Below are 139,161 nucleotides of genomic sequence, written 5' to 3'. Positions count from 1 at the left end.
AACAATTAAATCTGATTACAAAAAAACATATTCTCGTTCTTTTACTGTTTGTCTTTCATTCTCTTTATATCCCTAAATCCATTTAAATACTTTAATTATTAAATTCCTTTAAATAAAAAAACAGTCTTTTAAATATAAAAAATAGAATAAGAATAAAAAAGAAAGGTCCCTTACAATGTTCAACAAATGGTAACTACGTGAGTTATTTTGACTGTAAGTGTACATAAAACTTAACCAAAATATCTTGTGAACCATATATGGAAATGTAAAGAATGGCTCATTACAAATTAACCAGAGTTCTGTTGATTGACGCAGGTCAGCCTTGACGTCAGTTTCAGGGTTGGGTGAACAACAAACTGGACTCTAGTGAACCTGTCTCAGATCAAATAGTTCAGGAGTGGTTTGACGTATGATGGAGAGAGCAGGGAGTGATAGAGAGAGAGGCGTGTGTCATGTTAGTTCTTCTTTGAAAGCTGTTGTGGTCTCACGTCTGACCCTGAGGCTGAGCTGTGCTTTGAGCTCCATTTATGTTTCATTATCAGTGCTGTGTGTGAAGTAGAAGACATGTTTAGACAGGGAAACTCATCACCTAACTGCAGGGTTTGTGTTCCCAATGATGAGATTCCAGAAGAGATGGACGCGGTCTTGTTCTTATATATGTTCAGTGAGTTTGACTACACTGTAAAAAATAAAAAAACACATTTGTTGAGTCAGCTTAAAATAATTTGTTACCCTGCTGCCTTAAAATTTTAAGTTCAGTCAACTAAAATAAGTTTATTCAACTTGAAATGTTAAGTTGTACTAAGTAACAACTTAGATATTTGTGTTTGCTAAACTTAACAGATGGGTAAGTAACCCAGCTGCCTTAAAATTTTAAGTTGATTCAACTCAAATATCTAAGTTGTCACTTAGTATAATTTAACATTTCAAGTTGAATAAACTTTTTTTGAGTTGACTGAACTCAAAGGCAGCCAGGTTACAAATTATTTTAAGTTGACTCAACAAATTGTTTTTTACAGTGTAGAAATTACAATTCTGTTTTGCTAGGATAAGACATGAATGATAAATATAACCATTCATAAATACACAATTGTTTACACAATTAATACATCTAATACAAAATTTTGGTACTTTGTTGGGTCTCCTTTAGAAACCTGATGTAAAATCTGGGCCCTCAATTTGAGAACTGCTATGGTCTATTTTGGGATACACTTTGGATTATGTAATATTACAGTTTTTTAATTGTATATTTAAAATAATTGGCGCTGGGCAACGATTAATCACATTCAAAATAAAAGTTTTTGTTTATATTATATATGTGTGTGTACTGTGTATATTTATTATGTATATATGAAGACACAGATGTATATACATAGTATATATTTTTAAAATATTTACATGTATATTAATATTCATATAATTTATATTATATACAGTATAAATATATTGAATACATAAACATATTTTTCCTAAATGTACACATGCATGTGTGTGTATTTATATATACATAATAAATATACACAACACACAAACATATATTCTGTACACAAAAACTTTTATTTTGAATGCAATTAATCATGATTAATCGGTGCCCAGCACTGAAAATAATTATTTTCATTTTGTATATAAAATTATAGGAGGCACTTTATTTTACAGTCAATGTCCACATGTACACAATACGTAGCAGAACCAACCCCTAAACCTAACTTTAACCCAAGTTACCTTATATTACCGAGTACTTTTTAGGTACACTGTGAGTACACAAGTGCACGCAATCGCAATGTAAAATAAAGTGCAACAAAATTATAGTTTCACTTTCACACTTTCAATTGTTTTATTTTTTATTTTGAATAAATATTTTTATTTGACATTTTAATACATTTTTAATTTAAAACGTAATATTTAATTTATTTTTCAGTAGATTCTTTATACATATTTTCAAAAAGTATTTTCATTCTTCATTAAAGTTCAGTTTATAAAATTGTATTATTTTTAAAAAAAAATTTTTTTTCTAAAATAAAATAAAAATTAATTTTAATTAAGTTCAGTCTGAAGCCATAATTAGATATTTTGTTTCCATTTCAGTTGTGTCCGGTTATTGTTTCAGTTCAGTTGACAAAAAAAACTTTTCATTTGTAGTTCGTTTTAGTTTGTGTTGTGCGAACGTCCAAGCAGTTACTCGTACCAGAGAGAAAGACTGTGGGCATCCATCGTGTAAAGATAAGAAAGATCTGAAGAAAGCCAATGTGAGAGTATGTGCGTGTGTGGGAGCTGTTCAGAAGCGGTTTTGTCAGCAAAGTCATCATATTTGACATTCAATTACAGTAATGTGTGGGAGGTGATCGCTGTACAGAAGAACAGCTTTTATGGTCCTCTCAATAACAGCAACCTGCGGTCTCTAGCATGCAGATGATAAAGCAGATACACGGGGAAGCAGCAGTCCCATAATGAGCCCCATCAGCTGATATGGCATTAAGAATAACAACAGTTAATCCAGCCTCTGATGCGGTCAGATTCTGCAAATGCCGACTAATCTCTGCCAAATCAAACACATTTGATATCCACCTCTAGTTCACTGGAAAGTTGTTACATAGACACTTGCACTGCCAGTCAATATGTTTTTTTTTTAACAATTAAAGGTGACACATCATGAACATCTGACTATTTTTTGTGTGTATAATTGGGTCCCCAGTGCATCTAACAACCCAGAAAACGTAAAAAAAAAAAAAAAAAAAAAAACGAGTGTATCAGATTTTGCTCCCTCCCCAACAGAATGGGGGTCTTATTATAATATTACTGCCCCTTAAAGGAGAAGTCCACTTCCAAAACAACAATTTACAAATAATTTATTCACCCCCTTGTCATCCAAGATGTTCATGTCTTTCTGTCTTCAGTCATAAAGAAATTATGTTTTTTGAGGAAAGCATTTCAGGATTTTTCTTCATATAATGGACTTCACTGGTGGCCCGATTTTAAACTTTCAAAATGAAGTTTAAATGCAGCTTCAAAGGGCTCTAAACGATCCCAGCTGAGGAAGAAGGGTCTTATCTAGCAAAACGATCGGACATTTTTTCAAAAAATAAAAATGTGTATACTTCTTAAGCACAAAAGCTTGTGTAGCACAGGGTCTGGGATACGCATCCACAGGTCGTTCTTGAAGGACTTTTGAACGAATCTTTAATGTGACTCGGGAAGAACGAGTCATCTCGGGGAGTGATTCGTTCAGTCGCGCATGCGCATCATCCTATTAGGTTCTGTACTGGAATTAGTTCACCTGTTTCGAGTCTTCGGGATTTTCGAGTCGTTCGTTCATCTTATGGGGCTGTCATGTGATGCTGCTTTTGCTACAATGAACGAAATGACTCGAAAAAAGATTCGTTCATTTTGCTGAATGAGATTCAAAGGTCCGAGTCGCTAAAATGATCCGAACTTCCCATTACTACTACGACGAACGTCTTCGAATCAAGTTCATCGTCTGTGTCGTCCGGCTCAAAAAGGTAGAGTATGTCGGAAAAACTCCATGTTATTTTCTCCTACAACTTCAGTATCGTCCGACATCGTTGTACCTTTTTGTTTGTAAACAGCGTTTGACTGACTTGCACTTTCTAGTCATTGCGCGTTCACTTTGTAAACACTGGGTCTGAGGTTGAATTTTCGATGTTATAGTACGTGAACGCGCATCGCAGAGTCTGTGCTACAGGAGTTTTTGTGCTTAAAAAGTACACAAATTTTTATTTTCCGAAAAAACGACCGATCGTTCCGCTAGATAAGACTCTTCTTCCTCGGCTGGGATCGTTTAGAGCCCTTTGAAGCTGCATTTAAACTACATTTTGGAAGTTCAAAATCGTTAATTAATTAATGATAATTAAAACCAAACAGATGTTTTTGGCAGAGTATCTAAGGTATGAGCAGCTGTAATGACGCAGCTCTATTCTGGAAAAGGGGGCGGGAAGCAGCAGCTCATTTGCATTTAAAGAGACATACTGCCTGTTTCTGCTTCTGCTCAAAATAGACATCAACATTATATAATAAATGATCTGTGGAATATTTTGAGCTGAAACTTAACGGACACATTCTGGGGACACCTGAGACTTATAATACATGTTGTAAAAATGGGAATAATACGTCTTCTTTATAATGTTTCAGATGATTTCATATAAATACCTTCTGTTTTACTTAATAATCAAAGAATCCTGAAGAAAAAAACATTCCTTCCACAAACATATTAAGGAGCATAGATGTTTTTAACATTCATAATAATAAGAAATATTTCTTGAGCATCATATCAGCATATTATAATGATTTCTGTAGGATCATATGATACTAAAGACTGGAGTAATGATGCTGAAAATTTAACTTTTCATCACAGGAATAAATAACATTTTAAAATATACTTTACCTTATATTTTAAACTATAAAAATATTTCACAATATTATTGTTTTTACAGTATTTCTGATTAAATAAGCAGAGCCCTGATTAGCATTCTTCCAGAAATTATAAAAAAATCTTACAAGCCTTTGAACAGTTGTGTATTCAAAAAGTTGTTTTTGTTATATTTATTTCTTTGATTCTCTAGCGCCACTTTCAGTTCCCTCTCCCGTTTGTCTTGGTTATATAAACTATTATTGTTTTTTATGTTGTTTTCCTAAATGTTGTAAATACTCATGGTTGTGGGAGCAATAAATCTTTTGCGGTGCTAATTTGTTGTCCTGCGTTTCTCTTGCCACTTTTACCTTAAGCTTTTTCTTTTGGTCATCTCAATGTTACTCCTTTTAAATTCCTAGACAAAATTTCCATCAAGGTCGTAACAGTTTTATATACCAAAAAAAAAATCTACATGGTAAGTCAAATGAGTTTTATGTCAAAGCAAACTAAACTGAAATGAAATTATTCTTTAAAAAATTTCCCCAATTTAGTGGTAAATTGGCAGCTTACCCCACTCTGCCCTACTACTATATTATCTTGTATAAATTAATCAACACTGCAATTTTTTCCCCACATATTTGACACATTTGCCTTTTGTGCAGAATTTGGAGCAACATCAAAAGTGTACAGGAAGCAATTACGGATTTGTACACGTTCATATAAAAATAACTGAAGGGGTTCATAAATCACAAACATTTATTAATTTTATTGGTTTTACAATCCTTAAGAACAGATGAAAAGCAAAAAAAAAAAAAAAATCAAATACAGAATTGAAAGATTTTTTAATTAAAGTATTGACGGTGTAAATCAAACAATATTTTGGTCTGTCTTACTGCCAAAGGCTGGACAATTCCAGCTTGCTACTACAGAATCTAAAAACCTCCATAAAAGCAAAAAGTTTTGAAATTGGAAAAAAAAACACTGACCTATCTGTGCATTACCAAATTTCAAAATATTTTCATATTAAATGTAATCAAATGTTTTTAAATTAGAACATTTATTGAATTTGCATCCATAGAAATGATCTTTTTCTTTTTCCTAAAAGATCAATAATATAATCTGTTCATAACTGGATGTGATCCAGTCTCAGTCACTGCCTCACGATGCATTTTATTATAATGAGGCATTAAAGCATGCATCAGCATACTGTCAGCAAACCAAAGCTGCATTCCATTGCTTAACTCATGGATCTATGGACAGGTAACAGGCAGGACAAACAAACCGGCAGCCCAAAATGACTGTGAATAACTGTTTTGTGTACTTATTTAGTGACTGATACTTGGCTTTCTTTTCGAACACTGTCCGGTGAATGTGTAATATTTTGCCTTCTTCATCAAAAGCCATTCGTCCACGCATCCACCCGATCGCAGGAGAGGGGGAGGACTGGGAAGAGAGTATGAAAGCCTGGATGGGAATAAAGTGCTCACACTGGTGGAGGTAGGGGGGTGGTACACTACAACACTCAGCACAGACACTCTTCTCTTCCGTCGGGAACTTTGAATCCTTGTAAACGTCAATCCTCACTGTCCTGGAGTGCGAGAGTGTGTCTGTACACAGGAGAGTCAGAGACCCAGAGATTTGCGCACGATCTGCTTAGCTAGTCGGTTGAATTGCTCTCTGTCCTCACGCCACATCTTCGATGCGTCCACGTTTGCTCCGCTCTCATCATTGGGCTCTGTTGGAGAAGATGATATTGACAATTATTTGTGGACAGGCACAGACAGGATGTGAACCTGTAAGACCTTTGTTCATCTTCAGAACACAAACTATGATATTTTTGATGAAATCCAGGAGCTTTCTGACCCTGCATAGACAGCAACGCAACTGCCACGTTCAAGGCCCAGAAAGGTCGAAAGGACATTGTTAAAATAGTCCATGTGACATCAGTGGTTCAACTGTAATTTTATGAAGCTACAAGGAAAAAACCCAAAATAACATTTTTGGTCTTTTCTAATCACATGGACTATTTTAACAATGTCCTTACTACCTTTCTGGGCCTTGAACGTGTCATTTGCGTTGCTGTATATGCAGGGTCAGAAAGCTCTCGGATTGTATTAAAAATATCTTAATTTGTGTTCCAAAGATGAGTGAAGCTCTTACAGGTTTTACAATGTGGAACAACATGGCACGCATATAAAGAAAATATACACTAAGAAAAGTACGATTAACTGCCATTTTTACATTCAAACGAATATATACATAAAATTAAAACAAACACTATATTAAAAAGATTTATAAATGCTATAAAATATACCTTTTTTTTTTTTTTTTTTTAAGAAGTTTCTTTTGCTCACAACGTCTGAATTTATTTGAGCAGAAAAACAGCTATATTGTGAAATATTATTACAATTTAAAATACCTGTTACTGATTCTAATACATTTTAAAATTCCTGTGATGGCAAATCTGAATTTTCAGCATCATTACTCCAGTCTTCAGGGTCACATGATCCTTCAGAAATCATTCTAATTTGCTGATTTCCTGCTCAAGAAACACTTCTTATTAGGGATGCACGACATTGGCTCTTTGCCGATATCCGATATGCCGATATTTTTCAACAAATTTTGGTCGATAGCCAGTAGCCGATAACCAATGCCGATACCAATATATTTCTTATTGTTTGGCAACAGCACCAAGCCTCACCTGTGTGGAAATTAAGATATTTTTGGCTAGTTTTTAACAAGAACTTATTTGTTAGAATTAAATAAACAATAATGAAGTTCTTTTATAATGACAGTACACTGAAGCTTTGAAAATAACTATGAATAAACTACACTCTATCAATTTTTTTTCTTTCTCAGAAAAATGTAGTGGTAACCTTAACATTTTATTTTAAGATTTTACATTTGTAGATGGTCTAAAGCAAAAGAGTTGTAAAAATTCTGAAAATCTATTAAAGCTCATAATTTGTTTTTTTAAAAAAAATAATATATTACTTGCATTAATGAATAAATTAGTATGTATAAAATTATTTAATTTACAAGTGTCATGTGATTTTATCCATGTAATCTATAGCTTCTGACCTTTAAATCAAAACATACTCATGATTTTATGATATCAATTACTGCTTTATTTAATCAGAAATAGTCTAAATGTTATTTGTGTATTTTGCTTTCATTTTATTAGAAGTAGGCTAACAGCGCCCCCTACAGAATTAAAACTCCTTACTGCCACTGCACGTGTTGTTACCATTTCCTTAAAAACTGAACGCGTCACTCTATATGTTTATTCTCAGATTAAATGCAGCAATCCAAAACACAGAATCTAATCATCATTCAAGCAAGAATGAGCCACACTGCTGACGTGATCTAATTACTAGCACGCCCTGAGCACATGTGAATTATTCCTCTTATTGGCAAGACATATCGATGCGGATATTAATTTAAAGCCATTATCAACCAATTCCGATATCGATCTGATAATACTGTGCATTCCTACTTCTCATTATAAATGTTAACAAGAGCATATTTGTATTGAACTCATTCTTTAATGAGTTCAAAAACTGCATTTATTTAAAGTAAAAACTTTTTAAACAACATAAAAGTATTTACTTTAATGCATGCGTGGAAAAAAAAAAAACCCAAAAAAAGAAAAGAAAAATAGATTGTCTGACTCTATTGTTCCCATTTCAGAGAGAAAAATCAGTATATCGGTAAACAATAAAAATCCAAACATTGCAAAGCAATATTAAGGTTTCTTGATTTCAGAAACCACTTTTAGGCTAGTAGGTTTAAGACAGCACACCTGTGACAGTTCAATGATAACTAAGTGAATGGTGACTGACCAGCAAGCATGCTGACCACAGACAGCAGAATCTTCTCCACGCTCTGCACGGGACTCCATCTCTCAGCACTGCTCTCGTAGCCCATGGGATCGTCACCAGGAGCGTGCAGGATTGAGATACACACACGGCCGTCTGGGTAGACTGCAGAAAACAAACCATAAACAACGTTTATAAAGTTCTGCAATAGTTCTGTACATTTCTGTTTCCTTTGCCATTTATCCTCTAGGGATCTTTACTGTCTTCAACTGCCGGCTGGCTAAATACATTTGAATAAACTTTCGATTTGATTATATCTACATTTTTGGCCAGCTAAGTTCACTGCATTTCATCCCACAGAATGAACTACTCTCCAAATTACCTAAAAAGGACAAAATTGGATTAAAAAGAGTTGAATCTGCAATTACGAACAGATGTTAGGATCAAAAGAACATACGATTAATCTGCTAAATCAATTCATCAATTATAGTGTTAGTTCCATGAGCACTGAACCATGACTGGTTTCCCTTTTAAAGATGCACAAAGCAATCAAGTAATACTTTGGACGAGTGAGTGTACGGGACAAGTTTATTAACCCTGGATCAGGGCTGAATGAATCCACCCCCGCATGGTATCAGCCACCTAACAGCCCGGCTGATGTTATCTCCTCATTCTCTCCACGGCTGAGGACAGCGATCAGAATCTGAGCCGTCCAGCTCTGATAACCGCCTCCAGAGCCCCGGCACCATCAGAGGACTGCAGGCTGGGCTCCTGCTATCTGTGGCCTGCAGGAAGACCTTTATCTGGGCCCATTTCCCTGAACGCTGTGTCCCCACTTCCACCAGCAGGACCAGAGGAAATGCCCCGATCATAAAGACACTTTAGGACTCCAAATCTTAATCTGTGCTCCTCTATGTCTAAGGACTATAAATGGGTAATTACATGTCAAGCCAACCAAATTTTAAAAATTTGAGCTGGGGAAGTTTTGAAATTTGCTAATATTTTTTCTGAAGAAAGACATGTATAGTGATGAAAGCCAAAATATTAAATGTCATGGATGAATATTTACTGAGTAATTCACTACTATGTAGACGGGGGTTAAAATGCCAATTTTCACCTGAGATTCAAGGGGATTACAAGGGGATAAAAATGACTTCAGAAAGATGGCATCATCATAAATGTCATTTTTATACAGAGATTGGTAGGTCTATTAGTAAAATCTGTTGACTGTAGCATTGTTGCATTATGGGCCAACAGCAGTTTTTACTCTAAAGTTTGTATGTCTGTAACTCAAGAAGTATTAAAGACATCTTACTGCCCTTTTAGATATTGGGTATTGGGATCCTTTTGGTATCTTGATTTTTAATGCCCTATATGGTTCATTTCCAGAGATACTGCAATGTCAAAATGGCTCCAGGCGTAAATTGTTGAATTGTACACATTTTCAATGGTCAAAAGCCAAATGTGGTTCACTCTTCTTTTAAAGAGGAATATCTGAAGAACAAATAATGTCGAAACTAGAAATGTATCTTGTTTTCTTCCATCATGACAACTGCACTGAACATACCTGTCTGAGTGCCATAAATATTCTTTTTCCAAAGTTTGCATCCCTGTAACTCAAGACATTGCAATATGATTTTAACATTTGATCTTCAGACATTACACTTATAGACGTGACTTTCAAACACTCCCGTGTGTATCTGTGTAAGCGCTCAGTGAAAAGCGTGAAGCGACAATCATTGTAGCCAATCAGACATATCTTTTGAGAGCTTGAACACAATGGCCAATCAGAAGTGTTTAACAACCGTTTTAAAATTACCGTTGCAAGCAATTATTTTGGTGAAAAACTAAAGACTTAAGTTTGACTGTGTTTAAAGGAGAAGTCCACTTTCAAAACAAAGATTCACATATGATGTACTCAACCCCTTGTCAACTAATGTTCATGTCTTTCTTTCTTCAGTTGTAAAGAAATTATGTTTTTTGAGGAAAACATTTCAGCATTTTTCTCCATATAATGGACTGCTATGGTGTCCCAATTTTGAACTTTCAAAATGCAGTTTAAATGTGGCTTCAAACGATCCCAAATGCGGTTGTAAACGATCCCAGCCGAGGAAGAAGGGTCTTATCTAGCATAACGATCAGTATTTTCATAAATATAATACAATTTATATACTTTTTAATGTCAAACACTCGTCTTGCCTTGCTCTCCTTGAACTCTGTGTATTCTGTCTCAAGATATTCTAATCTAAATATCAATATTTTGTAATATATAATTTAATCAAGAAACTTAAATTGAATTAAGTACATCATAGCAGTCTGAAATTAATGTGTATTTGAGTCACTAAACCTCACAAACACTGTGAATGCTGAATGTGAATAGTACTCACTGTTTGGATGAAACATGTCACAGGTGAACTTCATCTTGGGAGGGCTGAGAGGGTAATCTGAGGGGAAACTGAGGATGGCAGGAAACACACCGCCCTCAAAACATGTGTCCTCCGGTCCCCTACAATAAGAAAACAAGGAAAAATACTGAAAACATACAACATATTTAACATATTATGCCTTGTTATGAATCTCTGTGCTGCAACAAAAAAGCAAATAAAGAAACAAAGTAATGAAGCATTCCACTAGTGACCCTCAACCCCATCTAAGAAGGGGCTATAAGTGGATATCTGGATAAGCTATTACTCTATTACCCACAAATCCTAAGCATTTAGAGTTTCATTACAACACTTTTAAAGTATATTAAAGATAATTCACTCCAATCCGTTTTTTTTAGAATATAATAAAATCTTTAGCATCAAGTATTAGATAAACCTACATGGGGGTTGCAGAGGAAGTTTCTCAGGCATGTAAATAACTTCTGTGCAAAGCATATACCTGGATTATACACAAACTTCAACCTAACTCCATCTGTTAGTTAATGTCTATTAATGAGAATCGCTCAAATATGAGGCAATTTAAACCATTTACCAGCTTCAGCATAAAAACTAAAACCCTGTACACTGCACCTTAATCATAAAATCTCACAAAGCCATAAATCACAGAAATTCATCCACCACTGACAGACAGCAGTGGAAGAACTTAATGGAATCATTTTCCTATTTAACATGCAAATCTCTTTCTGTTTACTTACCATATCCAGCTGTCTATCAAATACGGTTTCTAAGGGCAGATATCGATCGGTAATCATGATGAGGAGCGCATCAAACGGACACACTTCCGTATCTCTGGAACAGCTGTCAGGGAGTTGCTAGGGACTCTGTTCCTTATTTTGCTTGGCACTTAGTTTCATTTAAAAACTTATCAGTCAAAACCACTGATCAAACCACCGGAGGACACATTGTTTGGTCTTATCCAAAATCAAAATCACGTATCATCACTTAATGTCACTGGATAATCACTGGATAAATGCTAATGAATGAACAGCTGTGCATGATGCTGTGAATAAATAGGGGAATGTGAATGAATGTTTTGTGTCTTTACAAATAATACTGTTACTTACAACAGTTAAATCTGCTCATTATGGTGTCATTTCACATTTTTAAGTTGAATTTACAGATTAAAAATACAAAGAGAAAAAGCAAGAAACTCTGAAACCATTGATGCGCTAAATAACAGGAGGTTTTCACCTAGCAGGCAGGAAAAAGCCAAAAAAAAATAAATAAATAACTGACAGACTTAGACTAAAGATATGAGCCATGTGTAGAGACCACAATATCATAGAAACATGGAGTAGGCTCTTTACATACGGGACAGTACATTACCTAGAACACCCTAGCAACCACATATCATCAACATAGCAACCCCACAGCATCATGGACCATTTGGTACTACTCGTATTTTACTCAGAATCTGTAAAAATGTATTTTGTAGTATATACTTTTTCTTTAACATGTTATTATCTGTGTCCAATATGTACACAGATAAACTAAACTGAACAATAATAATAATAATAATAAGCAGCATACAAATTTTATTGTTAAATCAATAATCACCAGATTATGGTACCATGGCAACCAGACACGGTAGAGAAAAAGAGTTTGAACGGAATAAGTTTAGCATTAAGAAACACATTTACCCACACTGAGCTCTGTTTTATGGAAGCTTGGTTCTGCCACATAAAATAAAACAAAATTAAATTACTTAATAATAAATTGCAATTACCTTATTTAGACATTTCTAAATACTCACTTCATCATACTGACTTTTTTGTTGCAATTCTGACTTATGATAATTCTAAGAGTTAAATAACTCAGAATGAAGTCAAAATTGTAAAATTTTTACATTTTTTATTCCATAATGGAACCAAAACCAACAAAAAAAAAAACAGAAGAGTGAGATCTCAGAATTTTGGGAAAAAGTCAGAATTGTGAGATACCACCTCAGAATTGAAGATATAAACTCAAAATTCTGAGCTACAAAACATCTCAAATACCTAAAAATGAGACATAAACTCAGAATTGTGAGATATAGACTTGCAAATCTGAGAAAAAGAGATCTTTTTTCATTTTAATTCTGCCGCTGAAACAAACAAACAAACAGGTTTATTTAATAAATGTAAATTTATTTAATATCAATTGAAAAAGTTTATTCAATATTCAACATTTGTACCTATTCAGTAATTATCTTTCAATTTTTTTTTCTCTCTGTGCTGCTTGAATTTATTGTTTGTGTTTAAAATGTATAATGCCTATTTATTATTTGAAATAGTTTAATAAAGTTTTTTTATTCAACATTATTGTTTTGTTTTTTTTTTTTTTTTTTTGTTGTTTTTTGCTTTTGAAAAATAATACAAAGATTATTTATTATTATTATTAAACAGAAATCTGTAAAAAAAAAAAAAAAAAAAAAAAAAAAAAAAAAAAAAAAGTAAGAAATGCGAAATGTAAATGCAGAATTGTGAGATATAAACTCAGAATTCAGAGTTTTTGCAAGAAAAAAAAATCTCAATTGTGAGATGAAAGGTCACATTTACCTTATTTATTTATTTACATGAAACCTTTTTTTTTTATCTTGTGGTGGAATCTATCCAAAAGAAAAAAAAAAAAAAAAAAACACATGATCACTAAACAAAATATTTTTTTTAAGTCTATGCATTATACTTACATAATCAGAGCTTCCCATTCAAAGAAATTTTCTTCATTTACAGGCCCTGTAGGGATGAAATTAGTTACATTAATTAATTATCTTATTATACAGATAAACCAATAGGTGATTTAATTCAAATTAATATTAGGATTCTAAATAATCTACTGAAAAACCAGGTCAATGGAGCAGTTCAGTGACTGCCCTAATTCTTACCTGCCACAATCCCCTCTGGAGGGTTGAGGGTTAGTTCTGGAAAGAAAGAAACGCATTGAGCTAACTGCATCCATAAAATGATGTTTAATAGGAAACACATATAAGAAAAGACAACCATCACACACTTTGCTGCAATGGCAGCACTCGCAGTAACGTTACGCGTGTAGAGAAATGAAGTATGAACATGACTTAGCAGTTACTCGGTCAGTTTTCGTGTGTTTTGTGCTACTTCTGTTAATTTATTGACTGAAATCATTTTAACGATTCACACTGTCAGAATATGTTGGTGAAGTTCTGGAAGTATCTACAGCTGCCAAACTGTTGCTACCGAAACACTATAAAATCCACCATTCACAAGCAGCAGTATTGTAGTGTAATCATTGACGTGACTTACGTTTGTATTCAGCCATGAGTCTTTTTAAAGCTGTTCCAGCCATTTTACAGCCTGGTCTAGAAAGTTGTTTTGGCACGAAGGGTGACGACAACTGACACGATGAGAAATCTTGTTCTTCCGGGACAAAAGCGAGCAAAGAATTTCGTGTGCGAAAGATTTTCCACTCGACCTTTACTTCCGCAACCCGAATGACGTCACGTGAAAAACGGCTGAAAAACGGAATGACGTTTATTTAATAAATGTAAATTTATTTAATATAAATTAAAAAAGTTTATTCAATATTCAACATTTGTACTTATTCAGTAATTATTTTTATTATTTTTAAATTATTTTTTTTTCTCTCTGTGCTGCTTGAATTTATTGTTTGTGTTTAACATTTATAATGGCTATTTATTATTTAAAAAAGGGTGTAATAAAGTTTTTTTATTCAACATTGTTATTGGTTTTTTTTTTTGTTTTTTTTTTTTGTTTTTTTTTGTTGTTGTTTTTTGCTTTTGAAAAATAATACGAAGATTAATTATTAATTTAGTTCAATCTTTAAAACAGATTTAAAAAAAGGAATGCCTTAATACACTAAATTAGTTGTGCAATATATTGAATAATATCCATTAGCTGTATTTAATATTCATTATGTTTTTGTAATTATTTAGTAATTTTGTAGTAATGTATTTTCAAATAATTTTTTATTTTTTTATTTATATTTATATGTATGTTTCTTTTTTATTGTGTTCAACAATAATAATGTCTGTTTGTTATTTAAAGGGTTTTTTAATTCAACATTATGATTCTTTTGTTTTATTTTGCTTTTGATACGAAGATTAATTATTATTTTAGTTCAAACAGCTAAAAAAAGGAATGCCCTAATACGCTCTGAATTATTTGTGCAATATACTGAATAATATTAACTGTTTAATATGTATTATTTGTAATTATTTAGTATTTTTTTTAAATAATTATTTATTTATTTACAACAACATTATTTGCATTTCACTTTTGCAAAATAATATGAATATTTATTATTATTATTATTATTCAAAAATAATTTCCGTGCACTTATTATTCGGTCCCGTACTAGAGTGGAATGGCTAAGCATTATACAACAATATACGCAGTAAGAGCCACACTGGCCTCTAGCGGAAGCGTCTGAGAAGTGCAGAACTGTTGCAATGGCAACCATCACAGAGTTGAAGAGCGGTGAGTGAACTCATAAACTGTCATAATGCATCATATCGTTGCGCCAACGTTATGATTATTTTGCGTGTTGGTTACATAACAAATCTACAGTCGCGAGGTTTGTTTTTTTATGTAGTTAGATGTTTAAACGTAACCCCAAAATCTCTCCACAGTTGTGTATGCTATAGTTGTGCAGGTTAGCCTAACTCAGTTTGTCTCTCTGGCTTTCAAATGAATGATCCATAGCTTTGAGAGAGACCCTGGAGGCCCGAGGGGTCCTCGGACAGCTGAAAGCGAGGATCCGGGCGGAGGTGTTCAGCGCGCTGGACGATCAGAGCACGCCGCGCCCGCCGCTGTCCCATGAGAACCTGCTGATCAATGAAATGATCCGAGAATACCTGGAGTTCAACAAGTATCGATACACTGCATCGGTGCTGACCGCAGGTGAGTAGATGAGCCTTGAAGGAGGACCATACATACTGTCACTCATTCCTATGACACCTAACAACTGAAATACATCATAAAAACAAACTTTTGAAGGTTTAATTGTTTAAAACAATGTATTTCAGAATCAGGTCAGCCTGAAGTTCCACTAGAGCGGGAGTTTATGGCCAATGAGCTCAATGTGGCAGAAGATTCAAGTGCCAAAGCAGTGTAAGTATGATTAGTGACAAGTAAATAAAACTTTAAAGAACACCTTTAAAATATTTTTAAAAGAACACATGTACTGAAAATGTATGTGCAAAGCACAGCAATAAATATGACCCAGAGTCACTATGAGAGAGTTTGGAGCCTGTTAGCACTTAAAGGGATAGTTCACCCAAAAATAAAAATTCTGTCATTAATTATTCTCCCTCGTGTCGTTCTAAACCTGTAAGAATTCCGTTCGTCTTCAGAACACAAATTAAGATATTTTTGATGAAATCCAAGTGCATGGACAGCCACGCAACTGACACATTCAAGGCCCTGAAAGGTAGTAAGAACATCATTAAAATAGTCCATGTGACATCGGTGGTTCAACTGTAATGTTACGAAGCTATGAAAATACCTTTTGTGCACAAAGCAAACAAAAGTAACCACGTTATTCTTCTGGGTCAGTCTCTGCCACCGTTCTCGAGAGTACTATGACGCATGCTGTGACATAAATAAACAGAAGCAAACGCAAACATGAATATGGGGGAAAAAAAAATCAAGAAAAAAGAATAAAGAACACAATAGAGAATTAACAGAAATAAAAGCTGTAAGAAAATAAAATGCATAAAAAGTAATGAGAAAGAAAAAAGTGCTAATTTGAGTCCATATAGTGATTTAGAGCTGGCCTGTTGCTTTCAGCTGTGGTTTAACTACAGCCAGCAACGAGTGTTGATGCAATACCGTGAAGACTGTAATAAGAGCCTCTTAAATCCATTCTGTGAGACACAAGTAGGCAGTGAAGTGATTTAAGTGCTGAATGTGATTTTTCAGTCCAGTAAAAGGAAGCTTTCTTGCTGCTGCATTCGTAACTCAAGTGTTTGATAGGGCTCTTTGGTAAGTCAGCTAAAACACTGCTTCAGTAGTCAAGTATAGATGTGACTACTACATGAATGAATTATTTGCTCATTGCACAAATATAAAGCTGCTTGATCATAGAGTTTTTACGTAAATAATCGCTCGTAACACTACAACCACCTTATCTAAACCTCCATTCATTACGTATTAAAGGAACAAAAAATTCTCGGCTGTTTACTCATTTACTTGACCTTTGACCTTTTTTTCTCTTAAACACAAAAAGAGATATTTTGGAAGATTTTTCCATGCAGTGATAGTCAATGATGACCAGGTTCTTCCAAGCTCTGTTTTTAGGTAAACCATTCTTTTATGCTTTTTGTATAACTCTGTCTTATTTTTTTTAGACCGTTGTTGTATGGATTGCTCCATCATTTCCTTAGCAGTAAGGAAGAGCACAAAGGAAAACTCTTCCTAAGAGGCTCAGCAACAGTGTCTTCACAAGAACCACATGCTCATCATAATGCAGAGTCATGACGCTGAGGTAAGAGTGGTAAAAATTTGACTTTGCTTTTACATATTGGGTGCATCTCAAACAGCTCCTAGTTCAGTAGTCAAGGCATATATCAGGGAGTTGGCCATTTTAAAGGGGATGCAAAATGCAAAAACAAAATCACTTTTATGTGGTTTTTGCATATAAATGTGTCTTAGCAGTGTGTGGACACAACCACCCTACAATGGTAAAAATCCATTTACTTCTTTTTTTAATCCCCAAACATCCTAAACAGTCTTAATTATCAAGTCACTTTGATTTTCTGAGCAGTATGATGTCATACTGGTCAGGCTCCGCCCATGGCCGCTGAAGGACCTTCCCATATTAGCATATTTCCATCCTCAGCCAGTTGTACGCTGTCAGCCATTTGATCCACACTTGAGTAGCTGTAGCAACAACAATGTCTCATAAGCAATGCAGGTGTTTTGTATTTGGATGTAAAAGTGAACATAAGAGTCCTAATTTTCTCCCAGTGAGGTGGATTCGTTTTGTTTTTTTATTGGTAACGTGCCACCAAATTCACAAAAACTGGAAGAGGGGGTGGAGTGAGCAGTAGCTCATTACTATTTAAAGAGATATGCACCGAAACAGGTCGCTGTGAACAAAGCTGTTTTTGTCAAAGTAAAAAGGGTGTTGTTTTACACAACCATTGAGGAATTTTAAACAAAGTACATTGCAGACATTAGATGAAGACCCTAAAAAATCACAACAACTTGTGGAAAATATGCTGTCTCAATCATGAATTCCTTCCAGTGCACTGGAACATTCGTTCTCTGAAAAACTAGGGTGCATCGATATTCACTATGCTCCCCTACTGGAAATTCCATCACATTTCTGAAGCACGAAATACAAACTACACAAGCCTACTCCATTAATATAATGACACGTGATAGAAGGTTTTAGAGCTGCCACCTAATAGTCGACGAGAAGAGGCTTGGTTGACACAAATTGTATTAGTTGCTTAGTCCGAGGTAAAAAATCCACAGGAAGTGGCGAAGTCACGTAGTCCGTGACGGACAGAACGTTAATGGCTAGTCTTTGTGGTAATACAGTACATTGGGCAGGACATCCAAATGCTCGCCTATCATTCATCAACCTCAAATATGGCTTTTCATCTGAAATATGTAAGTAGTAGCAACTTCACATGGGCCGCTTAATCTAATATTAGCCAAAAAATGTGCGGTATTCAAGTGTCTGTGTGTTGTGTGGAAGCTGAATAGTAGCGCGCTTACTTCATGACAGATGGAGGCACCAGTGCGGTCACTTCCTCTTAAAATACTTTATCCATTAATTTTGGTCATACAGATAAGAGTAATACATCACTGAATCTGTAAAGACTCCACATTTGTTTGTGTGCACTCAGAATAACAAGAAACATTGCGCTTTTGTAAAATAATGAAAGCAAACATGATGCGCATTCTGCCTTCTCGGTATCTGACCTTGAATGCTTAAAAAAATAAAAAATAAATTACTGAAACTCTGTGTATACTTGCTTTACAGACAGAGTGCGAAATGTCTATTTTCAAATGGAAAACAAATATTATTATGTTAATCCATATAAAACTTGCATACAGGTGCATCACTGCTACGGAGATGTCAATGTTAGAGTCAGTGTTGCCGACTTCATCTCTTAAGCCCAAAACAAAGAAAGCACCCGTTTATCAATGAATTATTCAAATGTTTATGCAACCTCCTTACTGTTTTTCCCTGACACATTCATAATCATTACTTCTGCTGGCAAGCTTTATGTGTGCACTTGAGTGCTTATTAGTCTATAAAGGCAATTAAAGGCTCATTATTTTGATTTAAATGGTTTATTTGGTTTAGGCGACTAATGGTTAAAATGACTACTCGCCGACCAGAAAAATATTTAGTCGAGGACAACCCTAGAAGGTTTAAATATTTAGTATAATTTAGCATAAACACACATTACTATACAGGGAACACATCTATTTAATTTATAATTAATATTCGTTTATAAGGACATGTAACAAAACAATATGTTAAAAGAGAATAGAAAAGAAATTGGTCCTGCCTGTTGATTAATTCCAGCAGTGACATTCTACAATGTTGTCCATTGACGTCGTACGTAGTCATGTAGCCGGAAATTGAGAAATCACTGTTCCAGCGTGCAGTGACCACTTACCAGTGACTGGATTTGTGTACACGATATACTGATTTACGAGGTTAGAAGCTAGGGAGCTGATTGAGGCACACCCATTGATTTAGTGTAAAGAATTACAAATGTTATTTTTAGTTTCGTAAGTCTGAAAAACTTGCATCCCATTTAGCTGTTTCTGTTGTGTTTCTAGCTCTACAGTCATCTGGATCCAACACACAAGAGGAATTCATATGATCACAATTAAAACAATTTTCATTAAAGAGGCCAAAATATTCTGTCCAGCTTATTCTGGTTATAGATATTGAATGTATTTATTTTTGTGTTTTTTATGTTGTTTTTTGTACTTCTAGTAATAGTTTTATGAATAAAACCATTGTGATTGTTCAGTTTAGCTTCTAAGCTGTGCAAACAATGCAGTATACAATATAGTCATATTTCACATCAATTAAATTGTCTTGACGTCCAGTTAACTGATTTTGAATTTGATATGTTTGTATCTTCTTCTTTTAAAAGCTGTTATATGCAATATTAAATTGACATTTGCTGTATAATAACAGGATTATTTTTGTATACCTCTTTTTATTTCTTACTATTTTTAGCTAATGTCAACAATGAAAAGCATGCAAATTGTGGTAATTTCTGTACATGTTGAGTGTTTTGATTGTTTATCTTAAATGGTAAAACTTCCAAAACAAGTCTGGATTGTTGGCTAGCTTTTAAAATAAGTGTTTCTGGTGAGGACCCAGATCCTTGAACTTTACATTTTGAACATTCTTTCTTTTGATTGGTTTTCATCCTTTACTTTCTTATCATCTTGCCAAAGCCAGTCTTTCTAGAAATGACACTTGAACATCACAGACATTTAAATCTGATGTGAATATCAGTGTTTCTTACTTAAGCTGTTCTCACTTCAAACCTAGAATTGTCCAGTGGATTGTCTGTTTCTAAAGAAAGCATATTTTGCTTCTTATAGAGAATCTCAGTTGTGTTGTTGCATGTTTGGCTTTTTTCACCTTAAAGCAGCAAAGCTCACAAACACTGTAAACAACATCCATTGCCAAGTTCTTCAAATTTCCTAATTTTCCTTAAAAGGTAAGTCACTTCATACTCACTCAATACTTCACTTAATATGTTTAGCATTTCACACTGAATATTATCACAGACCAGGGTAATAAAGCAGTTTCCCAGAAGGTTAATGCAGAGGTTTTCCCAGTGCATTGTTAGGGTACGTTTTCGTTCAGTAAAAGGTTATCATCAACAGATAGATCATGTGAAACAATTTGAATAAATATGAGCAGACAAATATTTACTTGCTCTCCTGCTGCTAAGTTGGAACTACGCTCCAGCGAAGACAAATAAATCCAAACACATGACCCTCTAAAATAGTGTGTACCTATGTATGTATGAGAACTGAATGTGCATGTAAAAATTTGTAGTAACGTTTTAATTCACTATACATGTGATTTTTTTTTTTTTGTTTTTGTTTTTGTATGTCCAGAAGCAAAGCCACAACAAAATTGCCGTGCTTGTGACACTAAGTGGTACCATACGCACCTTGTAGTAAGATTTTGTCTAATAAGGTGATGACATTCTCTTATTAATGTAGGCAAATCTTAATGCTCCAGTTACTCCAAACGGCTTCAGTCCAAATGAATTTTTGGATGAGTCTCAGGAGACTGCCTACCCTGAACAGCCAGTGCTTCACTTAGCTTTAATCTAGTACATATTTCTCATTCCCTCCTCTTCTTCAGACACACTGTCAGGACTAATTCCTGAGATAGTGTTCTTGCACTAAGGGTACAACTAAGCATTTAGACATAGTAGGACTTCAGTTGGCTTTAAAGCCAAACTCATGTCCAAATCTGTATATTTTATCTTCTTTCCTACATTTTATTGTTTTTCACCTACTGAAAATAAAAAAACTGTTCACCCAGAAAACAAATTCTGTCATCATTTATGTATGTCACAAAGTCAGACCAGAAATGAATGATCGCAATATGTCCCCGTGTAGCGCAGCGGAAAACTCAAACGCGGATACACACGAGTGAGTAGGTAAACCACGCAATTTGATCTGAGAACGCTCCGAAATGGAGTAGGGATTTCCACCAAGAAATCTGCGTTCTCACACGCACACAAACAGGTAAATAAAGCGCTCCGAGGAGCAGAGAGTTTACTCACGTGAGTTGACGAAGAGATGGGACCTGATGTTGAGCCTCGCATGAAACTCAATGTCTGGTGCTGGATAGTCACCTACTTCCTGCTTAAATACCTGCGTGAAGTTACTTCCGGGTCCTCGTGACCTCACGTGACTCGGTGCGTGTGACAGTACCCCCCCCTCCAGGACCGGCACCAGACGGTCCCGTGATGGAGGATACCCGACGACGGTAGTCCGGGATGAGAGCTGGATCCAATATGAACCGCCTGGGAACCCAAGACCGCTCCTCCGGACCGTAACCCTCCCAGTCGATGAGATACTGGGTGCCACGGCCCCGAGGGCGCGAATCAAGGATTCGCCGGACGATATACGCAGGACCACCGTCAATGATCCGGGGCGGAGGTGGGGCAGGAACCTGGGGAGACAGAGGAGAGAAGAAGACATGTTTGAGTTGGGACTGGTGGAAAACAGGATGGATCCGGAGAGATGTGGGCAGCTGGAGCCTGAAGGTGACAGCGTTTAACCGATGAGTGATCTTGAAGGGTCCGATGAAGCGAGCAGTGAGTTTTTTTGAGTCTGTCTTTAGGTTGATATTGCGAGTGGATAAATAAACCCTGTCACCAACATGGAACAATCGTCCCGGAGGGTGCCGGCGGCGATGTTGAGTGGTGTAGCGGGTGTTGGCTTTACGGATGGCGATGCGTGCATGGTTCCAGAGCCGCCGGCACCGACGGACCAACTGTTGGGCAGACGGGACCTCAACCTCCGGCTCTTGATGTTCGAACACCGGAGGTTGATACCCGTAGCATACCTCGAATGGGCTCAGGTTAGTGGCAGAGGATGTGTGGATGTTATTGGAGAGTTCAGCCCAGACGAGGTAGCGTGCCCAGGAACGCTGATGCTCGCCGGCAAAGCATCGGAGGAAGCGCTCCAGCTGTTGGTTGGCCCGCTCCGTCTGACCGTTAGTCTGTGGGTGAAATCCGGACGACAGACTAGAGGTGGTCCCAATCAGACGGCAGAAGGCCTGCCAGAACTTGGCCGTGAACTGGGGCCCTCTGTCCGAGACGATGTCCTTGGGGAACCCATGCAGGCGGACTACGTGTTCGAGTATGAGCTCCGCGGTGGTCTTGGCAGAGGGGAGTCCGGTGAGAGCCACCAGATGCACAGCCTTGGAGAAACGATCCACAATGGTCAGGATGGTGTTCTTCCCTTGAGATTCGGGGAGTCCAGTGACGAAGTCGATGGAGATATGCGACCAGGGTCGTTTGGGGATGGGGAGGGGCTGCAGCTCGCCGGTAGATGGGGTGTTAGTGGTCTTGGAGCGAGCGCAGGTGTTGCATGCCTGGACGTACAGCTGTACGTCTCTCCTCAACGTCCTCCACCAAAACGCCCTGGCGATGAAGGTAATGGTCCTCTGGACTCCCGGGTGCCCTGCCAGAGTGGAATCGTGCCCCCACTGGAGTACTTCCTGGCGCAAGGTGTCGGGTACGAAGAGACGTCCAGTGGGGGTATCCGGAGGTGGAGGATTTTGGCTGTGGCTCTGGCGGACTCTCTCTTCTAACCCCCACCGGAGGGGAGCCAAGATGACGTGAGGTGGCAGGACAGGCGCGGCCTCCGGGGTGGTGGAGTCTCGCTGGTGTTGACGGGAGATGGCGTCCGCCTTGCTGTTCTTCGAACCGGGCCGGTAGGATAGTTGGAAGTTGAAGTGTTCGAAGAACAGAGCCCACCGCGCCTGCCTGGGGTTAAGCTGTTTGGTCTGGTGGATGACGGTGAGGTTCTGGTGGTCGGTCCAGACGGTGAATGGGTCGCCGCCGCCCTGGAGCCAGTGACGCCATTCCTCCAAAGCCCACTTGATGGCCAACAGTTCACGGTCCCCTACCCCGTAACGCTGCTGAGTGGAATTGAATTTTCTAGAGAAAAAACTACATGGGTGTAGTTTACCGTCTGGACCACGTTGTGAGAGAACGGCTCCTACGCCCACATCGGAGGCGTCCACCTCAACAACGAAGGGTTTGTCCGGGTTGGGGTGGATGAGGACTGGAGCGGTAGTGAACAGGTTGCACAAGGTCTTGAAGTCTTGGATGGCTTCGGGGGTGAGGTGAAAGGCTCCATGAGATGGTTTGGTGAGAGCAGTGAGAGGTGCTGCAGTTGCGCTGAAGCCCTGGATAAATCGCCTGTAGAAGTTGGCGAACCCCAGAAAACGTTGCAGCTGTTTAAGCGACGTGGGTAGGGGCCACGAGCGCACAGCCTCCAGCTTCTGGGGATCCATGGCCACACCCTGAGGGGAGATGACGAAACCGAGGAATGTGGTGGAGTGCTGGTGAAAAGCACATTTCTCCAACTTGCAGTACAACTGATGGGCCAGCAACCTACGTAGCACTGCTCGGACATGCTGGGTGTGTTCCTCCAGGGTCTTGGAATAAATGAGGATATCGTCCAGATAGGCGTAGCACCAACGACCCAGCATGTCCCGGAGAACGTCATTTATGAACTGTTGAAACACAGACGGACTGTTGCACAGACCAAACGGCATAACGAGGGTCTCGTAGTGACCGGTGGGGGTTATGAAGGCCGTCTTCCACTCATCGCCCTCCCTGATGCGGACCAAGTTGTAGGCGCTCCGTAAGTCCAGCTTCGTGAAGAAGCGGGCACCAGAGAGGGCGTCCAGGGCGGTGTTGGTAAGGGGGAGTGGATGACGGTTCTTGATGGTGATCTGATTCAGCCCCCGATAATCCACACAGGGACGAAGACCCCCGTCCTTCTTCTTAACGAAGGAAAACCCCGCGGCCGCCGGGGAGCTGGAAGGGCGAATAGTGCCGGCCCGGAGCCCTTCCGCTACGTACTCCTCCATCGCCTGATGTTCGGTGGCAGACAGGGAGTACAGGTGGCCGCGAGGGAGCACCGCGCCCGGCACGAGGTCAATGGCGAGGTCGTAGGGACGATGAGGTGGAAGCTGGGCAGCGCTGCGCTTGCTAAAGACCTCAGCCAGGTCGCGGTACGGGACAGGAACCTCCTCCAGGTTGATATCGGAGGCCTCGGACTCCCCTGAACACGTCCCAACCGGAGCCCGGAGACAGAGCTCCTGACAGGTCGCCCCCCAGTGGACGATCTTATTGTTGGTCCAAGAGATGAAGGGGTCGTGGGTGATGAGCCAGGGATGTCCCAGGATGACAGGTGGTGAGGTGATCTTGGTGATGTATAGTTGGATCTTTTCAGTGTGGTTGCCGATGATGAGGTGGATCTCTTTGGTGCGACGGATGACAGGGCTGAAGTTGAGGGGGCGACCGTCGAGGGCTGTGATAGCCCAACTGGGCGGCAAAATCCTGATCGATAAAGTTACCAGCCGCACCTGAATCAACAAATGCGGTGGTCACGATCCGTTGGTGGCCCACGAGGATTGATACCTGAAGGAGCATCCGAGATTCGGCGGGACAGGATTTGTTCGTCACAGGACCAGGTAAAGACCTCCCCCTCTTTACCTGGTCTGGCCGTTTCCCGGACGAAGAGGGCAGATTGCTCGATGGTGATCTGGGGAGGCGCAATAGGCACATAAACCTTCGCGGTAGCGTCTGGCCCTCTCCGCTGCAGACAGGGAGGTGCGTCTTATTTGCATGGGCTCCCCGGCTCCGGTTGAGTGGGCCTCTGAGGCGATAGGTGGAGGAGGAGAGGGCGCAGCGGCAGCGTAGGTGACGGGTGAATCCAGGGTCCTTGTGCGGGGAATGGTGCCTGTGGAGGAACGAGAAACAGGATTAGTGCGGTGTGGGTGGTGACGCATTCTCTGATCGACCCGGAGGGCCAGCTGGATCATGCCCTCCAGGGTGTCAGGAAGCTCCCGCACAGCCAACTCGTCTTTGAGCCGGATGGAAAGTCCCTCGTAGTAGGCTGTGCGGAGAGCGGCGTCACTCCAGGTGGTCTGTACTGACAGGGTGCGAAACTCTGTGGTATAGCGGCTGACGCTGCGTTCTCCTTGTCTCAGATGGTACAGACACGAATCTACCTCCACCTCGCTCTCAGGGTGTTGGAAGGCGGCCCTGAGCTGGGTGGTGAACGCTGGATATGAGTGGGCGGAGTCGCCGTCAGCCTTCAGGACTGCCGTAGCCCACTCGGCTGCCTGCCCGGTGAGAAGTGAGATGAGTAGAGCGATCCGGCTGCGGTCTGTGGGATAACGTGATGGCTGGAACTCAAAGATGAGAGAGAGGTTAGTGAGGAACACATCACACCGGGCTCCGGATCCATCCCACTTATCCGGGAGTGAAATCTTGGGTTGGTGGGCGGGACGGATTGGTTCCGCGGGGGGCGATCTGTGCAGCAGCCAGGTCGTCATAGTCCGCTTGCAGAGTGGTGAGATCCGATTGGAGAGCCCCGCACTCCGCCCGAAGACCGGCGGTCTCGGCACGAAGCGCGGTAACCTCCGCTCGAAGTCCCACCATCTCCTGCTTCAGACTCATGATCTCCACGGTCTGCTGCTGGATCACACCCCACAGTTGTTCCAAATCCGCCGGGACCATTTTGGGACCAGACATTCTGTCACGGAGTCAGACCAGAAATGAATGATCGAAATATGTCCCCGTGTAGCGCAGCGGAAAACTCAAACGCGGATACACACGAGTGAGTAGGTAAACCACGCAATTTGATCTGAGAACGCTCCGAAATGGAGTAGGGATTTCCACCAAGAAATCCGCGTTCTCACACGCACACAAACAGGTAAATAAAGCGCTCCGAGGAGCAGAGAGTTTACTCACGTGAGTTGACGAAGAGATGGGACCTGATGTTGAGCCTCGCATGAAACTCAATGTCTGGTGCTGGATAGTCACCTACTTCCTGCTTAAATACCTGCGTGAAGTTACTTCCGGGTCCTCGTGACCTCACGTGACTCGGTGCGTGTGACAATGTACTTACTTTCTGAAGGGGAATTTTAGAAAAATAATGTTCCTACATATTTCCATACAATGAAAGCCAGTGGATTTAAAGGGATAGTTCACCCAAAAATGAAAATTCTGTCATTAATTACTCACCCTCATGTCGTTCCAAACCCGTAAGACCTTTGTTCATCCTCATTACACAAATTAAGGTATGTTTGATGAAATCTGAGAAAAATCTGACCCTAGCCCATATACAGCAACACAACTAACACATTCAAGGCCCAGAAAGGTAGTCCATGTGACATCAGTGGTTCAACTGTAATTTTTCGAAGCTATGAGAATACTTTTGGTGCGCAAAGAAAACAAAAACAACTTTATTCGACAATTTCCTCTATTCTGTGTCAGTCTTCAACGTCCATTCACAAGAGTCTTCCTCTGCTTGTCAACAAGGCGCAGTGCATCTGGGTTCTATGTCCGAAAGTCCGTAAGACTTTCGTTTCAAGTCCCACAAGTCACATGGACTATTTTCAAGGTACAGTTTTGTCATTAGTCACTTTCATTGTATGGAAAAAAAGCAGCTTGTACATATCTCAAAATATCTTCTTTTGGTTGTCAAAGAAAAAACAGAGGTTAAATGGCGCCATCATTTTTTATTCTGATAAAATAAAAAGTTCATAACGCACATAAAAAGTAAAGTTACATAAAAAGTTAGTCACATAAAATATAATCATATGTGATGTCACGTGGGAATTTCTGGGAGTAGTTTTTACTTGCAAAAAGAATCAATTTGACAGTGTTGTATTGTAAAATTACATATAATGCGATGTTAAGCCATTTACAATTCTGCACTGAATACACTGACAGAAATTGTGTAGGATTTGCATTAAAACAGTTTTCACTCAGAAATTGCTAGTTAATTTTATTAAATATTACTAAGTATTACAAAGGAATTTTAATTTGAAAGACTACCTCTATTTAAAGGGATCATCGGGTGTAAAGTTCACTTTTAAATGTTGTTTGAACATTAATGTGTGTTGGCAGTGTATGTAAAAATCTACCCTATAATGATAAAAATCCATGCAGTGGTTTTTAATTAATCTGTAAAAATAATTTCCCCTTTTTCAAACCGAGCCATTCTCAGATGGCTGTCGGTGTGGCTTCACACCCACAGAGGCTGCTCTGATGATAGTTGACTGAGATGAGCTGCTTACCTCAGACCCACCCTAAATCAGCTGTAACAGTCCAATCTCCGTTTCGATGCCGGAGCAGGGATGTAAGTTAGACAAGAATATCTCCGATTGAGCGACTGAGGTGTTGTGTTGCTGGATGCTGGATTTGGCAGATACAACTATTTGAAAATCAGGAATCTGAGGTGCAATAAAAAAATCTAAATATTAAGAAAATTGTCTTTAAAGTTGTCCAAATTACGTTTTTAGCAATGCATATTACTACTCAAAAATTAAGTTTTGATATATTTATGGTAGGAAATTTATAAAATATCTTCATGGAACATGATCTTTACTTAATATTCTAATGATTTTTGGCATAAAAGTAAAATCAATAATTTTGACAATGCATTTTTGCCTATTGCTACAAATATACCCATGCTACATAAGACATAAGTGGTTCAGGGTCACATATTATAAACAGTTTTCAGATTGCATGATGATGAAATGGTGCACTGCTTATTTGCGAGACATTTTAGTGAAAAACATAACCTCATCTTTTTTTATTATGATCACAAGTTCACACAAGATATTTGATACAGCCTGTGTACTGTGTTCAGTATTAGTGTCTCTGACTACAAAAACCACACAAAGTAGCAAACTATTAAACAAATTTTTATGTTCCTATTTTTACAGCACGGGCAGGTGCAATACCTCACATTCCTTAATTGGTGTTAGCCTTTGGCGGAACGAGAGTCTGCAGCTACTGCGAAGTTTATTGTTGGTGAGTAAACAGTCGAAAGATATCCCAATGAATGCCTGTTTGTCTTAACAATGACACTGCTGTTGCACCATATTTAGTCACTGGGTCCAAGTCTTTCGGTGTTCCCTTCTAAACACAGAATACAGGCGAGATTCCAGGCAGACCCCATTGTCCTTATATGGCACAACAGAGACCTAGTAGAGTCGTGCATCTCTGCCTCTCTCTTGCAACCTCTCGCTTTCAACTCTCACTATACGCCCCCATCCTCCATCCGTCTCCAAGACACTCGCTCTACCTCCCTTCCTTTCCTTCGCACATGCAGGAGAGCTTGATGCTGACCAGTGACAGAGCCGCTTCTTTCCCTGCAGGCTTTGTTTTCTCCCCCATCTCTCTTTTGGACTGCAACAAGGCCTCAGAGCATACCAGCCTGGGTCCTGTTCCCTGGAAACATCACAGTCTTGATTTACTGGATGCATTTGGAGGTTGTCCTTATATAGGAAGTTCCATTAGATAGCAGAAGCCTGTTGTGGGAATGGAGGGGACGGAATGTGATGTGCGTAACGATAAGGGTCCGAAAAAGGATCTCAGGGGATTCGCCTCGTCCAGATGTAGTATATAGCATGTAGTCTAGGGAATCTCCCCTTTCTTGAAGTTGCTCTTTTTAGTTTTTCTTCCTTCTTTGTATTTGGGTTTCCTTTTACATCGCTTGACACTCCCTGGACCCCATTTACTTTGTATAGAAGAGAGGAGTGTGAACATACTGCAAAACATCTCCTTTGGTTTTTCTCACAAGAAATAAAAAAAAAGGCACCATTTTGGAATGACATGGGCATGCAAAAATAATGACAGAATTTAAATTTTTAGGTGAACTACACCTTTAAATCTGACATTTTTTTATACTCCAAATTTAGCGGCAAATGTTTGTGTTCTGTTACTAAAACAGTATGAAAATCCATCACAGAAATATGAATTATTGCATATTTAAAAGTATGGTAATGTAAATAAAAAGTGGAATAATCATAAATCATTTCAAAATATTGAATTAATATGATTTAAGTGATGTTAAATTAAATTCCTCAGTTCTGGTGTCATTTCCAGAACAGCTTTGTACATAATTTTTTCAATTTTTCATTTTTTTTTAACCAAAGAGACAACAGTATCAATGAAGAGCATGACTGAAAACAAAAAAATCAAGGTAAATATCACCCCTAAGCATTTTTTTTTTTTTTTTTTTTTTTGTCTAAAGATGTGATTTCATCAAATTCTAAAGATGTCTGTAAATAATTGTGTGTTAAGGAAAAATAAAATGCTAGATATGAAATCAGCATTGCAAGTCAAATGAGTAATCTTATTTAAAAAATAAAAATAAAACCTTTTCCCCCCTATACTAACTCAATGGCTATCGTCAGCTGTCTCTTTAAGCAAAAGCTAAGGATTATGAAATATGAGAAGAACTGAGCCGTATTGAAATCCTGTTCCCTTTCATTTTCCACTTTTATACTGTCTTCTGACAACCCAGCACTTGCTGTAGAAGTATTCTTGCAACATTTAAGAGTTGAAACAACACGTTTAAAAGGATGCTGTTGCTCACCTGACCAGTCAAAACTTTCTGACCAATGACATCGCAGATCGACTGTTTGGCCCCGCCTACTGATCCGCATCTCCGTTTAAATGATGTTCTCAAGCTTTTCTGTCTAATTTGGACTGTTCGTCTTTGGAGTACCTCACTGTCACAGGACTCTCCAAACCCTAACTTTCCAAATCGCGTCAAGTTTTCATCAGCATTGTAAGTATGCATTTATAACTTTTGGTTTAAAAGTATCAAATTCTATTCGTTTAGTTGTGCATGCGTGGGAGACGTTCAGATATGTAAATTATTGTGAATGTATGCCAGTAAGTTGATTATACAGTGTCATGTGTCCAAAAAAAATGCGTGAGTGTAGAGCTGTGTGAGGAAAACTGTAATCTTTCAATGAATATTGAAACTTGAAACTGTCAACATTCAATTGCTTTGAAAGATGTTTGACAGCTGTTCGTTCAGTTATTTTATGTTGCCATTAAAGTGATATTTCCACAAAATGGAAATTCGCTAAACATTTAGCATACTTAACCTCATGTTATTCCATATGCATTACGTGAAACTTAAAAAGGACATGAATGTAAGGATGTTAGTGACTTACAGTCTCAGTCACCATTCACTTGCATTGCTGTTTGCATACACTTCAAGTGGATGCTGGCTGACATTCAGCCTAACATCATCAGTGCTCCACTAGAAAAAGAACTTAAATGGGTTTGGATGAGTAAATTCTGACAGAATTATTTTTTATGTAATTAACATGATTAAATTATCCATACACTTTATTGCACAAAGCAAAGGCTTTCAACAAATCACGCATCTCTGACCTTCTTGTCAAACATCATCATAAAGTGTCTCATAAGCTGTTCAGAAAGAAAGCATGTGAAAAAGCATCAGTGCTTTCATGCAAAAGTTTGACTTCAGCAGAGTCTGTCATAGGAAATGGTTGAGGAAAGTGCGTAGAATGAGAGAAGCAGTGAGCCTGACAAACCAAAGAGTTTCCTGTTCTCCAAATATGGTTGTCAAATGCAGCTTTCTGCTGAACCTTGTGGTGAACAACAGCAGACAGTGTCAACTGACTGGCCTCTCGGTTCCCATTGTAGTGATGACATGCATAGACAGCTAAATGTAGACAATAGTGTGAGAAAGTCTAGACAAAACAATCAAGATCTTGGAAGTAAATTGCAGGGGAAATAGTCGCTAAATTCAGTGCTGTGTTATCATTTATCCATAAATGACTTGATCAGTAGCATAACCTTTCTTGCTTCTGCGGCGATACAGCTAAACGACTTAACCTCATGTTCTTGTTGACCTTTTCTTTCATGTGCAACTTAATAAATAAAATCTGAGTATAATCTGGCAACTTTTTTTATAAAATGAAAGTAACTAGACCGATGTGTGGCTGAAGTTCACCTTCGTGTTCCACAGAAACACAAACTGGGTTTAGAACTGCATGCAATTGAATAATTACTGAAAAGTCATTTATTGAATTATTTCTATGCAAACCTAAACTGTTTTAATGAAGACATTTCTGATAGCTATCTTTCATATTGAAGGTAAAAGGTGTTTGCATGAGGCAGAAGTTAGTTTTAATAACACTTGGCAGAAAAAGGAAGTTTAACAGTTTTATTGGTAAGATTAACAGACCTAGCAGGTTTTTACCAGTTTGCTTGCAACTGCTGTATTAGTTGTGTTTTCCTTCTTTAGGCTGTTTACCTGATTGTTCCTCTAATGATTTAACACAATTCTGCATCACCTGACAGTTCCTGCTGGAACTCGTTTATTTCTTAAAATAAGTAGATAGACTAATGTCTAACAGTGTAATCTTATCACAGATTCTGTGTGTCTTTATGGTCATTAACGGCAAATAATGTTTAATGAGGACGCATTATGTTCAGTATATATTGTCGTAGCAACAGCTTTAAAGCTTGAGCTTTTGACCTTGTATGAACGTCCATCTCAATAAAATTGTTAATAGAAGAAACTGAAATAACACAGCTGCTCATGAGAAAAAGAAAACCGTATGGATGAATTGAGAAAAGGATGAGGAGGAGTGGAGAAGAGAGGAGAAAATCTTTCACAGGACCAGGGGTCACAAAAATCCATCCGCACAACACACGGTCACATGATCTTCTGGGCTTTAGGCCCACTTGAACACAGGCCAAAACTCATTCGTGCTACCTTTTACTTCTGCCGTGTTAGAAAAGCGAACTTTCTTTGAAGTAAAACGTAGCCTCGACTTATTTAGGTTGGATTTTAGACTGTGTGTTTGGAGTGAAACTGCTGATCCATAAAAGCCTCAGTGAAAGCTCAATGATTTTCAAGTGCTGAAATGAAAGGGCAGTGAATCTACGTACAGGACACAGGAAATTCCCTCATTTAATTAAAGCAGCTTATCATAGAAAAACTTTGTTTGTTTGAAAAACGTTTGTTTGTCTTGCCCTCGAATGATTATAGGCCATTTAAATAACAATTTTCCATCCGTTGTGTTTTCGATCTCGTCTTTTGGACAGAAGAGTGCAGATTCCGAACCTTGGTAGAAAATTGAACGTTTACAGATTTACGTTTTAGAAACGCTCAATATTTTATACTTGTAGAATTTGACAGCATGTTAAATTCATCTAGACAACAAGAAGAAGTTTTAGTCATTCTCCATAGTCTAATTGAGAAAGTGCAACACTTTCAGCTTCACCTGCCTGCTAGATACAATTTAGAATATAACTTTGCAGTTTATTTTTTAAAAATTAACTTTTGTTAGAAAGTAAGTAGGTGGGAAAAATATTTTCCTGTTTTCGTTAAACTGTTAGACTGTACAATGTAAATGTGCAAACAATGGATAGTTATAAATGTCAAAGGAAATGATATCTAAAGGCGTAGCTTTGGAATTGTTTCCCCAAATTGCTTGTGGCTGCATGAACTCCAAAGCAGCACCTGCTGTTTGCCAACTCTACTGTACTTGAAAATACTTGTGTAAACTTCCCTGCATCAGCCCACCAGAGGAAGAGAAGGGTGGGGGAAAGTGGCAGGAAAATTAGACCCCCTCCAGCCTCTGACTGTCCCTGCCTAATGTTATCATTTTGGAGTAAACTGCGAGTCCGGCTGGAGACATACTATTCCCTATAAGGGCTTTGTTTGGGAGTTCACTTGCTTCTGCTGTTTAGGTCGACAGAGCGTCCACAGACTCAAAGGCAGCCTTATATGGTCATTGCAGCACGGGACCACAGCTGAGCACCAAAAGAAACAAGAAAAACAGTATTTGCTTTGGAGATAATCACATGATTATATATGTATTCCCCCTCAGGATGTATCGTACAGTTTTTGGCCAATCTATACTGACAACTTTTTTTTATTTAATATTTCCCAAGTATTTTTCTCATCCTTGCATCTAAATAGTTGATAATAGTGGTGCCCCCGTGACCTATGCAATGTGGTTTAATAGGCTTTGCAAAAGTAGTGTTAGTGAATTGCAACCAGAATCAAAATTCATCCATAAATGATGATGTTAGTTGATGTTGCATGTTCTATTGATATTAGGCCTTGAACACTGGGGGAAACCTCAGTGTGTGTGTTTGTGGTTTTTTTTTTTTTTGTTTTGTTTTTGTTTTTGTTTCTGTTTGTTTTTTTTTGTTTTTTTTTCCTGTTTTAAGGAATTAAATAACTAAAGGGCTTAAATTAATTTAGCGGAATAATCTATACTTTGAGCTAAACTAAATACTACATTTTTGTAAAGTAAATTGTTTGAAATGTGTGCAAATAACATTTTTAGATTCAGATATGCACCCATTCTGTCTTATTTGAAAAAAAAAAGAAGTTTGTGATTTAGTTAATTACAACTTACCTTGCATTCTTACTGAAGAACTGCAGTGAAATTCACTTCCGGTTTCTGTGAAGCTCCGCCTTCTTTGATTTGATTGGCTGTCTTAATCATTTTGACATTGACGAGCTTTTAGACCATTAAAAATGTATCTGTAAGATTATTGGGTGCAACAATTTGATCATTAAAAATGTAAAAAAGTAAATGTAAGTTTTAAAACTTTTTGGTCAAAGACAAAATAATAGGGAGACAATTTGGTCATTTCCAAATTTTAAGGGAGACCTCAAAGTTTATGGTGTTACAGCCCTAGTTTGATTTGTTTTCCACCCTTCGCAACTTGTATTTAATTAAAGTCTATTGCACAGATCCAATGTGGCCAATATTGTTTAAAACGACTATTAGTATTGCTGCAAAAACACATTGTTTAAAAATCTGTTTTTCTTTTACATTTGTAGTTGTCGTAACCCAGCACCAAGATGACGAAAAAGACCCTGAGTGAGGACGAGAAATTCCTTTTCTTGGACAAAGACTTCATTAACAGCCCCGTCGCCCAGGCAGATTGGGCAGCCAAAAAGCTGGTATGGGTCCCCTCTGAGAAACACGGTTTTGAGTCGGCTAGCATCAAAGAGGAACGTGGCGATGAGGTACTGGTGGAGCTGGTGGACAATGGAAAGAAAATCACGGTCAACAAGGATGACATCCAGAAGATGAACCCACCCAAGTTCAGCAAGGTGGAGGATATGGCAGAACTCACCTGCCTGAATGAAGCCTCTGTCCTACACAACCTGAGGGAGAGATACTTCTCCGGACTTATCTATGTGAGTATGCCACAGTGCTTTTAAATTATATTTTAAATAAAATAAATGCTTAATGAATTATAAAAAGTATGCGCTTCATACGGTTGAATGAGGGTCAGAAACTGTTAATTTTTTCAAAAATACATTAAAATGCAGAGAGTTGCTTAAATACATCTTATGTACAATAAGCATGTCTTTAAGTTTCTGAATTAAAACGCTCAGGGTGGTACAACTGTCCCATTTATTATGAAAGCCTGGCAAGAAAGAAATACCTTAAGTAAAAAATGCAAGCAGTAAAGCAGTTTTGTTATTAAGAATAGTCATGTGGTGTGACTCCTCAAAAATGTAGTAATATTTCATAACGAATATAAAAAAAAAATTACATTTTATTTGTACTTTTTAAATAGTAAGAGTAAGATGTGTACACTTACATCAACACGTAAGAAAAGAAAGTTTTGATGAAAATGTTATAAATGTTTTTCAAAATACATAAATATAAAGAGTAATTTTTTTAAGAACCTACTATATTTTTATATATGAATTTTCTTATACTTATACTCTTATTTGTCATTGACCCCCTGCTGACATTACTATTACATAACAGTGTATATAACATATTATTTCAGCAAATGTATGACATTTAGAAATAACTCATTGTGGCTGAACCAATGCAAAAAGAAAAAAATTGCATTTACAACCATTGGGCTTAAAATGGCAATGATTATTTACAAGCGCTTAAGAAATAGGAACTATACATTACCCGAGTGTGAGTGGTTATACAGTATAACATCCACAGACCTCCAAACTATGTTTACACTCTGGAAACAAACCATTAGTTAACTAATTCTTTGCTCTGAGGATATCTTGGGAACAGGAGTCTTCCATATGGAATATGCATCAACTAAGCTTTCAAATATTATGATTTAAAATATACAGACTCAAACCAAACTTCCTTGAATTTATATTTAACGACACATTGTATGACTCGTTGCTGTGGTGCCATGTCTCCTTGTGTTTTTTACTTGATGGTTTCATAACCCTTGTCCATCTTTCTTCAGACATACTCCGGGCTGTTTTGCGTCGTGGTGAACCCCTATAAAATGCTGCCAATCTATTCTGAGAAGATCATTGAAATGTACAAAGGCAAAAAGCGCCATGAGGTCCCTCCCCATATCTACTCCATAACGGACAACGCCTACAGGAACATGATGCAAGGTGAGGTCCGGCCTGCTAGATGTTGACACATAAACTCACAGATTGCTTCTCTTCATAAGATCTGAATGTTTGGATTTCAAAATAGCCATTGTCTGTAAAACTTCAAACTCAAGTGGATCCAAAAGACATTTTTATTTCACTCTAGCCCTCAAGATCCACTTCCGTGCAGAGTTTAGTGCCAGCTTTGATCAAACTCTTCTGCCTACTCAATTTTCTAGCAATCCTGAAGACCTTGATTATCTTGTTCAGGTGTGTTTGAATAGGGTTGAATCTAAACAGGAAAGTAGACTTTGAGGACCAGAGTTGAGAACCTCTGAGAACAGTGTAGTCTCCTTACAACAGTGAGCTCTTCAAATGTCATTTGTGTTTGTTGAAATGAGGTGTGACAGCCCATATTAGCAGGCCAGTCAATGGTGTGAAGGAAGCAGGTCACACATCTAATGCTATTTTAACACTTTTAAACATTCAACAATTTTAAACAGCTGTTGTTACCCACAGAAGTTTGAATCTATATTATAGAGTGAAATGAGGTGCTAAGTAAATAAGAAGAAGAACCACAAGATACTTTACACCTCAGTGAAGTTGTTGTGTTGCTAATGAACTTGTTGCTTCATCATCTCATGTTAATGAACTGGAGTCAGATGAAGAAAAGATACAATCTTAAGCTGAACAAAACCTTTTTGCAAAGTATGCAGTGGAATATCGCAGAAACTGTTATCTTATGTGAAACTTGCAAAAAATTGCTTTTAAAAAGCAGAAGTAGGAGATGCGTTGTCACGCTGTTCCTCAAGAGTAATTCTGCTCAGTTCACTTCTCATTAAACTGTTTACATTAGACAAGGTTTGAACAATCATGCTCAAACCCTGTAAATTCATGCAGATCATTGCACAATGTCATGTTGTGTTCACAGTGAGTCTTGTTTACTGCTGTATAAAGGCTGATGATAGTTTCTTGTTCATACAGCACAAAATTAGCACCTAAACACCACTTGACAAGACATTTTAACATGTTTTGAGAGACTCTTACAGCAGTTACTGTATTTCCGGAACTGTTGCAGTTGATGACGAGTAAAATCCAGCATGATCAGCCATGAGCGTCAGTCTTCACATTCCTGCTCAAGCTTACACTGATCTCCCTTTGAAGTCCAGCAAGGTTTCCATGCTTGACCGGGTGGTGTAGCCTTGTCATAATTTAAAAAATCAGGATCCCGTATGGGAAGGAATGGAAAGGAATAAAATGGAAAGGATAATTTATGTCTTGGATTTGAATCTGTAACTTCTTAGTTGCTTGGATAAAACAATACCTGCGCATCTTGCTCTTCGTCAAACAGTCTGGCTGAGGTGCAGTTTCCCCATCGGAGTGTTTAGATTTGGTTTTCTGCTTCCCGATGCCTCGATTTGTGCCTTAATTAGGAAGAAACAAGGGAACAGACTTCATGTTGTATGTGGAAACCTGCCCAGCTTAAGTCATATCCAAAATGAGCAATAGTCATTCATTGTGTTTACAACAGAAGACGTTCTATAGTACTTGAGCAGAACAGGCAAGATCACATTCAGCTGATTAGCTGGTTGGGCGTTCGTCCAGCCTCCAGGATCATAGATAAAAAACGAGCTCTGTTTGAATTTGGAGTACAAATTCATTCGCTTAGAATTGTTCGGAGAGGATCATATTTTGTTTGACTTGATCAAATACATATTTAATAAATTATCTACGCAATGTTTTTTATAATTTCCATTCTGCTTTCTGAACAATCATTGGTGTATGGATAGATTTAAAAAACCTTAAATGGAGCCAAGATTATCTGAGAAGGTTTTCTAATTTTAGCCGCATGAATCAATGAGTGTCCCGTTGCTGAACTTAATAGGAATTGTGTTGCATCCCCCAAGAGAATGCGTAGATTCAGTTTCTTTTTCAGCAAATCAAATTGCTGCACTGAAAATTAAAGATTATTAGATTATGTGCATTATTGGATGCTGTAATAACAATGGTATTTGATCATAGGCTTATTTCCTCTTAGGCTTGAAAGGAGCCTTTAAGTATTTCCCGATGTTCAAAAATGACATAGTATGCAGTCTTGCAGTTTCCATGAGCGTTAGCCTGAGAGTTTCCTCGGGCCATTGTAATGTCTGTCATTTCTTTCTACAGATCGAGAGGACCAGTCTATTCTTTGCACGTGAGTTCTTTTCATTGTTTATTTGCATCACTGAAATAAATGCCAAGTTCTGTCATGAAACTCTAGATAGGCTAGGCTGATGGGTCGTTAATGCAAAGTGATGATATTCACAGCACTGAACTGTTTGGCACAAGCCGACGGGTTCATGCTGCATACTCAGCCAATGAGCTTACGGCTTTACATTTAAATGGCTGGTTAGAATTTACTACAGCATTTTGCAGTGCCCTTTCAGAGTTTCTCTGAAACCCTCCTCCTCCCCAGCTCCACCTTTATAGATCTGCTACGGTTATTATATATGCAGTTTGTGCAGGAGCAGTATGTCTTAAATACTCACAGCAGCGTAACTCACAATTCTAACTTTTTTCTTAGAATTGTGAGATACAAACTCACAACTGCATGTTATAAAGCCAGAATTACGAGATATAAAGTGTATTACTATAAATATTAAGTGAGAATTGCATGATATAAAGTCACAATTTAGACTTCTTTTTCTGAATTGCATGATATAAACTCACAATTGTGAGAAATAAAGTAAGAATAGCAAGATAAAAACTTGCTATTCAGAAAAAAAAACAGAATTGTGAGTTATGATGTCCAGTTTTGCAATTCTGAGAAATAGTCAGAAATTTATATCTCACAATTCTGACTTTATTTCTCAGAATTGCAAGGTTATGTCTCGCAATTCTGACTTTTACAACTTGCAACTGCCAGTTTATGTCACACAGTTTTTATCTTGCAGTTCTAACTTCATAACTCGCAGTTGTGAGTTTATATCATGCAGTTCTGATTTTATAACTTTATGCGAGTTTATATCTCACAATTCTGACTTTAAAACTCGCAATTGTGAGTTTATATCACGCAATTCTGACTTTATTTCTCAGAATTGCGAGTTTATATCTCACAATTCTGACTTTGTAACTCGCAATTGTGAGATTATATCACAATTCTGACTTTATAACTTTATGCGAGTTTATATCTCACAATTCTGACTTTGTAACTCGCAATTGTGAGATTATATCACAATTCTGACTTTATAACTTTATGCAAGTTTATATCTCACAATTCTGACTTTATAACTTTATGCGAGTTTATATCTCACAATTCTGACTTTAAAACTCGCAACTGTGAGTTTATATCATGCAATTCTGAGAAAAAAGTCTGAATTGTGAGTTTTTATCTTACAGTTCTGACTTTATAACTTGCAATTGTGAGTTTATATCTTATTTTGAGTTTGCATCAAGCAATTCTGAGAAAATATATCACACAATTCTGACTTTCTCAGAATTGCGAGTTTATATCTCACAATTCTGCTATTATAACACAATTCTGAGTTTATATCTCACAATTCTGATTTTATAACTTTATGCAAGTTTATATCTCACAATTATGACTTTCAAACTCGCTATTGTGAGTTTATATCACGCAATTCTGACTTTATTTCTCAGAATTGCGAGTTTATATCTCACAATTCTGACTTTATTTCTCAGAATTACGAGTGTATATCTCACAATTCTGACTTTGTAACTCGCAATTGTGAGATTATATCACAATTCTGACTTTATAACTTTATGCAAGTTTATATCTCACAATTCTGACTTTAAAACTCGCTATTGTGAGTTTATATCACACAATTCTGACTTTATTTCTCAGAATTGCGAGTTTATATCTCACAATTCTGACTTTATTTCTCAGAATTGCGAGTTTATATCTCACAATTCTGACTTTAAAACTCGCAATTGTGAGTTTATGTCATGCAATTCTGAAAAAAAAGTCTGAATTGTGAGTTTTTATCTTACAGTTTTGACTTTATAACTTGCAACTGTGAGTTTATATCTTATCATTTTGAGTTTGTATCAAGCAATTCTAAGAAAATATATCACACAATTCTGACTTTCTCAGAATTGCGAGTTTATATCTCACAATTCTGCTATTATAACACAATTCTGAGTTTATATCTCACAGTTCTGACTTTATAACTTTATGCATGTTTATATCTCACAATTCTGACTTTATTTCTCAGAATTGCGAGTGTATATCTCACAATTCTGACTTTATAACTTTATGCATGTTTATATCTCACAATTCTGACTTTATTTCTCAGAATTGCGAGTTTATATCTCACAATTCTGACTTTATAACTTTATGCATGTTTATATCTCACAATTCTGACTTTATTTCTCAGAATTGCGAGTGTATATCTCACAATTCTGACTTTGTAACTTTATGCATGTTTATATGTCACAATTCTGACTTTATTTCTCAGAATTGCGAGTTTATATCTCACAATTCTGACTTTATAACTTTATGCATGTTTATATCTCACAATTCTGACTTTATTTCTCAGAATTGCGAGTGTATATCTCACAATTCTGACTTTGTAACTCGAAATTGTGATTTTATCACGCAATTCTGACTTTATAACTTTATGCGAGTTTATATCTCACAATTCTGACTTTGTAACTCGCAATTGTGAGATTATATCACAATTCTGACTTTATAACTTTATGCAAGTTTATATCTCACAATTCTGACTTTAAAACTCGCAACTGTGAGTTTATATCATGCAATTCTGAGAAAAAAGTCTGAATTGTGAGTTTTTATCTTACAGTTCTGACTTTATAACTTGCAATTGTGAGTTTATATCTTATTTTGAGTTTGCATCAAGCAATTCTGAGAAAATATATCACACAATTCTGACTTTCTCAGAATTGCGAGTTTATATCTCACAATTCTGCTATTATAACACAATTCTGAGTTTATATCTCACAATTCTGATTTTATAACTTTATGCAAGTTTATATCTCACAATTATGACTTTCAAACTCGCTATTGTGAGTTTATATCACGCAATTCTGACTTTATTTCTCAGAATTGCGAGTTTATATCTCACAATTCTGACTTTATTTCTCAGAATTACGAGTGTATATCTCACAATTCTGACTTTGTAACTCGCAATTGTGAGATTATATCACAATTCTGACTTTATAACTTTATGCAAGTTTATATCTCACAATTCTGACTTTAAAACTCGCTATTGTGAGTTTATATCACACAATTCTGACTTTATTTCTCAGAATTGCGAGTTTATATCTCACAATTCTGACTTTATTTCTCAGAATTGCGAGTTTATATCTCACAATTCTGACTTTAAAACTCGCAATTGTGAGTTTATGTCATGCAATTCTGAAAAAAAAGTCTGAATTGTGAGTTTTTATCTTACAGTTTTGACTTTATAACTTGCAACTGTGAGTTTATATCTTATCATTTTGAGTTTGTATCAAGCAATTCTAAGAAAATATATCACACAATTCTGACTTTCTCAGAATTGCGAGTTTATATCTCACAATTCTGCTATTATAACACAATTCTGAGTTTATATCTCACAGTTCTGACTTTATAACTTTATGCATGTTTATATCTCACAATTCTGACTTTATTTCTCAGAATTGCGAGTGTATATCTCACAATTCTGACTTTATAACTTTATGCATGTTTATATCTCACAATTCTGACTTTATTTCTCAGAATTGCGAGTTTATATCTCACAGTTCTGACTTTATAACTTTATGCATGTTTATATCTCACAATTCTGACTTTATTTCTCAGAATTGCGAGTTTATATCTCACAGTTCTGACTTTATAACTTTATGCATGTTTATATCTCACAATTCTGACTTTATTTCTCAGAATTGCGAGTGTATATCTCACAATTCTGACTTTGTAACTTTATGCATGTTTATATCTCACAATTCTGACTTTATTTCTCAGAATTGCGAGTTTATATCTCACAATTCTGACTTTATAACTTTATGCATGTTTATATCTCACAATTCTGACTTTGTAACTCGAAATTGTGATTTTATCACGCAATTCTGACTTTATTACTTTATGCGAGTTTATATCTCACAATTCTGACTTTAAAACTCGCAATTGTGAGTTTATATCATGCAATTCTGAAAAAAAAGTCTGAATTGTGAGTTTTTATCTTACAGTTTTGACTTTATAACTTGCAACTGTGAGTTTATATCTTATAATTTTGAGTTTGTATCAAGCAATTCTAAGAAAATATATCACACAATTCTGACTTTCTCAGAATTGCGAGTTTATATCTCACAATTCTGACTTTATTTCTCAGAATTGTGAGTTTATATCTAACAATTCTGACTTTAAAACTCGCAATTGTGAGTTTATATCATGCAATTCTAACTTTATTTCTCAGAATTGCCAGTTTAGATCTCACAATTCTGAGTTTATATCTCACAATTCTGACTTTATAACTTTATGCAAGTTTATATCTCACAATTCTGACTTTATAACTTTATGCAAGTTTATGTCTCACAATTCTGACTTTAAAACTCGCAATTGTGAGTTTATATCATGCAGTTCTGAAAAAAAGTCTGAATTGTGAGTTTTTATCTTACAGTTCTTTCTTTATAACTTGCAATTGCGAGTTTATATCATGCAATTCGACTATTTCTCAGAATTGAAAATGCATATATTACAATTTTATCTTTATAATTTGCAATTGTACGTTTATAATACGCAAGTTTGTATTATGCAATTCTGAGAAAAAAAAGAGATGAAAACTCGCAATTGTGAGAAAAAAAGTCAAAATTGTGAGATAAAAAGTCAATTATCTTTTTTTATTTTTTTATTCAGTGGCGGAAATTGACTTCCGTATGAAGTCTTCATTTTGATGGTGTTTTACAAAACAAAAAAGGAATTATAAATATTTTAATTTTTTTTAACATTGTAAACATTGAAGCCTAATATGACAGTGGTTAACGACCTGTCATCCATGTCAGTGGTTATTGTTTACAACCCTGAATAAAGTAAACAGTTTTGACAAATTTAGACTAATGATAAACACTTCAAGCCCCTTCTAATATAATATTTAACAATTAAAATGATGGCAGCAACCACATTATGATTAGTAGACTAGGACTAGATGTTTTTCAAAATGTCCTCAGCAGTGGGAACAAGGCAGATGAACCTCAAGGGTCATGTCTCCTCAGAGTCGGCCTACTCACAGGAAATGTGCCCCCGTCCTGATTCTAAATCCAGATCAAGCATGTTGGCTTCATTAGTGTTTGTTTTTGAGTCATTACTGGGCATTTGCTTTGAATCTGTACAGGCCTCACTACAAAACATGGCCAAGCAAAAATAGCTGTTGCTCTACTCTACGTAAGTTGATGTTCACAGGCAATATCATTGTTTTACATCTGTGTGATCATAAAACAGCTGTGAAATATGAGGATGTTAAAGTAAAACAGTGTTGATTCGATGTGTCAGTGTGGGAGGCACCCGTAGATACTGTCGGCAAATTTCCTCTGAGTGTGGAATAGGAAATTGAAGCCATTTAAACTGCTCTAGGGCAACTGTTGCTAGGGCACAGAATTCTCTAATGACATTAGGATGTTTCCGCATGGATGTTTTGAGGCTGTCTCAAAAACATGTCTCATTTTTTAGGAGATTTGGTATGACCACCCAAAGATAATTAATAAAAACTGACTGTTAAACTGTTAAAAACACATGGATTGTTAAAAACCACTGATCTGAGGCCTTGTGAAAAATCCACACGTGTTTTCTCATACCCATATCTAATGTGGTGTATGGGAATACTCCAATATTTGAATCACCATTTGGCAACAGCGCCCGTAATCATCATGAATTTTACTATACTGTATCATAAATGGTCAAAAACTGTGGATCTACAAACAATGCATGTTAAAGTACCCCATAAAATATGTTGAGTGAACGGATCTAAGGGCATCCTGCTCCTGCCAAAGAACCAGCCCTTCGGCTGCAGCACGGCCTGTGGATCCCAGACTCAGTTTTCCTAATATGGAAATGTTAGTGTGTCAGCATGAAGGTTCAGTAATATCTCTTTCGTATAATAAAAGGTGCACTGTAACCCCTTGTAACAAAGTAAATTATAGTTAAGATTTCCATCATTGGTATTATTCACAGTTTTGTCATTCACTGTTGTTTTCTAGTGGTGAATCAGGTGCTGGGAAGACAGAAAACACCAAGAAAGTCATCCAGTATTTGGCTGTAGTGGCCTCGTCCCACAAAGGCAAGAAGGACACGAGCGCTGTAAGTACGAACAGTCTAAAAAACTCTTTTTCTGTTTGATAACCCGTTTTCTTCATCAATTTTTTTTCCCTTGCTTTGACCCCATTCCTTTAAATCAGGGTCTGACATTCTGAATCCTTTCATAATTACTAAAGTAATGATATGCAAAGGTCAAACTGTGCACAGATAAGAACACTCCTTTCAGTCTTTCAATGTTTGCTATCATATCCCATTTATCAAAAGATTATGCAGGCTTTGATTTTGCCTGATATCAAAATATGTTTTGATTATGTGCTACTGAGCCATTTGTTTCTCAAGGAAATCAAGACTGCTAAAGGAAAAACCAGTAAATGCAACAGAATGCTCTTAGTTTACACGCATCTAATGACAATTTCCTTAATGAATTTCCTCAAATAGCAACATGCAGGACAACAGTTTGCCTATGTGAGTAAAAAAGGATTGTGCAAGACTCCTTCTTGTGTGGGTTTGAGAGTTTGCATGCTTGAGTTTCTCACTGAGAGTGACATTAGACAAGTCTTACATGGAGGGACCTTCTAAACAAACCACCTGTAGATTGTAGACAAATAATGTGCCAAAGAGCCGCAGTGTTCGCATGATGTTTAAACAAATGATTAGATAAAAATAATACAATCAACATTACGCCGTTAGATCACGTGTGTGCCATTCCCCCATCTGAGATGTGGTTAACTTTTTCTTTGCCAGCGCAGATGCCTGGCATTGAAATGGTCTGTCTGAGCACAGTGTGTGTGCATGCCAACGTATAGCCTTTTGAATTGATAATCTCATATCCTTTCTCGTTTCTCACCTATTAATCTACCACAGGTTAATGTGCATCATCTGTCAAGCTCATATGCGTGTGCATTAGCAGTATAAACACCACCTCAATGTAGATCTGTGTACTTACAATGTACAACATGAGATATGCAAGGAAACCAAAATATATGCACACATTATACTTGTTTGTATGACATTTATGACGACTGCCATGCATATGAGCTTAAAAGGGATGCCCATAATAGTTATGTTCTTGGTTCCTAAAGTAGTTTCGTTACACTTGAATGCACTACTTTGAAATTTACTAAACACTTCTTCTGATATCCTTTTTATCATAGAAGAATAGTGTACATACTAGTCTTCTAAAAAAGTTCAAGGTTGAAACTATTCGTTTTTTTTTCTGTAAGTTAAATAAGGTTAATTGTCTGTAAGTGTGAGAGAATATCTGAGAATGTGAGTGTACAGTTCCTACACAGTTTTTTAATGTTTATTTTTGTTTTCATAATTATGAACACTGTGAAAATGATGATCCATTAACATCAATATGTTTAAAAGTTTTTCCTTTGCGTTTTCGAAAATTTTTGTTGTAGTCTGTACACAACACTCACACATATCCGTGAAAAAATTTTTCACACATTGTCATTGTTGTAGATTACAATGACACAAAAATGTTTTACGTTTTTTATTTGAAAATGGTATTGTGTAGACATCACCTAGTTTGCCATTTTAAAGTCCCCTATACTTCCGCTGACCCTTTGTTATGAATTTTTTAATAAACATTTTTTATTTTTGTCTTTCCCGTCTTTCTTTTATTTTAAAGGATTAGTTCACTTCCAGAATAAAAATTCCCTCATAATTTACTCACCCCCATGCCATCCAAGATGTTCATGTGTTTCTTTCTTCAACCAAAAAGAAATTAAGGTTTTTGAGGAAAACATTCTAGGATTTTTCTCCATATAGTGGATTTTAATGGTGGCCAAGGGGTTGAAGGTCCAAATCGTAGTTTCAACGCAGCTTCAAAAAACTCCAATCAATCCCAGCTGAGAAATAAGGATCTTATCTAACAAAACAATTTGCCATTTTATATACTTATGAACCACAAATGCTCATCTTGCACTAGCTCAACTTCATGCATTACGTAGGCGGAAGTACTGACGCAGTGTTTACAAAGCAAATGTGCAAAGAAATTCAAACACCCAAAAAAAGGTAAAATAACAATGTCTGACGATTTCGCCCTACCTTTTTAAAACAATGTACACAGATGAAGAACTAACCATGTGTGACTTTTCCAGTGTGATTAGGCAATGCAAGACGTGCATGTGCATCATAGAGCTAGTGCAAGATGAGCATTTGTAGTTAAAAAGTATATAAATTTAATTTTTTTTTAGAAAATGGCCGTTCATTTCACTAGATAAAACCTTTATTCCTTGGCCGGCATAGTGTAGAGACCCTTTGAAGCTGCGTTGAAACTGCAATTTAGACCTTCAACCCATTGGTCACCATTGAAGTTCACTATATGGAGTGAAAATCCCGGAATGTTTTCCTCAAAATCCTTAATTTCTTTTCAACATGGCGGTAAGTAAATTATCAAAAAAAATTATTCTGGAAGTGAACTAATCCTTTAAGTGCTTAATAGTGTATCAAAATTTGTGATTTCTTGTTAATATGTAATTGCACTATGGGTTATTAACGTGTCATGTTCGCAGTGGAGGCAAGAGAAAACACTGTTTTGACTTTCAAAAATAACTCAACTCTACTCCCCATTACTCTTCCACTCCACACCACTCATATGTTCTGAACGGCACTCCATGGACCAATGAAGCTGTCATCATCTCTCAGCTGATATGCTTTGTCCTGAGAATGCTGTTGAATTCAGCCAAGTGTTTTATGAATGTGGATACAGTCTTCACTCTGTCCTTTCTTTCCAGCAATCTCTCTGTCAACAGTCTCTCTGTCTCCATCATTCTAAATGTTGCTTCTCTTCCTTCTTTTCTAGTTTAGTTTATTTTTCTTTGTCAGTGTCTGAAGCTATCAAGCGATCTTCTTTCCTTCTCAGCAGCAAGCTGTCTCTGGTAGATATCTTCTTTTACTAGATATTTTCTTTTTTGATGCTAATTGAGAGTCACGGCTGAAATCTTTTTCTGCCTCGTTTAAGTCTAAAAATGAGAATCTAATTATGTGGTCAAATGACACCAGAGGCTTTGTGATGCAAAGGCAGCATTATGCTCTCTAAGGACTTGGCGTTTCATCCCACTGAGTATCTTTTATCTTAAGTGAACGCTCATGGATCTATAATTGAGATCCATTTCATGAGCTCCGTTAATACGTCCTCTCTTCACATGCTTAGTATTCCAGACTGACCTCAACCACTCCTCTTGATATCCTTGTATGAGGTGGACATGCTTGGCAGGGTTTCTCATTGCATAAGATCTGGCAGCGAATAGAACAGCACACTTTTGATCTAAGGGGATTATGCCCATCTAAATTGGCATGACCTAATTTTTTGTGCACTGTTTAAGGTACTTGCATCTTAAGTATCTGAAGCACGCGTTAAGAAATGGCTAAATGTGTTAACATTCGCAGTTTTGTCCTGCCAAACATTTATAATTAAAGAGTTGCATTGTACACTCCAAAGTAGAGCCTTTTGTTAGTCGTCTTCAGATTCTGATCTTCTGGAATGTCCCATTCTCCTTTTTTCCTACTTGAATTGTTTTCTATTGAATGATTTTCATTACTTTCTAACCCTGGTACTGTAGGGTGAGCTGGAAAAGCAGCTACTGCAGGCCAATCCAATTCTAGAGGCCTTTGGTAATGCCAAGACCATCAAGAATGACAACTCTTCCCGATTCGTAAGTTTGCAAATTCTGTATAATAGCAGATGCAACAAGAACGACCAAGACTGTAACTAATTTATGGTTTCAAAATCATTTGTTCACAGGGCAAATTCATCCGCATTAACTTTGATGTGACAGGTTTCATAGTTGGGGCCAACATAGAGACCTGTATCCTTGAGGACTTAATATAAGCTGTATACAGATGCAAAGCAATCTCACATCCTGAATTGTTATCCAATTACATGAGCTATTTAAACATTTTACCTCTGTAAAGTTTCACCTTAATGTCTAAACCACTTCAGATCTGTTGGAGAAATCTCGTTGTATCAGACAAGCAAAAACTGAAAGAACTTTCCACATCTTCTACTACATGGTAGCTGGCGCACAGGACAAATTACGTGGTAGGTGGAGACACCTCAATATGTGGAAAACATACATAGTTTTTCATTGGATATTTACCTAATGACAGACAAAATGAGATTTTTGAACGCAGGGATGTTCTTGCATGAACGGCATTGTTGATTGTGATTTTTATTCCCTACTGGCAGAGGAGCTTTTGCTTGAAAACTTCAACAACTACCGCTTCCTCTCGGCTGGCCATGTCCAGATTCCAGGCAACCAGGATGATGAAATGTATGTAGAAACCATGGAGGCCATGGATATCATGGGCTTCACTGTTGAAGAAAGAACAGGTATTAAATGCAACAGTAAATTAAATCCTTACAACATAAGAAGTGTTCTACTTAAGAGGTCTTTAGTAAGACAATCAATTCTGAGAAACTGTATTTATTATTTTGTCAGATGTCCTCAAAGTTGTCTCGACTGTGCTGCAGTTGGGTAACATTGAGTTTAAGAAAGAGAGGAACCAGGAACAGGCTACCATGCCAGACAACACAGGTTAGAAACTTTGGGGAAAATGCTAAATGAAAGACTTCTCAGGCTAATCAATACAAACTGAAATGACTGCTGAAATGTGTCTCATTCTCAGCTGCCCAGAAAGTTTGCCATCTCCAAGGCATTAATGTGACAGACTTCACTAGAGCCATTCTGACGCCACGTATTAAAGTGGGGCGTGAGGTTGTGCAAAAGGCCCAAACCAAAGAACAGGTGAAGAGAGTGTATAGTTGTGCTGCAATCTGTGATGAAACTGGAAAACCTGTACAGTATTACCAATAAATACTTTTCCCCTTACAGGCTGATTTTGCCATTGAAGCTTTAGCTAAAGCCATGTATGAGCGTTTGTTCCGTTGGATCCTTCTAAGAGTTAACAAGGCACTGGACAAGACGAAACGACAGGGTGCCTCATTCCTTGGGATCTTGGACATTGCTGGTTTTGAGATCTTTGAGGTTTGAAAAACCTGAAAGAAAATTTAATTTGGTTAAAAGAACCATGAATTGTTAAGGCTAATGACATATATTGTTTTTCTCCTTCAGGACAATTCCTTTGAGCAGCTCTGCATCAACTACACCAATGAGAAGCTTCAGCAGCTGTTCAACCACACCATGTTCATCCTGGAGCAGGAGGAGTACCAGCGTGAAGGCATTGAATGGAACTTCATTGACTTTGGGCTGGATTTGCAGCCTTGCATTGAGCTTATTGAGAGGCCGGTAAGTCTGAGTGTGTGTGGATTTGCAGGAATGGAAGGATTGTTGTTCTTTGCAGTTTTAGCCAACTGCTTCCAACTGCTTTTTCGTTATTGCTGTAACAGGCACACTTTTGATGAAAGTCTTACGTTGAAGTAATGATGTCTTTTTGTTGAATGTAATGTCACTCACTTTAATGAAACATCTCTGCAGAACAATCCTCCAGGCATCCTGGCTCTGTTGGATGAAGAATGTTGGTTTCCAAAGGCAACAGATATCTCCTTTGTGGAGAAGCTTTGCAACACTCATGCTAATCATACTAAGTTTGCTAAACCTAAGCAACTGAAGGACAAGACAGAATTCTCTGTGCTTCACTATGCAGGACGGGTGAGTTCTGACTTTAAGTTTATTTATGAATCAATATGAGGAGTGTATCGTGTTCCAGACAATAATAACCCAAGGACTCTGGAGCATATTTAGAATATTGATACTGTAAGATACTGTAGAGAATTTCGCTGTGATGTCCAGCTTAAATTTTGTGGAGAATGTTAAAAAATACAAATGTGCACAGTTCATTCTTAGTGGATTTTTTGAATGTCATGACCCAAACCTACCATTTTTAATTAGGTGGACTACAATGCCACAGCATGGCTGACCAAGAACATGGATCCTTTAAATGACAATGTTACAGCACTGCTGAATAATTCCTCCAATCCATTTGTGCAAGACCTGTGGAAGGATGGTCAGTATCAGCAATACATGGTTCTCATTTCATATAGGGTACAACGGGGCTAAAGAAAAAATGTGCTATTCATTGCGCCTAAAATGTATAAGTGCAGACAAAATATATACGTTGCATTGAACATTAATGGAGCAACAGATTTTGCGGAAAAATAAATCATTTAAGTTGTTTATTTTGTTTAAATATCTTATAAATGTATGTGGTGGCAAGGGGGCCTTTTACTCCACATACAGGGTAAAAGGCTCACCAGCATGGGGTTAAATAGCACACGATATTGATACAAATACTTTAGCTAAAATAATGTTTTTTTTAATGTCTAAGTTAATACTTGTTCAAAACAATCACTTTAGCAAAGTTTGTACTATTTTCTGCTTATTTTGAAAAATAAAATAATTATTTTTTGTTCAATAAATATACTGTCATTAAAATATGTTAGTATAAAAAAATATATTTTAAAATACAGAAGTAAAGTATTCTGAAAGTATTGAAGGAGATCCATTAATAATTGAATATATATTTACAGTAGTAACAACAAACGATATTTTATTATATGATATGATTAAATATGATATTATATGATATGATTAAATATGATGGTTTCATTTTAAACATGGTGATTATCTCTATTATGTTATGGAGACCTAACATAATATGATATTTACCATCTGCCTTCTATTAATTATCATGTTAATTACTGTGCGATTTCAGCCCCAACAGCAGGGGCTCTTTTTACCCCAAATACCATATTTTTACTTATTCTTTCGTTATTTAAAAACTGTTATTTTAATTATATTAAACAAAACTAAAAATCATAAAGAAGAAATTTTGTCTAAAAATATAGACATTAATTTTTGCAATTCTCATTTGCTACCTAAATCTACAACATTTTAAAAAACGTAAAATATTAGATCAAGTAAGCACAGAATCAACTTGCACTGCTGCATCAAGGATCAAATATACACATGCATCTTGAAATGCGGATGTTTTGGAAAGTGCTACCCCAATGTTTTTGTACCATCTAGTGGTTTAGATGAAAATAATATTAAAAGTGCCTTTTACCGGTGCCTTTAACCCCGTTGTACCCTACACTGAAAGTATTTTCATAATTGGTGTCACAAAAAGAAACATGATCCCATGTTCCCACCTTTTTTGTTTTGGTTAATCAAAGCACAGTATCGCATCACAAGTGTAACTGAGATAAGAGTAATAGTTGACATTGTATTTTTTATTTCTCAGTTGACCGTGTGGTTGGATTGGAAACCATTGCCAAAATGTCAGACACCACCGGACCTGGTGCCTCTAAGACCAAGAAGGGCATGTTCCGTACTGTGGGCCAGCTTTACAAAGAGTCTCTGGCCAAACTAATGACCACACTGCACAACACGCAGCCAAACTTTGTCCGCTGCATTATCCCTAATCATGAGAAACGGGTACGTCACTGCTGCATATCATCTTAAAATTGGTGGTACCAATGCTGTTTGGGCATAGGGTACATATTCAGACTTTCTATGTCCATGTTGAAGGTACTTTTTTCACCTTTAGGCAGGAAAGCTGGATGCCCACCTGGTGCTCGAACAGTTGAGGTGTAATGGTGTGCTGGAGGGTATTCGTATTTGCCGCCAAGGATTCCCCAACAGAATTGTCTTCCAAGAGTTCAGACAGCGGTGGGTAGCTTTATTATTTTAGATTAAAGGAGAAGCTCACTTCAGATAATTACATAATATAATTACTTCAGATTTACAGATAATTTACTCACCCCCTTGTCATCCAAGATGTTCATGTCTTTCTTTCTTCAGGCGAATGTTTCAGGATTTTTCTCCATATAGTGGACTTCTATGGTGCAGACAAGTTTGAACTTCCAAAATGCAGTTTAAATGCAGCTTCAAAGGGCTCTAAATGATCCCAGCCGAAAAAGAAGGGTCTTATCTAGCAAATCGATTGGTTATGTTCAGAATCCTACATCACTGTGTTGCCTTTTTTTGTAAAGGACAGTTGACCTTCTTTGCACAGTTACTTTGTAAACACTGGGTTGATACTTCTGCAGCAATGTAGGACGATTTTGAATTTGGAGAAAATGAGATGTTTTTTTTCGACATACCCTAACTGTATTAAACCGGAGGTACACAGACTACACATGCACATCGCAGAGCTAGACAAGTTGAGCATTTAAGCTTAAAAAGTATATAAATTGTAACTATGTCTAAAAAAAAACCTGATTGTTTCGCTAGATAGGACCCTTCTTTCTTGGCTGGGGTCATTTAGAGCCCTTTGAAGCTGCATTTAAACTGCATTTTGGAAGTTCAAACTCATGGGCCCCATAGAAGTCCACTATGTGGAGAACATTCCTGAAATGTTTACCCCAAGAAAGACATGAACGTCTTGGATGACAAAGGGGTGAGCACTGTAAATTATCTGTAAATTTTTGCTCTGTAAGTGAACTTCTCCTTTAAGCTTTGAAGTCTTATTGACTTTGTCTAACTGAATATCCAGTGTAAAAACAGCATCAGTTCTCCAGAATGACATTGCAAGATTCAAAGATTACAAAAGTAAAAAATGCATTGCTACCTGGACTCCAATTTGCAGTTCAATGCAACAGTGATTACATATTTATGTGGTGCTAATTATATTGCATGGTACAGGTTATCAGATCTAATGCAATTCTTTTCATTTTACCTTGACATACAGGTACGAGATCTTGGCACCAAGTGCTATTCCAAAGGGCTTCATGGATGGCAAGCAGGCCTGCTGTCTGATGGTAAAATGTTATCTAATTAAATCTTGTTAAAGAGCATGTCATAGAAAGTTTTTCCCTTTCCCTTGAAAATTTGACTACCAATAAAACCAAAAAACTAGTTAAATGATGGTAACCATAAATTAACCATAGTTTTGTTACACTAACCATAGTTTGACCATGGTATTTGTAGTAAAACTGTGATTTCCTATAGTAAAACCATGGTTAATTTTCATAAGGGTTTTCAAAAAGAATTTCTTGAGTCAAGAAGTTCCAAATGCCAAAATCAGACTTCATTGCTTGAGACAACAAAGCCAAGATGCAAAGATGAACATCTAACAATATCACTTACAATTCACGTTCATATAGTCTCAGCAATGACATTATCATCACTCCTCTTTTCTTTATGTAATCTTCCCATTATGCCCACCACAGTTATTTTATTACTCTACTAACTTGTATCTGTGGCATCCTACCAATTGGTTTGACCATGCTTTTAACTATAATTCCTTCATGCAATTAGAGACACTAACTAGTACATGTATAATACCTAATACCTTTCTCATACCTAACTCTCTCTGTAGATCAAGCACCTGGACCTGGACCCAAACCTGTACCGTATTGGTCAGAGCAAAATCTTCTTCCGCACAGGAGTCCTGGCCCAGCTTGAAGAGGAGCGTGACCTGAAGATCACAGTCATAATCATTGCCTTCCAGGCACAGGCCAGGGGATTCCTAGCTAGAAAGTGGGTAAAGTTTATAAATACAGTTTTTCAAAATACTAATATGCAATTTGAGTTATTCTTATTTAAAACTATGTGCAGGGCCTTTGCTAAGAGACAGCAACAGCTAACAGCTATGAAGGTGATCCAGAGGAACTGTGCTGCTTATCTGAAACTCAGGAACTGGCAGTGGTGGAGACTCTTCACCAAGGTGAAATAATGTGACTATAAACAAGTTAACTGGTTGAACATGGTTCATAAATTTGGTTTCTTGGGAACACATTAAGGGTTTCTGTTAGTATTCATCTAAACATGTTTCCATCAATGTCCACAGGTGAAGCCTCTCCTCCAAGTGACACGCCAAGAAGAGGAGATGAGTCTAAAAGAGGAGGAGCTCCATAGAGCCAAAGAATCTGCACAAAAATTTGAGACAGAGCTAAAAGACATTACACTGAAACATACACAGGTATGCGAAAGCCTGATTTTATCACCCTGCATTTAATAGCAATTAATCGTACACTGATTATAAACGATATAATCCTTCCATCTGTAGCTTGTAGAAGAAAGGAACCAGCTCCAGGAGAAGTTGCAGGCTGAGACGGAGCTCTACGCAGAGGCGGAGGAAATGAGAGTACGGTTAGCTACCAAGAAGCAAGAACTTGAGGAGATCTTGCATGAGATGGAGGCCAGGTTGGAGGAGGAGGAAGATCGTGGTGCAGCTCTACAAATGGAAAAGAAGAAAATGCACGATCAGATCAAAGTATGTTTTCTTTTATTGGTTTTCATTCACAGGCAACAAGCACTTGTTGAGTCCTCAGTTCCTTGGTCATTTTTATTTAGTTCTTAACTCTCTCTTGTCTTTAACTTAATGTTCTAAGGATCTTGAGGAACATCTTGAGGAGGAGGAAGATGCTCGTCAGAAGTTGCAACTGGAGAAGGTTACCTGTGATGCCAAGATCAAGAAGTTAGAGGATGATATCCTGGTGATGGAGGACCAAAACAACAAATTGCAGAAGGTTCAATTTCAACAAATTTGATTTAGCTTCTTCTTGTAAGATGACATATATTGGTGGCAACTGAAGTGTTAAATTTTAAATACTCTATTTTCAGGAGAGGAAGCTTCTAGAAGAAAGGGTAGCAGATTTTAGCTCAAACCTAGCTGAAGAAGAAGAAAAATCCAAAAACCTGACAAAGCTGAAGAATAAGCACGAGTCAATGATCTCAGAACTGGAGGGTTTGTCCGATATTGTTTGTCTTGAAATCAATCACAATTATGTCTAATTCATTTCATTCAGTTATAAGTGATATTTTTTTAATATAATCTGTAGTTCGCTTGAAGAAAGAGGAAAAGACTCGACAGGAGCTGGAAAAATCCAAGAGAAAGTTGGAGGCTGAATCAAATGACCTTCAGGAGCAGATTGCTGACCTCCAAGCTCAGATTGCTGATCTGAAAGCCCAGCTTGCTAAAAAAGAGGAGGAACTTCAGGCTGCGCTGGCACGGTATACCAATCTTTAATTTAAAATGTTAAAATGCATGTTTTTTGTATATTATTCCATCATGAACATGTAGAAAATGAAGCTAAATTGATAGTTTCACGTCATAATTCACATAGAAACCTAACTTTTGTGTTCTCCCTGCATTTTTATTTCAGATTGGAGGATGAGACAGCTCAGAAAAACAATGCACTGAAGAAGATCAGAGAGCTGGAGGGACACATCTCAGATCTTCAGGAGGACCTAGAATCAGAGCGGGCTGCCCGGAATAAGGCTGAAAAGACCAAGAGAGACTTGGGAGAAGAGCTTGAAGCTCTCAAATCAGAGCTGGAGGACACACTGGACACCACAGCCACTCAGCAGGAGCTCAGGTGTGTAGATGCAAAGATTTTAATCTGACGTGCATTGTATGGATTTCATATAGTACACATTAAGAGAGGGTTTACTAGACTCCATTGAGCTAAACGTGAGGATGCATATTTTTTGTAGAGCCAAACGTGAGCAGGAGGTGACTCTTTTGAAGAAAGCCATGGAGGAGGAGAGCCGTGTCCATGAGGCTCAGGTGCATGAGATGAGACAGAAACACACCCAAGCTTTGGAGGAGCTTACAGAGCAGCTGGAGCAGTCCAAGAGGGTAGGCAACCATACTGAATATAAACTTTATTACTGTTCATCTCTTTAACTTTCCTGAAGAACTCCAAGTGCTATATATATGAAATGCTTCTTAGGTGAAGTCAAATCTGGAGAAAGCCAAGCAAGCTCTGGAGAAGGAGACATCAGAACTCCACGTGGAGATCCGTTCTCTTACTCAGAGCAAACAGGATGTGGAACACAAGAGAAAGAAGGTGGAAGGACAGCTTGCTGACCTGCAGTCTCGTTTCAATGAGAGCGAGAGGCAGAAAGCCGAGCTGGGGGATCGGGTCTCTAAAATCACTGTGAGTGATGGTGGATATACTTATGATGATGTTTGATCTTTGAAGAAACAGCGTGTTTAACATGTGGTTCTTGCCCTGGCAGGTGGAACTAGAGAGCGTTACCAACCTTCTCAATGAAGCAGAGGGCAAAAACATAAAACTTAGCAAGGATGTGGCTAGCTTATCTTCTCAACTGCAAGATACACAGGTATGTGCAATGTTATGTAGTGTTCACATTTGTCAGTGTGAACAGAATTTGAATTGTTGGCTCACTTGCGTTTTGACTCTTTACAAAATTAGGAGTTGCTGGCTGAGGAGACAAGACAAAAGCTGCAGTTCTCCACCAAGCTACGTCAAATGGAAGATGACCGTAATTCCCTTCAGGAGCAGCTTGAGGAGGAATCAGAAGCAAAGAGGAATGTGGAAAGACATGTTACGACATTGAACATGCAGGTAATGTTAATAAGATGACTAACCTTTGGTCTTGCTCCATTAGAGCCTCAATATTTACCTTGAATATCCTTGTGTCCACAGCTCTCTGACTTCAAGAAGAAGCTGGAAGAGGTGACAGGTAATGCAGAACTTTTAGAGGAAGGTAAAAAGCGGCTGCAGAGAGACCTGGAGGCGACCAATACTCAGTTTGAGGAGAAGGCAGCAGCCTACGACAAGCTTGAGAAGACCAAGAACAGACTGCAACAGGAGCTGGAGGATACGCTGATGGATTTGGACAACCAGAGACAGCTGGTGTCCAACCTTGAGAAGAAACAGAAGAAGTTTGATCAGGTTCTTGATTATTTCTCAATATTACGCACAACTAATTTTGACATTGAATGTGGGCGTATTTTCACTTAAGCTGTATCCTTTTAGATGCTTGCTGAAGAGAAGAGCATCTCTAGTAAGTATGCAGATGAACGAGATCGCGCAGAGGCCGAGGCCAGAGAGAAGGAGACCAAGGCTCTGTCTTTAGCTAGAGCTCTCGAAGAAGCTCAAGAATCTCGTGAGGAGCTCGAAAGAGCAAATAAAGCCCTTCGTGCTGAAATGGAGGACCTGGTCAGCTCCAAAGACGATGTGGGCAAGAATGTAAGTTCATAATAGTGCACACCTTCCATTATGTCATTAAGATCAGAGAAATTTCAGTCAAACTCGTTTCCTAATTTCAGGTGCATGAGCTTGAGAAGTCCAAACGTGGCCTGGAGGCTCAGGTAGAAGAGATGAAGACTCAGCTGGAAGAGCTGGAGGATGAATTACAGGCTGCAGAGGATGCCAAACTCCGTCTGGAAGTCAACATGCAGGCTCTGAAGGCTCAGTTTGAGCGAGATCTTCAGGGCAGAGATGAACAAGGGGAGGAGAAGAAGAGGCAGCTGGTCAAACAGGTCCATTGTTGCTTCTTCACTCAGATTGTGAGTTACGTAAATGTATATGGGTTTAAACGAACATCTTAATCAACAGGTGCGTGAGCTGGAAACTGAACTTGAAGATGAGCGTAAGCAAAGGACGGCAATAGCTGCTTCCAAGAAGAAGCTGGAGGGAGACATAAAGGATCTTGAGGGCCAGATTGAAACATCTAACAAGGGACGAGAAGAGGCCATCAAGCAGCTTCGCAAGCTTCAGGTGAAAACCAGATTTTGTTTGGATGAATTTATTGAACTCCATTTATAAATGCAATACTTTTTAGTAATGGTGTTAGTGTGGTTTTATAACTTAGGCTCAAATGAAAGACTACCAAAGAGAGCTTGATGATGCCCGAGCTGCCAGGGAGGAAGTTCTATCCAGTGCCAAGGAGAATGAGAGGAAGGCCAAGAGTCTGGAGGCTGAACTTCTACAGCTTCAAGAGGTGTGGTTTCTATGAATAACATACTGAGCCAATTTGTACAAAAAAAAAAAAGATGTGTATGGGGCTGTTCATTCAACCCCTATGGGTTTATGATGGAACTGCAGGCGTTTGATAGTGATGGAAATACAAATACAGGATTACATTTTAAATGTATTTTGAAAAATAAATAAAATAAACTGATATTGATATTCTAATTTGTAATTTAAATTTAACATGAGAATATTTTTTAATGATTGACATGTATTGGAATGTATCTTTTAGTAATCTTAATTCTTAAATCTTATATGTGACCCTGGACCACAAAACCAGTCATAAGGGTACATTTTTTGAAACTGAGATTTATACATCATCTGAAAGCTGAATAAATAAGCTTTCTTTTTATGTATGGTTAGGACAGCTCAATATTTGGCCAAAATACAACTATTTGAAAATCTGGAATCTGAGGGTGCAAAAAAATCAAAATATTGAGAAAATCGCCTTTAAAGTTGTCCAAATGAAGTGCTTAGCAATGCATATTACTAATCAAAAGTGAAGTTTTGATATATTTATGGTAGGAAATTTACAAAATATCTTCATGGAACATGATCTTTACCTAAAATCCTGATGATTTTTGGCATAAAAGAACAATCAGTAATGTTGACCCATACAATGTATTGTTGGCTATTGCTACAAATATACCTGTGCTACTTATGACTGGTTTTGTGGTCCTAGGGTCACATATAATCTAGTTTTAAGAGTTCAAAAAATGATTTTTATCTCACCTTTATTGTTGAATAATTCAGTTAAATTCTTGAAATGTAGGACTTGGCTGCAGCTGAGAGGTCTAAGAAGCAAGCTGAAGCCGAGAGAGATGAACTGGCTGATGAGCTGGCCAGTAATGCATCTGGAAAGTGAGTATGACTAATAAAATATCCTAGAAATATTTGAATCCTGTGGAATTCATTATAATCCTCTGATAGATTGACTTCCGTTGGAACATGTGGTTCACTGTTACAATTAATGGTCGACATACTTTAGTGTGACTGTTTGTACAGGAACAGAGTGTAGCTCTGGATTTCAGCTATGTGAAATAGCTCACGTTTAGACATACCAGCAGAGTTTGTGTACTGAAACACTAAAGCAAAAATGTGCTCCAGGCACATTCAGATTTAAACTAATGTGTGGTTTGACTGAACCTCAAAGATCTGCGCTGTCTGATGAGAAGAGAAGGCTAGAAGCGAAGATCCAACAGCTGGAGGAGGAGCTAGAAGAAGAGCAGGGCAATATGGAGATGATTAATGACAAGCTGAGGAAGAGTGTCCAGCAGGTACATGCAGTATATTATATGGTGCAATTACCATCTGTGGGAAATACATTATAATACATTTTTATTTAAAAACACATAAATCACGTATTAAATTAAGGCGTCCATTAATGGAAATGCCATTACGGAGACAGGACTTTGTAATTTGTATCGAAACCATGTCATTTCCTCAAATGTTTTCTTCATCCTGCAGGTTGACCAACTCACCAACGAGCTCCAGGCCGAACGCGCCACATCCCAAAAGAATGACAGCGCCAGGCAGCTGATGGAGAGGCAGAATAAGGAGCTGAAAGCTAAACTCCAGGAGATGGAGAACCAAGTCAAATCCAAATTTAAGTCCTCCATCTCTGCTCTTGAGGCCAAAGTGGCACAACTCGAGGAGCAACTTGAGCAGGAGAACAGGCAAGTCTTTTATTAATATCAAAGGTTTTCGGACTGCGGTCTTGGACCCCCAAAACGTATTAATATTAAAAAACATTTCACAAATTACATTTTAAAAGAAACATAACCCAGTTTTTGTATAGTAAGATTTGTTTTTTATAAAGACATTTATGTTACAAAATATTTTGATTTCAAAGAAATGCTGTTCTTCTGAACTTTCTATTCATCCAAGAAACCTGAAAACATTGTACTCACCTGCTTTCAACATAATAATAATAATAACAAATGTTTTTGGAGTAGAAAATGAGAATATTAGAATGATTTTTGAACGATCATGTGACACTGAAGACTGGAGTAATGATTCGGCTTTGAAATCACAGAAATAAATGACATTTTAAAATATATTCAAATAGAAAACAGGTATTTTAAATAGTAAAAATATTTCACAGTATTACTGCTTTTGCTATACCTTGGATCAAATAAATGCAGGCTTGGTGAGCAGAAGAGACTTCTTTAAAAAACTTTAAAAATCTTACTGTTCAAAAACTTTTGACTAGTAGTGTATTTACAATGTAAACTTTTTCCAGATAATATTTTAAGAATTTATTTTACATGAGTAAAATGATAAACAATAAGCCCATACACTACCATTAGTATGTTTTTTTTTAAATAATACTTTTATTCAGCAAGTAAATATATTAATAATGTTAAAGTAAAAAAAAAAAGTTAGTTTCATGTTAGTGTTAAATTTAAAAAAATTGTTATTCATCACAGTCTTGGAAAAACAAAACATATCACAGTTTCCACAAAAATATTAAGCAGCACAACAATTTTTAACTTTAATAATAATAAAGAAATGTTTCAGCAAATCAGCATATTAGAATGATTAGAGTGACACCGAAGACTAATGATGGAGTGATGATGCTGAAAATTCAGATTTGCCACGTTTTAAAATATATTCAAATAGAAATTGTTATTTTAAATTGTAATAATATTTCACAATATTTCTCTTTTTGATACCGTATTTTTGATCAACAAAATAGTACGCACAATAGGCTTATTTCAAAACATTTTTAAAACTCTTACAGACCCCAAACTTTTGAAATGTGATCTCATAATTTCTTCTTGTTTGGTACAGTTTGGTTGATACTGTTCTTTCTAATGCAGAGAAAAGCAGAACACAGCAAAGGCAGTTCGCCAAAAGGATAAGAAACTGAAGGAGTTCATGACCCAAGTGGAAGATGAACGAAAACAAGCAGAACAATACAAAGACCAGGTTAGCCATACAGCAGCTATGCTCTCTCTTCCAGGGTTGCCAGGTTTTACAACAAAACCCGCCTAATTGCTACTCAAAACTAGCCCAGTCGTGTTTCGAGGGGGGTCCCTCGATAAAAATTGCATTCCTGGGAATTCCAGGGGTTCCCCTGGTAAAATTCCCATTCCAGGGGGCTAAATATCACGTTATTGGGGTTACTTCAACAGTGTTAAAGAAGCCCAATTCCACAAGTAAACTGCGGACTTGGCAACACTGCTTTCTTTTCTTTTCCTGTACTAAAGGAAAAAGATCTTGTAATATACTAGAATGTAGTGTGCTTGGCCTGAGAAGTTTCTCTTTCACAGGCGGATAAGGCGAACGCTCGCGTCAAACAGCTGAAGAGGCAGTTGGAGGAGAGCGAGGAGGAGTCCCAGAGAATCACCGCGGCCCGCAGGAAGCTTCAGAGAGAGCTGGATGAGGCCACAGAGGCCAATGATGCCATGAGCCGTGAGGTCTCTTCCCTCAAGAGCAAACTCAGGTAGGTAATGCTCCCAAGACCTGGTTCAGCACCCCAAAAAGTTTTGAAATCTTTGGGCAATAACTACTCTTTTAGACAGAGCTTTGAGCAAATTCTCAGCACTTGTAGTGCAGCCCAAATCCCTTCCTTTTATCAACTGGAAAACGAAGGTTGTCTATCTCTGTCTATGTTGCAGAGGCAATCCTGAACCCACACAGTGACTATCCAGGTACCTCTGTGCTCAAAAGTTGACACAGAAGATGTACTCCTCACAAATCTTTCCTTTACTTGTCACAAATATGTTTCTTGCCTCTGAGAGTGAAATATGGTTATCAGTGGTTCCATCAATATTGATCGCTCCTCTAAATTCTAATTGAATACACTTGATGCATGGCACAATCATTTTTGCACAATTATAATATATTAAATATTTATCAGACTAGCATATATTTTACCATATTTCCCTCTTCCCTCTCAAAGCATGGTTCAGTTTTCCGAACCGACCTCATTTAGCCTGTTTACAGGTTTACAAATGAGGTTTTAACACTGCCTTTAACCTCTTACAATAATACCACTTAATACCACTTTCCACTGTAAAAGATGCTTTTGGCTGTGACATACTGTACTTACTAGGACGCTGGTGAAGAAGTGATTTATCTGTGTGTATTTCAGGTGCACATTTGTACCATGAGTATTTTACACCAATCATTCATCACTGGAAGAAAAGCAGACAGTTATATCACTGTGATTCACTGTGATTCTATTCTATTAACATCTTTTAAGTCTCTGATTACTGTTTTTTGGTATTCAGTACTATTAAAAACGTTTAGAGTTTCTCAAACCTTGGTCTTACTGAAATATGTAGTAGAAAATCCATGAAAGATATTCATTTAAAATATCCACAAGGTTATATGTATTTTGGACTATGGGGGGTTCCATTACTTCAATGACGTGAAATGGTTGCACTCGGTGAGCTACTGGCACTACCTGTTGCTATAATATGGAAAATGAAATACTGATACGATGACCACAGCTACTGAAAGAGCTTACAGGTGGTGGTGGATATAAGTGTAGGCTTAAACCAAAAGCCATACCATTGAGCCTAAACGCCCCTGGATATCGAGTGAAATCCACACAGAGAAACTTCTTAAGTGGCTGTGGGGTCATGTGGCATGTTTATATTGTCAGGATGGCATCTAGCATTTCTAGTCTCTGCTGTTTATAAGTTCTTTCAGTAGCTGTGGTCTGCTAAAAGGCTCAAAGGCATCAGGGCTGAAGTGGAGAGAACAAAGACATGAGTCTTTAGGAAGTTTTATTCGTCCACATTCATCTTCCCATTCTTTTCTCCTCTTCTTATCGCTAGGAAAGCAGTGAAGACTTACATCGCTTCTCTTGTTGCCCTTTAACTAAAATTTCATCCAAAAACCAATAGGGCTGCCCTCGACTAAAGATTTTTCTGGTCGACTAGTAGTCATTCATTTTAAGCATCAGTTGACTAATCACATTAATAATAAACCATTTAAATCATAATAATGAGCCTTTAATTGCCTACGTTGTCTAATAAGCGCTCAAGCGCACATATATCGTTTGCCACAGCACACCGACAGAAGTAATGATTATGGATGTCAGGATTAACATTTTAGTAATTTATTGATAAACTTGTGCTTTTTTAAGCTTTTAAGCATTGAAGTCTACGACACTGACTCTTGTAGTGGATGCTCCTGTATGCATGTTTCATACAGATTACATTATCTGAGAATATGTTTTTCTTTTGAATTGGTTCATTTGAAAGTAGACATTTCACTCATATATTTTTTATATCTGTAAGGCAAGCATACATGGAGTTTCTGAGTTTTGCGCTCAAGTTCACAGAGACGGCAGAAAGCGCATCTTGTTTGCTTTCATTATTTTACAAAACCGCAATGATTTGTTGTTATTCTGAGTGCACACAAATAAACGTAGCGTCTTTGCAGATTCAGTGTATTACTCTTATCTGCATGACCAAAAATGATGGAGTATTTTAAGAGCAAGTAACCGCATCGGCACCTCCCTTCTGTCATGCAGTCAGCTTAGTGCACATTAAATTGAGCGGCCATGTCAAGTTGCTACTACTTACATAGGGCTGCACAATAAATTGAAATGAAATTGCAATCGCGATTAAGCAAAAGCTGCAATTGTCATGCGCATCTTGTCAGGGAACCATGGTTCTGTGATCAGTAGTAAATCTCCATCCGAAGGCCAGAGGGCGTTCTCGCATGGAAACTCCAAATACCCCCAAGAAGAAACCCAGGAAATTACATTCGCTGCAGCTGAATAAACAGAAGATTTACCGGCTTTCATTGATTAAACGTGACTAGTAAACACACGACTATAACAATACATGGTTTGTCTGAGTTCTTATTGTAATTTTCAATAAAGTAATAAATCAATAAAATTTATAATAAAGTATATAATAACGCAATGCCTTTATCACTGCTTAGAATATTATTAATATTATGCATGCCTCATTCTGTGTAAAAAGCCACATCATCTCACAGAAGGATTTATTTCAAACACTCGAATGACGCTATGAAGTGTGTTTGAAGTAAAAACGTTATCAAATGTGCTATTTTCACGTGCTCTCAGATGTGGCAGTATTTACTACACAGAGCCGTATTTCACTGAGAAGCTACGGAACAGCTGTCATTATCGCTGAATGCTTTCTTTCGATTTCATTATCACGTAATTAAATCGTCTGCGATAATGAATGCGATATAGCGTAGCCTGTCAGTGAACTATGGCTCTGTAGTAAATGCTGCTACATTTGAAAGCACGTGCTGCAGATTTACTACTAATTACAGAACCGGCTTTACTGACAAAATGCACATGACAATTCCCTTCAATTAATCATGCAGCCCTATACTTACATATTCCAAATAATAATAAGTCAAATTTGAGGTTGATGAATGATAGATGAGCTTTTGGATGTCCTGCCTGATGTACTGTATTACCACATAGACCAGCAGTTAATAATCTGTCCGTCACAGACTGCATGTCTTCGCCACTTCCTGTGGATAATTTTTTTTTTTTTCTGCGACTAAGCGACTAATAAAATTTTGGTCGACCAAACCTCTTCTCGTTGACTAACGGTTAGTCTACTATAAGGGGCAGCCCTAAAAGCCGCACAATCTGGTGTCGTATCAATATTTTTTTTTCTGAGATGTATTGCGGTAAAAATAACAACATGTAGTGCAACCAACAACATGTAGTTTCACATCATGTAGTTTCACAACATGTAGTTTCACATCATCAAATAATGGTGCCCCCTATAGTCCAAAATATAATAAAACGATGCAGTTTTTTAAAATAACGTAAATCTTTCATGAGTTTTCTTCCACGTATTTCAGTAACAGACATCATTTATGTTACATTAAGCCATACAAGTCTTAATACCTGGGGTTTCCTTTAATGAGATGCACAAAAAAAAGAAGCTTTAACGTCCCATTCACACGGTGCGTCAGCGTTAATGCTTCACAGAGGGAGTGTCTGAAGCTTTGCGCTGATTGGCCAGCGTCTGCACCGAACGGGATTGGCTAGCATCTGCACTAGTATATTTGCATAAGGCAATCTGATTGGCTGACACCTGCGTTGGCGCTTGAAAAGTTGAAAAATGTTTAACTTCTGTCGCGAGCAACGCCAGTAGCGTGACACAACGGGCCCATAATTCAGTTCGGCAACACTTGACGTCACTCCATTCAAGGTAAATGAGAAGTGTTAACGCTGACGCCCCGTGTGAATGGGGCGTAAGGGCTCCCTGTGGTTTGATGGTTTAATGTTTGAAGAAAAACAAACAAAAAAAACAAAACAAATAAAGACATCCATAAGTTGTTACAATTTTACAGTTGCAATGTAAGCAATTGTTTTTTCTTAGATACTTTTTTTTTTTTTTTTTACAGTGAAATATTACAACAGTAGTAATTCTTATTTCGTTGTTATTATTATATTTATTATTAATATATAATCACAAGTTTTTGACCAAATTATGTAGCCCTGCAAATAAGCACAGCAAAGCACAGGATTTTTTCTTAATTTTTATCAAAAAAAAAAATGCAATTAGGTTAATTACGCAAATCGTACGACCCAGGGTAGCACTGAAAATGCTCATCATTAAAAAAAAAAAAATCCTTGGTTTGAGTCCCACCTGAGCCAGGAGGCCAAATTGAGTGTGTTGGGAAATATGTATTCCATACAATTGCTGACTGATAGATCACGCTTCAGGATAGTGACACTGACTTCTTCGGGGCTTTGCAACCATTTTGGGATTATAAAATTTTTCCTTTGTTTAATATGGTTTCAGAAATGTAACATGCCATTTACTGTATACAAATGTACCAGCTTCCAAGCGACCTGGTAAAAGTCTGTATTTTTATACTAAGATTTGTTGTAACATTTCAGGCGAGGCAACGAGCCATCATCCTTCAGCAGTACACCAAGGCGCACAGGTGGTGGCAGACGCGGAATGATCGACAGCTCAGACGCCGCAGAGGATGATGCCGACATGCAGGGCGACTACAATGGAACCAAATCTAGTGAATAGAAGCCTCGCACCGTACTGTTCAAACATGGTATTCTTATCTTTAAAAGACCTTTTTAATCAAAGAACCACAAATGTCATTATTTAGATCATAATTATGTTTGACTGCAACAAAGCACTGCTGTTTGGCCAGTCATGATTTAATAGTTTTTTTTAATTATTATTATTATTACAATTGATATTTTATTTACCACAACCCTCAATTTCTCTTTTGTGGCTGCAGATCTGCTCATATTCCAGTATAGCACCATAAGACCTACTATTTCTTTTTAGGTTCTTTGTTATTCTTAAACATCTGAATGAAACCTGATGGTCCTAAGACCTAGTATTGTCCCTTAAAAGACCATCTGTCTCATTTTTATGTCTCAACTGCAGGTAAATGGCTGTTCACTGTTTCGTACTGCATAACTGTCCCTGAATATACTGCACTTTCTCATTTATTTGATATATACTCCTGCAATACATACAGCTCGGACATTGTCCGATGAAATTACAGAGCAATTCTGGAGGACACTTTGACAGATTTTTTTAGTGTGTCGTGGTGTCAAGTTTACTTAATTTTCATTACTGTAGAGACACCAAGTAAATGTGGTTATTGGGTTTCAGTAGATTGCAGCCTCAAGAAAGCGGCTAAATTTAAACTGTCCCTAAAGGTGTGTGTTGTGCAAGAAACATGATTGTAAAACTTGCAAAACATTGTCATACCTTATCATACAGTCAGGTACCTTGGAAAACTTTGTAATTTTCTACAGTATTTTATGTTCCCTCTGAATGTTTACTATAAAACAAGACTTTTAAAAAGACAAATATTATGGATTTAATTTCAATATTTGAAACAGACACACTGAAAGCAATTCAAATCCATTCTGTCACATAGATGTCTATTGACAGAAAATGCCTGTAAAAGAACTTTGAAATTATATAAATATATATATAAAATTTTATTTTTCCATTAATTTCACTTGGCACAAACAATTTACAATAGGTTGGGAATGACATGCCATTGGATTTATTCACAGTATCTACTTTTATCTATTCATTTGTGAAACCACATGCACATGAAATAAAGTCTGAAAAAAAGAACGTTTTTGTGTCTTTACGTCATTTTTACATGCCAACATGCAAATTCAAAATGATTTGTTTGGTGAGATATTTAAAAGCACACAATCATCACTTAAGAAAGCAGAAACAGTCTTTCTCAAAACAATGGTAGGTATTATTAGCCAAACCTCAAAAAGGATCCAAGCAGTGTACATTACTGGTAGAAAACATACTACAACTACTATTTCTGCAAAAAATATTTACATTTTCTTTGAGCATAGAACATACAGTACTACTGTTTAAAGCTTTTGTTGAATAATGTCCACTGTTTCACTTACTATGCACTAAAAAGTATATTCTGCACAGTATTCATTAAGTAGAAGTTCGCTTTCCAAAGGAGCTTTGGCCTTTTCATCTACAAATTAGCTTTAATTTCCATACTTTAGCTTCTCTTGCCTGCAAGAGGGAAGAATTTCTTAACTGTTCTTGGAAATCAACACATCCGCTGAAAATTTGTTTCCCCACAGGCTGTTACTAAATACAGACAATTGTTGCTTATTCTTCAGGTAACTGAATGCACATGTTCAACAACAACTATTTTTTTTTTGCCATTACATTGTATAACACTATGTCTAGCTATGACCTTTATCTTGTTTATTTCCAGTAACCTGGTACTTCTACTTACACAACAAACAGAAGGGCAGAACTGTCAGTCAATGCCATCCAAAAATCAATATTTGTAGTCAAATTCAGATTATGGGGAAGACCTTTACTCACATAACAGTACAAACATACACACTCATACACCCTCATACATGCAATCCTGCTGACAGTACAAAAACATGTTTTTTATAGCGGAACACACCACCTGACTAACGCTAAATTGCAGAATTTGGAGCGACCTGCCTTTGGTGTTTCAGCATACATAGAAATACTCAGTACTGAGTAGTAGCGTTTAGTACTGATAATGACGCCAGGAGCATTGTGGATTATTACCATGTCTGGGATTTGTGTGATCATTCAGAGCTCAGGTATGTATGTTCTGTTTAATTATATTCAGATTTTCACTTATTCCATTTAACGAATTACATGCACTTTAAAATTCAGAGTTCAGTCAGAATAAAGCAGTAATTTGTCTTTTATGTATTTTAATGTCATGGAAATTCTGTAGTTTGAATGAAATTAATTCTGTTTTGTGCTCAAGGCTGGAATACACTACCTAGTTCTTAAAACTGAACACAACTTGTGAAGTTTGGTGGAGATTGGATATTGCATGTTTAAGTTGCCAGCAGGCGACGCTATGATTATAACAGAACATTGGCCTTGTGTTCAGGCCAGGATTTTAATTCAACACGTGAAGTTTGTGGCAGATCGGACACTGTATGGCTGAGCTACAACACCTATTCCCATGGTGAAACATCAAACTTTGTCAGGCCGCCATAGAGACACGCCCTTGAACAAAAACTCAAGATCTTCTCAATATAAGCCCTTTAGAGTACACTGACCAAATATAATGTTGATGTCATTAAATCTCTATGAGGAGTTTGTTAGAGTGTAAAACATGTCACTTCCTGTTGCCAGTAGGTCAAGCTGTCAGGGACACACCCTTCAACGAAAACACAAAATCTTCACAATTTAACATCACAAAGGGCTTTCGATTACACTGACCAAATTTGGTCTTGATCTATTTAAATCTATAAGAGGAGTTTGTTTAAATACAATGCCTGAAAATGGCAAAAACAGCACAAAACCTGCTGAGAAAATTCAAAATAACAGACTTCCTGTTGGGTTTCAGACCTCATACCAGAGGACATTTTTGTAGGTATTGGTGTGTTACATCTGTCTACCGAATTTCATACATCTATGTGAAACATAGCTCAAGGGGCACTTCGTTGAAATGTTATAGGTGGCGCTATCAAGCTATTTTGCCACACCCATATCAGATGTAAATTTTCATCATTTTGGCATGTGTGCAAAGTTTTTGAGTATGTTTAAGCCCTCAAAAATGTGATTCATTTAGGAGAAGAAGAATCTGAGCCATTCCAATAGGGTCCTTGCATCATCAGTACTCAGGCCCTAAATATGCTAAAATTCTGCTTAGAATATCAGTATATTTGGTGTCCTCTGACTGGATAGAATCATGAATCCTAAAATCTGCCGACTCCTGACTTTTGGTGACTACTGTTTGCACATCCAGATTGAAAATCTAGGCAAAAAAAGTCATGTAGTGTATTCTAGCTTTCAAAGACATAGTTCACCTACAAATGAAAATTCTGTTATAAATCACGCAGCCTCACGTCATTCCAAACCCGTAAGACCTTCGTTCATTTTTGGAACACAAATTAAGATATTGTAATTTTCTGACACTGCATAGACAGCAACCAACTGACATGTTTTGTGGCCCTGAAAGGTAGTAAGGATAATGTTCTTACAATAGTCCATGTGACATCAGTGGTTCATACGTAATGTTATGAAGCTACGAGAATACTTTATGTGCACAAAGAGAACTAAAATAACTTTATTCAACTATTTCTTCTCTTCCATGTTAGTCTTAGACACGCGTTCACGAAGTGCTGATGTCACATGGACTATTTTAAAGATGTCCATGCTACCTTTCTGGGCCTTCAACGTGGTAGTACCATTGCTTTTTATGCAGGATGAGAAAGATCTCAGAAAGCTTTCAAAAGACAGAGGAGGAGATATAGATATGCAGTGTCTTCAGAGAGACTGCAAAACCCTCTGTTGCTTGATTATAACTGCACACGCATAATTATTGTCTTACGCAATTGAATATTTTAATTACAGCGGTTCATCTAAGGAACATGGAGCACTTTATAACTGCTGTAACACACTTAGAAGATTTAAACCCAGGACTAAGTCCACTGGCTTTAATGACAAGTCTACGCAAGATTACAGACCAAAGTGACAACATCACAAATGACTTTGTGGGATCATCTGACAATAGAGATGACATTCACTACAAAAACAACACAGAGCAGCTGAATGTAAACCACGATCTCTTCAATTTCTTGAAAGAAGTCACTCATCATTTCATATCAGAAGGTCATGAAGAAAGGGGAGTTGTTCTGACTCCTGATGGCACAACGGTTGCCCTTGCTCCTCTGGTTTTAGGTCTTGAATATGGGCTACAGGCTAACGAGAATAATAACCAGCCTCGTGGTTTCTATCTACTCCCACTGGCCAAGTACTTAGGCATGTCATTTCTCCACGCAACTACATCTGAGCGACTTGGCCCGGATGGTTGTTGGGACAGTCTATCTGCTCCCATGGTTTTCACTCTTTTAGGCATGCCTTCTTTGGCCACTGATGCTGTGGTCCATGGTGGAATGGATGGAGCCATTCTTGGGAAGCACCTTTCTGTTGTTAACTGCTCTGAAGTAAATTTAAGCACACTATTGAGGAGCTACTATTTAAGGACTATGGAAGAGTTGGATAATGTCTCGGATACTCATCTGATGGGCCGCTTTCGCAGACATAATTTTAAAAAGATTACAAAACCATCACTGCTTCAGGAGATGGTAGCAGAAGCACTGCATAGTCATCCAGGAGACATTGGGGTGGAGAGTCTAATACAAAAAGGAATTAAAGATTTTGTGCTACGTTATATGGGTAAGTGAAGGTACATCCAGTTGGTCAAGTAAAACTTGTGTGCTCAAACTGACAATCGTCATGCTTACCCTCCTTCAGAGTGTCCTGCCATTATTCCAAGATGTATATGGGGCGCAGCGCCACCTACGGTTTCTCTAGGCTCTCTGTCACCACCACTGCAATTTCTGTATATTCACCACACACATACTCCCAGCAAACCCTGTCGAAACCTTCAGACATGTTCCAGAAATATGAGGGCGATGCAACATTTCCACCAGAATGACCGGGGCTGGCATGATATCGGCTACAGGTAACATTTGCTTCTGCATGATTCTGTCACAATATACATTCTATTTCTAGTGTGCTGCCTACAAATGTGAACATCTTGAAAACGCTGTTCCAAATGGTAGGTTTTCTTAGAGGAGAAAGCATGCATTGCAATGAAGTAACTTCTGTTAAAGGGATAGTTCACCCAAAAATGAAAATTCTGTCATTAATTACTCACATATTGTTCCAAACACAAATTAAGATATTTTTTTATTATATCTGAGAGCTTTCTGATCCTGCATAGACAGCAATGCAACTGACACGTTCAAGGCCCAGAAAGGTAGTAAGGCCAATGCTAAAGTAGCCCGTGTGACATCAGTGGTTCAACCGTAATGTTATGAAGCTACAAGAATACTTTTTGTGCAGAAAGAAAACAAAAATAACAAACAAAAATTTTGCAGCCAGCAGCTATATCACCCTGCAGCCCAAGACTGGTCACCCACTGAAGATAAGCAGGGATGAGCCTGCTTCCGGCTTTGCTACTGTTCGGACGCTTTTGCTTACTGCTCCGCGCTTTGCTCCCCGTTTTTATACTTTTCTCAGTGCTTAAACAACACATTTTTGGCACAAACACTAAATTAAAAACTTTTCGTAACAGGAATAATACTACGAAAAAGGAGACCCTTTGCCTCCCACTGCCAGCAGTTTACATTCTGGAGACGGGAAAACACAGCTGCCTACTTTCAACAGACAAGAAAGAAAATGCCTCTTCAGCCTCTTCTGGAATCTACTTGCTGCACAAACTGCCACAGACTTCTACAAAGGATTGTGATTCTTGAAACAAAGTTACTTGCTGGACTTCCAAAACAGGCAGAACACTTAGCAGACCGTCGTCACGGACCCCCTCAGCATACAGCCGGTGAGTCCCGTGAACCCAGTGAACAGTTTTTAAGTGTAGAGGAACGAGCCGAAACTGATCGACACACTAATGGCACAAACAGGGAGCGAGACCCAAAGGCACTCGAGACATCAGATTGTCACGAGTGTCTCGTATTGCCACAGTAGCATCCTCTACCCCAGATATGGCTATGACAAGGCTGGCAAAAACTGGTATTTTACCACCTCCTATACAGCTTGAGAACAGATTTGAAGCACTAATGAATGTGGGTGAAGAATCCCCAAATGTGAATGAACATGGATCGTATGAGCCAGCAGCTAACACAGCTACTAACAGGCGCTCAAGGTCGAACAGACAGCGGCACTCAGCTCAGAGCGCAGCCGAGCCCAGGACTCTGATAGTGGGTGACTCCATTATCAGAAATATCAGTAGCAGGACTACAACTACATGCTGCTTTCCTCAAGCAACCGCCTCTGATGTGAACAAGGAACTTCGGAACATCCTAATGAAGCACAAGAATGCAAATCGAATCATCATCTATGTGGGGAAGAATGATATTTGGAAAGAGCAGTCAGAACTCCTAAAGAAGGACTTCAGTGAACTCATCGAAACACTTCGAAGACTTTAAGTTCAGCCGTTCATCAGTGGACCACTCCCAGCAAGGGGAACTAACATGTTTTCACAGTTGCTCGGGCTGAATACATGGCTACAAAGAACCTGCAGTCTAAAAGGAGTCAACTTCATTGACAACTTCAATCTTTTCTGGGGCCACAGACAACTGTTTAAACTGGATGGCCTCCACCCAAACAAACTTGGTGCAAGAGTGCTAAAGGACAACATCTACTTTTCACTCCGTCATCCTTCAGTAGAGTGTGCCAGTCCACCCAACATGAATGGCACTCACACACCTGGACAAGGTATGAGTGACCACAGGACTTCAAATCAGCTTCAGAGTCGTCATGTGGTCGACACATCCCACAAGGACACTGACAACGCCACACAGCCACAACAAGCACTGCTCATGGACACCATCCCAGCTGAGCCCTGCCCACAGAGCTCATCACAGACAGACTGTGACGTACTACAACAGCTCCAAGACTCAGCGCCGAAGGACGACTTTCTGCTAAACAGCCAGGAAAGCCAGGACAACATATTTCAGCCACCGGAAACACCAGAGCCAGAGCCCCGCTCACCAGACACATTATCCCTCTCTCCAGCATCTCCACTTCTAAGCTTCTCACAGAAAATGGCGGAACTGGTATATGCCGGAACCAGACTCTCCCACTCTTTTGCTGCAAGCCCCCAGATATCAACTTAAAATCGGCGGGCACCACAACCACCAAAGCCTGTGGGCCCAGCTCGCCCTCCTCCTCCTTCAAGAGCTCTCTGGCCGCTGTCACAACGCCAGGGCCCAAACCCTCCTCCATCTGCTGTAGGTGAACCAAAAACAACTGATAACAACTCTCAGTGACATGTGTCAGGTCCCCGCTACGATAGCACCAACACTCAGGAATGTTTACATAACAAGCGGGAACCCAGTGTGCCTGTAGCTTTCTCTATCTCGGTTTTATCACATGATAGAAAGTGTAAGGCCTTCTCAAGCCATACAGCTGACCCATCTAATCTGCGGCCTATTAGCTATCAAACTAAGACTGCTCTAGAGACAAAAAGTAATGGCATCAAGTTAGCATTTTTAAACAATCGCTCACTAAAAAATAAATCATTTCTGATCAATGACTTAATAACCACATACAACCTGGATTTTATTTTTCTAATTGAAACATGGCTTGAAGACAGCTGCAGTGCAACAGTCCTCAATGAAACAGCTCCTCCTAACTATACTTTCATGAGTGTCTGCAGAGCTGTTAGGAGAGGTGGAGGTGTAGCTGCTCTATTTAAAGATGTCTATCAATGTAAGCAAGTGTCATTTGGTCAGTACTTGTCTTTTGAATATCTAGGGATTGTGCTGAAAGGTGCTCCACGAATTCTGTTTATCATTATTTACAAGCCCCCAAAATACTCTCCAGCCTTTGTTGAAGAGTTCACAGAACTGTTATCAATGATTTCCTCAGAGTTTGACTGTTTTGCTATTGCAGGGGATTTTAATTTTCACATAGAAAATGCAGAAATCAAAACTACAAAAGAAATTATAACCATTTTAAACACTTTTGACCTGATTCAGCATGTGCATGGACCCACACACAATCGTGAACACACTCTTGATTTACTCATTAGTAAGGGTCTAAACATTTCATCCATTGTCATTAAGGACACTGATCACTTCTGTATTTTCTTTGATATATTGTTCCCTACCAAAAGCTACACTCGATGCTGCGTATCAATACGCTAATGAGAACATTCTTTGTTCGACCGGTTGTGAAGATTGTGTGTCAAACACGCCAAGAATTGGCTTAAATAACCTCGGTAGGTGACGTAACTGATTACGTGCACCTGCGGGTTATAAATAGATGTGAATCGAACACACCTGCAGGTTTTCTTTGTCTTCAAGGACCGTTTTGTGTGTGTGTGTGCTGTTTTGCAGCGTCTTATAAAAAAAAAAAAAAAAAAACAAAGTAAAGTGAAGTAAAAAAAAAAAAAAAAAAAAGAAAAAAGATCATGATGGAGTCAGAAAGGAGATGCGTGCCTCCCTGCATAAGGCTCATCTCGGAGGATGATCCTCATGGTTTTTGCTTCGAGTGTTTGGGGGAAGAACACGCTGCCCTCGGGCTCGAGGGAGAGTGCGAGCACTGCGATCAGTTACCGATCAAAGTGCTTCGTGCGCGCTCGCTTTTTTTCAAAGAAGAGCGAGCCGCCGCTCCTCACTGCAGTCCTGGGGGTCGCGTGTTGATCTGGCTGAGGCGCGTGAGACGGGCACGCCTCTTTCTCTCGCGATCTCGCCGGATCAGGAGGTCCTTGCGTCCGTTTCTGAAGCGCGCCCCGGCGCTTCTTCAGAACGGGCGGAGGACACTTCCTCTCTTGCTTCTGCAGAGATTGACCTCGAGAGCGCCACCTCTGAGCGCTCCTCTCGCGACGACAAAGCGTATGAGGAGTTACTCGGGGTGGTAACTCGAGCGGTTGATCGGCTAAAACTAGACTGGCCGCAGGAGCAAGAGACCCTCAAACGCTCGAAGCTGGATGACAGATTTCTGTCAGGTGGCCGATCTCCATGACGAGCTAGCTCGTTCATGGAGTAAGCCCTATTCGTCCCGTGTCTTTGTGCCCTCGACGTCGATTTATTCGACTATCGTGGACTCACAGGCACGGGGCTATATGATGATGCCCCAGGTAGAAGAGACGCTCGCGGGCTATCTCTCCCCTGGGAGCTCATCATCCTTAAAAAAACCCATGCTCCCCACCAAGCCTTGCAGACTAACATCTTCGCTGGTGGGGAAAGCATATCAGGCAGCGGGTCAGGCTGGTGCTTCCCTGCACACCATGGCGGTCTTGCAGGCGTACCAGGCTGACCTGCTCAAGGACTTGAGCACAGGCGGGACCATCGATGAAGAGGCGTTTTTAGAACTTCGCCGGGCCACAGATCTGTCTCTCCGTGCAACAAAGCAGACGGCCCGTGCCATCGGCCGCTCTATGGCTGCTATGGTCTCCACGGAGAGACATCTGTGGCTCAACCTCACAGGCATCAAGGAGAGGGACCGATCATTCCTCCTTGATGCCCCAGTCTCGCCTTCCGGCTTGTTTGGTGACGCCGTTAACTCGGTCGTCACCAGGTTCCGGGAGGCGAGGCGCCATGAAGAAGCGTTTGTGAGGTTTCTTCCCGCCGTGCTCAAGCGTCGGGACCGTCGGCCACCCAGTCCCGACCAGGTCTGGTCTCCCTGAGGCGGGATGTCCAGAAAGAGAGTGTGGCGAGTCGTGCGCCTCCTCGCAAAGACTGGGGAGCGGCTCGTCGCACTCCACAGTCCGCCTCTAAGAGGCCAGACCTGAGGAGCATCCTCACTAAAAAAAAAAAGGTCCTGAGGGTGGTGCGCCCAGGACCGTGGGGGTGTCCCCTCGGGGAGGGGCGCGTAAAAATCCAGCAGAGAATAGGGGCTCCTTCCCGGCACCCTCAGGAGACCACTGTATTACCTCCGCCACCACTGGTGTTTCGGGGGGCAGCGGTCTCCGACGAAGTGTTACATGGTCGGTTGCCTCCTGCCATGTTTCAGGACACCGTACATCTAACATCCCCCCAGATAAGCGAAGTGTCAAAACTAGTGCCCCTATCAGAGAAACTGGCAGCGTGGAAGCTACTGCCAGATATCTCTCCTTGGGTCGTAAGGACTGTAGAAAAGGGCTACAGGATTCAGTTTGCATATCGTCCTCCGCGTTTCAACGGCGTGGTCTCCACTTCCGTGAAACCGGAACGAGTGCATTTGTTGACACAGGAATTGCAGACTCTGCTGGACAAAGGGGCCATAGAACATGTTCCCCTGCCAGACAGAGACTCAGGCTATTACAGCCGATACTTTCTGGTTCCCAAGAAAGATGGGGGGCTGCGTCCAATTTTGGATCTTCGCGGGTTAAACCGCTACCTCAGAACTTACAAGTTCAAGATGCTAACAATCAAGATGATTGTTTCTCAGATCCAGTCAAGGGATTGGTTCGTGACAATCGATCTCTGGGGTTGAGACTCAACGCCAAGAAAAGCGTTCTCTCTCCTGCCCAGAGAACAACGTATTTGGGGGTTGTATGGGATTCGATTACAATGCAGGCACAACTGTCTCCTGCACGGGTCGAATCTATTCTAAACACCCTAAAGAATATCAAGCTAGGTCACAAAGTTACTCTACATTACTTTCAAAGGGTTTTAGGTCTCATGGCAGCTGCATCCACGGTGATACCTTTGGGTCTTCTGCACATGAGACCGTTCCAGTTGTGGCTCAGAGCCCGGGGATTTCATCCAAGGGCCAATCCCCAGAGGCAAATAAGGGTTACGCGCCAGGGGCTTCGTACCCTTTCTATGTGGTTCAGACCCCGGTTTCTGACCTTGGGTCCCACTCTAGGTCCGTGTTGTCGTCGCAAGATGCTAACGACAGACGCCTCCCTCAAGGGCTGGGGTGCGGTCTTGAATGGCCGTCCAGCCCAAGGGATCTGGAGAGGTCATCATCTCAATTGGCACATCAATTGCCTCGAAATGATGGCTGTATTTCAGGCCCTGAAATACTTTCTCCAGCAGTTAAGAGGCTTCCATGTCCTAGTGCGGGTGGACAGCACAGCGGTGGTCTCTTACATAAATCGCCAGGGCGGACTGCGTTCGCGCCGCCTGAACAGGTTAGCGCAGCAGATTCTGCTTTGGGCACAGGACAAGTTCCTGTCCCTCAGAGCGATTTATATTCCGGGGCATATGAATATGGGAGCAAACTTTCTGTCCAGACAAGCTGTGACACACGGGGAATGGAAACTCCACCCCGAAGTAGTCAGTCAAATCTGGGAAAGATTTTACGAAGCAGAGGTGGACCTCTTTGCTTCACAGGAGACAGCACAATGTCCCCTCTACTTCTCTCTGACTCCTCCAGCTCCCCTGGGTCTGGACGCGATGGCCCACATGTGGCCCAGACTGCGTCTGTACGCATTTCCCCCGATTGCTCTGCTCCCGGGAGTCCTAGCCAAGGTCCGTCAACAGGGGTATCGCCTCTTATTGATAGCGCCCCGTTGGCCGACCAGAGTATGGTTCTCAGATCTAATATCCCTCCTCGACGGCTCGCCGTGGGCGATTCCGGTCAGGAGAGATCTCCTATCTCAGGCGCAGGGGACAATATTTCATCCCCGGCCCGAGCTCTGGAACCTTCATGTCTGGCCCCTGAGGGGGACCAACTAAGAGATGCTGGGCTTCCAGCTGATGTTGTAGAGACTATTCTGAGTGCTAGGGCTCCCTCCACTAGAAGAAGTTATGCCCTCAAATGGCGTGTCTTTGAAAGTTGGTGTGTGACACACCATGCAGATCCAGTTCACTGCCAAGTTGTTTCAGTGCTGGAATTCCTGCAAGAGAAATTGTCCTCAGGAATATCTCCTGGTACTCTCAGAGTCTATGTGGCCGCCATTTCAGCTTGCCACACTCTGATTGACGGGGTCTCGGTGGGGAAGCACCCACTAGTCGCTCGCTTCATTCGTGGAGCCAGGCGGTTAAGGCCGCCCACCAGAGCAACAGTCCCTTCATGGGACTTAGCGATAGTGCTCGAGGGTCTGTCTGGGACCCCTTTTGAACCACTAGAGTCAGCACATGTCAGGTTTCTGACTCTAAAGATGTTTTTTCTAATGGCTATTACTTCTCTCAAGAGAATCGGGATTTGCAGGCTCTGGCAACCTCTCCATCCTGCTTGGACTTTGCCCCTGGGCTGGTGAAAGCCATTTTGCACCCTCACCCTAATTATCTTCCAAAAGTTCCATTCTCGACCATAAATCCGGTCGTTCTTGAAGCTTTCTCCCCTCCGCCGTTCACTTCACCGGAGCAGGAAAGGCTACACTTACTGTGTCCAGTACGTGCTCTTCAAATTTATGTCCACCGCACAAGCCAGTGGCGTAAGTCAGAGCAACTTTTCATATGCTATGGGGGCCGCAACCGGGGGGCGGCCGCCACTAAACGAATTATGTCCCATTGGGTGAGGGATGCTATTGCCCTAGCTTATGAGGCGCGCGGCCAAGCTTCGCCTCTAGAGCTTAGGGCTCATTCAACCAGGGGGGTTGCATCCTCCACGGCTATTGCAAGAGGTGCCCCCCCTGCAACAAGTGTGTGATGCGGCAGGCTGGTCCTCACCGCACACGTTTATCAGATTCTATAGTTTGGATGTCCATGCTACTCCGGGCTCTCATGTCCTTGAGTCAACATCCCAGAGTCATGTCTGAGACCTCTTCTATGTTTGTGCGCACACACTACACAACCTTGAAGGGTCCAGACACTTCCAGTGCGGCGGCGTTGGTATTCTCGTTCCCATTAGCGTATTGATACGCAGCATCGAGTGTAGCTTTTGGTAGGGAACGTCTCGGGTTACTTGACTGTAACCCTGTTCCCTTAAAAAGCGGGAACGAGATGCTGCGCCTCAATGCCGCACTGCAGGCGTGCCTGGACGTCCTTTCAGACAAAGGCATAACCTGCAGGTGTGTTCGATTCACATCTATTTATAACCCGCAGGTGCACGTAATCAGTTACGTCACCTACCGAGGTTATTTAAGCCAATTCTTGGCGTGTTTGACACACAATCTTCACAACCGGTCGAACAAAGAATGTTCTCATTAGCGTATTGATACGCAGCATCTCGTTCCCGCTTTTTAAGGGAACAGGGTTACAGTCAAGTAACCCGAGACGATCTCTGCTACCACTGAATCTAGATCCGTCTCTGTCAGAAAGAGATGTATTAACGAAAACACTAGTGTGCTGTTTATGAAGGCTATATCTTCAGTGCCAAGCATTTCTGCAGACTCTGTTGATCTTCTCCTGGAGTCCTTTAACTCAAAAGTTAAGAATGTCATTGATGACATTGCACCAGTGAAAGTCAGAAAGACGACTGGCAGACAAAAATCATGTTGGAGAAAATCAACAGCAGTACAGATTATGAAAAGACAATGCAGAAAAGCTGAGCAGATGTGGCGGAAGACAAAATTTGAAATTCACTATAGCATCTATAAAGACAGCCTTCATGCTTTCAATGTGGAACTAGCCACAGCAAGACAGAAGTTCTTCTCAAACCTTATAAACAGTAACCTCAACAACACTCGCACTCTTTTTGCTACTGTTGAGAGACTAACAAACCCCCCAAGTCAGATTCCCAGTGAAATGCTCTCTGACAGCAAATGCAATGAGTTTGCTTCCTTCTTTTCAGAGAAGATCATTAATATCAGAAAGGTGATTAGCACATCCTCAAGTTATGCAGAGGTTAGACAGATACGACCGCAATTTCAAAAAGCAGTCACTTTGTTTGTTTTTAAAGCAACTGATAGCAAAACTTTGGAAGAAATAGTACAGCACCTTAAATCCTCAACCTGCAACATTGACACACTTCCCATATCTTTTTTCAAAAGTGTGCTTAATTGTTTAGAAGCAGATCTCTTAGAAGTGGTGAACACCTCACTTCTTTCTGGGACTTTTCCAAACTCCCTGAAAACTGCAGTTGTTAAGCCCCTTCTGAAAAAGAGCAATCTTGATAACAACATATTGAGCAACTATAGACCAATGTCTAATCTTCAAGACATTGATTAGGCAAGATTATTGAAAAGGTAGTTTTCAATCAGTTGAACAACTGCTTAAACTCAAATGGATACCTGGACAATTTTCAATCTGGTTGTCGGTTATTATGTGAGTATAGGAGAGCATAAGTCTAAGTGGACGTCCATGACATGCGGAGTCCCTCAAGGCTCAATTCTTGCGCCGCTCTTGTTTAGCCTGTATACGCTCCCACTAAGTCAAATAATGAGAAAGAACCAAATTGCCTATCACAACTATGCTGATGATACCCAGATTTACCTAGCCTTATCGCCAAATGACTACAGCCCCATTGATTCCCTCTGCCAATGCATTGATGAAATTAACAGTTGGATGTGCCAGAACTTCCTTCAGTTAAACAAGGAAAACTGAAGTCGGCATTCAGAAGAGGAAGTTCTTAAGGTGAATGCATACCTTGATGCTAGGGGTCAAACAACTAAAAACCAAGTCAGGAATCTTGGTGTGATTCTGGAGTCAGACCTTAGTTTCAGTAGTCATGTCAAAGCAGTAACTAAATCAGCATAATATCATCTCAAAAACATTGCAAGAATTAGATGTTTTGTTTCCAGTCAAGACTTCGAGAAACTTTATCACAAGCAGGGTGGATTATTGTAATGGTCTCCTCACTGGCCTTCCCAAGAAAACCATTAGACAGCTGCAGCTCGTCCAGAACGCTGCTGCTAGGATTCTGACTAGAACCAGAAAATCTGAGCATATCACACCAGTCCTCAGGTCCCTACACTGGCTTCCAGTTATATTTAGAATTTTAAAGTACTTTTACTCATTTATAAATCACTCAATGGCCTAGGACCTAAATACATTGCAGATATGCTCACTGAATATAAACCTAACAGACCACTCAGATCATTAGGATCGAGTCAGTTAGAAATACCAAGGGTTCACACAAAACAAGGGGAATCCGCTTTTAGCTATTATGCTGCCCGCAGTTGGAACCAGCTTCCAGAGGAGATCAAATGTGCTAAAACATTAACTACATTTAAATCTAGACTCAAAACTCATCTGTTTAGCTGTGCATTTACTGAATGAGCAGTTTTTACATTTTACATTCTTTGTTTTATTGTTGTGATCATTGTTTTTTATGATTGTTCTACTTCCTTTTTTGTGATTATTGTTTTTATTATTGTTTTAATATAATATTGCTTTTTATGATTATTCTACTTCCTTTTATGTAAAGCACTTTGAATTATCTTTGTGTATGAAATGTGCTATATAAATAAACTTGCCTTGCCTTGCCTTGCCTTGCCTTGGTCAGTACCTGCATGGGAGACCTCCTGGGAAAATTAGGTTGCTGCTGGAAGAGATGATAGTGAGGCCAGCAGGGGGTACTCACCCTGTGGTCTGTGTGGGTCCTAATGCCCCAGTATAGTGACGGGGACATTATACTGTCATAGAGCACCACGCTTTGGATGAGATGTTAAACCAAGGTCCTGACTCTCTGTGGTCATTAAAAATCCCAGGATGTCTTTCGAAAAGAGTAGAGGTGTGACCTCGGCATCCTGGCTAAATTTGCCCTGCCCATTGGCCTCTGACCATCATGGCCTCCTAACAATCCCCATATCTACTGATTGGCTTCCTCACTCTGTCTTCACTCCACCAATTAGCTGGTGTGTGGTGGGTGTTCTGGCGAACTATGGCTGCCGTCGCATCATCCAGGTGGATGCTGCACACTAGTGGTGGACGAGGAGATACCCCCCTCATAATGTAGAGCGCTTTGAGTGCTTAGAAAAGCAGAAAAGTGCTATATAAATGTAATTAATTATTATTATTATAATTTCTACAGTTTTTCATCAGAATGCTGGCTCCTGTGTCAGCAGCACCACACGCACATGTCGTGGTACTCTCGTGAACACGTGGCGGAGACTGACACAAAAGAGAAGAAACTGTTAAATATAGTTGTTATTTTTTGTTTTCTTTGTGCACAAAAATATGCTTAAAATTACGGTTGCACCACTGATGTCACATGGACTATTTTACCAATGTTCTTACTACCTTTCTGGGCCTGGAAACATTTCAGCTGCGTTGTTGTCTATGACCTTTAGTCCACATTTTACCTAAAACTGGGCTGAAACAACAAAGCATTTTTTAGAGTGCATAAGGTTTTGCTTATTTTTGGTGTAAAACATGCCAAACATGCTAATGCCAAACTCTACAGTATAATATTATAGAGTCTATAGAGTCCAAACTCTATAGCAATCAATTGTGAGTCAAGTCTCTCCATTGCTTTAAGTGAAGATCCTTTTGAACAAATTGATGACAAAGTTGTTCCCTATCTAGAGCATTTCAAAACAGTCCCTTATGATGTTAATAACAGCATACACGTTTACATGCATTAAAATGTCAAATGCTTAAAAGTGGAATTGACCTACTTTGTGGTTTCGATCAGAGCATATACCATATTTGCCCTATTTTTTATAAGTATTATGTGTATCTGGCTGTCTCTCCAAGCTTTGTGGTTGGGTCTGATGGCTACATCTACGAAGGCCGAGGTTGGATGTCAGTAGGGGCTCATACTAAAGGACGCAATACTGTTGGCTATGGTGTTGCTTTCATTGGGAACTACGCTGCTCATTTACCCTCAAAACATGACATGGAGCTACTGCGCCATCATCTGGTCAAATGTGGAGTGAGCAGGGGATTTCTGCAGAAGAATTTTACCATTCTGGGACATAGACAAGTGGTAGCAACCACTGCCTGTCCAGGGGATTCACTGTATTCCGAAATAACAACCTGGGAACACTACAAAGTATGTAGGATGGTATACTGAGAAATGTATAAGCTTATTGCTGGAAATACTTGCCATACTAATTGACACATTAATCTGTGACTGTACCATGTTGTTCACAGGATACAGATCCTTTGAAGTAACAATGAAGACATCTGCTGTCACTGACATGACTGACAGTGCAAGACTGCTTTACAACCACAACAATGAAACCCACTAAATAGTATGAGAAATACTGTTAATTTTTTCATTTTAAATATAATTTAAAAGTTAAAATGTTGGGACTGAAATGTAAGGTTATTAGCATAAAACAGAAATATTACTTTAGTATTACTTTGTACATTAGCTGGGAGCCTGTATGAAATCCTGAAATGTCCCTGTATGTATGTGAGAATTACATGTGTAAAAATAAACAAGGTGCTATCTGAACTTATATGTTGAATTCTGTATGTGACAGTTTAAACTGAAGGAAAGGCTGAGAAGATTACTTTAGTCTTCACCACGACAGGAAGTGGTTTTCACACAGGCCCTAGAGTGAGCCAGGAAGTGCTGCTGTTGTGACAGGAAATGTAACCGTCACTGAACAAAACAAGCAGGTATTTAGGTTAAACTGTCAACACTGTTCATATATAATTAACAAAATCAAATCTTGATGATGTTACGCTACGATAGTCATACGTTTTTTACCAATCACAACCATACCAATTCAGTTCAAACTTGAATACAGCGTATACAAATGAGAACAAAACAGGCTTAAATTAAAGATTAGGCTTTCTAGATTTTCAATAAATAAGAAGAACATAGAAAAGAACATATAATACTATAATTTTGCACTCCGGGAGAAATCCTCATCTCTCAGTCTTTCTTCAACCTGTAAACCCAACCTGATTTCCCCACCCACAAACTGACTGGCTTCCTGAATACTGGACGACGAGTACGCATTTAAAAAAAAACGGCTCATACCTACAAGAGCTCAGGACCACAAAGTTTGCATCATTTCAAACAAGCCAATAGGTGAAGTGAACAGATGATGAGATCTGAAGCTCTTTCAGAAGATACAAGATGTTTAAAAACCTCTAGAACTGGTAAGTGCTGAGAAATCCATACTTTTTGCATTGCATAAAAACGTCCAGCACTCAGCAAACGTGCTAAGAGCTCACAAGTAAAAAAGTCTCAGAGAAGGACTCAAGATGGGTACAAACAAAGACCCGAGTGCTGAGCAATCAGCATCACAGATTGAGGAAGACATGGATCTGTCTCCTGAGCAGAACAGTCCGGTTGATCAAGACCCACGGCAACCTGAGGATGGCAAGCTGCTCAACACGTACAAGTGGCACACGGGGGCCAAGAATGACACGGCGGCACAGGGGACTATTGAGAGGCTGGAGAAAGGGGCTTCAAACAAATGGAATAAAATGCAGAGTTGGCGCAAAGCTCTAAGTGAAGACGCAGGGGAAAAGTGCTCGACTGCAACTCGAGGGAACAGCGAAAGCCCATCCAAACCAGAGAAGCCGGCAACTTCAAGGAAAAACCCTTTCCGCAGAGCTCTTTCAGAGCCACCGGGGTCCCTTCTATCTTCAGTCCTGTCCCCATCTTCTGCATCTGGGTCCTCCAGTGCACAGGCATCTGGGTCCACTGTCCAGGACACAACGCAAAGGGGTAAAATAAGGAAGTACCTACAGACGGTCTCACAGAAGTTCAAAAGACAGCGTCTACAGGGTGCTACCATTGTAGAGCATGGTAAGAACTTCAGTTTTAATGCTAAACATTCTGCAAAACATAAGCTTAAATAAGGCTGAAACCATTTTGTACCTGTACTGTTGGACAGGACAAAGTTGCTTTCTAACCTTCTAAAAGACTGTACATGCAGATGCCACTAAATGGCGCTAAAGAATGAGGGTACAACAACAGGATGTGAGAGATGATGATGAAACAATAAACAAAGTAGAGAGTCCACAAGATAACTAACAATCACTTTTGTACCCAAATGACCTGACATGTAATTGGACATTGATAGGACTGCTCTTAAATTGGAATTGAATTCCAAATTCATTGCAGCATGTGTAGCTTCTAGACTTTTTAAATTAAAACGTTGCATGTAAATTCTTACATTTCATGACAAAGAAAAGCGCGATCCTGAGAATGCGGTCCAAGAGTCTGTTCGCCTCTCCTGGGCCCCTCAACAAGACGTTCCTGTTTGGGACATTAGCAACTGTTTTCTTCAGGATGGTCAGATCCTGATTCCACGTGAGGAGGAGGTAATGAACAGTCATGTGCAACAATGCCAACTGATGAGACATTATACTTAGCAGATTAAGATACTGGATATATGCCATATTAGTCCATGTAGTTTGGAAATGCTATTTGATTTTAGGCCAACTTAATGCTGCCCATATATCATTTTCTTTTAAATTCATTTCAGCCATTGATGAGGGTACGAAACCGGGCCAGTAGTTGTCTGTCCAGCCTCAGTCTCCAGAACATCAGTGGAAGTCACACTGGTCAGTATCACAGAGTTTGAGAACTTAAAAATGTCTAAATGTCATTGCATTAGATACAAGATACCTAACCAAGTGCCATCTGCAAACAAACATCTGCTCAGAACTTCTAATCCACTTTTATTGTTAACTAACTGGCATCATAAGATCAAATGTGAACATTATCTTGTAAAGATCACTGAGGGGATTGCAGTAAACTTGAATGAAGTGACGGCCCAAAGCTCGCTGTGTCCTGACAACTTAAAAGCCGGAGATGACTTTAGTAGATGAGAGATATCATCTGTCTCTAGCCAATGACTGCCTGTAAGCAAATGAAGTGAAGCTAGATAACGTGTTCGCAGAGGAAATGGTTGACGTGGTTGTGTGTGCGTGTGCTTATAAAATTGCTTCCTTTGAGTGTCTGAAGATATCATCGTAACTGGGTGTTCCATACCAGAGGATGACTGAGACTGATGGGGTGTGTTGTCTAGTTCAGTAAAAATGAGCATGCAGGACCGTTATATTAAAAATAAAAAACCCATAAAAGGGGATTTACGAATCTAATGTTCTGAATGGAAAACAACTGATTCTAAGCAACTCCAAAGCATGGGTTTCAGGCGCTGGATTGTATGTGGAGGGGCACTAGGTAAGCAGAATGATTGTAACTTTGCTTTCTTTAACAATTCAATACAGTTATTTTTCTGGAGAGTTTAATGAATGTGAAATTCAATCAGCATTAAAACAAATCTAAGGAGACGGCAGAATGCAGTTAACTGAGTTTACATGGATCTTAATTTTCAGTTAATTCGGTTGTTTAGCAAAGCACAAAGATATATATTACAGGTGATGCTTTCAAATGCAATGTAGTTTATTAATGCTTATTTGAAACTCTAGACATGTAGATAGCAAACACTTTCTGCTCTTCCATAAATATCTAATGCTATTTTGATCTCGGAAATTTAAATCATATAAAACACCTACCTTTTAAAGTCTGACAATTGATGAAACAAAATGTAAAATTTCTTGGCTTCAGAGATGTCATTCTACATAAAGATTGAAAAATAAGTTTGTTGACAATGCCATGATGGACATTGGGTGTTGAAAGCATCCCTCTGCTTTTCCCAATTTAACACAGACTATATTTGGGAAATATGTTGAAAGGAGTTTAATCAAACCATACTATTTTTTAAAATGTTTTGTTCTTTTAATACCAGGTCCATGCATCACAATTGGCCTCTAGGTTCATTGCTGAAACAATTCAGTCGTTGTAATTTTCACAGTTGCACTTTTGCACTTTTGCACTTTTTCATTCTTTGCAAGTTAGTTACTTCATGCGCTTTGAAAATTCATGACAAAGTGCAAAGTGTCAGACTTTGTCAGACACAAAACGTTAACAGACTGCTGAACAAATATGACTCACTTTTACAGCTGCTGCTTTTGTAATCATGATGTATTTAAGCACCCCTAAGATCCCTATAATCATGTAATTCCAAAAATTGGGAGCACATGCTTTGCATGATACTGCTTGTCTGCTCTCCAGCTTATAAAGGTACATGGATGATCAAGTAAAAGCTCATTTTTGACATTAAAAAAAAAAAAAAGCCCCTAGAGTTCAGTTCTGTTCTGTATTAACAGAATCCAACTGCAGTAACACAGTTACATTTTCTGTTAAACTGGTAATTATTGATATGCACACAGAAGGAAGGAAATGACTACGCTTCCTGCCATGGTTTCAGAATATGCGATTGCATTCAGATTATTTGTCTTTCTGTAGTATTTTCCCCACCAGAACGAAATAAACAGGAAGACCTACATGCACACATAAAGCCTTAATGATCAATAATTGCATTATGGAACATGCTTCAAAGGAAAAGGGACAGATCACCTTTAATGCTCACTAGAGAAATATTGTGGCATCAAAGTGTTCATATAATATAGAAAGTGTTCTCTTTCTCTCTTTAGAGCTAAACCCGGATCCTGTGGTTCCCCAGAGTGGAACCAAAATAAAAGGGCAAGATGGTGGTGTCAAAGTGAGTATATGTCATTATCTTTAAGAAATCTGTACCATCTGAAACTGTTGCTAAACAAAAATGCATGCATAAATATATATTTTCTCATAACAATACTTTTCTCTCATTCTCATGCTAGAATTTAATCAAGCGACGCTTGCAGGGTGATGACAAACGGAAAAGCAGCACACAGCTCAATACTGCAGGACTAAGCGTTGCTGGAAGGTGGAGGATCATTTTTATAATATAGAAAAGACTGATCTAACTCTGTAGCATCAATTAATGTCAGCCGGAACAAACATATCATCTGATGGTTTGATTTGACATGCAGTTAACCACTCTTTCACACTTTGTACGAAGGTATGGCTCCAAAGAATCTTTATCAATTCCAGTCAGTGCTGCAAAAAGCCTGGATCTTAGCACAGACCAGACAACCGTCATCAGGCCAGTCCACAGCTCGATTCTAGGGGAGAAGTACTGTTTTCAGGTAGACCTCGATGTTGCATATCAATTTTTTTTATCTTTATGTCAATCAATAATCTAAACCAATTACTTATTTCCTGGACATTTCCCCGTCTGACTCATAAAAGGTCATCAATTCAGAGAATAACCACTGCTTTGGCTGCAGCTCAGCTGCAGAAAGAGACCGCTGGATTGAAGACTTGCGTCGTGCTGCGCATCCAAATAAGGTACTGAATATTCTTCAACTTCAAGATCCATCAAAACATGTCATTAATTGTGTACTTGTTACAAATAATTATAATGTTTTATACTTCAGGACAACTGTGAGCGCACTGAGTACTCACTGAGCCTTTGGGTTAATGAAGCAAAAGACATTCCCCCAAAGAAGCGATATTATTGCGAGGTCCACCTTGATGGTACGTTGTTTGCTCGCACCAGTAGCCGAGCCGTGGGAAAGTCCGCCCAACGCTCCAGCCAAGCAGTCGACGGAGGATCTGGAGCAGGTGGCACAGGCCATGGTGGTGGTGCTTCAGGAGGTTGCCAGCTATTCTGGGGCGAATTTTTTGAACTTGACAACTTGCCCCCTGTGAACCAGATCATCCTGCACCTCTTCAGAGACGAAGACCCCAAAAAGAAACGGCATTCCAAGGATGACTCCATCCTGCATCCTCTAGGAAGTGTGCCTCTCAATCTGTCAGAAATAAAAGGACGAGCCTATCAGGAGAAGTGGTATCCCATTGTTCCCTACAAGCCCCCAGGAACAAGCACAGCGAAGGACCAAGTTGGACCACAAGCATCACTTCGAGTCAAGGCCAAATTCAAGATCCTAAAAATTCTGCCTATTGAGAGGTATAAAGAATTCGCAGAATATATCACAGTGAATTATGTGGATATGTGCAGCAGCCTCGAACCCCTTCTCAATGTACGGGAGAAAGAAGAACTTGCAGGAGCACTTGTTCATGTGCTCCAGAGCATTGGGAAAGCTAAGGTAAGTGACAACAGCAGAAATTTCAGGAAAAGGAATGAGCTCTGCAGATTTCTGATTGGTCTTTGAATGTGCAGGAGTTCTTGATTGATCTTGGTAGTGCAGAAGTTCAGCGCTTGGGAGAAAATGAGGCTTTGATTTTCAGAGAGAATACACTGGCCACAAAGGCTATTGATGAGTACATGAAATTGGTGGGGCAGAAGTATCTCATTGACACACTTGGTAAGGAATATTCTACTGCATCCCTTGTTATAACTACATGTGTCATCATATTTACCTCGATCCTCCTGTTTAACCTTCTTTACCCACAGGTGACTTCATAGCCAGACTGTATAATGGAGGAGAGAGCTGTGAAGTAGACCCATTGAAATGCTCTGCCTCTGATCTACCAATCAACCAGAGACATCTAAAGGAGACATGTGCGGATGTTGTAAAGAGAATAACTGACATGCAAGAGTAAGATAAACCTAAATGAACATACTTTGAAAATAAAGATCAAGTGCAAAGTATTTTCACATCTAAGATGGCCAAACTGTTGTAATGTATTTTCCATAATAGTAACTAGATATACTATGTACACTTAACTAATGGGTGTCATTAGCTATCCACTGGAAAATTATTTTTAAATCAATTCTTTCCCTTTTATGAACAGCTCTTTCCCTGCAGAGTTGAATGAGATTTTTTCCAGCTGGGTATCAGATTGTGAGGACAGAGGTCAAACAGACATCGGACACCGTCTCATATCGGCATCTCTGTTTCTTCGATTCTTATGCCCAGCGATCCTCAGTCCATCACTCTTCGGCCTCACTCAAGCATATCCAGAGACAAACACCCTTCGTACTCTCACTCTGACAGCCAAGGTCATTCAGAACCTTGCAAACTTCACCTTGTAAGTCCAGTCTGTAAAGCCAAATTTAGTTCACTTCCAGAATAAAAAGTTCCTGATAATTTACTCACCCCCATGTCATCCAAGATGTTCATGTCTTTCTTTCTTCAGTTGCAAAGGAGAATTAAGTCTTTTGAGGAAAACATTCCACTATTTTTCTCCATGTAGTGGACTTCAATGGTGGCCAGTGGGTTGAAGGTCCAAAATGCTCAGCTTTAAAGGGGCCTAAACGATCCCAGCCAAGAATAAGGGCCTTGTGTAGCAAAACAATGATTTTCTTAAAAAAAAAAAAACCTTACCTTTCTAAACTGAAGTAAAGTTTCACTAGATAAGTTCCCTTATTCCTTAGCTGGGATCGTGTAGAGCCCTTTGAAGCTGCATTGAAACCCCTTCAACTCCTTGGCTCCCACTGAAGTCCACTACATGGACAAAAATCCTAGAATGTTTTCCTCAAAAAACTTTGCAACTGAACTCAAATTTCTTTGTGACTGAAGAAAGACATGAACATCTTGGATGACATGGAGATGAGAAAGTACCAGGAACTTTTTATTCTGGCAGTGAACGAATCTTCTTATTTTCTGATTACCATTCCATCTTTCAGTTAACTTACATCAGGTCTGTGTTTTGTGTACTGATTATAAATCCTAGTAGAATTAAGCCTTTGTAACATTTGTTCTCATCTAATTGGAAACAATCATTTTATCTCAATATCCACCAGGTTTGGTGAAAAAGAAGAGTACATGTTTTTCATGAACGAGTTTCTGGAACAACACTGGGAGCCTATGCGAGGATTCCTACAGAAAGTGTCTGATCCAGACAGTGAGATTGCCATGGCTCGATTTGATGGCTTTGTAGACTTGCCCCTTCGTCTAGCAGTCCTTCACAATCTCCTGGTCGATATTATCTCCGTAATGAAACAGGTAGACATCAGGGATCATCTGAGCAAGTGCTTTGCTGTCATCTCTAATCAGAAGACAATGAAATTATCTCATTAATTAAACAACGTGCTCATCTTTTTTGTAGGAGCAAATAGACAACCTACATCCCTTGCCTTCAATCCTCAACCAGATCACAGAGTTCCTTGGCCAGGAAGCTCAACGCATCCCTGTTAGCAGGTAAGATAATATTACAACATAAACAAATTTCTCCAAGAGAAGCTGTATCAAGCTTTAAAATTAAGGTTTATTCAAAGTACTTACACACCTTTCACCTGTGTCTCCGTTCTTACTAAAACAGCAGTCATGGAACACCAAGGCCTACATATTTAGCTCCAAAGGATCTCCCCAAATACAGTCCATTACAAACCTCCATGCAGCAGCTTCCCATAGACTCAAAATCCAACCAAGGCGGAACCCAGCGTCAGCGGAAGCAGGTGCAGCGGGCTTTCAGTGTCCCCAACAGACCAACACGGCATCAACGGCAACCACTAAAGAGGCAGACGAGCAAAGAAGAGCTGCCTACACAGTGCCAGGACTACAGTCCAGATCAAGATCCCTGTTTGGAAATTTCATCACCGAGCAATGTAAGGCTGGTGAAAATTTACCAGATATTTTGCCAATGACGTGCTTCAAATATATATTTCCTTTGATCTGTATTTTCTGTTTGTGCACAGGCCATAAAATCCAAAGCCCCAGCAGCTAAAGTACTCTGGATCAAACAAAACAACAGCAATGAGCCCTACCAAAAGATAGGGCAAGAGCTAGAGGAGACAAGCACATTAGACAGGGTGGGTCTATTTTGCATACTCTAGCAGCACAACTTGTGTAATAAATGAAAATGGCGTAATAAAATGCCGCAGTATGTTGACAAAGTTGTGGTGTCTCATAGCATGCACAAGAGTTGGCTGAGCTGCGTTTGGGCGTGGAGCAGGTGACCGAGCGCGAGCTGGAGATGGCCAAGCGGTTAGAAGACTTCATAGTCCTGACCCAAGACCAGAATACACAGCTACAGACAGAAGTTCAGGAACTTCGTAATCTGTTAGCCATCCGTGAGGAACAGCTGGCAAGCGCAACTTTCAGGTTAAAAAAATGTTCAATTTTGGATTAAAAGAAGTCAAAATGTGTTCATTTGTAGATACTCATAAGACTTCTTGTTTGTAGACTGGGTGTAATAGAAGAAGAAAGAGAGGAAGATGAAAGAAAGCTTAATGTCGCTGTGGCTGCAGTAGAACGCATGAATGTTTTGGTAAGTTATATGGTTTTCACTTTTCCATTTTTGTATATCATTAATTTAGGCTTGTACATAAAATATAACTAAGCTAAACCTTGCATCTGTGCATCTGATAACAGGAGGAGCAGTTTGCTGGGTTGTTGAAAGATGTGCACCAACTCTACGCAGTTAATGCTGATGGCATGAGAAAGACTTACATCAATACCTGATGCAAGACAGGAAGTACACTGGTGTGGCGTGTTACATAGTGCCATTTTGCATTGCTTTATTAGCTTTTGTCAGATTCCTTTTATTCATTGGTAACACTGCGCTTGCACAGCTACCTACCTGTCACAGTTAAACCAAATCCATTTTCACTGCAATAATATAGTGTAGTAGCAAACATAATTACTAAAGGAAAAATGTATGGATGTGCATGAGGGTTTTTTTCTCACCAACCATTTTGTAGAATTTCACAAATAAAATGTGCGTTAAACAAACCAAGCAGAATCATCACTGTTGTTCTTTTGACTGTAAAAGTCTTGTGACTGTACAGTCTTGTGACTGTAATTAGGCTCCAAGTACTGAATAACCTAAAATTAAGCAGATAAAGAAAATTAATAATCTAGTTCTTTACCATTTTCAACAAAAATTATTTTGATGACTCTAAAAATGTAATGTGGTGTAATTTTCACTAACCTACTACTTACTAATTAATACATGTGAGTGTATACAAAATCAGAGTTTTCAAAAGCATTTAATTATATTTTTCAGGATAAAGAGTGGTTTTACAAATATCATGAATTATTAATTCATAGATCACAATTAGCTACATTTTAAGGTGGTTGTATCCAGTGTTGGTGAAAGTTACTTTTAAAAGTAATGCATTACAATTTTGTGTTACTCCCTGGAAAAGTAACTAATTACATTACTTAATTACTTTTTATGGAAAGTAATGTGTTACATTACTTTTGAGTTACTTTTTAAATCTGGCAGGGCTTGCTTCTTTGTTTTTAACAAAACAATTCTAATGTAAATTGTAAAAGTGTAGTGTAAATGTAAAAGTGAAATGAACTTATCTCAGGCTGAAAGAAAAGTACATTTATGCAGGAGATCACTCTTCAGCTATAAAAAAAAAAAACGAAGCACAATTGTTAGTTTATCTAAAGTAATTTTTGCTTATTAGTATGGCTGAATTGCAACATTGAAGGTCAGCAGCAAAGACACTGGTTAATAAAATGTGATTAAGTATGTAAAGGATATTTGTTTTAACATTAAATTATTTCAGGGTTGCGTCATATTCTGAGTTTGCATTTCACTGTTTTTATTAATTTTGAGGAATAATAAATACTGAATCTGTTTTTGTGAGTGAGATGAATTAATGCATGTTCTCATTTAGTCTAGAATACAGTAACATCATGTTTACTCCCAATTTCCCGACAGGAGATTTTTCAAACAAATAAATGGGGGAAAAAGTAACTGGCATTACTTATTTGAAAAAGTAACTCAGATATTTTCTTAGAAATTCAAAAGTACTATTACTAGTTACTTGAAAAAAGTCATATTATTACATAACTTCGCATTACTTGTAATGCATTACCCCCAACGCTGGTTGTATCACATGACATCTTCTAATTATATAACTTTTGAACTGGTGTGTATTTTACTGATCATTACAGCAATGCACCACAGTTGCACTCATGCACTCAACTACGAGCATGATGCAATAATGACTGGGAACACCTAGTGACAGGCCAGAAAATGTTGCTTTAAAATGGCTGTTTTACTACTCCGCAATACAAATCGCACTAAATGTTTACTGTAATGTTGTCCTGTTTACTTTCTTCTTATTACAACATCCCTCCATCCACCTTATTTTTCCCGTAAGAGTGGACGTGGCTATTTTTAAATTTTATGGGTCTGGCTTCTGGCCTTATCCGCTTCCAGCTGTGCAAAACAGCTCATTTTGCTGCTTGAAGTTGCAAATTGGTGTGTGTTACCATATTATTGTAAAGTATTATCTTAATTACATAGACACTGGTTTGGAGTGCAAATAGTTCTACGTTTACTACACATTGTTATTCTTATTTCCCTGTAGAGCGTTTTCAAGATGCATCATCAATCGGCAATATTGGCAGCACTGAACGTAAACAACCATACGAAATGTGCAAATTTTGCTGATTATTGCTGCTGAAAATGAATTTCATCATTTGCGTTCAGCTATTTTTAGCTGTACAAAATAGCTTGTTTTGCTGCTTGACATTGCAAATGGTGTCTTACTATATTATTTTAATGTATCATCTTAATGAACACACTGGTTTGTAGTGCAAACAGTTTTACAGTTTAAAGCATGTTTATATTCTTCTCCATATTTCCCTATCCACAAGTTTCCTATGCCCCATGAGGCCTTGCATCAAAAGTGGGAGCATCTTCCGGTTCAAAGTAAACAAACGGGATGTGACACTCAGTTGACAGGAGTGACGGGCAAATGAAACCTCTTGAAGCACTGAGACTTTCCTCTGTCTGTTTCGGAAAAAGATTCAAAGCTTCGAGAGTGTCGAAAACAGTGCAATCTGGTGGTTAGTAAAAAATAAAGCGAACCAAAAGCCTGTGAGGCTCCATCGGAAGAAGCATTCACCACAATTTCCAATAATCGATCCATTTGCACAAATAAAAGCCTAACCGTGTGTGTGTTTGTTTGTTGAATTTCTGACCCTGACAAATTAATTTACCCATTGAACAGTGTCATTAAATGCCAGTACGAATATCAATATGATGTAATAGAAGAATAATGTACACATATATTAATTGCATATGGCATATTTGTAATTTTCCTGAAATAATTTGTATTCTTTATATTACTTGTATGACTGGATAAAAATGTAATCATTAAATGGATCCCAATGAAAATGCACTCGCAAAGCAAGATCTGGGGGTCGTGCACATGACTGGACAGAAAGTGAGGCTTCTATGAAAGGGATTTCTACATTAAAAAGCCTCGAACCGAGGCTTCATCTGGCATGCCCTTTACCACAAGCTCTGATGTCTCGGTTCAAATGTCATTTCACTAGCTGACAGTCATTCAAGTTTTAGCGATCCAAACTTGCTAATGATTTGGGAACACAAATTCGAAAAGGATATGTTGTCCATAAGAACGTAATGACATCTCTCATAAAGGTGTGCATCTTTACAAAGTAAGCAATGGTCTAAAACATTTACACACTAATTAGCACACAAAATACCATTGGTATACTACGTCCGCCGCCTCACCGGAAGTTTTACCCACCTTCTTTTTTTACAGTAGCGTCCCCCGGAAACTTGTGGATAGCGGCTAACAAATCGGAAGTCTTGCCTATAAGCTTACTTCAGCGTTGAAGAATAAGGTGGATAATATTTTTGGCCATACCAATCCAAAAAAAAAAAATTATTGTAGCAGTACTGATACAAAAAGTGTCTGAAACAGAACTCAGTTATTTAAAAACATAAAAATCACTACACTTGAGTTTACTGTATTACATCCATGACAGATTATAAACTAAAAAATACAAGAAAATCTATAAATGTGAATCTTTTACCTTGGTAGGTTGTAAATACTGTGGAATGGCTCACCTGCAGCTTACCTGTACCTTCACAGACAGGTTTTTTTTTCTCTTTATGTGACATTTTATCTTCCAATTTAACATTAGGATGTTAAATGAATCTCCAATTAAAAGTGCAATTAAATGACAATGTCTATTTTGTATGCTAACCTCTCATTCTATTTCTAATAGCAGCCGCTGCCACGCCTCTGTGGCTCGTCCTCGTGGGGTGTTTTCAAAACGAGCTATCGATTGATTTTGCCTGGTTATTGCTGCTCGACTGTGCTGTGTTGATTAAAGTGCCTGCCTTCGCTCCTGTAATACAAGCCTCACCACTTGAAGGTATTTTTAAGCATTATGTGCTTCAACGTTTTGTTTTAAATCTGGTTAGCAACGTGTAGCCGAACAGGCCAGATGTTCTGTGCCTTTGCACAATAGCAAACATGATTAATCGACTTGCATCGGGGGATAAATAATTAGCTCGTGCTAGCTGCATGTGCGCGTCCATTGTGTTATGCTGATGCACGAAATGATTCGAGATAGGAAGTTTGTTTTTGGTTCATGATCACCGACAGCATTAACAAGTCCAGTAATGATACTCGTCACAACAAATGATTATGCATAAATCTAGGCAGGTAATGTTACAGAGAGATAGAAATGTAAAAAAATAACGAGAAAAGGAAACGAATGGCTGTAAGAAGTAAGATGTAAACATTGCCTTTACAAAAACATGTGCCAGAAAACATAATTGCTGTTAAACCATAATAATAAAATAACAAAGTTAAATACATGTTTTCTTTCACGTAGCGTAAGAAGCTTTTCGAATCTTTATTTTGACTTATTTTGTATTTTTTCTTACAGTGATGGCTAATAGATATTTACTATTGTAATGTTACTAATGTAATACTATTTAAAGCAGTAATATCTGTAATTATTATTGTATTTTGGTAACTGTGGTTAAGAGTTTTCAGCTGTATGCAAAAATTATAAATGCCTTTGAGGGTTTTTTTTTTTTTTTTTTTTTTTTTTTTTTTTTTTTTAGGTACGTTGCATTCTTAGAAGAAACTGGTCTAAACTTTAATTTGTTTAGACCAGTGCCAGGAGGAGATTCCAGCCATGGAGAAGACAGCACCAGACACAGCAAAGAAGACAAACACTGCCACCTTGTCTGGAGAAACCATTTCTTCACCGTGTCTGGAGAAAGACTTGGATAAAGACTTAGATAAAGACTTGGGTGACTCTGATTGTAAGTACACTGAAGACTTTTTTTTTTTTAGATGATAAACTGTGTTGAAAAAAAAGGCTAGAATACACTACTCGACTTTTTCAGATTTTTTTTCCAGATTTTTTCCTCTTTTTCGAAAGGGCCAGTATGCAGATATTAGGCAGTAGGAGCTAACAGATTTATATAATATATAATGAGCATAGACTTTATTTATTTATTTATTTATTTATACTTCAGACTGTGATTCAATACAGTTGCAGGATATCATACATGTTTGATATTTTGAGTGATTTTAGAACACATATAGGTAAGGTCCTCAAAATGTTGATTATTTACTAAAATAGGAGGGATCATACAAAATGCATGTTATTTTTTTATTTAGTACTGATCTGAATAAGATATTTCACATAAAAGACATGTACATGTAGTCCACAAGAGAAAATAATAGTTGAGTTTATGAAAATGACCCCGTTCAAAAGTTTACATACGCTTGATTCTTAATCCACAGTTGTTGTTTTTTTCAGTGATAGTTGTTTCCGCTGAACAGTTGCCCGCTTTTTTTTAAGAAAATCCTTTAGGTCCCACAAATTCTTTGGTTTTTCAAAATTTTTGTGTATTTGAACCCTTTCCAACACTGATTGTATGATTTTGAGATCCATCTTTTCAAACTGAGGGACTCATATGCAACTATTACAGAAGGTTCAGATAACCTTTACAAAAAAAAAGGTAAGACAGCGATGTAGGACGATTTTAAATTTGGAGGAGAAAATGAGATGCGAGTTTTTCAACATACTCTAACTGTATTGATCCGGAATACATGTGCACATGCGCATGGCATGGCATGGCACGACATGACAAGACGGGTATTTGAGGTTAAAAAGTATATACATTTTTATTCTTTTTAGAAAACGGCAAATCGTTTCGCTAGATAAGACCCTTATTTCTTGGCTGGGATCGTTTAGAGCCCTTTGAAACTGCATTTAAACTGCATTTTGGAAGTTCAGACTTGCGGACACCATAAAAGTTTCACCATTTGGAGAAATATCCTGAAATGTTTTCCATCAACCATCATAATTGTTTCTTGGATGACAAGGGGGTGAGTACATTATCTGTGATTTTTTTTTTTTTTTTTTTTTTTTTTTTCTGGAAGTACCACAAAGCATTTTCACCCCTTGTCCCACAAGTCGCATATTGAGAAAATGTCCCGTAAGTCTGTTCTTTTTTTAATGATCGTATTAACAAAACGTCAGTGTGTTCTTTTGCCTTTTTAAGAAAGCTTTTAATTTTTTTTTTTTTTTTTTTTTTGCACAAAGGATTTGTGGACCTCATCAAGTGATCTAGAATCACCTATGCGGAAATGGTCGAGCGCACATGGAAAAACACGTTATTCTCCATTCATGTTAACCAATTAAAAAAAATCGATTCCGCTTTCAGACACCACTTTCTTCCTATTTTAGTAGTTCGTTTGAGGCGGTTTCTGTTGTGTCATTTTAATGACAAATGTCTTAAGCACATTATTGTATCAAAATGTGCAAGCACAAATCTCCTCTCTGGTAGATGGATTCTCTTCACTCTCATAAAAATGACGCGCTTTCTCTCGCTTGCATGTGCACGCTCAGAAACACAGATCAGTGCATATGACAACGGATGTAATCAGTATTTACATAGCATAACAGTAGAAAATGTATCAGTCTCACACGTGTCCCGCATTGTTCCGCAAAATCAGATCTATGTCTCGCAACAGCCCTATTGCCAGGTGGTCACCCTATCTGGAAGTGAACTACTCCTTTAAGAGCCAGGGGGTGAAAACTTTTTTGAATTTGAAGATCAGGGTAAATTAAACTTATTTGTCTTCGGGGAAACCAAAGTATCCTCTGTAGCTTCTGAAGGGCAGTACTACATGAAAAAAAATGTACACACCTTCATTCTGTTCAAAAGTTTTCACCCCTGGCTCTTAATGCATCATTTTTCCTTCTGGAGCAGGGACTCATGAACAACTATCACTAAACAAACAAAAAAAAAAACCCACAGCTGTGGATCATTCAGGTAAGAACACAGTATTAAGAATCAAGTGTATGTAAACTTTTGAACAGGGTCATTTTTATAAATTCAACTATTATTTTCTCTTGTGGACTATATGTAAATGACTTTTATGTGCAATATCTTATTCAGGGTAGTACTAAATAAAAAAAAAATAACATTTGTTTTGTATGATCTCTCTTATTTTGGTAAAATAATCAACATTTTGCAGATTCTGCAAGGTGTATATAAACTTTTGACCTCAATGTCTGTATTTAACCTCATCGTGAGAAACTGAACTTTTATTATATTTACACATTATGCATTTTCTCTCTTTCTTACAGTAGGCATCCATAGTTGTGAGTTTTGTGGGACCAATTTTGAATCCAGACGAGGTCTCTCCAGTCATGCCCGGTTTCATCTCAGACAAATGGGAGTGGCTGTGTCTGACAGTAGTGGAGCCCCAATAGATCTCCTGTACCAATTAATGAAAGAAAAAGGTGGAACTCTCCCCAAGCTCAAAAAACAGGTCAAACCTGTTCAAAAATTCAAAACAAAGTCCCCCAACCTCAAAAAGGACACTGGGCCCAAACTGAAGATTAAAATATCCAACCTCGTAAAGAAAAAATATGCCCTTTCCTCATCTTCCCCCATTGCTGTAAAGGGATCAGCAGCATCTGCTCGTTCTTCTTCGCCTTTCGCTGTAGGGAAGCCTCGTAAAGTGTCTTTAAAGAAGGTTGTAGTGTCTACTCCAACTTCAGCCTTGTCTGTTCATAAGGAAGTGGAATACAGGCTCAGTGATGGCAGTCCGTCTACCTCCCTCTCAGTGGCCTCAACCAAGCCTCTCTGGGCCCCTCAGGAAACAGATGCCCCACTCAATTTAGGTGAGTAACGGTATTAAAAATGTTTTGGTATGTGCTTGAAAGTTGGTACATTTTAAAAAAAAAACTTGTACTAGCAAATTTTATTAGTCTATAAAGCAAGCTAGTTAAAATGATGAAGCAATCCTTGCATGTAACATTCCAATCAGTTTTAAAAATGTGTTCTGTGCTTTTTCACCAGAAACTATGTTGAATTCTACTGTGAGGGATGACACCCATGTATGTGAATTATGCGGAGCGTGGTACGAGACCCGTAAAGGTCTGTCCAGCCACGTGCGGGCCCACCTGCGGCAGTTTGGTGTGATTTTAGACTCTAAGGGTTCTCCTATAGACATGCTTCATAAATTTATTCAGAGTGAGGACTTTAAGGAAAAGGCCAGTGCTGTGCATTGGGAAGGGTCGGATTTCGACGATTACACATCACCCTCCTCCACTCCTTCCACCTCATCAGCCATCAGCAAGAATCCCCCTCTTGCTCCTCTGTCAGTTAAAGGACTGACATCTATTCGTCCAACACCTCCCCCAATCAAAAAGAAGAACATTTCTCAGGACATTTCAGGAAACTTGCCCCTCAGCGATAAAGTACTATTTAAATCCCCTCCTTCAGCCAAAACGCAGAAGATTTCACAAGATGTTTCAGAGAACTTGCCACTCAGTGGCCAGATAGAATTGAAATCACCACCCTTAAAGAAAAAGCAGAAGATTTCACAAGATGTTTCAGGGAACTTGCCAGTCAGTGGCCAGATAGAATTGAAGTCACCACCCTTAAAGAAGAAGAAGAAGATTTCTCTAGATGCTTCAGGAATCTCGCCCCTCAGTGATAGTGCAGAATTAATATTATCGCCCCCAAGCAAAAAGCAGAAGATTTCTACAGATGTTTCAGAGGACTTGTCTTTCAGCAAGAAAACAGAATTGAAATCACCTCCCTCGGTGGCGAAGCCGAAGATTTCTCCAGATGTTTCAGCGAGCTTGGCCCTTGGCAAAAACGCAGATTTTAAAACACCCGCTCAAGGTGAAAATTGACATTTATTTTATTTATTTTTTATTTCATTTTATTTTTGAATAGTGTTTGAATACCTTGTTGATAATTATTAGGCACATTGATATTCTGGTCTTTTTTTTTTTTTTCAAGCACATTTTACCAATTCCAAACCACATCAATCTTAATAACTACTATTATTTTTGCATTTAAGCATTAATAAGTGATATAATTGTCCATAAAGTCTGGTAGTGAAAAGCTCCTTATATTCAGATGTGCATAATTATTGGGTACATTTTCTATTACAGATAAAATCAAAAAAGAGATTTAACTCTCTTTGAAAAGTGAGAAGGATGCAATACTAATGCAATACTAGAATTTGCAGAGTTAAGGCATGACCATTGGACAGCAAAATGCTCTTTTCTGGCTCATTTTTATATATATATATATATATAAAATGTGTTTTGTTTTGTTTTTTTATCAGTAACAATATGCATGTATAGTACCATCCAAAAGTTTGAGATTTGGAAAATTTAATATTTTAATTCAGTAAGAATGCATTAAATTTATCAAAAGTGACAGTACAGACTTTTACACTGTCTCAAAAAATGCATATATATATATATATATATATATATATATATATATATATATATATATATATACACAGGGGTTGGACAGTGAAACTGAAACACCTGGGTTTAGACCACAATTAGTATGGTGTTTGGCCTCCTTTTGCAGCCAATACAGCATTATTTCATCTTGGGAATGACAAATACAAGTCCTGCACAGTAGCCAGAAGGATTTTGAGCCATTCCTTTCGCAGAACAGTGGCCAGGTCACTATGTGATGTTGGTGTATGAAAACATTTCCTGACTCGCTCCTCCAAAACACCCCAAAGTGGCTCAATAATATTCAGATCTGGTGACTGTGCAGGCCATGGGAGATGTTTAACTTTACTTTGATGTTCATCAAATCACTCTTGTCACCAGTCTTGCTGTGTGTATTGGTGCATTATCATCCTAATACACGGCACCACCTTCAGGGTACAATGTTTGAGCTATTGGGTGCACATAGTCAACCTTCACACTCTGCTCTTATTGGTGGAATGTGCGATCAGTAAAGACTGGCCACCAGGCTGCATAAATATAGCCATGAAACCTCCAACACTATATTGGCCAGTGTTTCAGTTTCATTGTCCAACCCCTGTATATATATATATACAGTGAGGTCAATAAGTATTTGATCACCCTGTGATTTTGCAAGTTCTCTTACTTAGAAATCATGGAGGGGTCTACAATTTTCAGCATAGGTGCATTTCCACTGTGAGAGACAGAATCTAACAACAAAAATCCGGAAATCACATTGTATGATTTTTTAACAATTTATTTGTGAATTACTGTGTCAAATAAGTATTTGATCACTTGCTTATCAGCCAGATTTCTGACCCTCAAAGACCTGTTATTTAGCTTTTAAATAGTCCAGCTACACTCTGCTAATGATTCTAAATTAGTAGCACCTGTTTGAGGTCGTTAGCTGTCATAAAGACACCCGTGCACCCCACAATCAGCCAAAGTCTAAGTAGCAACATGGGCAAAACCAAAGAGCTGTCAAAAGACATAAGAGACAAAATTGTAGACCTTCACAAAGCTGGAAAGGGCTACGGGGCAATTGCCAAGCAGCTTGGTGAAAAAAGAACAACTGTTGGAGCAATTGTCAGAAAATGGAAGAGGCTAATGATGACTGTCAATGTCCCTCGGACTGGGGCCCCACGGAAGATCTCTCCTCGTGGGGTATCAATGATGCTAAGAATGGTGAAGAATCAGCCCAGAACTACACGGGAGGAGCTGGTCAATGCCGTGAAGAGAGCTGGGACCATCGTTTCCAAGGCTACTATCAGTAATACACTAAGACATCATGGTTTAAAATCTTGCATCGCACGGAAGGTTCCCCTGCTTAAGTCAGCCCATGTCCAGGCCCGTCTGAAGTTTGCCAGGGACCATCTGGATGATCCAGAGGAGTCATGGGAGAAAGTCCTGTGGTCAGATGAGACCAAAATAGAACTTTTTGGTCTTAACTCCATTCGCCGTGTTTGGAGGAAAAAGAATGATGAGTATCATCCCAATAATACCATACCTACAGTGAAGCATGGGGCTGGAAGCATCATGCTCTGGGGGGGTGTTTTTCTGCACAGGGGACAGGACGACTGCACTGTATTAAGGAGAGGATGAACGGGGCCATGTATTGTGACATATTGGGAAAAAACCTCCTTCCCTCAGTCAGAGCATTAAAGATGGGTCGTGGCTGGGTCTTCCAACATGACAATGACCCAAAGCACACAGCCAGGAAAACCAAAGAGTGGCTCCGTAAGAAGCATATCAAAGTTCTGGAGTGGCCTAGCCAGTCTCCAGACCTAAATCCAATAGAAAATCTTTGGAGGGAGCTGAAACTCCGTGTTGCTCAGCGACAGCCCCGACACCTGACAGATCTAGAGAAGATCTGTATGGTGGAGTGGGCCAAAATCCCTCCTGCAGTGTGTGCAAACCTGGTGAAGAACTACAGGAACCGTTTGACCTCTGTAATTGTTAACAAAGGCTTCTGTACCAAATATTAAAAATTTTTTGACTCAAGTGATCAAATACTTATTTGACACAGTAATTCACAAATAAATTGTTAAAAAATCATACAATGTGATTTCCGGATTTTTGTTTTTAGATTCTGTCTCTCACAGTGGAAATGCACCTATGCTGAAAATTGTAGACCCCTCCATGATTTCTAAGTAAGAGAACTTGCAAAATCACAGGGTGATCAAATACTTATTGACCTCACTGTATATATATATATATATATATATATATATATATATATATATATATATATATATATATATATATATATATATATATATATATATATATATATATATATATTTTTTTTTTTTTTTTTTTTTTTCTTTGTTCATCCTAGAACCCTGAGAAAAATGATCATGATCTCCGAAAAATAAGTGTAAAAAAATAAAACGTATTAAAACAGAACACAGTTATTTTAAATTTTAATAGTATTTTCCAATATTAAAGCTTTTAGTGTATTTGTAATCAAATAAACACATCAGAAATTCACTGCAAAAATTTTACTGACCCCAAGCTTTTGAACAGTAGTGTATCTAATATGCAGATGAAAATTTGCTGATGATATACTCAGCCCCATGTAATCCAAGATGTTGATGTCTTTCTTTCTTAAGTCGAAAAGAAATTAAGAAATTAAAACATTCCAGGATTTTTCTTCATATAGTGGACTTCATCAGTGGCGAATGGGATGAAGGTGCAAAATTGCGGTTTCAGTGCAGCTTCAAAGGGCTCTACATGATCCCAGCAGAGGAATAAGTGTCTTACATAGCGAAACAGCTGGGCATTTTCTAAAAAAAAAATAAAGCCCTTTGAAGCTGCTTTGAAACTGCATTTTGGACCTTCAGCCCGTTGGCTCCCATTGAAGTCCACTAAATGAAGAGAAAATTCCCAGAATGTTGTCCTCAAAAAACTTAAATTCTTTTCAGTTGAAGAAAGAAAGACATCTTGGATGACATGGGGATTTTCATTTTCATTCTAGAAGTGAACCCCTTAAACCTACAACAACTTCACAGGGAGCAGTAAGGCATGATTTTACATTTAATAACTAACAAACTTTGGTTTTTGATCAGTCTTTAACTCATATCAAAATATACCATAACATACAGTTCTGTAACAAAAAAAAATGTGTCCTGACCAGAGGCTGTGTTAGACTTTACCATTGTCTGTCATTTTGACAGACAGGGTCGTAAAAATTCTGTCAAAATCTATTATTACCTGTCATTTAATTTTTCATATTTTAACTATTCTAACACATTTAATGGCTATAACACATTTAACTGCCTAACTTTTAATATTCATCCCCACACCCCGCAGTGACAGCGATTTTAATATATTCTCATTTTTATTAACCAATATCGATTCATAAATCCCAATCAATTATTTAGTCTATGCTGTTTTCAGTTGAATGAACAGTACATAGTACGCCTCCAATCCAATAAATCGGAATAGGATAAGCTTTTTGTTACTTTACTACAAAGTCTCAGATTTCAAATTCTCTTCATTTCATTAGGAAATTCAAGCAGTAAATACCGTTTTGGTGCTCTTTAATGTGGCGGGATGGATTGTTGTAGCTTCTGAGTACGTAATCTAATCGTCTGTGCGTAATCAAACGCATAGCAAAAGATTTGTGACAGTTTCATTTTTGTTCTGGATCCCCTGCTCTGCTGCAACACTGGAGTGCACTTGTCACCTACTGGGCAGGGGTGGGAATTACAGTTAGAGTTTACAATAGATCACCCTCAGTGTAATCTGTCAAAGTGACGGAGGGACGGCTTTCAGATTTTTATGTCACTGATAAATTTTCGGTTAACCCGACCTCTGGTTCTGACATACTTTCCTCTTCTTTTTTTGCCATACCATAGGTGAGCCATCCAAAGATGTCAGCTGTGAATTCTGTCATGAGAAGTTTAAGAAAAGTCAGAGCCTGGCCAGTCATGCACGCTATCATCTGCGTCAGATGGGCATCACCGAGTGGTCCGTCCACGGGTCTCCCATGGCCACTCTGCGAGAGGTCATGGCCCAGCGTGGTAGTTCTGCGGGATCTCTCAGTCCCCTTGGTCCGCCATCACTGACCCCACCTGTATCCCCCTCTGTACCTCCTTCTGTACCCCCTCTCCTCGCATCCCCTAAACCCATTACCCAGCCTTCCTCTCCTTCTCCTGTTCCTCGCAAAGTTCCAAAGGCCAAGAAAGGCTTCAGGACTGTGATACCAAAACCAAAGGACGAGCCTGTGGAAGTGGATATATCTATCATAGAGTCTCCTAAGCCACAAAGTGCTCCCACCAGCCCTTTAACACCTCTGTCTGACTCTAACACAGTTAGATCACCTGTGATTGGTGAGTAAAAACTAGTTACTTCTGTTAGTATTTTTTCTTCACATAATACTGCAATTAATTAATATGATGACAGTTATAGAGATAGTAGTCTCGCGTAGCCAGACCTTCAGACTGACGGCTGAAGGTCTGGAATTCATAGCAGCTTACTTTGGCCAAGGCCCGCCCATAAGGCCGTTTGACCGACATGTCAAACAACCAATCACAGTTCGTTTCGTTCAGCGTCACGTTTCGGGGGCGTGGAAATGTCCCCACAACAACAGACCGGCGTGCAACAAGTCAGTCAGCATAGAAAATCAAAGAAGGAGAACAAAACAAGCAGTAAGTCATTGATCTGTTCGTGCACGTATAACAACAATGGCGTCTGCATTATATCTCTTTTTGTCTCCACTAAGTGCCTCAAACAAAACTCCTGGACATCTCTTAAAGAGTCTATGCCGTGGACCTCGCATACTTTTGAGAATCCTACGTTTAGCTGATCTTGATAAATGCTCATTGTCACTCATGTAAACACGACAGCTTTTCTTCTGCAATCACACGTCTGTGCTTTGTTTCCCGGCGGACCGAAAATAAACACGACACTCGCGTCCCCCGGAAATCCGATAAAATTCAACCAATCAGATGACGACTTCGACATTCCTGAAGTGTTTCCAGTTAAGTGTACCATATGCATCAGACATTTAGCCAACGTTCCGTGGGCGTGACGTCTGAGGCTGAGACTATAGAGATAGTTCACCCAAAAATTCAAATTTTGTCATTTTATTACTCACCCTCATGTCGTTCCATATCCGTAAAACCACCGTTCATCTTCAGAACACAAATTAAGATATTTTGATGAAATTCAAGAGATTTGTGACCCTGCATAGAAAGCAACGCAACTGAAACTTTGAAGACCCAGAAAGGTAGTAAGAACATTGTTAAAATAGTGACATCGGTGGTTTAACCATAATTTTATGAAGCTACTTTTTGTGTGCAAAGAAAATGAAAATAACAACTATTGTTTTCTGAGAAATTTAAAATTAAGTAAATCTGTGCTTAAAACATAAATAGCTGTCAGTGGGTTATGAAAGCCTGTTTTCCTGTTTTAAAAGTCTTAAATTTACCTTCATAAAACCTGCAGAACCCTGGTAAAGTATCACGTTTTATTGTGATCACTTGTTTTGTTCGGTTTATGATGACTTGTCTGTGTTCCACAGCCCCAAAACCTGAGAAGCAGGAGCCCAAACCATTCGTATGCTGTGATTACTGCGGTGAGATGTTTGATACTCGTAAAGCCCTGTCCTGTCACGCACGTGGTCACTTACGACAGCTGGGAGTAAGGTGGTCCCTGAAAGTCCCACCCATAGAGGCCCTGTATGAGCTCATGAAGAGGGAGGGCACTCAACGGGCATCCCAAATCAAATCCGAACCTGCATCAGGGAAAAGTGCAGTGCAGTGGAAAAAAACAGCATCCTCACCTCAGGCATTAACTCTGTCACCCGGGAAAAAAGAGCAAGCTGCTTCAGACAGCACGTCTGCAGGTAAACTCAGTCGATTTTTTTCGTAATTGCGTGATTATTTGTCTCTCAGTAACATTAACATTATAACCTCCCAAAAATGCACAAAACAAGGGTTAGGGTCGTCTTTTTGCTGTGAAATCGTTATTGATTTTTGTAATGTAAATGTAAAAATGACTGTTTGTAATTTCAAGATGAAGACTTGCTGGAATGAAGCAGCTTATTATATCCATACATCATTTTTTTTTTTTCAGAAAAATAATTTTAAAATATATCAAAAACAGTTGAGGTCAAAAGTTTATAAACACCTTGCAGAATCTGCAAAATGTTCAATATTTTACCAAAACAAGAGGTGGGGGGTGGGTGAAAACTTTTGAAAGGAATGAAGATGTGTACATTTTTCTTATTTTGTCTAAATATCTTTTTTTTTTTCATTTAGAACTGCTCTTCAGAAGCTACAGAAGGTACTTACAAGGAGGCAAAATAAGTTAAATTTACCCTAATCTTCAAATTCCAAAAGTTTTCACCCCCGGCTCTTATTTCATTGTGTTTCCTTCTGGAGCATCAGTGATTGTTTGAACCTTCTATAATAGTTGGATATGAGTCCCTCAGTTGTCCTCATTGTGAAATGATGGATCTCAAAATCACACCGTAATTGTTGGAAAGGGTTAAAGCGCACAAAAATGCTGAAAAACCAAAGAATTTATGGGACCTGAAGGATTTTTATGAAGAACAGCAGGCAGTTTAACTGTTCAGGACAAACAAGGGACTCATGAACAACTATCACTAAACAAAATAAAACAGCTGTAGATCATTAAGGTAGCAACACAGTATTAAGAATCAAGTGTATGTCAACTTTTGAGCAGGGTCATTTGTATAAATTCAACTATTCTTTCTCTTGTGGACTAAATGTACTCAGGTCAGTACTAAATAAAAAGTAATGCATTTTGTATGATCCCTCTTATTTTGGCAGAATAACAAAAAAAAACCAATTCATAGATTCTTCAAGGTGTATGTAAACTTTTTGACTTTTGACCTATACTGTATGTTACATCAGGCTTTTGAGGAATGATTATATATATTTCTCAGTTATTATTATAAGTACAGTTGTATTTCATTTTACATATAATCAAATTAAGTCGCAAAGTGCAAACTGACCAAAGCTGACTCTGTCAAGACATTATATTGAATGTGCTGTGTCTACTCTCATGTCTTGTGTTCTCCACTCTCTACTCTTTCTGCAGCAGGCTGTGATGCTACTTGTGAACTCTGCGGCTTTGATTTTGAGAATCGAAAGGCACTGGCCAGCCACGCAAGAGCCCACCTGAGGCAGCAGGGAGTGGATTGGAAGGTGATTGGCTCTCCTATTGAGACCCTGGCGGCCTGGATGAAGAGCGAGCCGGAGAAGGTAGCAGAGCTTCATAAAAGCTACATGAAGGGGGACTTGCCTCTTGTTAAGAAGGTGAGTCTAGGTAAAATTGTTGATCTAATACTATTCTATTTGTTTTTCTTATCTCTTTAGGAAAGGGTTTTGAATTGCTATAAGCATAAACATGTTGTTACATTTGTTATCATTTGTTAGATGTAGACTTAAAACATGAGGTAAGATGTATTATCCTAAAACAAATTTTGGTAACACTTTACAATAAGGTGGCATTTGTTAACATTAGTTGATGCATTAACATGAATGAACAATGAACAATACATTTATTACACTATTTATTTATCTTTGTTAATGTTAGTTAATAAAACAATACAGTTGTTCATTGTTCATGCTAGTTCACAGTGCATGCTAACAATTTTAATAATACATTAGTAAATGCTGAAATTAACATTAAGATTAATAAATGCTGTAGAAGTATTGTTCATTCTTAGTTCATGTTAACTAATGTAGTTAACTAATGTTAACTAATAAAACTTATTGTAAAGTGTTACTCAAATTTCTTATGCAATTTTGCCTCTCAGGTCAATGTGAACTTTAACTCTCTTAATGCATTCAAAACTTTCATACTTTTTTTGCATTCCAGGTCCATTTGGACCCAAAGGATCATTATTCTATAAAGCAGTAAAAACTTAATATTTTGTATCTGATCAGTGAATGTACAAAAAGTCAAAGTGTTGAATGTAATTTCCGTGTTATTACTGCATTTACCTCTTTTTATTAATTAAAAAATGACACATTAACCACACCAAAAAAAATGATGCAAAATATACCTAAATTTTTTTCCAATATTAATGAGAATTTTTTTGAATAGATAATTGTATGAAACCTACATATTTATTTTTAATAAAAACAACATAAATATGAGTTTTCAAACAAAATAATATAATATTTATCATATTTAAAAAATTCAGTCCCAAAATTGTGAGCGATACGGGAAAAGTAATATAACTTCATTAAGAATTTTGCTAAAGGTATTTTTGACACTCAGTGGTACCATAAGTACCTGGGTCCAAAATGATCCAAATATGAAATTTGTAACATTTTTAAATGGTTATGTATCTTTAAAAATAAAAATCTTATCTTCAGAAAAAAGCATTGGCAAAGAATGTTCAGATTTTTTTTATTTTTTTTTTTTTTTACTGGAAAATACTGATCCTACTGATACTACAAAAATACTGGTTGATTTGTTATCTTCCGCAGTATCTGTGTTCCTGAGTAGTTCACTTCCAAAACAAAAATTTACAGATAATGTTCTCACCCCCTTGTCATCCAAGATGTTCATGTCTTTCTTTCTTTCAGTCATAAAGGAGATGTTTTTTGAGGAAAACATTTCAGGATTTCTCTCCATATAGTGGACTTCTATGGTGCCCCCGAGTTTGAAATCCAAAATGCAGTTTAAATGCAGCTTCAAAGGGCTCTAAATGATCCCAGCCGAGAAAGAAAGGTCTCATTTAGTTAATTGATATATATATATTTTTTTTTTTGTTGTTGTTTTTTTTTTTTTTACATTACAATTTATATACTTTGTAACCTCAAACACTTGTCTTGTCTAGGTCTGTTTTTTTCCGATTGTCGAAAAACTCCCATTTCATTTTCTCCTCCAACTTCAAAATCATCCTACATTGCTGTTTTACATTTTTTGTTGGTTTTGATTTTTTGGAAAGGGCATTTGATCTTCTTTGCACGTTCACTTTGTAAACACTGGGTTGGTACTTCTGCAGCAACTTAGGATGATTTTGAAGTTGGAGGAGAAAATGAGATGGGAGTTTTTCAACATACCCTAACTATCTTGAACTGGAAAAAACAGTTTGCGCAGACATATAAGACATATATATATATATATATATATATATATATATATTAGGGGTGTGCAAAGCAGCCGGTATTTGTATCTGTATTTGTATTTGTTGATGGGAAAAGTATTTGTATTTGTATTTGTATTTGTATTCGAGTAAAATTCAAAATAGGCGTAAAAATCCTGTTTTTTTGCGTTACACTTCTACACACTTTTTTTGGCTGGTGGAGGACCAAGAGATGGCTCAGCAGCAGCCACACTCTTTTCTGTTTGGTTGCCCAAATCCATGTGAGGAGTTTCAACTAAGTTAATGAGTGACGGGAAGCTATGCTAAGGTTAACTGGGGATTCGCTCTCTAAACGTGGGGTATTAAAATTGCTTTTGAATGCGCGCGCGCGTTTTACTTTCGGTTTCGTTTTAACGATGGCGCTAAACTCTCTGCGGTGCTGAGCGTCCATTCCACAATACAAGACATTAATTTAACAAAACTATTCAAAAGTGGTGGGACACAAACGGGATTTTGAAAAGTGTGTCCCCAGTGGAAATTACGCCCCTGCGTGAGTGGAGTTATCATTTGATGTGAATGTATGCCAGAATGTGCGCTGTAGCACAAAATATAGTATATTTCTTCAAAAGCAGATTGTGGAGACATTTTAATTCTCCACAATCAAAAATCGTCATATCACACACCCCTAACTACAATGTAGTTTGTGCAAATCTGGAACAGAGGTTGGTTAAGAGAGAAAAAACGGCCGGTTCCGAGTTTCAGCGGAGCGCAGTGTCAGTGACAGGGAGTGATTGACGACTAATATCTAAATTCTGCATTAAAGTTAAGAATGTAAAGATCAAGTTTAGTTAGTTATGTAATGTTGGAGAGAACGGCGAAACTGTCACTGTATCAGCTCACAGCAGTCTGGGCAGTATTAGGCTAGCGAAAGTTTTGTAAAGAAATAAAAACAAGTCGCACCACAATACTTTCTCGCACTCGCACAAATGCTTCCGAATATATTTTGAGGTCGCGCAGATTAAATTTTGGGAGCATATGCGACGGTCGCAATTTCGAGCCCTGCCCCCAACCCCTCCGACTCCTGAATGTCACCCACTCACTCACTCATGCAGGCATGCACTGCGGTCTCATGAGGAAACGCAGCTTTTTGATATAAAGTTTTTCTTGTTCCCGAATACAAATATTTTTTTAAGTATTTGTTCGAAATAAGTATTTGTAAAAAGCACGCTATTTGTGCCTTTCCGAATACCGTATTCGGGTTCGGCTCCACCCCTAATATATATATATATTTTTTTTTTTTTTTTTTTTTTTTTTTAACTAATCGTTTCGCTAGATAAGACCTTTCTTCCTCGGCTGGGATTATTTAGAGCCATTTGAAGCTGCATTTAAACGGCATTTTTGAAATTCAAACTCAGGAGCACCATAGACGTCCATTATATGGAGAGAAATCCTGAAATGTTTTTCTCAAAAAACAATTTCTTTACGACTGAAGAAAGAAAGACATGAACATCTAGGATGACAAGGGGGTGAGTACATTATCTGTAAATTCTTGTTCTGGAAGTGAACTACTCCTTTAAGATCTTCAGCAACATCTTGTATCGTTGAAATTCACAAAATGTCTTTTTGTCTCTCTGTTGTAGGCCTCCAGAAGAACCTCCACTCCGTACTCTTCCTCAGACTCTGAGTCTGTCCGCCTTGGTTCTCACAAAGCTTCATCAGCAGCTCAAGACTCTGCAGGTCACCCACAGGTATCCCAACTTTCCAAAGCAACTAGAGAAGGCAAAGCAGGGATGAGCCACTCCTCCTCATCACACAAGAAACGGTCTTCATCATATGAACTATCCTCAAACAGCTTGATCCAGATCCCCACAGCACGCAGTGAACTGAACGTTCGTTCACCTCGAGGTAAGGGAAATATATGTATATTTTGGCTACAAGGCTACAAATTTTCTATTAACTGAGTTTTAACTGAGTTTTCACCAATAAATCACATTAATATGCATCTGTCACTGTCCTTGTCTTAGGCTGTGAACGGCGTCCTCCAAAGCATTTATCGCACTCTGAGAGTGTATCAGGGGAAACTGAACCTTCAAAGCCTTCTCGGGCTGGAAACATTCCATCCTTGGTGCCGAGACCACCAGAGCATAGCTTAGTAAAGCTGGTAGGAAAGGTGTACTCCCTTAAGTGCAGGTGAGTTCAAACAACTAATCAGTTTGTATTCAATGAACTTGGTGATTTTGCTGTCTGAAAATAGTGTGCTCACTGAGAAGCTGCCTGAATCTTGATCCAATTCTCCTTCCACTTTGCTGTCTGTGCCTTAGATGATTCAAGGTCAGGGGTCTAGCATTAAAGAAGTCCACTTCCAGAACAACAATTTACGAATAAGTAACTCACCCCCTTTTTTCTAAGATGTTCATGTCTTTCTGTCTTCAGTCATAAAGAAATTATGATTTTTGAGGGAAACATTTCAGGATTTTTCTCCGTATAATGGACTTGATTGGTGAACTTCATTTTGAACTTCCAAAATGCAGTTTAAATGCAGCTTCAGAGGGCTCTAAAGATCCCAGCCGAGGAAGAATGGTCTTATCTAGCAAAACAATCAGTCATTTTGTGGACTTATGCTTTAAAGCGTAAAGCATACTTTTATGCATACATGCCCATGACATGAATTTCATCATCAGCACTGTACACACTTCATTTTGGATAAGTGCTTGTGTGAGGGGGTTAAAAGATAACCACAACTGTGCTTTAAACAAGTGCAGACACATTTATCACTCATAACATTTTGAGAGAAAAGGTACAGACACTGGGCTAGAAAAAAATCTTTCTAGTGTGCATGTGTCGAGTCCCTATGTTCATGCACGCTATCAAAGAAAGTATGTTTTGAAAAGGGTTTGTGTTTGATTGTGCACATAACCATAAAAAATAACCAAAATATACTTTGAGCTTAAAGTGATATCTACTCAGTTACTCATTTGCTCACTTGTTTTACCTCCACTTGTTCCACACCTTTGTTTTTTTTCTTCTGTTGATCAAAAAAATTATATTTTGAAGAATGTGGTTAACCACACAGACAATAGACACTATTTTTTTTTTCATACTGTTGAATTTGATGGCTACTATTCAAAATATCTACTTTTATGATTTTTAACCACATAAAAGTGATTAAATTAAAATTATAATAAATATAAAATTATAATTCCCTGAATATTACATTATGTGAGCATGTTTCAGCCACTGAATAAAAATTCACAATTCTGACTTTTTCCTTGCAATTGTGTTTTACATCTCGCAGTTCTGACTTTTTTTTTTCTCAGAATTGAGGTATAAACTCGCAGTTGGCTGTTATAAAGTCCAAACTACAAGATATAAACTTGCAATTCTGACCTTTTTGTCAGAATTAATTGCATGATATGAACATGCAATTACGAGTTATAAAATCTTTTTTTCTCAGAATTGCATGATATGAACCCGCAATTACGAGTTATAAAATCAGATTGCAAGATATAAGCTTGCAATTCTGACTTTTTTTCTCACAATTGCATGATATAAATTTGCAGCTATGAGTTATAAAATCAGAATATTGAGATATAAACTCACAATTCTGACTTTTTTTTTTTTTTTATTCAGATTTGCATGATTTAAACTCGTAATTACGAGTTATAAATTTTTAATTGTGAGAAATAAACATGCAATTCTGACTTTTCTTTCAGAATTGCATGATATAAATTTGCAATAACACGTTATAAAATCAGAATTTGTGGCAAAGTCACAATTTAGACTTTTTTTTTTTTTTATTCAAAATTGCATGATATGAACTCGCAGTTGAGTTATAAAATCAGAATTGCAAGATATAAACTCACAATTCTGACTTTTTTTCTCGGAATTGCATTATAAATTTGCAGTTGCGAGTTATAAAATTTAGAACTGCAAGATATAAACTCACAATTCTGAATTTTTGTTTTTTTGTTTTTTTACCCCAACTCAGAATTGCATGATATGGACTCGCAATTACGAGTTATAAAATCAGAATTAATAAAGTCCAATTCTGAGGGGGGGTGTTTACTTGCAGTTTTGTATTAAAAAAATCAGAACTGTGAGATAAAATCACATTTACCTTTGTGTATTTTTTTTTTATTATTCAGTGGTAGAACACAGCTTCCATACATTTCCATACATTTTATGGTGATAATCGTTCACAAGTCCCTTAATTGTCCCGAGTAGTTTAACTGCCCACTTTTCTTCAGAAAAATCCTTCAGATTCTGCACATTCTGTGCTTTTCCAGCATCTTCTGCATATTTGAATCTTTTTCAACAGTGACGGTATGATTTTGAGTATGATCTATCTTTTTAGACGGAAGACAATTGAGAGATTCCTACACAACTAGTACAAAAGAATCAAACATTCACTGATGCTTCAATAAAAGGCAACTTTTTGAATACTGTTATTTTGTCTAGTAGGAAACATGTATCAAGTATCTTAATTTGCTTCTGAAAGGCAGTACTAAATTTTATATATATATATATATATATATATATAATATGATCGTTAAACAAAGTAATTTATATCCTGTTGAATCTGTCCTGAATCATGTCGCCCCAGTAGTTGCCATAATGCAATCATTGTAATTAAAACTATCTGCTAAAAACTAGAACAGTAAGTGATCATTACTTATGATTTGACAGGTTTTGTGAGGAGGTTTTCCGAGGGCCGCTCTCCATACAGGAGGATTGGGTGATCCACCTACAGCAGCACATCCTCAAGCTGAAGAAAGATTCAGCCTCAGCCTCATCACCGCAGCCTCCTCTCAGTCACAGCGACGCGCCGCTGCTCATTGGCCCTCAGGCTGTCTAGATGCTCTTTCTGCTGTGGTCTTTCTTTTCAAATTATGCAATTACACTACACTGACTTTTAAATTACAAGTATAGCTTTATTACCTGGACCTTGACTGTCAACTGTGATGTGGATTTTGTCCTGTTTCATTGAGTTTTTCTAAGACACTACTGAAAGAGCTTGACCACAGAAGTTTTTACACATCAGGTGTTGTCCAGTGGTGTGATTGGGATGATTTGAATGTATTTTACTTTTGTATTGTATTTCACTGTTTACAATGTGTTACCACATTTTAGCTGTTTTCTTGATTAACAAGATTTCAAACCTGTTTGATATTGTACTTAAAGTTTGAAACAGTACTTAAAGTGTTTAGTTTTAAATGAGGTTTTATTGTTTTATGAACAAAATTGTGTAGACCAGCATTTGGTCATTGAGATGAAGATATTGTTCTTATTTTTTAATGTAGTGCTTAGAATTTTGAAAGCAGTGCTTCTTACAATGACCTGATTTTTCAATGCCAAAAAAATGCAATAAAACAGATTTCTACAGATTTTCATTTCTATGTATTTTACAGAAACCAGCACTACTTCTCTGCAGGCCTTGTCATGTGATCCCAGCATTAAATGAAACTTTAATATGTCTTGTTTTTACTAACACTTTTTTTTTTTTTTTTGTATATTTTTAACAGTACCAGATAAATTAGTCAGCAGTGTGATTCTATTACATGTACTTGTGTATTTGTCTTTGTAAAATGCTGTGCCAGTGTCTGGTTGGAGTAAAGGCTGTTTTATACTCCAACAGCAAATATTAAATACTTTCCAGAATGTATATGGAAATATACATTTCCATATACGTTATTTCTCTGTTTTTTTTTCACCGTCATCTTGGTCTCAGGTTTTGCAAGGTTTAATTCAATAATCTTTGAATTAAACTGTCCATGGCAAGCTGTTGTCCTTGCAAAATAATTGAATTAAGTGCAGTATTAAGACAGCTTTTATACCTGCATTTGATAACCAGCTAATAAAGACTTTAAATCTATTTACTGCTTTGCTGGTCATTTATAGGCTACTGTGTTTTATTGAAACCTCAACGCAATAAATTCACCATACAATTTGTGTCTCTTGTATTGGAGACATAATAAGAGAATGATATTCCCAGAGCTACTCTCCCTTTCCGCTTTTTATGGCTGTTTTTCGCTCATGAGGTCTGCTAATGCTATATTCCTGTGTAAATGAAAGCCTGTTTCAAGAGTATAGTCTGCTTCCTGCAGTGAGGAGTCTGTGTAAACCAGCTGTGCTGAGAGATGTTAATTACAGGACATATAGACGACAGACACCTTTATGGTGCTCTTATATGAATAAAGGCTCCTTTCAGAGAGCAGAAGAGGATGGTGAAATTGAGCACTTGTGGAACAGGCTGCTCTGTTAAGACAAACTTAATTATTATGTGTTTTACATATGCTATAGTGCTGATTAGAGAGAGTCTGGCTTATTGGTTTATTTAATCTTTAGACCAAAAAAAGGCATTTATTTTATTTTATGGCTATAGAATGATATATGGGGATATGGAGCTCACACTCAACGAGGAAAATAAACATTCTCTGTATTCAGAGGCCCAAAACAGCAAAAATTTGCAGTTTGCCACAGGTGATATTTATGCGGCCAGAAAGATCAAATTCTGATACCTTATAATGTAAACCTATGAGAACAGTATAGCAGACTAAATAATCAAGTAAACCTAAGTTGCTTCAGTGCTGTAAGTGTTCATCTTGAAATATTATTAACAATATAAAAAGTAGATGAGTAAAGCTTGAGAAAAACTTTGAGTTGGCTTGAGAAAGCCAAGCCTGAAAGTGTGAAGCAGTTGTAAAATTATGAAATGATGCCATTATGATGTTTGCATCATGATTTAACATGTTGTTAGATTGTTTTAGCATGATTAGCTTGTTGCTTGCATTTTTATAGGCTGTTGTTACCATGATTAGCAAGTTAATAGCATGATTAGCAAGCTACTAGCATGTTGTTACCATGATTAGCAAGTTACTATCATGTTTATACCAGCATATGCTGTTTTTTTCACCAGGGTGGTTAGCATGTTACTAGCATGATTAGCATGTTTCTAACATGATTAGCATGTTACTAGCTTGTTTTCAGCATGTTCCTAGCATGATTAGCATATTACTAACATGTTGTTAGCATTTTATTGTCGTTAGCATGTTTCTAACATTATTAACATGTTACTAGCATGTTTCTAACATGATTAACATGTTACTAACATGATTAGCATATTACTACCATGTTGCTAGCATGATTAGCAAGTTAGTAGCATGTTGCTAGCATGATTAGCATGTTACTAGCTTGTTGTTAACATGTTTTTAACGTAATTAGCATGTTATTATGTTTTTAGCATGATTAACATGTTTAAACCAACTAAAACCAGTTGGTTCAGTAAAACCCAGCCTAGGCTGGTTGTCTAGTCTTAGCTGGTTTAAGCTGAAAATAGCTGGTTTAACCTTGGCTGGTCTTTTAGCAGGTCTCCCAGCTTGGCCAGCTAAAAAGTGTAAAAGTTTTTACTCCCTCAATAAAAGTAGTAGTCTTTGGGATTTTAGGTGGTTTTGATAGTCTGGTTTTCGAAAACCGTAAGCTGGATCAGTTAGAAAAGATATAGCAACAAACTTCAGACCAGTCTGAAGGTCTGACCTGAGCTTGGTGGTTGTAGCTTTAAAGCTCTAGATACTAAGTTTTAGCTCAGAAGAAGAAGAAGATGCTTATATAGCAAATCGGTAAGTTAGCTTTCTCAAGGCAACTGAATTTTTCCTACTTTTACTTAAAAAAAAAAAAAAAGTAACAAATTCACATCTGTCATGACCTGAAAATGGGCATTTTTACGATTATGCTAAAAGGCCTTTTACTGATAAAAAGTACAAATTAGCAGTAAGATGACAAAAGGCATGTATAGTTGTAGATTCTGTACAACAGTTATTTTCCTATATTTTTATCATTTTATGTAAAATAAAACTGTTTAGGCATTTTACATTCATGATTACTGTAGACCATTTACCAAAATTGTATCAGACTTTCACTCTATATATACCCTTGTAAAAAAAGTAAATAAATAAAATAGATTTTAAATGCATTTATTTTATACTAAGTATAGTTCAGGGTATAGTTCAAGTCTATTAAACAAAAGGCCTATTTTGATCCAAAATGCTGTAACTTTTGAATACCTTATGCTATCACCACAAAATCTGAAACAGATAGAGCTAACATGAATTTCACCTACCTTATTTCTTTCCTGAGATATCGAATGTCAAATAAGATAGATATAGAAAAATTTCCTTGAGCGCACAATTTTTCCTTGCATTTTTATCAAACGTCTATCAAACGATATCTCCCTTTTTCCTCTTCTTGCTACAGTTTTGAAGTTATGAGTCATTATTTTTGCGTGTCACTCAGAAAAATCAACACTTTCAGGGAGGCAAAAATGCCTTCAGGTCTTAAAGGGTTAACATATCGCTCAAGACGTACTGTTATAAAAAATTGTAATTAAACTTTATTTGGAGTACTACTTGTGCACAATGCACATTTCTTTAGCACAATCAAATATACTGAAGTATATCTTTGGACTTCAGCACTACTTCTGCACAATTAAAGTGCATTAAGTACAAAATTAGTTGTTCCAATTTAGTATACCAGTTTAGTATACTAAAAGTACAATTTCAGGGTATTTTTATTCAGTACATAATACGTAAATGTATGTGTAGTATGCTTAGCATGAAATAAATGTATTTTAAATACATTTTAATATATTTATTTTTCACTAGGGTAGTCTAGGTGATTTTTGTGTCACTGTACTTTCTGTTCAGTCTCATTATACCATGATATTTTCCCCATTAAAATTCCAGTTTAATTTTTCTAACATAGTTTTAATGATACTTTGGACCTGAAGTGAGAAAATATGAGTTCAGCAGTAACCTTTTCAAACTTAAATGTGAAATTTAAAGATAAGATATTTTAAGAAATCTTAAAATACTGGTCAGTAGAATGACCAAGGTGCTTTCCTACCAGTGCAACAACACAGTGTTTTTCTGCCAGAGCCCCTTACGTATAGAGATCAATGTGGGCTATACATCAAGAGGTGGCTCAAATGCGGGTGCACAGCTTGAAAGAAGATTGAAGGAGTGAAGCACCAGACCCATGAGAATAGTGTCGACCCAGAACAGACACTGGTAGCCAGTGAAAAGACCTTGGCATTGAAGACAATTCAAGCAACAGCATTTTGGATGCACTCAAAGATAAATATTGCAGATGCTGGTAAGAAAGGAGGTGAGCTGTGCCCCTGTACTACAGGGTCATGAATTTAGTCATGACCTGACCTTAAAGGGATACTTCACTGAAAAATGAAGAAAAATCTGTCATCGTTTATTCACTGTTAAGTTGTTCCAAACCTCTATGCAGCTGAACAGTTTTTTTCCATACTATGGAAGTCAACTGGGACAAGCAACTGCTTGGTTACCCGCATTCTTCAAAATGTCTTTTTTTCTGAAGACAGAAATTCAAGACAATTTGAAGGTGAGTAAATGATGACAGAATTTCCATTTTTAAGTGAACTATCCCTTTAAGTTATGTTAGGTCTCAAGTCAAAATCCACAACTGGAATAAAATGTTCACAGACTTAAAATACGACATTTGGAATCTTCAGAATCTTCTGTTTACTTCATAGTCAAGAGACATTTATTTTAACAGCGTTTTCAAAGTATAACAGACTGGCTAAGCCAGACACTTTAAAAAAAGTCCACGAGGCCTGAGAAAAGGGAATTTGGTTAAAACAGTGAGATGACAATATTGACTTACAGTAAAGAATCCAAGCCTTCTTCTCAATTTAAACGAGGCCTGTAATCCTTGATAGATGATTTATAAACTTTAAGGTTTGGCAAGTGAGAACAGTTTCTCACAAGACTTGTGGCTTTGCAATCAGAGCTCTCCGAGGAGCCGTTTCTCATTGCAGATGAACTCATGTTTTTTGTGTTCCATCTTCAGCTGCCTCACAATCTTCAACAAAAATAATGTCCATTTAACAATAATTTACACAATGTATCCTTTAAAACCGTATTCAGTGGCTGTTCCTTGAAGAGCTCAACAGTTAAACTGTATGATAACTTAAAGCAGCTTTGGCAGTCAATACAAACCTACTGTGAAGAAATTACATCAGAGAAAATCTTTTATAGCTTTGCAGACAGTCATTTTACACAACCAGGTATCTGATGATGTATCTTCACAAGACAAAATATCATTCTTGTTGTTTTAATGCTTGTCCTGCTATTGGGAACAAAATGTTTTTCGCTCGGCTGCTCCTTGCATCTTTGGTTTCCTCTACTGATGACACAGTGATTCTACATTTGGAGTGGACTCTCATATGACACGACTGGATCTATCCAGAGCAGATACTGCCAAGGCTCAGGTAAGATGATCTCATACGAAAGGATGTTTGATCCTTCTTGATGAATGGCATACCTCTGCTTTAAAATCACTCATGTATTGTATTATCTTGTAGATCACAGGGAAGAATCATGTTGTTAACATTGTGGATATATTCAGTTGTTCCTCTTTCATCATGTAACAGAAGACACTGTTTCTCAAGGATATTTTCAGCTGTCATGTAAGCATGTTTATTTTTCTTTTCTCTAATCAATCGAGGGTGTGTTTCCCAAAAGCAACTATGGTCGCAAGTTACCAATAGAGTTCAATGAAACGTGCAACCATAGTTATATAATGATGCTTTTGGGAAACGCACCCCTGACTGATTTGGAAATGACTCTACGGGTTCTTCGCTGCAGGTTTACGTAATCTGCGTCTCAAATCTGTGTCAGAAATGATTTTATTAATTATATTTCCCATGGAATCATTTATGAGGGTGTATTTGTTGGTAATAATATAAAAATGTCCCATTATGTCACCACTGACTGGATTCAGTTTTAAAAATTTACAATGTGGAATCAGATATATTATATATATAGAATCATATACAGATTTTTTTTGCCACTTTCAGAGGCAGCTCAGCTCCAGGTTCTTGTTCACTTTAACCCTTGTCAATATACAGCTAGTCACAGCACAAAAAAATTAATAGGTGACAGACAAAAAGAGTAGATGCAAGAGGACAGTCTATAAAAATAACCCATGAGATGACAGGATGAGCGGAAGGAAAGGTGAAAAGAGGAGGAAGCCAGTTACATAACAGTGTTAATGAAGGGGCCATAGTGAAACTCTCAGCTGTGTTATGAATCCTGATTTACAGCTCAGTCCAAACCAACACTAGTTAAAGTAACTCGCTGACTTTAAATTTCCTTTTTCACTTTTATTTATTTAGTTATTTATACAATCACAGGCCTTCTCAAGAACATACTGGACATGCAATCTTTTGTCTGAAGACACTATGGTCAGGTAAACAATATTATTTGAAAATAATAATCTGGACAGATTCAGCTGTATGTAAGATACAAATCAATCACACAAAATGAATGCAAATACAAACCTATTTATCAGGGTCATAAAAATGTATACAATAAAAATGTATAAATCACTCATTTTTCTAAATAAACACTGTCCAACAGCAACACCAGCACGTAAAGTTACAGCAGGAGTTTGCATCTTTAAAGGAGAACACCACTTCCAGAACAACAATTTACAAATAATTTACTCACCTCCTTGTCATCCAAGATGTTCATGTCTTTCTGTCTTCAATCGTAAAGAAATTATGGTTTTTGAAGAAAGCATTTCAGCATTTTTTTTCCATATAATGGACTTCAATGGTGCCCCAATTTTGAACTTGCAAAATGCAGTTTAAAGGCAGCTTCAAATGGCCCTAAACGATCCCATCCGCAGAAGAAGGGTCTTATCTAGCAAAACGATTCGTCATTTTTTCAAAAAATAAAAATTTGTATACTTTTTAAGCCTAAAAGCTAGCGTAGCACTAGCTCTGGGATGCGTCCGTGACGCTAACGTTACATACTATGCTCAAAAAGGTAGGATATGGCGAAAATTTCATCTCCTTTTCTCCTACAACTTCAGAATTGTCTGACATCGTTGTACTTTTTTGTTTATAAACAGCGTTTGACTAGATAAGACCCTTCTTCTGTGGATGGGATTGTTTAGAGCCCTTTGAAGCTGCATTTAAACTGCATTTTGCAAGTTCAAAATCAGGGCACCATTGAAGTCCATTATAGGAGAAAAATACTGAAATGCTTTCCTCAAAAACCATAATTTATTTACGACTGAAGACAGACAGAGTAGTAGAGTTCTCCTTTAAAGATGTCATCGGATGCAAAACTCGCTTTTACATGTTGTAACATAAATGTGTGTTGGCAGTGTGTGTACACATCCACCCTATAATGATAAAAATCCACCAGTGGTATTTTTGTAATCTTCATAAGTAATATCCCCTTTTTTTCAAATCAGGCCATTCTCAGCTTCTTGTTGGTGTGACGTCACACCGACAGAGGCCACTCCCACAATAGTTGACTGACAAGGCCGTCTCTTTTTAGACCTGCTCTAAATGAGCTGTGAACAGTCCGACTCCACCCGCTATTTTTTCAACAAGAATGTCTCCGATTAAGCGACTGAGGTGTTTTGTTGTTGGATGTGATAATGAACACAGCAGTCAGCATTTACTCCCGACATCTGAGCCGCTAAAGATGCAGAGGGTTAATGTTACTGAAGGAAATTTCTGAAGGAAATGCACCCAGCGATCTACATAAATGCGTCTATGTTCGTGCGAATTATTTGTGATCCAGCTTCACCCACAGCAGAAGTGAGAATAAGGGTTTTTTATGCATCTTTGCAAATCACTGTTCTTAGTAATGTGCTAGTTAGCAAGTTTCACGACTAAATGCGGCTAAAGTAAACATTACGGCACGTCCCCCCCTTACGGAAAAGAGGGGTGGGGTGAGCAGAGCTTATTAGGATTTAAAGAAACATGCAACAGAACTGCTCGCTCTAAAAAGGGCTGATTTTGACAAGGTAAAAAGGGTGTTTTTTACACTACCACTCAGAAATTTTAACCAAAGTATGTTATAGACTTCTCATTAAAACCCTAAAGAATCATATCAACTTGTGGAGAATGGGCATCCGATGACCACTTTAAAGCATGTGGTGAGTTTGGTGGGCGGTAACTGAGAATGAATGAGAAAAGTCATGTGAGAGGATGCAATTGGTTCATGTTCAGTGATTGGTTCATGCGATAAATCCCTCCTCTTGTGTTTGTGCGTGTTTGTGAATCAGTCTAAATAAACAATTTAATGACGTTAATGGGAAGGCTAATTCAAAAAAGTAAGTAAACAACTCACACACTTAACAGTGGGTAAAAGAAGTATTGAGCATGTCACCATTTTTCTCAGTAAATATATTTACTGAGATATATATATATCACTTTGGTAATGAGACACCTTTTGATAGGCCATCAGTTGCAACTGAACCAGCTTTCTAATTACTGACAGATTTCAGCTGGTGTCTTGGCTTTCCATGTCTTTTTGCGCCTACCTTTCTTCATGCTTTTTCCCTGTGTCATTCCATTTTATTACACATCACTTAATTTCTGAACTTCTTTGTTTTGTTTTCTTCGAATGTATCAATTACTTTGGTTGTTACCAACATCTGGTGAAAATTTTATATCAACAGCACCTTTAAAAATATATTCATTGAGAAAAATGGTGACGTGTTCAATACTTCATTAACCCACTGTGTATATATATAACCACTTTTACATCAAAATAAGTCTTAAAATGGCATGAAAACATGATCTTTGGGAGTTTTTAGTGAGTAATCAGCTTGGTGAAATGTAAAGTAAATCGCCATGTCTGTGACCAATATTTATATTAACTTTTTTTTATAATTGTTTAGTTATAAACCAAAAAAAGTTTTTTCACAGTCAGTTTTTCAGTTGTTCCTCAATATGTCCATCAGATGTGGGGGACTGATGAATCCACAATGACGCATAAACTATAATGTTTATTCAGTGTGACACATGATTTACTAACAGTAATCAATTTATTCTGGCAAGTCCCCACAAACCTGACCCTGAAAAGAGGACGAATTTGCAAAACCTCAAGAGAACTATCGGGAGCCAAGATATTCAGATTAGCCAAATATTGATGCAGGAGAAAATTAAAAGTAAACAAATAAACATCAGTGTGTGAAATAAAACATTCCAAGTGAGTACTGTTTTACCAGTGTGTGCACATCATTTCAAACACATTTGTTAAATTTACTACTAATATACTGATGTGCTTATATTTTATTATTACTTTATTACTTTTTTAATACTTTACATTTTTTTTGATTGAACGCATTGACCTATTTAACATCATCAACAACAACAACTCAGTCTATTCTTTTGAAACTTGGGTTAAAGCTATTTTATGGCCCATGTAAAATGTTAGTTTTTATATAAAAACGATATGTGCAAAATAATATAACTAAAAAATATTTTTTTGAATGTGTCCTGAGGCATGTTCTACCACCACACTTCCACGAAAGATGATCTGAGTTATCTGAAAAGACGAAACACTCGTTTCAAAGATTTAAGTCACATGTTTGATTGAGAGGAATGTTCTCAGCATATAATTCATGTGAGCACACGTAACAATATGAGGCTGAATATTTATTATAATAATATCCTGGACAGCGAGTACACTGTCTGAATAAAATTCCAGATGATTCCTTGTTTGATGTTTGGCCTCTCTGACGGTCCAGCCACCGCATTGACTTACAGATGGGCTATTTTTACAGCAGACTGATTCAATGACAAATCCAGGCAGAGGGTCTCAACACTTCATGAAGAGCAAAAGAGAGAGACTGATTACTGCTAGTATACCAGTCTAGAATAAAGTTAAAGAAGTGTTTATCACAAGCATATGGTAAGTTTTGTTTGTTTGTTACATTGTTTTTCTTTTAAAGCTGCAGCTTAACTTTCTTCATGAATATCTTCAAAATGTTCAGAAAGTGCAATACATTGCTGTAGATTTTAAAGGGGTAGTTCGTCCAAAAATGAAAATTCTGTCATTAATTACTCACCCTCATGTTGTTCCAAAACCCTAAGGCCTTCGTTTATCTTCAGAACACAAATTAAGATATTTCTGATGTAATCTGAGAGCTTTCTGACCCTGCATAGACAGCAACGCAACTGACACGTTCAAGGCCCAGAAAGGTAGTAAGAACATCATTAAAATAGTCCATGTAACATCAGTGCTTCAACAGTAATGTTATGAAACTACAAGAATAATTTTTGTGCACTTCTCTTCCATGTCAGTCTTCAAAGCACATTCACAAGAGTACCAGGATGCATTTGTGTGGTGCTGCTGACGCAGGAGCCAGCGCTCTGATGTAGACGTAGACTATTTTAGCGATGGCCTTATTGATGTCAGTTCCGTTGCTGTCTAAGCTCTCGGATTTCATCAAAAATATCTTAATTTGTGTTCAAAAGATAAACAGAGGTCTTACGGGTTTGGAACAACATGAGTAATTAATGGCAGAATTTTCATTTTTGGGTGAACTATCACTTAAATATATTTTAAAATGGTTATTATACTACTTCAAAATACTCATTCACACGAGAAAGCTAAATCTAATACTCTTTGGCATTCACGGCAGTTTATGGCCAATGACAAACTGTTAGTTTATCTATCCCCAGAGTCTGACTCATTCATCGGTTGTGATTCATTTTTTCTGTATTTACATTCTCAGGGGGGACTCAGGGAAATATATGGGCATTTGAAAGGGAAAGGATTATGTATATTTGAAAGTAGCAGGTGCATCTTGGTTGGTCTTTTGAGTTTATATACCAGCAATAAACAAAACATCAGATAGCTTTCCTTTTAAAGCTAGATTCTATTGGGTACAAACTCGTAAATTTGAAAACAAAAACTCAACAACAAACTGTTCTTTCTGAGAAGAATGTTGTGATGAACAAACGGAATCTATGAGTGTGATGTTCTGAATAATGAACCTCTAGACACCATTGAAAGTCAATAACAATCCAGAGACAAGGGTCTAGAGGCTTGTTTTGTTATGTTTCTCAAACATTGCCTAACCTTCTCTCTTTCTCCAGTTTTTTTCTCTTTCCATCTCACTGACTGATTCTCACAATGTCTGACTTCTCTTTTTGTGCAGATTCCAATAGTAGGGCTACAAAACAACTTCTGAAACTCATTTTATACTCTTGTTCAGTGAAAGAGTGTGTTTAATTAGGAGATCCAACAAAATATTATAGACAGTGGCATGTGAAAGTTTGGGAATCCCTTGCAGAATCTGTGGAAATGTGAATAATTTTAACAAAATAAGAGAGATCGTATAAAATTCATGTTATTTTTTTATGTAATACTGTCCTGTCCTTTACATATTTTACATAAACGACGTTTACATAAAGTCCACAAGACAGATAAATAGCTGAAATGATTAAGGTAACCCCTTTCAAAAGTTTGGGAACCCTTGGTTCTTAATACTGTGCATGGTCACCTGGATGATCTATGACTGTTTTTTTTGTTTGTGATGGTTGTTCATGAGTCCCTTGTTTGTTCTGAACAGTTAAACTGAGCGCTGTTCTTCAGAAAAAAAAAAATCCTCCAAGTCCTGCAGATTCTTCAGTTTCCCAGCATCTTTTGCATATTTGAACCCTTTCCAGCAGTGACTGTATTTTGAGATCCATCTTTTCACACTGAGGACAACTGAGGGACTCAAACACAACTATTAAAAAAGGTTCAAACATTCACTGATGCTCCAGAAGGAAACAGAGCGCTAAGAGCCGGGGGGGGGGGGTGAAAACTTTTGAACAGGATGAAGATGTCCAAATTTGTCTTTTGTTGAAATGTCATTTTTTTTCCCCATTTAGTACTGCCCTTCGGAAGCAACAGAGGATAATAACCGAACTACACAGACGAACCATGCATGACCTTTCCAACATGATTACATAATGCATGAAGTCAAGCTAGTGCAAGACGAGCATTTGTGGTTCAAAAATATTTGTGCTTTTTTTTTTCTTAGAAAATGACCAATCATTTCGCTAGGTAATATACTTATTCCTCAGCTGGGAATAAAGCAGGGGTTCCCAACCCTGTTCCTGGAGAGCCACCTTCCTGCAGAGTTTAGTTCCAACCCTGATCAAACACACCTGTCTGTAATAATCAAATGCTCCTTCAGATCCTAATTAGTCTTTAATATAATCCACTATGAAGTTACAGAAAGGCAGCAAAACATGTGCAAATAGACGAGACCAGAAACAAAGCATAGACCTCAAACAATTTATAAAGGGTGGCTAATGATACACAAACAGGTGAAACGAGTAAACGAATCAGGACACAATGAGGGCAGGAAGAACCAAATATGGGCACAAGAGGGAGAAACCAACATAAACAGTCCACAGGGGTGTGACAATCTGCACTTTTTTTGTGCACATTTTTTGCAATTCTAATAGACCTCAGTCTCAATAGAGACAGAGACCTTTGTGTTTTAAGGAGCACAGACTGACCGTAACTGCAAACCCAACCCAGATCACCGTTATGAGCTTATTCTACAAAGAATTCTCCATTGAATTCAGATGAGTTATGAGACGATCTCTCATCATCTCACTTTTATTCAAAGTCGTACATTGGAGATGTACATCCACTCGTGATTAATAGCTGTGGACATGCTTTTCATTTCTCAGGAGTCTTCAAAGAGCACAGAGCCTCCGGAAAGATCAAATCCGTTGAGAAATACATTGTGTGTGCCAGAGACATGAACTAATAGTGTTTTGTTCACAACATGGTCACAACCCTTTCCAGATGCAAAACAGTGTAAGACTAGATTTTACTTGATCTGTTTTTAATATATTACGTATTAGGTCTCACTGGAAGAAGAGATAGTACTGTCTCAATGTGATCTCCTGGCTAAATAAAGGAAATAATAATAATAATAATAATAACAGATGTGTAATTTTTTATGTTAAAATACTTTCTTTTATCCCAGTTCCTGTCCAACAGAATCTACTCCTCAGATTTAGCCACTAGTCATTCACAAAACTCTACAAATGCTCAAAGTTATGCTTTTGTTTAATAAATATTTGTGTTAAATCGTTTATCCTTTCAGTTATTAATGAGTGACTAGTAGGCCTACATTTCTGTTAGACATTCCCTTCTGCATTCCAACCAGAAAACACAAAACTGGCTCGACCAATGGTGTGATTGTGGGCGGGTCATCTGTTTTTATGACCAATAGAAGATAAAGGGTGTGTTTGAGAAACTGTCTGAAATATCAGTAATTGTTCAATTTGGTTTGGTGATGTCAGTGGCACAGAAATGATATGCTTCACCTTTAAAATTCGACCTTTTGCGTTCACATGATCAATGTTATGTATTTTCTTATTTGATTGGTAACCTAAAATAGTTCAGGCTATGATTTCATGTAATTTGTGCCATAGCCATTCTTTCTTTTAAATCTGTTATCCAGAAACATTTTGATATGCAGGTTTAAATTAGATTTTAAATCAGATTTTCAATATGGTCTCAGAATTTTGGACCCCATGAGGATGTATTTATAACATCTTGTCAAAAGGCTAAAAATATCTTTTGCATTTATAGACATTAATCAGAATGAGAATGGTAGTTAATGTGTTGTGTGGGATGTACAATGTATTTGATTTTCATTTTGCATTGATCCTTTTGTCAGAAAGCAAGGGTATGGGAGCAGTTCGCGCTAAATATTTCAATCCTCTGGATCGAATCTTCTTGTCATTTTCAGATCCAGACTGTTGGGAATGCAGTTCAAAGGAAAACCTACGTGTTAAACTTGGCAGAAAGAAATATGGAGGAATTAAGCAGCTGCTGCCTTTATGGATATGTAATCCATGTGAATGTGAACTCTGCTTTTGGTAAAGAAGATTAAAGCAGGAATTCATCCAGGTCAAGCAGGAAGAAAAACAACCCAGGCCATGGCAGCCTGTGGACACTATACCTCACGGCTGAATTCTCACATATAAAGTCAATTAAAGAGTCAGCGGAGAGGCTTATTATTGCCTGAGCAGTAAAACACTGAAGCTCAGAAAGCCTTCAAAACCACTGGAGGAGAACCTTTAAAAGACTATGCAGGGTTCAGTATGAGTTGAGCTCATTTGGCAGCATTTGTGGCATAAATTTGATTACCAACAATTATTGTCTGGGTTGCATCGAGCCACTTACAATGAAAGTGAATATGGTAGATGCATAAACATTACACTTATGCATTCGGAAGATCATTTTATGCATTCAGGATAAATTTTATGCATTAATAATTAAAGTAATATTTCAACATGACCGAGGCAACAATAGAGCTGAAGGCAAAATATTGACTTATAAAATATAAATACACTTCCAGTCAAAAGTTTTTAAACAGTAAGATTTTTTTTTTTTAAAGAAGTCTCTTCTGCTCACCAAGCCTACATTTATTTGATCTAAAGTACAGCAAAAACTGTAAAATGCTGAAATATTTTTACTATTTAAAAAATAGTAAATTTTCTATTTAAATATATTTTAAAATGTAATTTATTCCTGTGATTTCAAAGCTAAATTTTTAGCATCATTACTCCAGTCACATGATCTTTTTATTATCTTTTTATTAATTATTCTAATATTCTGATTTGCTGCTCAAAAAACAGCTGAGTAGAATTTTTCGGGTTTCTTTGATGAATAGAAAGTTCAGAAGAACAGCATTTATCTGAAACTGAAACCTTTTGTAACATTACAAAAGACTTTACCATCACTTTTGCTAAATTTAAAGGATCCTTGCTAAATAAAAGTAATAATTTCTATAATTTCTTTCTTTAAAATTAAAGAAAAATATACTGACAAAAGCTTTTGAATGGTATAGTGTATATATTGTTACAAAAGCTTTTTATTTTATTTCAGATACATGCTGATCTAAAGAACTAAAAAAATTACTCAGCTGTTTTAGAAGTTGATAATAATGGTAAAAAATGTTTCTTGAACCGCAAATCAGCATATTAGAATGATTTCTGAAGGATCATGTGACACTGAGGACTAGAGTAATGATGCTGAAAATGTAGTTTTGATCACAAGAATAAATTACATTTTAAAATATATTCAAATAGAAAGTTATTTTAAATAGTAAAAATATTTCACAATATTACTGTTTTCGGATCAAATAAATGAAAATCTTACTGTTCAAAAACTTTTGACTGGTAGTGTATATGAATAATATGTGTGTTAACATGATTTTAGTTTGGAAAAAAATAGCTTAATAACATTTTTTATGAGTGGTTATATCCGAATTTACAATGTTGCCATGAGAACATGGCTATAAAATTCGAAACCCCTAAAATAACTGTAAAAATTCTAAGAAAATACAACCCAGTGTAGAGTTCTAATATGATTACCTGAATTTGGCTTCACAAAATTATGAGTTTTACAGTTGAAGGAAATATCCATAAACTAGTCATTTTTTGCCAAGATATTATCCTTTTTCTGTATTTTTTCCTGTATTTATTTTTCTTTTTTAAAAATTTCTTCTTCTTACAATGTGTTTCGACAGAAGAATTCATGCGTCACATTTCTTCCATTAAATCCAGCTCCAAATCTTTTTTTTTTTTTTTTTTTTTTTTTCAAAGAAACAGAGGAACAAGTTTGCTCACAAATCCTCCCTACAGCAGTGTTTTGATAATGGATTATATCTACTCAGACTTTTCATTTGTATCTAAAGCTCATCAGGTATGTTTGACTAATAAAACACAAAAATATCCTAAAAGCTGGCAATATTAAGTAATGGGTATTTAGGGAGTAGATTTCCCAAAAATACTAAAATCAGTTTATTCACAGTCTGGATTCTCTACAGCTGCAATTTGATAAACCAGCAACAACAGCTGTGGATGAACAAGAAGCATAAAAACAGGAAATCTTCTAAACCGATGTGTATTTCCTCAAGTTTTTTAGATAAATATAAGAGATGAAATATGACTTTGGTTGCTAACATATTGTATTTTGCAGTTAAAATTAGTGTAAGATCAAACAATAATTGGCTGACCCCCTACTGTACCGCCACAGACCACCTAGGGTCGCGGGCCCCACTTAAGACCCCTGCTATAGACAGGCTTTCATTTATTTATATAATTATGTAATACCACAGGGGGCTGAAACTCCATAAAGGTCCTTCCAAGTAATGACCATTGGTAACAACCCTTTCACTCACATAACCTTCCAGATGTTTTCTGCTCTCATGCAGGGAAGATGTTAAAGACAGATGGAAAGGTCTCGTCCATCCCAACACAATATTTGTTCTGTGTTTGAAGTATTTTAAAGCACAAGCCTCCACTCAGAATAAAGCATCTGAAGTGAACCGTATGACGCACCATATGACAAATTACATTTAAAAACATGCTTCTCAAGCAAATATTGGCTGCTATATTTGTTCTTAAAGTTATTCTTCCAAGGGAAAGTGGAATATTAAATGATTCATTATACTAATAAATGCATTTTTATAAAAATTTAAGATTTAATTCCAAACACTGGTCCTCAAATCCAAAGTCCAAAATTCTCGTCCGAAATATTTGCATGTTAAAAAAATAAATACGACCTCACGTTTCAGTCACTTTTACACACTGCCTTCCTTTGACAGGAAAGGATGACGAATACGGAAAAAAAAAGAAAAAAAAACGCATACGAAAATTTCAGACTCAGTCTGCAATGACCTTTACTCTTTCTGCAGTTTACAGTACATCAGTACATCATACTGACTGTGTTAGAAAGAAAACCAAACAAATTGAACTATTTTGTTTATACATTAACATAAGCAGATTGAAAACGTACAAATGAGTTCAAGCAAATTCATACAATTTAGCCACCAGTTTGTCACACCCCTGTGGACTGTTCATGTTGGTTTCTCCCTTCTGTGTCCTTATTTGGTCTTTCCTGTTCCGTTCCTCGTTAAGTCCTCATTGGTTAATCACCCACACCTGTCCTTGTATCATTAGCACCCCTTTATAAGTTGGATTCTGTTCATTGTTGGTTGTCAGATCTTTAAGTTGTGTTTCCCTGCTGTTCCTGTCTGGAGTTATCCTTTGTGGATGTTATTAAAGAATTATTGTTATATTTTGTCTTTGTTCATCTCATTCTACACACAACTGTGGCACAGTTAGCCAAAACATAAAATCGTCACAAATGCATTAACATGGCAACATGCTGGATTTTTCACTGATGGAGCAAAAACGGACAAAATAACTGGCAACATTGTGCCTAAAATCTAAGTTATACATATTTTATAATTTTACATACATATTATGCAATATTATTAACTTGTTTTTTGAACTGTTGATTTAAAGCAGGATCACACATGAAATATCATCTTTGCATAAAATTGTAAAGCACTGAAGGTAAGAAGGTTATTTAGTATCAGATTTAATATCTTGGTCCACACATGCACCTGTACAAATGCAGATAGTCTGACACTACCTGACTTTAAAAGCAGAATATAATGGATTATCTGTTGCTTCATTGTTCTTGCCTTCAATACATACTGTATGCAGTAGCCTGTTTTTCCAACAGGGGTAATTCAATATTTAGCCATGTGATCATAACCTCCAGACTACAGGAAGTGGCTTTGATTAACTCTCTGAAATCAGACATCACGTGCTTGACCATGTTGGCTATAATAACAAGCTGGTTTTGTGGCTGAGAAACCTTGCAAAGTTGTTAACTTTAGTGTAGCAGATACAGAATGATGCTTCTTTATGTTTTTGTTAATGTGGCATTTGCTGACATGTTTTACATGAGCTCAACCTCATAAAAGCATTTATAAACCATCATTAATTTATTAGACAGCTTTAGAGAGACAGTCTATTTGTGTTTATACTTTACCGTATTCATTCTGTAATCTAACTGGAAACTTGTATATAGAGGTCATTTGTTAGATTGATGCTGACTGCATGGATGTTCCCCAGTATATGAATCTTCTTACACATCATTCCCAATGTAATTATAGTCCTCTCACCACCCACCAACCATATGTTCAATTTTCAGCCCGTGACAGACTTACAAATTACAGCAAAACTAATGGACCAAGAGCTGTTATTGCCAGTGTGTAATGGACTGAGAGTTGTTATTGCAAGTTATTTATCACATACTGTAGAAACATTATACCCTTACATTATCACTGTCGCTCAGCTAGCATTTTATTACTACAATTAATCACTAATTCTACTGCATCAGTTAGAAAATGCTATTCAGTTATATAGCAGTAAAGCAAGTTTTCCACAATCCTGTGTACTTTAAACAGATTTCTCATAAGAGCCGTTTTGAAGAACTCACAGGCAGATAAAACAGGTGCCAGCATGAAGGGAGAAATAACAAGCTTCGGTATCGCAAACTAAGCCATTCAGAGTCAACAGCAAACAGTAAATCAGCTGAAGTGACAGAATATATTGTGAGAAAAGTCCATTAATTGATCTGTGTCCAACACCTATGTGCCATTTGGCAATGGAGCCCATACTCAATCAGTATTACCAACAGCAAAACATGTGCCTTAGAAAGAAAAGCCATCTTCTGTATAGCTTAAAACTTGAAATACTAAGAGATGCATGTCTGTTCTTTGGGCTATACGGTCTACCTTGCACTGCTTTGCTCACTGTTAAAGGAATAGTTCACCCAAAAACATCTTGTGAAGGCGAAAGCAATATTACGGATAGAGGATTTGTATTTCATCTGGAAACAACGATTTGAAGTTTAAAATATCTTAATGATGGATTTGTTTCTTACAAACATGTAGTTTTTTGCTTTAAAAGATGTTAATTGATGGACTGGAGAGATGTGGATTACTGTTTGCATTTTCTGTTTCTCATTCATGGCTTATTCACTTTCCTGCGAAATCCAAAATGAATAAACAAAATCATCTTGCATGGCCTGAGGGTGAGTAAATCCTCAGCAACCCAAAAATAAAAACTGTGTCATTAATCACTCATCCACCAAGCTCTTGGATTTCATCAAGAAATATTCTAATTTGTGTTGTTGTAAGGTCTTACGGGTTTGGAACGACATGAGGGTGAGCAATTAATGACAGAATTTTCATTTTTAGGTGAACTAACCCTGATGTGTATTTTGGAAGCAAAGGGTTAAGAGTAGCTGAAAGCATAATTAGATTTCAATTGATTTGCCATTGATAAGATAAAGCCTTCAGTTGTCTCATGTGGCCTAAAGCAAGACCTTCCTACGCAGGTCTTTGTCCTATTGACCCCCAGAGCCCCTGAGGCTGATGAATGCATGAGAGCGAGAGTGAATGATGCAGACCAGAATGTACTAATGAGTTCCAACACCGATTCTTTTTTTCTGAATAATGTATGAAATTCATTTCCAGTGGCTGATGTTCAGATGAGTGCTAAATACAATAGTGCACTCTTAAAAATAAAGGGTCTTTATTGGCATCGATGAACCTTGAACATCCATGGAACCTTTCAAATACAGAATAGTTTCTTTATAGTTCAGAAAGGTTCTTTAGATTTTTAAAATGTTCTTCAAAGTGGTTCTTTTAAGAACTGTTCACTGAAAGGTTCTTTGTGGAACCAAAAATCATTCTTCTATGGCATCACTGCAAAAACACCCTTTTGGAACCTTTATTTTTAAAGGGGTCATTGGATGCGAAGTTCACTTTTTCATGTTGTTTGAACATTAATGTGTGTTGGCAGTGTATGTACAAATCTACCCTGTAATGATAAAAATCCATGCAGTGGTTTTTAATTAATCTTTAAAAATAATATCCCCTTTTTCAAATCGAGCCATTCTCAGATGCCTGTCATTGTGGCGTCACACCGACAGAGGCCGCTCCCACGATAGTTGATTGACATGAACGTCTTACCTCAGATCAGCTGTCACAGTCCAACCTCCATTGTTTTGATGCTGGAGCAGGGATGTAAGTTAGACAAGAATATCTCAGATTGAGCGATTGAGGTGTTGTGTTGCTGGATGTAAAAATGAACATAGTGGTCGTCATTTACTCCCGACATCTGAGCCGCTGAAGATGCTATGGATTAAGTTTGTTTGTGAAGGGAATGCGCCTCCCGATCTACATAAATGCGTCTATGTTTGCACAAATCATTCGTGAACCAGCTTCACCTACAGCAGAAGTGAGTATAAGGTTTTTTTATGAATCTCTGCAATCACCTTTCCTAATAGGGTGCTAGTTAGCAAGTTTAGCGGCTAAATGCGACGAAAGTAAACAGGCTCGTCACTCCACAGAGGGGCGGGGCGAGCAGAGCTCATTAACATTTAAAGCAGCCTCGACCAAAAACAGGATGATTTTTGCAGAGCTGATTTTGGGAAGATAAAAAGGGTGTTCTGAGAATTTTTAACCAAAGTATATTATAGACTTTACATTAAGACCCTAAAGAATCATATCAACTTGTGGAAAATGGGTATTTAAATGGAAAGCTTCTGTCAATATACTTGTGGTTGTACACAGGTGTTAACGGGATCACGTTATTTTTCCCATTTATAATATGAATGTTGTTCTTTCTGTCCGTGTCACTCTATTCTCTTTCTGCAATCTCTAACCAACAATTTATTTTAACAGCTGCAGTAAATGTTAGAAACAAATGCTCCGTTCTCTTTTGAACATGATGTTCTTCTAGTGGCTTCCCTTTAAGTGAAGAAAATGCTTTCGCTGCATATTCATCTTTAATTACATGAAAACATTAGACAGAGGCTTTTTAGATCTTAATAAGACCTCAAATGACACATTACTGTTCTCATCATGCCTACTTGCTGGAGGAAATATTCATGGGAACTATTGAGACCACCATCAAAGCAATAATCTTGTTTCAATCCTGATTAGGATTGAAAATAGATTTTGCTTCTACAGATTCTAGAATGTTATTTGTGTCGCCTAGTTAGTTAAACATTATGTAGTTATAGTAGTTCACCCAAAAGAAAAAAAATGCTGAAGATTTACACACCAACCACCTAAGAAGTGCATGAGTTTGTTTCTTCATCAAAACAATTTGGAGAATTTTAGCATTTCATCAATTGCTTAATAAATGGATCCTTTGCAGTGAATGGGTGCCGTCAGAATGAGTGTCCAAACAGCTGATAAAAACATCACAATAATACACGATTAGACGATTTTAACTAAATATAAGCACTCTACCCATCTTTCCCAGTGAAAAAGTTTTCTTGTCTGAATCAGGAGAGAAACATGCACAGATCAAGCACCGTTTACAAATTTACAACACTTCAACACTGGATTTTGATGGACTTTATGGCTGACGGAAGCCTTAATTTGAATTATGAACACGTATTTTGGCCAGAAGCATTATTCAGGCCCCACTAGGTCTCAGACCCCGTGAATTTTAGAAGTAGCTCTGCTGATTTGAAGTGACCAAGATCAGTCTTGTTGTAGTCCATGGGAACCTGTGGTTTCTCTCATACTTCTTGACCCCTCCGCACCACACCACATTGGCATTCTGTTTGGTGAGCCAGGCGGTAGAAGAGGGGGAGCGTTTTCAAAGCCTTGACATTTTAATGTGAATGTGGTGAACCACATTTGATTTGTGAAAGATTCATGGCTGGGTGGAATTTTGGGCTGCAGAACAAATGGTGGGTTTTGCACGTCTCTCGCTTTCAAACCAAAGATTCAGCCTGTGGCCATACAGAGGATAAAGGTTAACAGCAGGAATTATTTCTAGCAAACTTCCTGACCTATTTACGCGGAATTGATAGTTATTTTATGTGATTCAGGCTTTAGTTTTCGAACGTTTTAAGGATTAACTTGACAGAAACGCATATTTCTTTCTAGTACTTAAGATATCTAGAGGAATTATGTTTTTCTAATGTTTCTAGGATATTACTGAAATGATGGCACAATCATGCTGATATGCAAAATTCATGCACCACATGTGCCATCACTGAACAGCTGGATTTGTCCATCTTAAAATTATCGCAAGGTTCCAAAAATCCATCTGGCACCTTGGTTTCTTCCACATCTGCCTTGTACAGAAGACACTTACAATTTGCCCTCATCTGTAAACGCTTTGCTAATTGGTTAAGGAAATAGCTTTAGTTGTTTTCCTTACCGTGAATGTCACAGAAACAAATCAGTGGAAGACTCTGCCCTTTTAGCAATCATATTACTGCGACGCTTGAGCACTTCATTGAAATGAGGGAACAAAAACAGATGTATGACTTCAAACCTGTGTCTGCAGTACTTCTACCCACAGCTCATTCCTTGTGTCTTGTTTCAGCTCCAATGGGATCTTTTCCAAAATTCCTCGATCTAGAGCAAACAAATGAGCAATCAGCAAAAACCCCAAAACAGAATGTAGCAAAACAAAACGAGCCTATTACAATACAGACTACATAAAGCCTACATAAGTGCTGCTTGAGAACGGTTAAGAATAACCGGCTCCCGATCAACAGAGTCCACATTCCAATCCACAGAGATCCACTTCTGGATCAGCATGTCCATGTTCATGCCAGGATAAATACCTGTTTTTATTTCTCATGCCAGAGGGAAAAAATATGCATCTGGGTTGATTTGTAATGTCTGGCAAGTAGCGAATAATGTTCCACCTCTTCGGAAAATTGGGAGCCACTGTCTTTTCCTGACTTGCGCCCTTTGAGTGCTCTGGGGATCTAAACCAAACCTGGTCTCGGTCCACTCTCAAAGTTTTGCTAAATATTTTCATTTCAGCCTGCAATTTTATCTTGTTTATTATTAAGAAATTATCTTACCATTTGGCCTACACCCTCATTCCACAGTCATACTTTATTAGAGTCAAACTTTATTAAAGATTATACATTCTCAGCAAGTTAACCATGTTCAAAATAATATCTGTTTGCTTTGACAGATATATAACACTATTAACACAACACTAGTAGAACTAAAATTTAATATTAATACAAACTTTAAAAATAATTAATTTTAAAAGAGTAGTTCATCCAAAAATGAGAAACTTTGTCAGCGTCCACTTAAATTTTATGGAAAAAAGAATCTTGGATATTCCGTATACGTTTGTGTTAAAATAAAGGACGTCAAATAGTGACAGAAATAATTGTACTATTTCTTTCTTCTTTTTTTTTTTCAAGTTTTAATAGTGCTGTATTCCAACCAATGTTAACTAAAACTAAATTAATACTAAAACAATAAAACCATTGTTACTTGAAATAAATCAAACTATCTGAAAATTAAATGTAAAAAATATTTTATTTCAGCAATTTCCCAAAGTAAATGAAATATCATGTTTTTTATTATGTTAATGTTTTTATTTTGTTTTATTGTGTTAGCTGTATTTTTAAATTATTTTTACTTAATCAAAATAACCCAACTGCAGTTTAATTGAGGTTAATTGGATTGCACAATGAAAAAACATGAAATGAAAAAAAATTGTTAAAAACGGAGATATCCGTTTTTGCAAATGAACTTCATATATAGATGTAATAAAACAACTAAAACTTAATGAAAACTATATTAGACATATTTTTAAAAAAAAGTTTAAAAAGTTTAGTTTTTAGTGAAACTTTAACTAAAATGAATAGAAGTATAAAAATAAATATAAAAATATTAAATATTAAAAATAATAAATCAAATAATAAAACATCTAAAAATAAAAACTAATTAACTATATATAATAGTTTACTGATGATACTAAAATAACCCTGCATCCAACTATTCCTTGAAATAAAAAAATAAAAAGAATATGCACTTAACACGTGCACATCGTTCAGCACATCCTTGATTTCCAACATTAATGCATTTGAGTTTTGTAGTGCTTGATTGACTGCTGCCCTTTTCAGATCATATTCTGCCCTCAATTTGTAAAATTCAGTTTTTTCACAGTTGGACACGGGAAGAACGGAAGCAGCATGTGTTTTTTTTTTTTACATAATTAAATAAGTAAAACTCTGGTCGCTGTTAGAGTTAGTCTTGGAGACTAAAATCAAACAGAATCCAAATAGCTACATTCACAAGATTGTTAAGTGAATGGGAGAATGGTGCTCTAAGCGGAAAATCCCAGCTGTAGCCAAGCACCCGACTCCTGGTTGACATTTCAGCACACCACATCTTAGAAATGACAAAGAAAAAAATTACACACTTCATCTGTCTATGTTAACTTTCCAGGGTCAATAGTCTAATAACGAGCCTCTCAAAAGCAAATCCCCTGTCTGATGACATAATGAGAGAGACCTGGGTGGTTTAAAACTTCTCCAACTTGAGCTCACTGATGTGGCTGATATGTGACACTGTTCTCCACACAGTTCGACATTAATCAGTTCCAAGCACAATCAAGCCTTTACGCTGGTAAATATTTCTTGCTATCCAGTGTCCTCTGACTTGAAAGAGAACATTAAAAAAATAATTTGACTCGATAATTTGTCATATTTTTTTCTTATCTGGGGCAAATGTTTTCACCTAAATCACTTCCATAAATTCAATGGCATTCGGTGAGTCTGGGGTTAGTTGTCACACTCCAGTGATTTTCCAATTGTTATAAATGTCGATTTTTTTTCCAGGAAAAAAAGATCACGGTCATGGAACAGACATTGACATTTTTTGACAGCAACGTATTTTCTGCCTTATTACTCGAAGGGGCAAGTTGTCACAGCAGAACCTTCTATTAAACAGTATTGTACGGACTTTTCAACTAAATTTGAAAACAATCACTGAAATCTTTACATTTAAAACACGTGACAACTTGCCCCAGCCTGGTATTTCTGAAAAATATCCAATGTTCTGAGAA

The 139,161-nt window shown here is 37.8% G+C and overlaps 6 protein-coding genes across 13 annotated transcripts; 5 read left to right on the top strand and 1 right to left on the bottom strand.

Moving 5' to 3' along the window:
* Positions 1-5,104: 5,104 nt before the first annotated feature.
* ube2g2 (ubiquitin-conjugating enzyme E2G 2 (UBC7 homolog, yeast)) lies at positions 5,105-14,031 on the bottom strand. Its single transcript, XM_051112674.1, has 6 exons — positions 13,886-14,031; positions 13,492-13,527; positions 13,297-13,342; positions 10,572-10,690; positions 8,209-8,349; positions 5,105-6,101 (listed from the first exon to the last, which is right to left on the bottom strand). The coding sequence occupies exons 1-6, from the start codon at positions 13,926-13,928 to the stop codon at positions 5,989-5,991; spliced, it is 498 nt and encodes a 165-aa protein (XP_050968631.1). The 5' UTR covers positions 13,929-14,031; the 3' UTR covers positions 5,105-5,988.
* A 951-nt stretch (positions 14,032-14,982) lies between these two features.
* On the top strand, positions 14,983-21,146 carry cep20 (centrosomal protein 20). The gene is made up of 5 exons (XM_051112675.1): positions 14,983-15,079; positions 15,305-15,502; positions 15,628-15,712; positions 16,951-17,087; positions 19,409-21,146. The coding sequence occupies exons 1-4, from the start codon at positions 15,052-15,054 to the stop codon at positions 17,078-17,080; spliced, it is 441 nt and encodes a 146-aa protein (XP_050968632.1). The 5' UTR covers positions 14,983-15,051; the 3' UTR covers positions 17,081-17,087; positions 19,409-21,146.
* Positions 21,147-29,790: 8,644 nt separating this feature from the next.
* Positions 29,791-66,575, top strand: myh11a (myosin, heavy chain 11a, smooth muscle). Of its 3 annotated transcripts, XM_051112627.1 has the most exons (43): positions 29,791-29,950; positions 34,010-34,372; positions 35,410-35,566; positions 37,712-37,739; positions 43,736-43,835; positions 44,232-44,258; positions 47,366-47,458; positions 47,548-47,611; positions 47,746-47,844; positions 47,992-48,135; positions 48,245-48,340; positions 48,432-48,550; positions 48,638-48,790; positions 48,878-49,051; positions 49,241-49,414; positions 49,655-49,769; positions 51,006-51,199; positions 51,312-51,433; positions 52,455-52,524; positions 53,085-53,245; positions 53,324-53,432; positions 53,556-53,687; positions 53,775-53,981; positions 54,100-54,237; positions 54,332-54,455; positions 54,550-54,721; positions 54,874-55,086; positions 55,205-55,349; positions 55,444-55,650; positions 55,733-55,837; positions 55,930-56,082; positions 56,164-56,412; positions 56,497-56,709; positions 56,790-57,002; positions 57,079-57,240; positions 57,335-57,463; positions 58,265-58,353; positions 58,646-58,769; positions 58,960-59,168; positions 60,315-60,423; positions 60,768-60,940; positions 61,116-61,148; positions 65,354-65,503. In XM_051112627.1, exons 2-42 carry the CDS (start codon positions 34,031-34,033, stop codon positions 61,138-61,140), a joined length of 5,832 nt encoding a protein of 1,943 aa, XP_050968584.1. In that variant the 5' UTR covers positions 29,791-29,950; positions 34,010-34,030; the 3' UTR covers positions 61,141-61,148; positions 65,354-65,503. The 3 variants fall into 3 exon arrangements, with proteins under 3 accessions (XP_050968584.1, XP_050968582.1, XP_050968583.1); XM_051112625.1 differs by lacking the exon at positions 61,116-61,148 and having other exon boundaries at positions 65,354-66,575; XM_051112626.1 differs by lacking the exons at positions 44,232-44,258; positions 61,116-61,148 and having other exon boundaries at positions 65,354-66,575.
* A 741-nt stretch (positions 66,576-67,316) lies between these two features.
* Positions 67,317-82,670, top strand: pglyrp2 (peptidoglycan recognition protein 2). The gene is made up of 5 exons (XM_051112655.1): positions 67,317-67,564; positions 69,339-70,163; positions 70,242-70,452; positions 81,965-82,262; positions 82,364-82,670. Exons 1-5 carry the CDS (start codon positions 67,501-67,503, stop codon positions 82,382-82,384), a joined length of 1,419 nt encoding a protein of 472 aa, XP_050968612.1. The 5' UTR covers positions 67,317-67,500; the 3' UTR covers positions 82,385-82,670.
* Positions 82,671-82,813: 143 nt separating this feature from the next.
* rasal3 (RAS protein activator like 3) lies at positions 82,814-91,727 on the top strand. 3 transcript variants are annotated; one of them, XM_051112630.1, is made up of 18 exons: positions 82,814-83,981; positions 84,366-84,499; positions 84,664-84,742; positions 86,681-86,748; positions 86,867-86,952; positions 87,088-87,214; positions 87,318-87,416; positions 87,506-88,177; positions 88,252-88,396; positions 88,486-88,630; positions 88,827-89,063; positions 89,779-89,980; positions 90,084-90,175; positions 90,300-90,582; positions 90,673-90,786; positions 90,888-91,078; positions 91,160-91,244; positions 91,349-91,727. In XM_051112630.1, the coding sequence occupies exons 1-18, from the start codon at positions 83,432-83,434 to the stop codon at positions 91,436-91,438; spliced, it is 3,399 nt and encodes a 1,132-aa protein (XP_050968587.1). In that variant the 5' UTR covers positions 82,814-83,431; the 3' UTR covers positions 91,439-91,727. The 3 variants fall into 3 exon arrangements, with proteins under 3 accessions (XP_050968587.1, XP_050968586.1, XP_050968588.1); XM_051112629.1 differs by having other exon boundaries at positions 90,297-90,582; XM_051112631.1 differs by lacking the exons at positions 82,814-83,981; positions 84,366-84,499; positions 84,664-84,742 and adding an exon at positions 84,799-85,364 and having other exon boundaries at positions 90,297-90,582; positions 91,349-91,726.
* Positions 91,728-95,028: 3,301 nt separating this feature from the next.
* wiza (WIZ zinc finger a) lies at positions 95,029-115,438 on the top strand. Of its 4 annotated transcripts, none has more exons than XM_051112636.1 (10): positions 95,029-95,128; positions 95,829-96,032; positions 98,375-98,914; positions 99,093-99,923; positions 104,380-104,853; positions 106,047-106,370; positions 107,594-107,808; positions 111,233-111,497; positions 111,617-111,782; positions 114,279-115,438. In XM_051112636.1, the coding sequence occupies exons 2-10, from the start codon at positions 95,903-95,905 to the stop codon at positions 114,445-114,447; spliced, it is 3,114 nt and encodes a 1,037-aa protein (XP_050968593.1). In that variant the 5' UTR covers positions 95,029-95,128; positions 95,829-95,902; the 3' UTR covers positions 114,448-115,438. The 4 variants fall into 4 exon arrangements, with proteins under 4 accessions (XP_050968593.1, XP_050968590.1, XP_050968592.1 ...); XM_051112633.1 differs by having other exon boundaries at positions 107,591-107,808; XM_051112635.1 differs by lacking the exon at positions 95,029-95,128 and adding an exon at positions 95,139-95,421 and having other exon boundaries at positions 107,591-107,808.
* The last annotated feature ends 23,723 nt before the right edge of the window (positions 115,439-139,161 follow it).

This window comes from Labeo rohita, chromosome 6 (assembly GCF_022985175.1).
Source record: "Labeo rohita strain BAU-BD-2019 chromosome 6, IGBB_LRoh.1.0, whole genome shotgun sequence".
Taxonomy (NCBI): Eukaryota; Metazoa; Chordata; class Actinopteri; order Cypriniformes; family Cyprinidae; genus Labeo; species Labeo rohita.
This window is presented reverse-complemented; position numbering and strand designations above follow the sequence as displayed.

Excerpts from the sequence above, each read along its gene's own strand:
- cep20 (XM_051112675.1), top strand. The coding sequence starts at position 15,052 with ATGGCAACCATCACAGAGTTGAAGAGCG. Across the intron at positions 15,503-15,627 it reads TGCATCGGTGCTGACCGCAG|AATCAGGTCAGCCTGAAGTT; the intron begins GTGAGTAGATGA and ends AATGTATTTCAG. Across the intron at positions 15,713-16,950 it reads GATTCAAGTGCCAAAGCAGT|ACCGTTGTTGTATGGATTGC; the intron begins GTAAGTATGATT and ends TATTTTTTTTAG.
- pglyrp2 (XM_051112655.1), top strand. The coding sequence starts at position 67,501 with ATGACGCCAGGAGCATTGTGGATTATTACCATGTCTGGGATTTGTGTG. Across the intron at positions 70,164-70,241 it reads TTTTGTGCTACGTTATATGG|AGTGTCCTGCCATTATTCCA; the intron begins GTAAGTGAAGGT and ends ACCCTCCTTCAG. Across the intron at positions 70,453-81,964 it reads TGGCATGATATCGGCTACAG|CTTTGTGGTTGGGTCTGATG; the intron begins GTAACATTTGCT and ends TGTCTCTCCAAG.
- myh11a (XM_051112625.1), top strand. The coding sequence starts at position 34,031 with ATGACGAAAAAGACCCTGAGTGAGGACGAGAAATTCCTTTTCTTGGAC. Across the intron at positions 54,238-54,331 it reads AAAACAACAAATTGCAGAAG|GAGAGGAAGCTTCTAGAAGA; the intron begins GTTCAATTTCAA and ends CTCTATTTTCAG. Across the intron at positions 59,169-60,314 it reads CAACTTGAGCAGGAGAACAG|AGAAAAGCAGAACACAGCAA; the intron begins GCAAGTCTTTTA and ends TTTCTAATGCAG.
- ube2g2 (XM_051112674.1), bottom strand. The coding sequence starts at position 13,928 with ATGGCTGGAACAGCTTTAAAAAGACTCATGGCTGAATACAAAC. Across the intron at positions 8,350-10,571 it reads TGACATGTTTCATCCAAACA|TCTACCCAGACGGCCGTGTG; the intron begins GTGAGTACTATT and ends TGTTTTCTGCAG. Across the intron at positions 6,102-8,208 it reads TGTGGTCAGCATGCTTGCTG|AGCCCAATGATGAGAGCGGA; the intron begins GTCAGTCACCAT and ends CTTCTCCAACAG.
- rasal3 (XM_051112629.1), top strand. The coding sequence starts at position 83,432 with ATGGGTACAAACAAAGACCCGAGTGCTGAGCAATCAGCATCACAGATT. Across the intron at positions 89,064-89,778 it reads AACCTTGCAAACTTCACCTT|GTTTGGTGAAAAAGAAGAGT; the intron begins GTAAGTCCAGTC and ends AATATCCACCAG. Across the intron at positions 89,981-90,083 it reads TTATCTCCGTAATGAAACAG|GAGCAAATAGACAACCTACA; the intron begins GTAGACATCAGG and ends TCTTTTTTGTAG.
- wiza (XM_051112633.1), top strand. The coding sequence starts at position 95,903 with ATGGAGAAGACAGCACCAGACACAGCAAAGAAGACAAACACTGCCACC. Across the intron at positions 99,924-104,379 it reads TTTTAAAACACCCGCTCAAG|GTGAGCCATCCAAAGATGTC; the intron begins GTGAAAATTGAC and ends GCCATACCATAG. Across the intron at positions 106,371-107,590 it reads TTCAGACAGCACGTCTGCAG|CAGGCTGTGATGCTACTTGT; the intron begins GTAAACTCAGTC and ends CTCTTTCTGCAG.